General features: G+C 38.5%; 1 protein-coding gene across 1 annotated transcript; it reads right to left on the reverse strand.

The window, feature by feature from the left end:
- Window positions 1-18262: 18262 nt before the first annotated feature.
- On the reverse strand, window positions 18263-90166 carry LOC149798045 (heat shock 70 kDa protein 12A-like). Its single transcript, XM_089960830.1, has 8 exons — window positions 90097-90166; window positions 55879-55997; window positions 55191-55241; window positions 36207-36530; window positions 20519-20743; window positions 19753-19903; window positions 18606-19400; window positions 18263-18575 (listed from the first exon to the last, which is right to left on the reverse strand). The coding sequence occupies exons 1-8, from the start codon at window positions 90164-90166 to the stop codon at window positions 18337-18339; spliced, it is 1974 nt and encodes a 657-aa protein (XP_089816956.1). The 3' UTR covers window positions 18263-18336.
- Between the last annotated feature and the right edge of the window lie 54013 nt (window positions 90167-144179).

Genomic DNA, 144179 nt, shown 5'->3' on the forward strand with positions numbered 1-144179 from the left:
TTAGCAGCGCGATCTGCTTTTTCGTTACCTTTAATACCAATGTGGCTAGGTAACCAACAGTATATTATATTGTGGGAGACACTCAGCTCGGTATTTTTTACGAGTATGTTTTTCAATAATGGGTTCTCCAGTTTTCTATTGTGTAGTGACTGAAGTACTGATAGCGAGTCGGAGAAGATGATACAGTTTGAAATACGATTCTTTTCTATATGTTGCAGAGCAAGGTCTATTGCTCTGATTTCGGCTGTAAAAATTGATGTTCCATTTGGTAAGCGAACTTGCGTTGTGTGATTTCCACAAACAAAGGCTGCAGCAGCCTTTTCCTCATCCTTTGATCCATCAGTGTAAATTCTCGTGTAGTTTTTAAATTCGGTGAGGAGTTCACGGTAAGAGTTGTGGAAGATAGAAGGGTTTGTTTCGGATTTTTTTCCATCGTGTAGCGTAAAACGTACTTTTGGTTGTTTAATTAGCCAGGGTGGTGTTTCGGAGATGGATGTTTTCTGAATTTTAGAAAGATCTATATTTGTAGTGTCAAGGCTGGATGATATTCTAATGCCAAAGGAAGGTATGGCGTTTGGTTTATTTTCGTATAAAGTTTTGTATTTGGGTTGAAAAACAGCCGAAAAAGCAGGATTCAGAGGGTTTGATTTTAATTTCAGAGCATACTGTGCTGAAAGCATTTCTCTACGATGCGATAACGGTGGTTCATTCGCCTCAGCTAGAAGACTTTCACACGGGGATGTTTTAAATGCTCCAGAGCCAGTCTTATTCCCTGATGATGAATTGGATCAAGCATTTTAAGATACGATTTTCTGGCAGAACCATACACAACGCAACCATAGTCTAGTTTGGAGCGAATAAACGTTCTATATAAATTCAGGATGACTTTTCTATCAGCACCCCAGTCAGTGTGTGCTACTACTTTAAGTAGGTCAAGTGCTTTTAAGCATTTGGCTTTCAAGTTTTTTAGGTCTGGAATAAAGGTCAGTTTTCTGTCAAAGATAATACCCAAAAATTTTGTTTCCTCAACAACTGGAATAGGTGTTCCGTCCAGCGTGAGTTTAGGTTCATCGTGGTGTCGTCGTAATTGACAGAAATGCATACATACCGTTTTTGATTTCGAGAATTTGAAACCGTTCGTACTAGCCCAATTTTGAATCTTGTTGATATTTTGCTGTAGTTGTCTTTCAATTGTATGCATGTGCTTTGACCGATAACATATGAGAAAATCATCAACATATAGTGAGCAATCCACACCAGGAGTCAAACACTTGGTGATGTTATTAATTTTGATATTGAAAAGTGTCACAGATAAAATACTGCCCTGGGGCACACCCATCTCTTGCTCGTGCAAATCTGAGAGAGTACAGCCCACTCGTACCTTGAATTCTCTGTCGGAGAGGAAGTTGGATATGAAAGAGGGCAGACGGCCTTTTAGACCTAGATCGTGCAGGTCTTTTAGTATCCCGTACTTCCATGTTGTGTCATAGGCCTTTTCTAAATCAAAGAAAACCGCTACTAAATGTTCTTTCTTGATAAATGCATCGCGAATGAATGTTTCTAGTCTAACCAGATGATCGTTGGTGCTCCGTCCATAACGAAAGCCACTTTGGAAAGGAGATATTAAATTGTTAGTTTCCAGGTACCATACAAGCCGAGAATTGATCATTCGTTCCATTGTTTTGCACATGCAGCTTGTGAGTGCAATAGGTCGATAGTTGGTAGGATCTTCACTATCTTTACCGGGTTTGGGAACTGGTATTACTGTTGCTTCTTTCCATATTTTAGGTAGGTTACCAGTAATCCATAAATCATTGAAGAGTTTTAAAAGAGATGTTAAAGATGATTCTGGAAGATGTTTTAAAAACTGGTAATGTATTGTGTCAGGCCCAGCGGAAGTATCATGGGCCTTGTCTAAAGCCTCCATAAGTTCTGATAGTGAAAACAGCTGGTTGTAGCTTTCCGAGTTGTTAGATGTGAATTTTAAACGTGACTTTTCTTTTTGAGTTTTCAATTTTTGGAAGGCTTCGGAATAATTAGATGATGACGAATTTTTAGAGAATGTATCAGCAAGAACATTTGCTATGTCACGTTTTGAACTAAAGTTGTTATTGTTCAGTGTCAGATGTCGGAGAGGGTTTGCTTTCTCTTTCCGTTTATTTTGCGTATAGTGTCCCAAACTTTTTTAACAGAGGAACGAGAGTTTAAAGAAGAAACATACTTCTTCCATGATGCTCTTTTACTTTCTTTGATTATGCGGCGAGCTTTGGCCCGGGAGGTCACTGGAATATCGAAGAAAGTTTTTATTTTCTTGATATTGTCTGTCTGACCTCGTCGCTCACACTCCACAACAAGGCAACCCGATTTCATTTTTTTGACACTCTTTGGTGTTCCAATCAAACCTGTAATTGTTTTCTCGATCACAAACGGAGAGAGTGAGTTAAGCGTTTTCGTGGTATCTTTTGATTGTATGACCATGAAGCGTGGAAATGACCCCACACTACATGGTTCATCGTCAGACTCTGATAAGGATTTCAATCTTTCATTTTGATTTGTTTTTAAATTTTCCATCTTGGCTTAAATAAAATTCAGCACCCGTGCTCCCCACCCACCAAGGAGCCCAACAAGGGGAGAGGTTTCAAGTGCCAGGGATACACGGATGCCATACTCAGTTGATAAAATTACCTTTGATTGACCCTGAAGTCGCCAATTTATAAGGTCGGTAAAATTACCCCCTGATTGACCCGTTAAGCCACCGCCTTCTAGGAAGTCTTCTAAGACTTGGAAAAGGGAAATATAAAGGAATAGAATATAGGGGCAACGGTGGTATCAAAAGAGATACAAGGAGAAAGAGAAAGAAGGTGAGAGAGTAAATAAAGACTTCCTAGGGCTCGGCGTGACCAGCCGATTTGTCGGAACCGGGCCCATCCCGAGCCCCCGTCTAAGAGAAGTAGAGGCCAAAGTAGTGTATTGCATGGAAAGCCTCTGCTCAACTACCAGGATCCTTTCCTCCCCCGACACGGGACGCAACCCAGGTTGCCTCTACTTAGTCGCCTTTTACGACACGTAGCGAGGCACGTCGGGCCAATTATACAACCCCGGACCAGCAGGGGGCACTTGGGTACGGAACGACCATGAGTCGTTTATGCTGTTGTAATTGCGTACGTAGTTTTGTAGATCAACATGTACTAGATCCATCTACTGATACCACCGACTAGTAAAGGTGGCACCATTTCTCATTCCTATAGGTTATTGGCGTACCGATACATAATGTAACTGCTAGGAGCAGCGGGATAATATCCGTGTGGGTTTTTCGTGCGAACTTTTCTGTGACTTGCCACGTGGTCAGCGCTCAAAAGACAAACGTTGAGAATTATTGATGAGCAATTTCCAACTCGATTTTGGCTTTTGACAACAACAAATTCCATGTTATTCCCGGTTATGAGGCGTAATGTGTTGCTTCTAACTTTTAGAATTGCATGGCAGTATGAGAAAACTTTTCAAACGCATCAGCGAGCAAAAACATTTCAGCGTTCAGATTCAAATCGTGAAAATTACTGATGGTTTATTATACAAATGCGGACAAAACTTTCCACGCCCATAGGGGTCGGAGATTCCTTCACGTGAGAACGATGAATGCAACGCTTGAATAGGAGGCAAATGAGTTTCAGCATATTTGTCCTAGTCGCTCATGTACTCGTATGAATATACCCCTTTTCTCCTTCACAAGCCAATGTTTAAGACGTCAGCGTCCTGGGCAATCAACCGTTAATTTAGACGTTTTCCACAGTTAGACTAGCTTGTTTAATTATGAATTCAGAAACTGTAACGAATCGATAAGCCGTAATAGACCCAGTTGAAATATATTGTATTTTTCCACGTGTGGAATAAATCCTATTGGTGATTTTGACATCGTGGTTAATGATTGAACAGGTTACGAAACACTAACGGAGATTATATTTTATTAGGGTAAATTCCTAATTTGTAATTTGCAAGCGTCTTATGCGGCTCCTCTAAACGGAAAACTTACAATTGTTATTGCAGGTCATAATCATGTCAGTAAGTGAATAGACATGTTGTCAATTCAATTTCATTATAACCTCAATATATTTAAGAAGCACCTCAACTGAATCCAGGTCACAATACACCATTGGTAGCTCAGTTGCCCGTTACACTCAACTACTTTAAAACGAAACCAGCATGGACCTGGTTCAGAAACTTTGTTAATTTATAGCTGTTGAACTCGTTTGGATATCCCACTAGAACAGTCAAAGTAGGCGTAGATGTTATAAGGGACTTTCACGATTAAGTGATATTATCAAATGCGCATTCAGGACAATATCTGCTTTATCTCCAGAGTGGCCAGAGTGTTTTAACACAGATATGATTTCAAGATTAATATTTGTTAACATTTGTCGAGCTTAATTGCGTTACTTTATATATGTGGGATAATAGCCTAAAGATTTTCTAATTTACCTGTACGCGTATAAAATCAAATTAATGGTACTTGCGATTATTATGCTTTTCTAGAACATATTCATCAGCTTTACCAGCAACAGCAGATACAATACATTTTTGTTCATCCTCATTAGTAATACCATAACAGTTTTGTTGATTCTCTAACGCACCTAATATCGCGAGTATGTCAGCATTTCTTGCATCTCGTGGTATTTGTATATTACACTCACTTGTAATTTGTTTCAGTTGTTGAATCGTTGCGTTATTTGCACCGTTGTTGTATTAATAACTGTTAAGGTGATCTAGCGCAACTATGGGTCTCAATAATTCAAGTATGTTTCCTACTGACGTTAAGCTTGGTTTTTGCATTCCATTCTGCCTGTGAGATTTATTTTGGGTGAGTTGGCATGCTTGTGTAAATGAAAAGTCTTCTCTAATTAGGAAGTCCGTCAATAACCCGTTTTAAATATTGTACTTTACCAGGATCATGAACTGGAATCGCTTCAATCCTAACTATTATTTCATTTTCTCGTATCGTTGTCATTTATCCATATGTCCGTTTCAGGTGTTTGTGCAGTCACAGGTGTTTAACAGTCAAAAATGGTTGTGTCAATCCCTGTTTACGCGTGTGATAATATTCAGGAACAAGTCCATATGGTCGACAAACTGATTACCTGATTTCACTCCAATACCACATTTACGACGGGACGAGCAGCGGGGCCAGTGTGTGACACCAGCCAATGAGTTCAACAATATTCGTAATGACATGTTCTCCCGCGGAGTTCATATTTTCCAAGGCAACGCCACCTGAACTGATTACGTCCTCATGCCATTGAACCTGTGTACGAGTACGGGTGAGTATGGATACTCGTCGTTGCTGTTTTATCTCCTCATCTGCATCAAACGGTGAACTGATATTAAGGCTAGGTAGATGCAAAAATTTAACTTTACCGAGCCCATTAGTCGATTTTATGGTAATTTTAAAATTTTAAATCAGGCCTTCCCAAACAAAGAGGCTTGTTACTTTTTGACTCAACATAAAATGTCGCAAACGTAGATGTAAATTCTTCAGCAAACGTGGATAAAATAAATTTCATGTCACTATCAGCCCAAATTAACTCAAATGACCGATCGCTGAGTATTACACCAACTCGTATGTGTCTAGACTGTACATGTTGGCACCCAGTAACATCAAATATATTGGAACGTTGGTAAATTTCCTCAATAGTTTTGATTCATCGATTTTAGTACTCTCTTCTAAATATTGTTTCCTGTTCTTGCATTGCTCCTCTTCTGTATCGTTGTACAATATTTCGCAAATATGCTAAAGCGTGGTAAGTTTGGAATGCAGTGTTACCTTAATACCACCCCCAAAAAACCCATTAGTTCAAGTGATTTTTGATTTGCTTTTGTATATCTTTAACACTACAGCTAGAACATTCTCTCAAATAGTCAGAAAATTCATAGGTGTAACCCGCCTCTGTCAAATATGATGTAGTAGGTGATGTATTCAACTTTAGACTCTTCATTTTGTTCTGGCACAATATAAAATACTTTTTGTATATTTTTCTGCTTACAAGGTTAACCAATCGTGCATTGTTACTCTTCAAAAATTTTTCCCAAGTTAATCAATTTGTCATTATGTTAGGCACATGTTTTTAAAAGCACTTTTAACATGTTTTGAATCTCTTTGATAACTAAGTATGATGCATTCACACGAAACAGTTATATCAGTATCTCAGTTTTTTCTGCTACATGTTTCATGTGTCAGCAGTTTACTAGATTAACCCCAGTTGCAGATATCACGTCCATTCCTTCAAAAGCTTGTTAGCGTTGATATGAATTTTGTGTCATTATATATATATATATATATATATATATATATATATATATATATATATATATATATTTCGTGGCAATTCTTTAATTTATGTTCACCCAGATAAAATAATTTGCTGCTATTGAACATAATCCCACACTGCATTATATTTTTTCTGGAAAAATGTTCCTGCCCACACTGTATGTAGCTTAAGCTACAGTAGAATCATGAGTAATTAGTGTATACTGTTTTCTGAGGTAGCAAACAAATTTAATAGTTTATAAAAAAAAATGTCTCAGTTCAAAGATATATCAGATCAGACATTCAACATGGGGGCTAGACTATCATCTGGAACCTTCTGAAGAAAAGTTACATAATTATACAGCCAGTGTCACAATATGTGGTCTTATATGGATTTACTTGAAAATATTGACACTGGATACAAATTTTCCAACACGATTTTCTTACATTCTACCCAGTTTATTACTTTTTATTGGAACAATTGTTCAGACAATTCGTTGTCGATATGTATATTTATTTTCATGTTCGTGTGGGTGGTGCTATTCGTGGTGACAGTGCTGGCGTTGATTCCCCAGTTACAGGTGGTTACATATGTTGGAGTGATTGTTTCTAAGACTCCGTTGTTTGAGGGTAAAGCTGGCTGAATGAGGGTAATTAATGTGCCTGTTGAAAATTCCTTTCCGAATTTGTCATGTATTTATATAACAATGTCCTATCACGCAATGACTGTCGGCCTTAGTGAAAATCAGCTAGAAAGAATGCAATACGCCAATAAATACATTTGTGGAGACCCAATGAACTTTTTCCAACAATGATTGATTGATTGATTGATTGTTTTTTAACGGCGCATCAGCACTTTTAGGCTATTTAGCGCCAAACAAAGTGTAATTTGTATAATCTTTTAAAACTTATAAAAGGTCCTATATCGACCAGCGATATAAAAGAACAAATGGTTGAAATTAAAAACGGTAAGATGGTAACGGTGCAAAATAAAGCTTCCCGATCAACGGGAGATGTAAAAAAGGTGAATAGGTATTAAAATGGGACGGTATATATATATTGCATAAAACTGCACAAGGTGATAGCATAAAAGTCAGAGTTTAGAGTAAATATTTACGGCTTTCAAGAACTCTATAATACGAGTGATGTTTATATTATCAAAAAGTTCTTTCATGTCATGCACAATGTAATAACGATCGCGCGTAGGTTGTAAGTCAAAGCACTCTATCATAAAGTGCTTGACAGTGAATGGTTCATTGCAAGAAACGCACTCTGGTGGGTCTTCACCTTTTAGTATGTGGGTGTGGGTGATATAAGTATGACCAATTCGGATTCTTGCAATGACTACCTCCTCCCTACGAATGGTTCTGTAGGAAGGAGTCCATTCTCCTAGAGTTGGTTTGATTGCGTGAAGTTTGTTATTTACAGCATCATTCCATGATGCCTGCCACTTCTGACGCAAGAACTTTCTGATACAAGGTTTAAAATCAGTATAAGGTATTTTAAAATTAGATGGTTCTTGAGTAAGGGCCATTCTAGCAGCGCGATCTGCTTTTTCGTTACCTTTAATACCAATGTGGCTAGGTAACCAACAGTATATTATATTGTGGGAGACACTCAGGTCGGTATTTTTTACAAGTATGTTTTTCAATAATGGGTTCTCCAGTTTTCTATTGTGTAGTGACTGGAGTACTGATAGCGAGTCGGAGAAGATGATACAGTTTGAAATACGGTTCTTTTCTATATGTTGCAGAGCAAGGTCTATTGCTCTGATTTCGGCTGTAAAAATTGATGCTCCATTTGGTAAGCGAACTTGCGTTGTGTGATTTCCACAAACAAAGGCTGCAGCAGCCTTTTCCTCATCCTTTGATCCATCAGTGTAAATTCTGGTGTAGTTTTTAAATTCGGAGAGGAGTTCATGGTAAGAGTTGTGGAAGATAGAAGGGTTTGTTTCGGATTTTTTTCCATCGTGTAGCGTAAAACGTACTTTTGGTTGTTTAATTAGCCAGGGTGGTGTTACGGAGATGGATGTTTTCTGAATTTTAGAAAGATCTATATTTGTAGTGTCAAGGCTGGATGATATTCTAATGCCAAAGGAAGGTATGGCGTTTGGTTTATTTTCGTATAAAGTTTTGTATTTGGGTTGAAAAACAGCCGAAAAAGCAGGATTCAGAGGGTTTGATTTTAATTTCAGAGCATACTGTGCGGAAAGCATTTCTCTACGATGTGATAACGGTGGTTCATTCGCCTCAGCTAGAAGGCTTTCACACGGGGATGTTTTAAATGCTCCCAGAGCCAGTCTTATTCCCTGATGATGAATTGGATCAAGCATTTTAAGATACGATTTTCTGGCAGAACCATACACAACGCAACCATAGTCTAGTTTGGAGCGAATAAACGTTCTGTATAAATTTAGGATGACTTTTCTATCAGCACCCCAGTCAGTGTGCGCTACTACTTTAAGTAGGTTAAGTGCTTTTAAGCATTTAGCTTTTAAGTTCTTTAGGTGTGGAATAAAGGTCAGTTTTCTGTCAAAGATTATACCTAAAAATTTGGTTTCCTCAACAACTGGAATAGGTGTTCCATCCAGTGTGAGGTTCGGTTCATCGTGATGTTTTCGTAACTGACAGAAATGCATGCATACCGTCTTTGATTTCGAGAATTTGAAACCGTTTGCATTGGCCCAATTTTGAATTTTGTTTATATTTTGCTGCAGTTGTCTTTCAATTGTATGCATGTGCTTTGACCGATAACATATTAGAAAATCATCAACGTATAAGGAACAATCCACACCAGGAGTCAAACACTTGGTGATGCTATTAATTTTGATGTTAAAGAGCGTCACAGATAAAATACTGCCCTGGGGCACACCCATCTCTTGCTCGTGCAGATCGGAGAGGGTAGAACCCACTCGTACTTTGAATTCTCTGTCGGAGAGAAAGTTGGATATGAAAGAGGGCAGACGGCCTTTTAGACCTAGATCGTTCAGGTCATTTAGTATCCCGTACTTCCATGTCGTGTCATTCGCCTTTTCTAAATCAAAGAAAACCGCTACTAAATGTTCTTTCTTAATAAATGCATCGCGAATGAATGTTTCTAGTCTAACCAGATGATCACTGGTGCTCCGGCCATATCGAAAGCCACTTTGGAAAGGAGATATTAAATTGTTAGTTTCCAAATACCAGACAAGCCGAGAATTGATCATTCGTTCCATTGTTTTGCACACACAGCTTGTGAGTGCAATTGGTCGATAGCTGTTGGGGTCTTCGCTATCTTTACCGGGTTTGGGGACTGGTATTACAGTTGCTTCTTTCCAGATTTTTGGTACATTACCAGTAATCCATAAATCATTGAAGAGTTTCAAAAGAGATGTTAATGATGATTCTGGAAGGTGTTTCAGAAACTGGTAATGTATCTCGTCAGGCCCAGCGGATGTATCATGGGCCTTATCTAAAGCCTCCCTAAGCTCCGATAGTGAGAACAATTGATTATAACTTTCCGAGTTGTTGGATGTGAATTTTAAACGTGACTTTTCTATTTGAGTTTTAAGTTTTTGGAAGGCTTCTGAATAATTAGATGATGAGGAATTTTTCGAGAAACTGTCAGCAAGAATATTTGCAATGTCACGTTTTGAACTAAAGTTGTTATTGTTCAGTGTCAGATGTCGGAGAGGGTTTTGCTTTCTCTTTCCGTTTATTTTGCGTATAGTGTCCCAAACTTTTTTAACAGAGGAACGAGAGTTTAAAGAAGAAACATACTTCTTCCATGATGCTCTTTTACTTTCTTTGATTATGCGGCGAGCTTTGGCCCGGGTAATGCGATATATATTTAAGTTTTCGGGCGTCGGTTGATTATTAAATTTCCTTAATGCTTCTCGGCGTAGTTTAATGGCTTCCTTACATTCCTTAGTGACCCAAGGTTTTTGGGTTCTTTTACAATATGGCGAGGACTTGGGAACGGATTCTTCTGCAATCTCTATTAAAATAGATGTAAAATGCTGAATGGTGTCGTCAACATTGAAAACTGTATACTCATTCAGCCTAGTTTTACAGAGTGTTTCAAACTTGGCCCAGTCGGCCTTCTTTAAATTCCAATGTGGAATTACTTCATCGCCTGTAGAGTTAAGATTTACAAGAAAGATTGGGAAGTGATCGCTGCTGTGAAGGTCATCAGCGACCTTCCATTCATAGTCCAAAAGCAGAGAAGGAGAACAAATTGTCAAATCGATGCTTGTGTATGTACCCGTGCCTGGGTGTAAATATGTAGGTGTTTTGGTATTATATAGACACAGATCGTGTCTAGAAATAAAGTCTTCAACTTTGTGACCTCTGTCACTTATATGATTCGATCCCCATAAAATGTTATGGGCATTAAAATCCCCGAGTAAAACAAAGGGAGCGGGAAGCTGTTGAACAAGATTGTCCAGTTCGTTTGGTACTAGGTTAGTGTTTGGTGGTAAATAAATAGAGCAAAATGTAATCACTCGATGTAGAGTGACGCATACAGCAGTGGCTTGTAAATTGGTGTTTAAAGGAATGAAACTATGAGGAGCTCTGTTGTTCACAATAACAGTAACTCCTCCTGATGCCCTGTCAACATTTGGAGAGCAGGTGTTAAACAGGGAGTAGTTTTTAAATGTGATATTGTCTGTATCTTTCAAGAAGGTTTCTTGAAGGCATAGTACCGCAGGATCATGTTCGTTTAAAAGCAGGAGAATATCATTGTAATTTGCTTTAAGTCCTCGACAATTCCATTGTATGATAGTGTTTTTCATTATAAATTTAAATTAAAGATTGTGGAGCTAGGTTAGACCTTTCGCAGAGGGAATTTGTTTTGTTATTTCTCTGGAGGAAGTACGGGGGTGAATTTTTTGTTTGTAGGTCTGGAGTTCCCTTGTGCGCATGGAGCAGATTCTTCTGCATCCATGCTCTCGATGTCTCCAAACCTGTTATAAAGTTTGATGGGGTCATCTGACCCCTTTTGTTGCCTGTTTCCGTGAGATTTTTTATTCTTTGGTGATTTAGGTTGTTGGGTATTATTAAATGTAGTCTGAGTAGATGCCGTGTTTTTCTGTGCTTGGTAATGGGGGGTGTTTGAATTTGGTGTTGAATCGGGTGCTTCTGTTTGTGTTTGAGCGTCCTTCGTTGTTTTAGGATTGCTCTTCACTACAGTGGAGAAGGATGGGCCAGGATGGGCTGTTTTTGCCTGTACAATTTTTCTGGCTTCTGGATAGGGAATATTATTTGTGTATTTTACCCTCTGAATTTCCTTCTCCTGTTTCCAGGTATCGCAATCCTTGGAATTTGCGTGGTGCTCTTTTCCGCAGTTGACACAATGCGGAGTTGCTCTACAATCAGATTCCTGATGAGCATTGTCTCCGCATCGGCCACATATTTGGCTCTTGGAGCAGCGGTCTTCGTGATGGCCGTATTTTTGACACTTATAACACCGAAGGGGGTTGGGAATGTAAATCTCTACCTTTACTTGCAAAAAGCCAACTTTCACCACTTTGGGTACAGTTGGCCTGTTGAAGGTGAGTACAATGGTGTTGGTGTCCTGCAGATTGTTATTACGTTTAATACGTATTCGTCGGACTGCAGTGACACCTTCATCTTTCATTCCTTCGATGATGTCAGCGTCGGTGACTCCAGCCAAGTCACGGCAGCGAATCACGCCTTTGGACGTATTCAGTGTGGTGTGAGCGAATGAGGTTACTGGGATATCAAAGAACGTTTTCATTTTCCTGATATTGTCTGATTGACCTCGTCGCTCACACTCAATAAGAAGACAACCCGATTTCAACTTTTTAACACTTTTAGGTGTGCCAATCGATCCTGTGATAGTCTTTTCGATGACAAATGGAGATAGTGCGGCAAGCGGTTTCGTGGCATCTTTTGACTGTATGACCATGAAGCGTGGAAATGACTCCACACTAAATGGTTCATCGTCAGACTCTGATAAGGGTTTCGATCTTTTATTTTGATTTTTTTTGGAATTATCCATGATGGCTAGATTAAAAATTCAGCACCCGTGCTCCCCACCCACCAAGGAGCCCAACAAGGGGACACTTTTCAAGTGTCAGGGATACACAGATGCCATACTCAGTTGATAAAATTACCTTTGAATGACCCTGAAGTCGCCAATTTCTAAGGTCGGTAAAATTACCCCCCGATTGACCCGTTAAGCCACCGCCTTCTAGGAAGCCTTCTAAGACTTGGAAAAGGGAAATATAAAGGAAAAGAATATAGGGGCAACGGTGGTATCAAGAGATATACAAGGAGAGAGAGAAATAAGGTGAGAAAGTTAATAAAGACCTCCTAGGGCTCGGCGTGACCAGCCGATTTGTCGGAACCGGGCCCATCCCGACCACCCGTCTAAGAGAAGTAGAGGCCAAAGTAGTGTATTGCAGGGAACTGCTCAACTACCAGGATCCTTTCCTCCCCCGACACGGGACGCAACCCACGGCAAACAGGTTGCCTCTACTTAGTCGCCTTTTACGACACGTAGCGAGGCACGTCGGACCAATTCTACAACCCCGGACCCGCAGGGGGATTTTCCAACAAAATTAACTGAAAATTCCCCGTGCGATTGAACAAACCACAAACCGCTCAGCTTAATACAGCTAAACAAAATAAGACTTAAATGGTGTTAAAATGATTCAAATCACAGGCGAAACAAATGCAATAGAATGGTGAAATATTTCCATTTATTTCATCAATTCTAGCGTTGTTCGCGGAAGCGGCTCCATTAGTTGCAAAGGCAGCAATTTTATGGGCTGTAGCACCCGGGTGAATCTGAAAAGGAGATTGGCAGTCGTATACGAATATAAATGAAAAAGGTCGTCTAATAACTTCAAACATAGGTCCTCGTTTAGACACCATACAACACTTAAAAAGGGCACGCACCCTTCGACAAATCTTAATTTACGCGCAATGGTAAAATCAGTCAAGCATTTTCGTGATGTCTTTATGCGAAATGAGGATGTGTCAATGGTGACACACATAGTTATTTGTGTTTAAGGTGAGTTTATGGAATTTACGGAGGGTATTAGACCAATTGATGGCGAGGATGTTAAATTTCTTGACGAATATCTGCGTCACCGTTGTGATAACAGACTATGATATACACTGAAATACAATCTTGTTAATAGTCATATAGAAATTGACGGATGTAACTACCCGTATGTACCACTACCAACTTTAGGTCAACTTGGTATCATCGCAAATGCAAACGCACAAACTTTGCTACAACATTAGGTACCGACACCCTTAGGGATTGTTTCTACAACGACGAAGTGGAATTTACAGCTGTATTCATTCGGACAGAGCCTGCCAGCTGTGCAATGTTTCCTCATGAATTGTATTATTAATAGAAACAACTATGATGGACACTGAATATTACGGTCGGATAATATAGTTGAAACGGAGCGACTGCCACAAGATGAAATCACCAATAGAAACACGTTGATCATGAAATACACAAGCGGTTGTTTGGTTGTATTAGGACAATATTTTTTAGTACAAGTAATAAGATTGAAATTTTCTCTAAATTGTATTAAAAGTAAGTTTTCATTATATTAAATTGAAAATAATTTTCTATTAAAGTATATTGAGATTAAATCCATTTATTTCGGTATTACAATTAAATAATATTTAATAAATATTGTGTCCATATGAGCAGAGGCAAAACTCTTTATACATTTCCCTTGTATCATAAGTCTGCATAAACTACACTCGCTAATTTGTGTAAGTTACCGCATTACGGAAGCCTAAAATTCCTGATTAAGCAATAAGCTCCACGCGCTGACGTGGTAGAATTGTCTGCCTAATGACCTACATAGACCCAGACGATGGGCTGTAAGAAACTATGAAGCCTCACTTTGAGATTCTGGCGACCACAAGAACTTGACGTATATCCATATTTGGCTTTGTCCTAAGAAACTGATATACACTGCGTCAATCCACGGGAATTCTAGTTCCTTCACCAGAAACTCAAAGAGACTTCTATCTTTACAGGTAAGATTATCGTCTATGTACAATTTCTCATATAGTATAAGGATTTTTAGAGTTATAAGGATTTTTAGTGCTAAGACGTTAATCTAACATCAGTACGTTACAACATTAGATTATTTTAATATTTCTTTACTATTCTTAAATATAATGTATTGAAAGTTTAACTGTTTGAAGGACTTATATTTACTTGCAATTATATTATTGATTATAGTAAAAAGCAACGTTTACTACGAACTTCACACTCAGTAATAGTTAATTTAGAAATAAAACACTCTGTAAATAATATAGTTTAATATGTTGATATTTTAGGAAAAATTCAGTAAAATATATTTCAATTACGGTATTAGTCTGAAATATTGAATTTTATATTCTTTAGCTATCGTGAATCTATTCGATATTTAATTATCTGTATTTTTTCTTAAAGGCAGAAATTATACAATGTATGATGTTGGTAAGTGAAAGAATATCGTACTTTTATATGTATTTCTTATATCCGCAATTCAAGCTTATGAAGTTTGATATTGGAATGTAATCTTATATGTTGAGTATTTCAATAAAGTTCCTTCGCCAGAAACTCAAACTTGCCAAATTTCCCCAAGATGTAGCCATATCTCTCTTTGTCAAGACTACACCTCTTTCAAGAGAATTGAACTTCGTCTGTTTTCTCTCTCTCTATATTGAGTCATGGAAACAGCTTGACCAATAGTTTATGAGACAATACGTCTCATAAAAGCTGATGGATAAATCATTTTTCATTAACGCTGGTGGAGAATAAAACGAAGTGATGGACGAATATCATGGACAAATGTGTCACTCCGCATAATGATGATTGACGAGAAAGCCTCGCACCAAAACCTTCAAACACTAAGTAGAAATAGGTTCGGCTGTGGCGACAATATATCTGTGATAACAAACTTTTGGAAACTCTTATTCCAGTATAGCGACACATTCTATTTTGGGCTTTTGCTTTGACTTTGTTTCTTCCATTTTAGATTTTGGGGGTAAGGTCGCATTTACATCATCATATTAAAATATAGCTGATATATCGACATATATTCTTTTCCCATCTGAATAATTCCAACATGTTCGATGCAGCTTCTCTCCATACCTCTTTCTTCCCCTTATAATATTTCATAAAACATACAGATATAAAATTCAGTTTAAATTTTCCCAATATTCTTTATTTTCACAAGATAGCTAAATGATGAATGCATAAATCTAAACTGTATTATTTAGATCTATCTACATGTGTATTTGGTGTATTCAATATGTTGCCTCCTAAACGGAATTGAGTGAGTGTACATGTTTACGTTTACATAATCATTTTTGTTCTTAACCCAATCATCTTTTATATTCAATATTAATCTTCAGCCATATGGCATTTGTATTATCGCTTTTAATATGTCCGTATTTTCAGTATAAAATGTTGAATACACGTTCAAGGCCATTACTAATGTGTACTCTGTTTAATACGTTTAATAGGATTTGTACTGTTCTTCAAACATATATTTACTCGCTCTTCATCGTTAAGTGTCTTTTTTATTCTTCTGATAAGTTTTGCAAATATGGTTTAATATTATTTAAAGATTCGTTAAAATCTTGACTATTACAGATGTAAAATCAATGCTCTTTTAAATTTATCCCAAATGAATATGTAATTTTGTGAGTGATCATTATGTTTAAATTTTGCTTACGTATAGTCACAGTTTTCTTCCACTTGAAATATTCATTAATAAACGGATGATGTGTTCTTTTTCTTTGTTTTAGTTTAACTATTATAGGAATCATAATTTTAACTTATTTAGTACAAGAAAAGCGATATTAACTTTTCTATGTTGATTCATTTCACATTATTTCAATATAGTATTCACTATTTTGCAGACGTATTTAAATATTTAAAATTTGACCTTCATTATATACTTTATCAAAACGCCATCAGCGTCTTTGTATCTGCCTATGCCAGGCGACAACCATCTTTAGTGTTTTTGGTGCATCTGTTAGCTTCCGTGGACATAATTCATACCAATGTTCTGCAATTAACTCCTAGGATTGTCGTTTTGCTTCTGAGCGTCAGAACAGCCGTTTTGAAAACTGGAATTCACGAAATTTCTTTGTGACTGGTTTTAGCAGGTTGGAAAACCTTATGTGACTACATAACTGGAAATCTTCAGCAGATCTGTAATGCACATCGTGATAGTAATGTTCAGTTTTCTTTTCCATTTTCCAGTTACCAAAGGAATCGTCTAGAAATATTGTCGATTGCAAAGGAGAGGGAATTCGTAAAACTATTGTTATCCAACAGGATACAAAATACACAAGAAAGTATTAGTAGTTCCATATATTGAAGTTTAATATAGCAATATTATATAGTACATTTCAAGGAATTGTATCTTTTAAATAGCGGTGGTTCTCTCGTATCAATGTGTGAGACAGCACTAGTGTACCAATGCATAACACATTCGAAAAGACCCACTAGCATCTTTGCTTAAAAACAAAATATGTTAGAGAAATGTTCTAATATAGGAATATGATTTTAAGGTATTCAGAAAAATAAATTGGTTTAATTCGGCTAAACTAGCTCAGGACCCACTTACACATGCACTACTGATATGGGTATCTGTTAACCTTTATGCATTAACCCCGTTGGATGAATAGGAGTTTTGAATTACCTTAACCAGATAACATCATATGACAATAACATGTTAAATCTAGGTATTATTGTTTCATCGTACCTGTTCTTTTTGATAAGCCAGGCGTTACCTCATTGATAAACTACTCAATACTTAAATGGAAGAAAAGCTAAATTAAGTTACTATATATTAAAAAGTACTTCATTGTCTGATAACAAAGTTTAAATAAAAAAAAGCCTCGTGAGGTCCTAAACATGTTCAAGGGTAATTTACATCTAAACCCGAATTGTAATGCAATAAGGAAGACAATTAATTGCAAAGCACATTTTGCACGATTTTAGCAGACGGATTCCTTTGTGATATATAAGATCATAGATAAATTCTGTTTTCTAACCTTGGAAATAAAACACGGGATGTATAGTAAAATAATTAGTGAGACGGAGAGAAAGAGAATGGGGGGGGGAGAGCTAATAATGTAATTTACCTCTCGGCCTGCCGTATCAATAAGCCAGCTCATAAAATAAATTCTAATGGTCTTTTGAGCATTGTATTGTCCCAAGCTACTGTTGAAAATCCATTCCGCTCTTGTATCACTCGTTACTGCCTAAGACAATATTTCCTCGTCTTTCATGACAATGCATAAACATTCATCATTAACAACATAATTTAACATTCAATGAATGTGTCTTTACATTAATAAACGTGACTGTTTGTAGAGAAATTTTGATGGATCACATAAAGAGTATTAAAGGTCATGTTAGGTCAGCATTGCGAGAATCTTGCACTCGTGCTTTTAATTATTGATTTAGCAGATTTAAGTATATCCACGAGAAACGATTCAATCCTAATGCAGGCTGCCACGGGTAAAAATGGAGCGGAGCGGATTGTCGCTTGTGGCATACCTCTCAGCCTAGAACGACTGCTATCAATCAGCTAGCACATAACAGAAATTACATTGGCCCGCTGACTAATCGAATGATAAACTTTATCAGAGGATTAACAATTAACATTTACTGTTGCGGAAAATTAAATACAGATTTCAGTGGAATATTATTTTTCAATTTAAACCGAAAGACGATTGAGATTATACGTTGCTAAACAGTTTTGATTACGTGCGTGAAAAAGGTTATCAAGGAGAATAGCCAAATAATACTCCTGTTTCTTTAACAAATACTTTTCAGAAAGACTTTATGTTGGCAAATTATTGCAATTACATTTCAAGTAACACCATATAATATTGCGACATAGGTATGTTTGTACATAAATAATGTACATATTTTTTAATTATAGATTGATATACATCCATAAAATGCAATAGTTTTCGGTATTGTTTGAACAAATTGTTAAAATTAATAGTTGCAACCAAGCGTACAACTTGCATTGATATTCGTATTTGTCATCCAAGAATATTAATTGTAGCTTTTGCAGTTTCTCCTGTTCGTTTCTCTCTTACTTTGACTTCAATTTCAGTGCCACCAAATGTCAGGGAAACAAGGATGCATCTTTCATCTGACGGAACACTATTGTCTAGAATATCGACCATCAAACTTCCAAGCTTAACGCATCCTTCGTCTGTCACGTACATGGGCGATTTTTGAGTCGATGCGTAGATATCAAATTTTGCTTGTACCTGGTCTTCATAAAGTGGGAAGTAGGACAATTATTTTGTGGTTTCATTTAATGAAATAGGCTGGCCTATTTCAACATGCTTTGAGAAAATATCACTGCAGATCAGTTTATTTTCACGCTTTCTTAGCCTCCTTATATCGTGTATTTTGGCGTCAAACTTTTTTATAGAATTAACGCCGTAGGTGTATTTGCAGACTCTTTGTGCAATAGCGAATGGGCAGTGACCGAAAACCACAGCTCCTTTGAGGACTATCAGGCCAGCATGGTGTGGTACGATAATCTTGAAACCAGGGAAATTAACTTTGATGGCTCGTTGAAGCATTTTGGACTCGGAAAAACCACCAACCATTAAAATATTGGAAATTCCCTGGATTCTACCGTTTTTCATCATTACCTTCAGATGAGAAACAATGTTTTGAATAGTTTTGGTGAAGAGACCTTGCATCAACGAAGCATCTACACGAAGTTTGTCACCTGCCAAAACCACCTTCTCAGCGTATCGGCTTTGCGTGATTACATGGCTAAGATCGTTGTTGGTTTCATCTTTTAAAAGTTCTGTTAACGATAATGGAAGACGAATTGTGACTCTATTATTGTTGTCTGGAGCAACATCTCTTTTCTTTACCTCAAAGTCTCTGAACATGTCAATGTAGTCTTCTTTGCTTTCACTCTGGAAGCGCCGGAAGACAACTTCCCCAACAATGCTAATGATGAATTCCTCGAAGGCCACATCAACATTAGTACCACCCCATGCTCCGCCACTGGCTTTATGAATCTCGTTAAGTTTGCCCCCAGGCATCACTTCGTGGACAGTAATATCAACAGTTCCACCTGAATAAATATAACTTATGAATATTTTTGTTGAAAATTCATGTGAGGTATTGCCTCGAAGGATATAGTAATAATAATGTCACGACTCAAAGATGATGCGATATATTGTTTACAATTAAACTGTAAAAAAAAAGAACATTTTCTTGCTTATATTTTATACCTAATTACAGTACTTGCTTATATTTTATACCTAATTACAGTAAATTTCTGAGTCTTATTTGGCCTGATTAAGTAATTCCTTGTGTTGTATACAATGATAGAATATTAAAGATTGTATTTTTATTCCGAACGTTGAACAATTTTCAGCAACATACACGAGAAGGAAACATATCAACTGGACTTGATTCATTACCTTCAGCGTCTAGCACCAAGTACTTTGAGCCAGGTTTAAAAGACGCCATTCCAATTCCATCTATCATTTTCTCTACTGGAAGAAGGCGGCAAAAAAGTGATGCGGCTTCAGGTTCAAGAGCGATCATCAGCTTTTCACTTTTAATCCCTGCCTGATAAAATAGTTATATAAAAGTGTTTATTCGTATGATTAAAAGATCAATTACAAGTATTATTTATTGGCTTAGAGCTCTTCTACACTATAATAGAGGAGAAAAGGAAGATTTCAATCCAGCGATAAGAGTTTCACATAAATGTTGCAGTGATTAAAATTAATATTTCCCGGTTATTGATAATATGTTCGTTTGTCCAACGTTCAAAAGAAATCGGAATTAATCATTTTACTTTTATCCTACGCAGAAAGTTCAGTTTTTTTAATTAAAATGTTAAAGTTGAGAGCAAGAACTTTTCAACTTTTTAACATGTATTCTTATATCTATTTCAATGTCGTCTTTCTACTCGTGTCTTTGTTATTCCGGAAAGGTAGAAAACAAAACATTCTGATAAATCAAAAGAAAATTATGTATTTCTTAGTTTTACCTCTACAGTTATTTTCAAGACACTCAAACCATCATCAAAACTTAGCCGTGTAATTAAATAGGTTCATTTGACGTGAAAACTGTTTGTCCGAAATACATTATACTGGCGTAATGGCTGAATTATTGCAAATTTCACAGCATCGGCAAAGCAAACTATTGCTCATTGATAAGGTAAATGTCTGAACTAGCCTCAACAGCAGCTTCCCTCATGAACTGTTTAGCTGCGTCGTTCCAAATAGCTGGAACAGTCAACACCCATGTGATCTCATCTTCTTTAATGGGACCACTGGCTAGTCGATTGATGCTTTCCTTTAGCATATCTTCCTTCAGGAATTTGATGACCAACGAAAAGACGGTCTTCGCTGGCAAGAGTTTTTTTGTTTCATCTTCCAGATGAACATGCCTGTCGAAAGTCTAAAAAGAAGATATTTGGCAAGATACTTTCTGAATTACTGTCGAACACACAGCCAACACATTTGTTAAAAACACATTCGACATTTAAATATAGATCAGCTGAGCATGCACAAAAATAAATATTAACAAACAATTCTGCTATAAAGCAAAAGAGATCGATGGATCATTTATAAGACGAAATATGGGTTGAGTATGGCCATTATCTAGAATGATTATCGATAATCAGTAAAACATAAAAAAGAAGATTTTATTTTAACTGTATCCCTTGCCCGCTCGTCTGTATTTTTACTAGCAAAGAATGCTCTTATTTCATTCTATATTCCCAAATGTAAAAGGTACTGACCATATAGATTGCTAGAAGTCTATCGTCTTACTGATTGCACAGTTTGGTTGGTTACACATTTTGCAAAAGAACGATGCAAAATTAATATTAAATGGGTAAAGTTTATTGACTAAGTGCACCGCCATGGATTGTGTGGAGAGAATGATATTGCTGTGCACCTAAATATCCGTTCATTCTTTGTGAGAAAATATAATTACCAGTTGAAAGCTCCCAAACTGATTTTAATAAAGTAAACTTTATATCATCTTAGTAAAAATCAGCAATTTTCTGAATCATTAGAGCAATTATTATTAAACATCCTTTTGAGACCTAATTACACGTTTGTTGGCATTTTCCAATAGTTCCATTGTTATCAAATTTTGTACAAAATTCTTTGATCGAAGAATAGCTTTAGTTTGATGGGTAAGTCATCGGTTTGGAAATGTACGTTTTATTGACATAAACTTAGGAGACACACAATTATAATCCGGGACATATACAAAACATGAGGTAATAAATTAAAAATTGAAAATGTATTTAAATGACTTTTCAATACCACACAAATGTAATCAGTGCTAGAAAAATATTTAGTGTCACAAAGATTAAATGAAAATAATACACCCATATTCATATAAACACATACAGAAAAAGACATACGAGTACATACATTCAACAGACACACACATACACACACGTATGTCTGTTTCTATATGTGTTTATATGTATGTGGCAAATAACAGTCCTTTCAAGTACACTGGATCCAGCAAGGGATCACGTGTGTCAAGGATTGATAAAGATAAATGCAATAAACTGACAACGAGCAGTGCAAAACTAGTGTGAAACTAGCATGAGCGCTTTCGGCCCTTAATGAGTCTTTTTCAAAGGCAAATACAAAACATAGACAAGATAAACAAATAAAACAGAAAACCGTTGTGTTTGCAAACTTTACATGGCTGTTTCTACAGGAATTAAACCTTTAAATTTATTACGTGTCAACTAGTTTATGCCAACTTGTTGAGGACGCTAGAAAATAGTTTTATTGACCTGGAGATCGACATCTGTCATTTTATGTAAATTTATGTAAGCACAAATTATATCCCGGACATTTCATTGTTATAGCAGTAGTTACAGGCTACTAAGCAAATTGAGAGAATTATTTAAAAGAAAATGTGTCAATTTTATTTGTGCATGCCTGTCTTTTTCTAGTCTTCTTGGTTTAAACCACTTGGGTTCGATGTTCTAAGAGGGCATATCCAGTAAGATTCCTTTTCTTTCCTGGCTACGGAACGTATTTACCGATACTTGTATTCTTTTCAGATACTGCAAACTATGCAGCGTCTTGTTATAATGTAATAAAATAGTATAGGTCTATCTGACTGGTCAAGCATGACAGTTTCTTATTACGTATGGCTCATACAGAAAACATTGAAAAGGGTATTCCATCGTAGTTTTTAGCCACATCACTTGTTGGTGTTAGTGGTCTAATGCACAAGAAGTACAATTACAGTTACATGCGTCCCCCAAACCCGAGATGTATTTACTGGTGTAACCTTTGTTGTGAGTGGATGGGCGGAGGTGTTACAATCATCAGGATTTGGGATTTTATGTGGTCAATCTTTAGGTACTGTTTATTTTGTGCATATCTTGTTAAGTTAGCAGATGATTCATCATATACAAATCTAACTGGATAATTTTAACTTTAACACTTCTCATAACCTCCTGACATTTACTAAGCCTTTCAGAGAGATATGTTTTACAGTTGTTGCATAGGAATACCAGAGTGCATTTACACCTATAACAGTACACAGGCATTGTCACCATAACTCGATTAGCACACAATTTACCTTCGAAAAATCTTTAAAAGTATATAATAATGTGACTAGATTTACATTAATCGTATGTATAAACATACATTCATATAACGATATTTCATTCGTACAAATGTTTATGTAAATGTTGTGGAATTTTTGTATTGCCATATCGAAGGCACAATCTTGAGTCCATGCAAATAATTGAATATAGATGAGTAGGTACAGGTGTTTTTGTGTGTGGGAGACAGATGGAGAGTACAGTATTTCATAGTTATTCTAAACACATAAATGGTACAGAAAGACTTGCCTTAATTCACTCTAAATTCAACCTCAAGTGGAACGTGCAATAGACATCAGCATGTGTACAAAATGAATATATGCCTTTGTAGACTAATTGCTGCTAAACGAGTCAGAACTGTAATCCGGGGTTTGAATCACGGAGCCGGTTGGTGGTTATTCCAAGGGAGTAATACGTTTGACTCACGACCACAAGTATGACGTCTGTAAACACTAGGGTAAGAGTGATTTTTGGACGTGTGAATCATGTACTACATCCAGGTCATGTATTATTTGTCTGCACATCTCCATTTACTGCTTTGTTACATTTTAGAGATTAATTGTGGAGTATGAGGGGTAGATGTTGGGAAGATATTTCTCAACACAAGTAATTAGACAATTTCTAGGAGCAGACGTCAAAAGCATAAGATATTCACAAGAATTTATGTCAATATGGATTAATTTTGATAAATAAATCCTCCAAAATTTCTAAATATATGACATATTTATGTATACACGTGTTTATTAGTATATGATATGAATATGTATAAGGTGTGTGTGGGCGTGTTTTGTATTGCGTGGCATGAAAAACGATTATTCGGCAAGACAAATCTTACTAGTAAGTCATACCAATATGAAACAAGAGCGAAACTCTAAACGTGTGAAATTGGAGTTTCGGGATGTGTTTATATTAGGTGATTAGATAAGAAATATTTCAGTATTTGGGCATTTAAGAACCTTTCATTTGATAAGACTGTTGTCTTGAGGTACTTGTATATAGGTGATAACATGGACTATGAAGCCACGAACACATGGGTGTTTGGTTCGCTCAATATGAGATCCATTGCGTGTAACAATACGTCCTTCTTGATGGCAGCGGTTTGACTGCAGATAACGTTGTGATATTTATTTTGTGTCTAGTATGTTTCGTTAAAAATATAATGCTGGGGCATTGCAAACAGCAATTAGAACTCTATGAAATTAAAAACATCCTTTTAGTTTCACCTCGCGCATCGAAACTTACATTGCATGAAAGAAGATATATGTATGTCTTATAACCTCTATTTTTATGTTAGCAGATATAGTGCTTTATCGACCAATACTATTACCGATAGGTTATAGTTGGGGGTGGAGGAAGCGCTGGAATGCTGTATGTTTTTCACAATAGAGGTAGTTCTGCTTCCTTAAAGTGGGTCAGTGAGAATCTTATTTTCTCTGCAACAGACACGAAATTATCTAGATGAAGTTTTAGTTAAAAAGATGTGACTGAAATATTATACTTTCTCACGTATTAATTGAAAGGATCCAATTGATCGTTTAATGAGTTCTTTCCCATGCGGGAGTAATAGATACATACTTTATTATGCTTCACTGACACTTGAAGAACCTTACGAGAACTTTGTCACTCACCCAATCCCCGGCTCTACTTTCTATACTCTGAAAACATTATATACTTTCAGTTAATCTTCTTGAACTGTGGAGGTTTACCAGCAATAGTTACATTCATGGCATACGTCTTAATTGAAGTCTTTAGCAGGCAGCATTGATTAAACGATAATAATCATTTTAAGTCGCAAAACGAAAATGAACTCAAGTATATAGTATTATAAATCTTTCGTCTGGTAATTATGGTGAATACTGGTGGGAGCACAGAACATGTTCGCATCGAACCCGCCAGAATCGCCGATTGTTCAGAGGCAATTTTTAATGCCAACACCACATATTGCTGCGAACACTTGTTTGGTTTGCTTTTAATACGAGTCCAAAACCAGTCGTGAAAAATAGATACCAACTATAACCCTAATCAAGAAAAGGTAGAACTAATATTGGGGTAAAACAGTAACTTTAGAGAAGAACATAAAGAAAGAGAAGATTAGTGGCGTCAACAGCACAACAAACAGCTTGATACGAGGATATTAAAAGTCCAGTCCTGGTATTGTAATTATTGGGGTCATTAACAATATGATGGTACCTAGCCTTTAATTTAAGACAGTGGTCGGTTGAATAGGAACCCGTGTAAGGGAGAATGCAAGAAAACAATATATATACAGAAAACCCCAGGCCCGAAAGTTATGTGGATGAAGAGCTGGGATTGTACAGGCACTGTATAGTTAAAGGTATATAGCACGGCCTGCTAGCGTACACGGTCACTTCTGTTTCTATCATGAACAAGCGTGATATAAAACTCTAGGTCGAGGAGAGCGAAAGTTCATCACCGGTAATAACCAAATGATCATTGCTTCCCGTGATAAGATTAACACTCGTAGTCAGGATGAATACTTCTTTGCGTGGAAAGGCATCTAAAAGCGACATGTGTTCATCGTAACTGATATTAGACGTGATATAATTTTTAGTTAGACTTTATTCAGTTTGTAATGGTGTGATATTGGTATTGCATCATAAGGATGCAGAAACTGAAGCGCATGTGTTTTTTGCCAGATCTGTTTGACATCATCGTATTATTTTGGCTGAAAACATCAGGATCCCGGGAGAGTGGAAGTTCTTACCCGAGGATGTATAACGAATGTTGGATATGTTATGCTGTTTGTAGAGTTTGTAGAGTTGTTAATAGAGCCCCTATCATTGCATCGTCATGAAGCTAAAATACTCGTCACTCGATCAGTTGCTCAAACTAGAGACGGACATTGACAATACGGTTAATGAGTCTGACTAAAAATGAAGTAAATTTCCAGGCTAGTTCCATTGCAACACTAACAACTCAGTATGTCGAGTGTTCCATCAATAATTCAAACGGTCGTCTGCAGTGAACTTTAAACTTCTTGTGATTCATTTTTGATATCAAGCAGCTATTTTACAACCCATCAAGCAGCTGCCCCAGTAACCAGTTGAATAGATTTTGTAAAGTCTTTGCTAAAGATGATGTCGATTTGGTGGGACGAATTTGATGAACACTCTGTCAAAATCGGGAATGCTGCAGAAATCCTCGTTCCTTCCAGAAGTGTGGAATTCCATCTCCGTCATGAGCCTAGCACATAAGTCGAAGATATGCTCAGGACGTGAGTCATATAACCTTCAGTAAGTGCTTGGACTGAACCAGTTGAAAGGGTGGCCAAGAAGCGATTTATGTAGACTATTAAACTCTGAAATCGCTTACTGAGACAGACACATAACCGATTCCAGAATGCATGATATTTTTGATTCACTGTCTGGCATGGGCTGGTTATCGTCATTAGATCCGATATCAGGGTACTACAAAATGGAAAATGAACAGGCTGACCGACATATGCAGCAGGAAGGTGTCTGTCCCAGTTTAAAGTGATGTCATTTGGTGTATACAACGCACCTTGGACATTTTAGCGTCTAATGGAAGCCGTTCTAGACTTGCTACAAAGTAAAGTTTGCCGGATCTATCTCGACGATGTGGCAATATTCGGAAATAAGTTCATGACAAGCACTGGTTTTTAAGTGTCTTCGGAAAGGCGGCTTGAAGGTGAAACCCACCAAATGTACGCTCTGTGCGCGATGGGTTCTGAATCTTGATCATACCTTATCAGTTGCAACTGCTGAAATTGATCTCGAAAATGTAGATTTTGTAATAAAATGTCCCACATTATGGTCAGTTAAGGTGATATGGACATTTCTTAGTTGACATTGCAACTAGTTTGCAAAAGCTTACGAAAAAGAATGCGTTTTCTACTTAGCAAATGAGCATCAGGCGGCATTCGAATTATTGGAGGGATGTAATTCGAAAGTATTGTGCAACATTCTCTCTCTGTGTTCGCACAATAACCCCATCCAGAAGCGCCGAGCGAAACATCAGGACATAACGGCTTTTGAAGCACGATAACTCGTAGTCACCTTATTTGAGGACCTTTCAATGAGACGGAGGAGTAAACCTCGAAGATTCGTGCGTTTTGAGATCACTTCACCAGGTGGACTGAGGCTGTGCCGTTACCAAATACTGAGACCACCACGGTTAGAAAATCGCTACTTGATAATTTTATTTGTAGATTTGGAGTAGCCATTTGTCTGACAAAACCCGACAGTTTAAAAGTGCTATATTTAAAGAACTTTGTCTCGAGTTAAGAGTTAAGAAGCTCAGAACGCTTCTCTGTCATCTGCAATGCAATCGGATGGTGTAACGATACATTTGAACTTTCTAAAAGATGCTGCTGACATACGTGGAGCAGGATCTTCCTCTTAAGAGCATGTATTATTATGCATCTCAACAGACTTCTTCCTGACTCACCACGAACAAGCTTATTCTGGGTTAATAAACGAATCTTCCTACGGATCTTTTGGTTGGCAAAACACTAGACTAGGACTTAAAGAATCTAAGTTCGTATCCGAATGTAATAAGGCAGTATGGGCATCAAGTAAGTACGAGAGAAAAAGAAATTAGTCACTACTCTTCAGCATCAGAAAGAAACCTTTGATCTCAAGGTTCATGGTCATTCTTGGAGTGATGGTGACCTTGTGTGGTTACACCATACTCTGAGAAAGAAAGGCAGTTCATAAGCTACATGTCAATTGTGCTGGATAATGGTTCATTGTTAGGAAAATAGCGGATGTCACAAAGCTCATCGCAAACCATTCATCATCTGGCTACTCAGACGTTAACTTCACTCGATTGAGGCCGTTTATGGTACGACCTGAAAGGGAACCTACTGATAGCCAGGATTAGTCATATGACGGAAACGATGAGACAAAGGAGGAGGAAGAGGAAATATCGCCATATCTTATTACGATTCAAATAATTAAACTTGTGGTTCCATGGAGGGTACACCGCTAGTCCAAACGGAATGAACAATATGAACTGCAGAGAGTGGAGTGCCTTGGAGGCGCCAGTTGATTATATATCTGGTTGGAGAATCATGTTGCCTGTGCGTACAAGGACACGCCGATGCTACAGTCAAGCCTTTGCTCGAATCTGAATCTGAAGTTTCGGATGCAGACATGCGTTTCTCCTTTTCAATTTGTCGTTTACAGCTTTGTATTAATTATTTCACGGGTTATAAAAAACAGATGTGTGCTGCGTGGTTGGTTTAGGGACGTTGTTTTTCTATCGGGTGGAATGGAGAAAGCCACACGAATAACTCAAATAGCTACGTGCTCTACGATTGTTGTACAGTATTTTATGATTATTTGACTGGAACATTTATGATAAAGGAGTTGTTTCTATTGAGTTTCGTAAATTGTTTGCAATTGTGAACTATTATATTCCATGATTATTGGTTAGAAGTCGTTTATTTGCTGCTTTGAGAAAAATTGATGTGAATTAAATTGGTTCGTTAGCTTTCAGGGAAGCAATCCTAAATAACTCCAGGGATGTGCGAACAGCCGACTGGATTTATTCAAACTGTGCTGAACGTGAACTTCTTTCTTTGGAGTTTATGTTTGATAGGTTAGATGCTGGTTAACGATTTTCAGTCACTGTAGCTTTTTATATTAATCGGTGATGTAGATATGAGGGTGCTGTGTCAGCTAGCATGGTCTTGTGGTGCCTATATATTTGTCCTGAGGTCCAGAGCTTCTTTTGGGTTATGGTAGAGATGTGTTGTCCTTTATGAAGCAGTGTAAGCTTCGTGAGGATGAGCCTGCGTTTGTGACCTATTAAAGACATGTTTGTTGAAAAGCTAATGTGTACTTTAAACGATGTTGGTTACCGGCATAGCATCAGAAAAAGTCTACTACATTCTCATCATGCATGGATTCAAGAATCGGCTTCTAACAATCAGTGTTCACTACGCAATATTTTAAAGACTTCTCAAAGTACATATATTAAGTTAGAAACATTGATAGAGCCACCATCGCAATATCATGTTTAGACCTGGTTCGTTTGTGTACTGGAAGCGTAAGTCCTGCACATCAACAAATATTTGTAATCATTTATTTTATAGTGTTCGTACTGTGCTCTCAGGTCTAGGGCTCCTTGGTTCAGCTTCAAAATGACCACATTTGTGGTTTTAGGTAGCAGCAAGTGTCAGAGGCTTACATTCGGAAACACCTTAATGTGTGACATTAATCGTGTGGAAGCTGATCGAAGTTATATGACAAGGCTTCTTAGCTGTCATAACAGCGTGAGCTGATACAAATGAGCAGCAGCGAAAGGCGCCATGTTTCTTTGCTGTCTTCTTTGGGGCAGCTTGTAGTAGAAAGGATCGGATGTCGTAGGCTTGTCGTATGAATATTGTGATACGATTAATATGGAAAATTGTCGGGCAGCCAGTCAGAATCAATATCGCTCTAATTGCAGTATATTCATCGTGGCAGAATGAGGTGACTGGTGTTTGAACATTTATTGGTGTCTGATAGTTGTGTGAGAGATATTCGAGACATATTCGTTGCAGCAGCATGGTGAAACAGTCATTTGTTCAGTTTATTTAGGTAGACGTTTTGGTCATCTTGTGAGAGATCATGATTACTCTCTATGTTATCGAGCTCTGTGGAATAAGATCCCGATATATTAGAATGGACTTCTTACAATCTATTAATATACGACAGTTTGCAGCCTTCATAACACAGTCAAAGCATTGGCAAGTTTGAGTCAACTTTATCTTGACTGCTTTTTTATTTAATATTTGGGAACGAGTAATTATGCTTTATGTTTAGATAGATGGAGACTGGCTGATCTAGTGGATCATATTCATTGATTCTGTTAGGGAATCACGAGGTAGGTCGCTGGTTGATTCTAGATTAGTAATCAGTTTTGTCTCATTACCACATGTGTGACGTTTGTGCCTACACGGCGACAAATGACTTTCGTAGGCGTGGGTAATGTACTACATTTAGGGTATGTGCTTTTTATACTTACGTCTCCATTTATAAGCTTTTGATACTTTTGTGGATATGTAATGAATACTGGTGTTAGATAGTTATTTCTCAACCGGACCGGAATAATTAGACAATTTTTAGGAGAATACTTCATACTATGCAATCTTTACGTGACGTTATGACAGCATCGATTAGTTTGTAAAATTTCTTCTCTAGTCCAAAATTATCCAGACATTTTATATGTATACGTGTTTATTAATTTAAGATAGTTGTGTTGCATTACCCAGAGTACTAGTAAGAGTTTAATAATAGCTATATAAAAAGTCATGGAAGTCAGAAAGTATAATTTTGGGATGTGTGCTCGTTAGGTGATGCAAAAAGCAATACTGTAGCACTTGGGCGTTTAAAAACCTTTCTTTTCACAACGAATATTGTCATGGGGTAAATAGAGGAAATCATTGACAATCAAGGTACGCTTACTCGGCACACGATAGACTATATATGGCGGCCCGTATCAATGGTGGAGGAAGAACCCTGGAAAAAATAATAAAATAACCACCGACCCACTAGAAGCTGCTGACAAGCTTTCTCACATACCTACATTGGCTGAATCCGAGAATCGAGCCGCCGCAGACAGAGGTGAGATGGCAGTGATCCGTAACGGAGAGCGCGTTAGACCACTCGGACACTCGGGGCCCCCAACAATTTAATGTACCACAATACCTATTTCTGATGATATATCGAAAAGGTTTAGTAAATGTGTTAAGAACACAGATGAAAAAGTATGATTTCACGAAAATGAAAACAACGAAAACTAACAGTTGAAAGAGGTTGAAACACACTCGAAATATGTCACCATACTCACATACCCTATTAATATTAAGTATAGTTTTTACACCTATTACCTTTTTGACGAGAGGCTACCGCATGTGTTATGGAAAGCAAGCTATTCATTATTTTATTCTTCTAAAGATTGAGAAGAGGTATTAGTGATCATGATTTGACGTACGTATGCTAGGTTGTGGTATATTGCCTCTAAAGTATAAGCGTAAAATTACACAAATAACACGTCACATTTCTAGTAAACGAGGGAACAAACATATTTATTCCTTGAAGAAGCGAAATTAGATAACCTGCTAACGTCTCATTTACAGTCATATCATCCAATAATATTAAACATTACTTCACTTAGGAATCGTTTTAGATTTTATTATCAAGTAAACGTTTTTGCAATGGAACTTAACAAAGTTTTCGGTTTACTTATAAGTTAGATGCATCTTTTTTCAACTACTAAAGGCAATTTTGGATTAGTTTTAGATATAAAAATGTATTTATGCAGCTTTATATCCTACCTCCAAAATAAATAATATATTGCAATTTAGTGAATAATTGATAGTAAAGTAAAATCAAGGAGATGCGAATGGAGAAGTTTATTGCATTTCATGTATTCTTTTGATAATTTCTCGGCAATAGGTTACCAAGGCAACTCGCATGTGAACACAAAACTGATGTCAACATTAACCATCTCATGCATACAATATGCATCGTGTAAAGACAAAGAGGTGGCAAAAATGGGGCTTATTAAACAGTTTTATTACATCATCGACGTGTAACCATGGACACCAATATTCAGGTCCCACCAAATTATATGGGCATTTTATATACAGATAGCTGAAAGAACCTCCATTTCCTTTTGATTATATACAATATTATAAGTGTCAGAATTGTGATCCATGACGATATCAAAATCTTCCTCAATTAAAATGTAATCATTTCTTAAATCTAGAATGTATTTCTTTGTCTGAGAAAATAATTCTGAGTTGCTTCTATTTGGTTCCTTCATAGTTATTAGCGTGAATATATAAATATCAATATCCAGAATAAGTTTGTTTATCATATTGTCTTTCTTCGCTGCATGTACGATAAATTGGATATCCCTATGCAGTGCTTATAATATGTATACACTTTTAAATGAAATGTTTTCGGTGTAGAATAAAATATTTATTATTTAGCTTTTCCTTCAGAAAAGTTTTAACATTATTTCATTTCTCGGGATCCTCCAGTCCCTTGCAATTAATTGTGGCCCAAACTACTATCTTAGATAAGAAAGGGAGATTTATTATGTTTAGTTTTCCTTCATAATAACTGTATGTGTTCGGTACAACTATTAAATATTGTCTGGTGTGAAAACAGCAATTCCATGATTATGCTGTTTTCCATTGTGCTAACCATGTGGAAAAGATACAGAAGAGTTATTTAAGATTTCATAATTAACAAAATCGAGTAAACAGACAAAAAACAAACAGTATTGTCGGAAGTACACTATCGGCAAATACCTTACAAAATAGATGATAGTTGGTTGTTGCACAGGGTTTTAAACAAAACTGAACTGAAGAAAAAGAAAAATAGAAAGAAAAAAACTCTTTCATGAGAAATTATAAAAATATTAAAATGGAAGAAAATTAGAATGTTACTGTATACATTATTACCTATTTATCTAAGGTTTGTATATATTTGTAGAATATACACGCATTTACATACATTCTCATTGCATAGGTATCACTGCAACTATCTGATAACCAATTAAAATTTGTTATCAGTATTTATAAATATGAATTTTGGACCAAGATAACCTAATATGTTTAGATGACGATACTTCACCAATCTGCATATATCCAGTTTAAGTACGGAGTTCCAAAATTACGCAACCAACGAAACCGAACGATGTTGGAAAACCATCTTAGTCTATCTGAATATGCTGCTCGAATACTAATTTCAATTATGTAATACGTACCTGGTACTATTGCATTACTTTCGTTTCCGGGACGCAATATATCCGCTCCTAACAAAATATTCTCTCTTCCAGTTAGTATTTGGAAACCTAGAAAAGAAAGTAACTGAATACCAATCTTATCCGTTGGTCACATCTAGCATACGGACTATTCTCCTCTTTTGATTTCGACCAAGATTAAGGAACATCAGGGCGGGAGCAAAATATCCGTGCAGTAGTAGCCGGAACGTGTTAAGTACTTAAAAGTAGTTTTACCTCCATCTCTTTTCCAAAAAATCTAAATTTTAATAATAGTAATACATTCACCAGCTACTATTACATTTCTGAATCTCCCAGCCGGAAAGGAGGATCGTGATCTCCAAAAGAAACGTATATGAGAGAATAATTGCACTAACCCTCGCCATTATAATGTTCTCTATAGTAACCTGTTAGATAGCTTGGGCATATGTTATGATACTCCGATGCGCCTAAGATCGAAGGTAAAATAGTTAAAAGGTAGTGCGAGATGGCAAGAAGACTGTCATAACGTCACCCAACGTGGAGAGCTTCAGATAATTTTCATAGAAGAATGATCCCATTCTGCAAGGAAATGATAAGATCTCGTGATAGTGATGGCAATCCATATGTAAACGTTGGCAGCCGAAATATCACAGGAAAGCTTAAGAGGAAAAAAAGATAATATTCTGACCCTTCTGTCTCCTTTTACGTGCAGCCAAATTTAACACTAAAGACTTAAATGGGCAGATACGCCTATCTTGATCACTCCCAGCACAGATATGACAGAGGCTGTGAACCTGAATATGAACTGGAGATACTGAAAATAACCTATTCAAGACCAAAAGCCTGGTTTGGAAACAGAAGAAACAAAACATAGGTACCATAAAACCTAAAAAATAATATATTTACACTGACAGGTCATAAATCTCACTCATTTCTCACAGTGAAACTAAAATTAACAGAAGGAATGTTTTATATGTAGGATTTACGAATGAAACATTACTGACAGGTTTCAATAAACGAAAAATTCGTCTATGGATTAATTAGTGAGCTACCGTTGTCAGACGCTCATTATACATGACGACTTCAGAAAGATGTGCATCCGGCCCGATGTTGGAACCCTTAGAGAACTCGTGAGAAAAAGAAAGGGCTATATAACCCTTAATGAGAAATACAAAACAATTTCTTTTCACAAAAGGAAGAGAAGAATGTCTGCAACTGTATTCGAAGGGTAACAATGTAACTGGATTGGCTCCTACCCTGGTTGATACAGCCAAGAATACTGCCTGAAAATTGTTCTTGGCGGATTGATAAGTTTAGAGGAGCATAGCGCGATGATGAAGAATCTACAGAATGTTGTGTAGGAGAGACACTCTTTGCGAGTCGTCTGCGCTCGTCCTCTAATAGGTTGGGTATATCGGTGAGGCGCGATCGTTTATGAAACTGTAACAGGAGGAATATTTGGACAAGTCGAAACATGGAGGTTGATACCAACGGGGAAGAGTTCGATGAATTGCCTTATCGGTCTCTACGACCTCTTTGTCTTGAGAAAGATAGGCAAGATGGAGTTTGAAATGGGGCAGCCTGTGTAATTGTTGAGAATGACCCTGTCTGAAAACGTGGATGAATGTCCTCTCCGTCGATCAGGCTGAGGGCCCTTTTTGACAGGTTTCCGCTCTTGCGGCCATGGATCGGTGTTGCTGGTTCCTCAAGTTCTGGGATTATAAAAGAGCTTCTCTGTATCAGGTCCAGACGTCTGTAAGGCGGTATCCCGACTAAAGTATAACATTATATGTTGTACAGTAACATAATGAAAAGGGTTGAAAAGAATCGACCGAATTCCTGTCTGTTCCCAACAGTCGATCCAATTCCGCTCTTTGATTTTTCAAAGAGAATTGAAACGTCCCAGATGACCGATCAAAGCAAACGCCGGTTAGTTGAAGATTATCTGAGAGATTAAGTCTCTGTCCGTCTGACCAGAGCCCAAATCAGATCTATGAGAGTGAGAGTGCTGATCCTGCCTATTTTGGGGAAGACGCGATTTGCTCTTATCGGTCACTGGTACGTTTCATCCCTTCATATGACTCTGTCCATCCCCACAGGAAAGATGCACGTCATTAAACCGAGGCCTTTAAACGATCTCCAGACCATGGAAACAGCTCTTGCTTCCACATGTGGTGTTGATTTCATAAAGATATGACGTGACTAAGACCTCTCCTGAGAATGGATGTGGTCGTTCCGAGACGAAGAGGAAAAAGCGAGACCTTTTGTTCCTCACTCAGCAAATGCAGCTGCATTTTGCCAAGTCTGATACTGCATTTGTCCATCGGCACGAAATAAGGCATCCGTACGTGCGTGTACATTAAGTGCGTCATAAATAGGTGTGCTTCACAGCTGGGCCCTTTTGTGCCACACTTACCCACACCTAACAAAATATGTATGTGCTGAGCGAGTAAACTTGACAAGAGCATTCTAACCGGAAACAGATAGATCGTAGATTTTACTTACCCTGAAACTGGTGCAAACAAGATGGAATAATCAAGAGTAGAACCGCTTCGTTGGACGGATTACGAAACAGAAAACTCCAAATGTGTCAAAAGGAACAAATACTCGATCAATGCAATGAGGAAGGACAAATGTACTGAAATAGCAACAATGGAAACTATCTGGCCTGACAAACTTTTCAAGACACAGCGTATGGAGACTTTATTGAGCGTCCCGACAACCGTGTACTTGTATAAAAACCTATGGAAAGGGAAGCTTGACTTTGGTGACTATGATTATGGAATCATTCTTGGAATCATGTTCATTTATATTATGTGCATTGACTTAATAACTGAAGAAGGAAATAATAACCTTCGACTTAGTATTTCACATATTACTGCTATAAAATCTCTTACAGTTCAAACAGTAGTGTAAATTTATATAGTGGTAAGCTCTATCGCATAATATCGATTTAAAACTCTCGAGCTGCGCTCGCTATTAATCGTGATCATGATATCATAGAAATTATATAGCAGTTGTTTATGAACAAACTCCACTATGCAATACTTCTAATCGTGCATCATTCTAAGACATTATCTCTAGTTTATTAAATTATATCAAAATATATCAGGTTATCATATATACAAGTACACAACTAATGTATATTATAATATTCTGCTTTCGCTTTGAACGCGTTGTAAAATATACCTTACACAGCTTGTTATAGTTATATTAGTAACCAGGATTGTCTGATTATTTAAAGTCATTTAAAGTCATTGTTATTGTAGTTATCTGGTAAACAACGCATTTCATTTGAGGTTCAGTACATTTCATGTAGCGCATTTCTCAAATGGTGACAGGGATATTACGTTATAGGGATAGAAGTGTTGGTTAAAATACCTCGCTGGCTAATTTGCATGGTGTCCAAATGATACATTTTAGTGTTTCCTGCAGCATTTAAACCCCGGCGATTTCCTTGACAGTTGGATTAGGCTGGTTGTTTTTAAATGCATAGCACACGAATATAGTTGTATCTTAGCTTCTTACCATTTTTCCATGCAACAACATTTTGAAGCGACGGAAAAAGTACCATCTTTTATATTCCGTGCTGTTTTTCTGCGATGATAATTCTGCATACTTTGTTTCAGCTTCATAACCGAAGGCTTCCAGAGTCTTTCCGTCTGGCCGTATCAAGACTGTAGTCGGGGCCTTCAGGGAGATATTTTGTCCTCCAATCCAATTCCTGGCGCTGATATTCGTGGCATCTACATTATACTCGTGTCTAAAAGAGAATGCCCATCCCGAAAAGGTCGTTCCGAAGTCTATTGCTGCCACTAAAAGGTTTGTATTTGTTGGGTTCGTGCTTGGAGTCTATAAAAAATTAATGCAAGTGTATATTTCATACTGCATATAGACAGTAGTACTACGCCCTTAACGACGACTTTAGTTTGCAAGAATTTATGTAAATAAGTTGGACGCCACCCACCCAAATAGAAGTGTAATACATCCAAGTTTGTGCCATGAAAAAAACTGAAATCGTACCAACACGTTGATAAACAATTAGAAGCGGTAAGCAATTAAAAATATTAAAAAGGTTAAATACTGAGTGTGCAAACCTTCCTGGCACTTTGTTTACAAAAAATATTAGTGATTATTATACGTATTAAAGCTGCAATTATATCATCATTGTCACGAGTCTTTGCCCATAAAATAGGTAACAGCAAAGAATGAAAAGTAAGAAGCTTTATAAAATTTAACAAATAGGTTTTCTCCTTGAATACGAAGATAAAATATAATAAAGGGAACTTACGGTATTGCAAATTAAATCCCAAATAATCCTAAAATTACAGACACACGTTCTATTAATAAAAAGACTGAATAAACGTTAGTGGCAATCCAAATTTAGCCACACGTTGAAAGTGTTGATGTACCTGTGATAGCGTGTAAGGAATTTGCTGCGCCAACCGTCTTTTATTACATCACCATCATACAATCCAAGAAGAAATCCTAGTTTTACATTTAAGTATAACTGAAGTATCTTTTTCCAAGAATGCTGAGAGAGAGCACTTTTGTATTTCCAGAAAGGAATAATTGGAATTATTCCAAATAAAAAACTGTAGACAACAGTATCTTGATTCTGCTAAAATGTTAAAGCACGAATGAATAATCTTTCCAGTGACAAGATTATATAGTCTTCTACTTGATCTCAGGTCACAATTATCATTTTCTAAGCAAAACATATTACCTAATGGAAAATAACCTTCTTGAAACTTGTTAATGTTTAAAACATAAAATGTTGTTCTATTTAAAAAGTATGTTACTAAAATTATAATATAAAACCTGCCTTTTTCAGGTACGGTAGGGAAATTGTAGGGGAATTCCAATGACCTAGACCCAGACCCAAATAATCCTGTTTACGTCTATTAATATGATCCTAACATTAAAACTAAACACATAGAGAATAATTTAGTTATGTAATAGCTGCTTACATAATTAAAAACAAAACAAAATTAATGGTTCAGGTCAAGTAGAACATAAACTTTATTGTGGATCAGGTGAAGTCCAATATAGAATGTTGCATTACAATAGCATATAATGAAATTTAAAAAGAAACGAAACAAACTAACGATCAAACAATGCAAATTAAATATACATAACATGATATTAACCACGAACGGGTTATTTGCTTTTACTTGCAACATGCCCTATAGTAAAGGTGAATAACTGATTCTGCCGTCAATATAATAATGTTTGAAATACCTATTCATTGAGTTATTGAAATGGAATTGTGTACACTTAATGTGTATGCATTAATGTTTAAAAAAATGGGCTTGGATTTCTTTTTTGCTAACAGCGTTACCAGAGTCTGGTTTATTTTATTCCTACAATATTTCAAAATATTGAGTTTAATTCATTCCATTCTGCACCAGCAATGAGAACACCGATAAACTTAAGATTTCTGGCCGTGCGCAGGGTACTTAGAGGCTCGAGTTAGACCGTAAAACACAAGACAAAAACACTTTGTCACGAAAGCGTCCACTTTACGGAGCACTTCATCTGTAGAGCTGTTTGATTTTGTGATGTCTGGAAGTGACTATACATCTAGATTTGGAGGTGTGACTCTGTGTCTGAATTGTGATGCTGAATACATTTAGATCCTATTTCAAATAGGTATGCTGATAAATAAACCAAAAATGTTATGTTTAGTTGACGACCACATAGTATCTTCAGTCCCACCTCTGTCAGACGATCAAGAAGCCACAACTCATGGCCCGCCTTTCCCAGTCAGCCGGAGGATCCATCTAAGACTAATGTTTACTGCAGACCACTAGGTACCTGAATATGAGACAACCACTATATTCCTCGTAGCTTACATCATCAACGAAAGGTGCCAACAAGTTATATAAAAAATGCACCGAATGCGACTCTACATCTTATATATTAACGCTACTGCCAAAACCGTTCTCCCAAATTCAAACGTCCGAATTCAGACACAAGGTCACACATCCAAACGCAAATACATGGTCACATCCAGACATCCAAATACAAACAGCTGAAAATACGACTAAAGCCGTATAATACATGACACACGATCAGGTACAAATGTAATGTTCTATGTTGCGCATGCTTGTTACATATGAAATCATTTCATCGGAACTACTGTAGAAGAGAAATATTTTAATAACCAATTCGTATATGAATTTGTATTAGATATCAATAATGTGCCAGAACTAAACAGTACCTCGAACATCTTCTCATAATTTAATAAAGGCCACATTTAAAATAATTCAGGTCAACTGTTCAGTTACAAAAACGGATAGCATGACAACATATTATAATGTTTCCAATAACATGGAGTTATGTGACAGATCTAAATATCAATTTAGAACATATACTGGAACATTTAATATATTAAATGATTCTATCACATAAAACGGATAGTGAAAAAGAGAACACAATTTTATATTTCACCTACGTCTACAGCTGATGTTATTCCCGTAAAGTGGACATCTTCCTAGCAAAAGATATATGTAATTAGATTTCCATGCAAAGATATCTGATCTAGGGTATTAAACATTCAGTCAACATTTATGCTTAAAAACCTGCAAATATGACTATTTTAGGGGACTAGCACATGTGGTATATGAATACCTTAAATAATACCTTCGAAGGAGTTTAGTCGAATTTGGAAAAAATGGTTTTAATCCTTATTAAGATTAATGCATGTTACCCAAGTACTTGGGCAATATCTGAAATATGTAACCTGTCATGAGATATAAACCATTACATATCATGAAATATAACCAGATTTTTCATTACGTACAACCACATTTATCATGAGCTATAATCTTACCTATCATAAGACTAACACGACGAAGGATTATGCATTTAATAAAACAACTTCTCACCAAGCGCTAATTTTTTAGTTTATTATGATACGTATAATGAGAATGTGTTGATTCTTACTCATTTTATGTTTTGTTCACTTTTTTAGAAAGAGAGAATTTCTTATCCTATTAAGCAAAATCTTTTTTGAAATACAAGGGTTGCATTTGCCTGACAAATGTATTCAACTCGATATGCGATTTCTTTGTCCATAAAAATGAGCATAAATAGGATTTGATGAACGAAAAACTGATTATTGTTTTAGATGATCATTCTTTTGGAATCCATTTGTGATCAGAGTTTATAGCTGATTTGTTGAAAACAAATTTCACTCGAGAGAAATTATTTACTTAAAATATTCATTGCACTTAATCAAGTGTTCTTTGTCTTTAAGATTTATACATTGCTTTTGATTTTTTATTTTGATTTCATTCAAATACATTGTCGATTGCATCATGGTGATATATGGGGCCATTCAATACTATTTGAAATCAACCGGAATATTATAAAAGTTTAGACTTGTGATAGGACATTTTGAATTATTTTATATTTAATTCATAAAGCGCATGTATCTCATGAATTTCCCTTTTGTATTGTAGGGACATAAATTGCTTGTCGCTTTTACTTATGCTGGTTTATTCACTTTCTTGCTATTACATATTTTAAAACCATGAGTAGTACTAATAGCGTAGCGTTGGTTTAAACAATTATAATATAAACGGACACATATTGTAATTTTCTAAACTAATTCAATATATGCCACTTAGGTGACATGTTTTAAGATCCGGATTCGTAACAATATCAAACAATTTAGGTAAAGCAAGTTAAAGATGGTTGTGATAATGTTTAGTCCAGCTAGGTATATGTACATGAAAGAAACATTGACAATGCAATCGGAGAAAAGAACTGGCTCAAGATATACATCAGCTAACACCAGATGTGATGCATGCATGGTCGTGTATTCTGTTATGGATTTTGCAAACATTCGCAGGTAGTGATCGAAACTAATGCGTTTACATTGGTTTAAGGTACGGCCTTAATGGTAAAAATGGTTACTACTTGATAATCCCAGCTCAGTACCTCTTCTTTAGTCTGATGAATAAATCGATATACAACTTTAAGTTTCCTCAGTGAACCACATAATATGCTTTGTGCTGTAGTGTGCACAGAAGTACCTAAACCGTATGAACATTTACTCCTTTCCATTCTCTATTAGCTGCTTTTAGATGAGTAGAGTTCATCGTATTCTGAGATACCTTTCATGCTTGATCTCTAAAGTATTCGTGGAAATGTAGTTTAATCTCTAAACCAACTTTCATAAAACACCACAAATGTTATAATCGTCGTTAGAAATGTGATCTTCCAAGCATATGTAAGTGATATTCAGCTGGACGTATGTGAACTATTTAAACTATATCACACACATCGATTGGCACATGGCGCCTCTTAAGAAACGTTTACCATCCTGGTCATTATATATCATTCCGGTTTTGAATTTTAATCAAATTTGATATAATTACTTTTCGCCTTAGCTCATCTCTTTTTTGTGTCTTGCTTGCGCTACCTCAAAAACATAATTCAATAATTAAGTTAACATCGTATTTTATTGCTACTGTACATCAGTTGAAATTAGCACCTGATGATGAAAGTTATATGCTGACTATACTTTTGGAAGTCTTTGGATGATAAGTTTAATTTTACTCTTATTAGAGTAGCATTTCTCTATTATCGGTAAAATGCTTTCTTTAAACCTTTCAGAAGAATCCATGTACTGGTACAGATTTAAATCAATTCTCAAATCTTTCGGTTCCATTCTCTTGACATTTTCCTTCTGCTTGTTAACACGTATCACAGGGATGCTTGCTCAGTTGATCCAGTGATAGGAAGCTATCTACAGATTAAAGTGGCCGTTTGACATTGTTTGTAACTATATCTGCTACAAAATTTTTATTGAATGAAAACTTTGCTTCAGCGTTGTTTGGTACTATCAACTTATTCTTATGATCATTCTATACATGGCATTCAATAAATATAAGTGGTTATGTTAGCATGTGGAGAAATAACAACTAAACTTTGGAAGGATAGACTTACAATCCAATGTTAAGGTCACATGTATTTACAAACCAGGGTATTATATTTTATTTCCTTATTACAGGAGTGATATTGACAAATTCTCTCTCTCACTCTCTCTTTGGTTTCATGACGTTTCCGTTTCTGTGTCATTTCTGTTTAGACTGTAAATGCTTTATTGGAAGCTGACTATACATTGTGTGTAACTCGTATAAATGGTTTAATCATATTAATATGCTAAAGAAGCCGAATGGTTTTCGAACTAAATTGTTTGTGCTTTATGATGTGCCTACGTTAAGTTCACATTGATCAACTAGTATTATGGTTTCTATAGTTCTACAATTAGACAACATACATATGCTCCAGCATAATTTCAATTGTTGCGACTCAAAGTAACTAATCACTTTTTGTCGTCATCTAAATCGGAATTGAAACTGCAGCAGTTAAAAGACCTTCAGAAGATATTCTTCCCCTTGGTATTTGCTGTCATCTGACCTGAGACTATTTCTCTATACCGACATTGTAACTGATGTTTAAACTTGCCATCGTGTCAGTAATGTATGCGTGTCAACATGCCTACTGCTTTCAGAAATTAAATCATATAGGTTTAATAAATTTCTTAAATGCTTCACACATTTTTCGACGGATTATTTTATCTTTGAAATGTTTGTGATTAATATGGGGCATTTATGAAACTAGTTTGAGTTGATCTGAAATTGCTCATTCATCATGTAATCGTGAATTATTTCGAACTGATTATATTGGTTACGTAAATACTCGCATTCTTGTCTTCGATCCATTTTGCTTCCTTGATATATAATTTAACTCAGATATGTGTAACTGTATCTACGTAATGTAAGAAACAATTAATTCTTGGAAAAACCAAATACGTTTCTACTGTAAATTCCTGATTGAGCCTTGTAATACGTGTTGTGACTGTTGATTCGCAACTCTCATTGTGTTACACCTACTATTATAGTCTGATTTAATGTACCAATATCCTTGGTTCCAAAAAGTAATAGTTTATAAGATAAATCGATTCTAACAATCACAGTTTCGACCCGTCGCATTTCTCTTTTGATTCCTTTTGTTAACTTCGGTTTAGTATTCATTATGAACATGACATTTCATAATTTCCACACATGAATCTACATTCGTTTACACAATATACGACATAATGTGCCAGTTTCTTTGATGTTTGTAACATATCTTCAACAATTACATTCAACGTTCCTCCTTTAGCTTTCTCATTAAACCTTTATCTCCAATATATGCTTAAATATGTCTTACAATAACGATACATTATGTTGCTATAAATGTAATCTAATTCATTTTTTAAAATTTACACTACAGCGATGATGGTAAGAGATGCAATCTATTCGCTTGCTTACATGTTGGTTGTGTACACATTTATGAGACAAGAGGAATGTATGATTCAAAAAATAGAAGGTGCGCCAATAACATTGGTAATTTAATTATAAATTCGAGAAAGTGACCCATTTTACCACATTCATAAGTACATGTCCAAATACAGTATTTATCGTTAAAATGGAAAATACAAAATAGTCACTCCAAAAGTATTATCTTTTGATACCCGTAAGAACTGAAATTATTAAACTATGTTTGAATTAACAGGAAATGTCATCCACTTCATTTGAAAAAAAAATAAATTATCAGAATGTTTTCAAATTTCATCACGCACAATTAGCATTTCATAAGATCACTCAACTGAAACCAATAGAATGATTTGAAAATCGTCAAATATAAATATGTCCCTATAATGTCGATATACATGTCGCTCAAGAGTACTTCCATATGATTTAGTTTTGACGAAACCCTGTGGCTGAAAAGATATGCGATATTTTGTTTACTGTTTGGTGATTTTAAACAATCGAGAATATTTTAGTTTGTATGTACTTCTCTGTTTTATTTTGTTTTGTTTAAAATTTAGCTTTATCGCCGTTTATATTTCTAAAAGATACTCGCATACATAATGGATGCTATTCGCTCGTGTGCATGCATTTTGAGCAGCGAAAACCGACAGTGTAGATGAGTGTACCTACTGGCTGCATAAACGACTTTGAAAATAAAACTTCGATTTTCACTATCTCTAAATCAATCACCTGTTTTAGGTCACTAACACCTCGGTTTAGTAAATGTGCACAAAATTGTCGGAGGTTTTCCGTCTCCACTAACAGCATTGAAAAAATTACTAGAGCTGATTAATCGTACTGAGACGACCTGATGCTGCCGCAAGAAGATCCGAAAAACCCAACCGATTTGTGAATGTAATCTTGTCGAAATTATTTTTTCAGCACCACCAGTCACACTGGATACTCTCTGTTTAGCTACGAGAACAAATCAGACTGATGGCACAATTGCAGCTATACCATGACCAACAGTGGTGGCAGCGGTGAATCCACAAATACAATAAACCAATAAACACATACTTTTAATTAAGAACGCGGTTTTCTTGATGCCTTAATCTTGTAGTTATTGTTTCTCTTTCATTAGGTTTCACGTTTGGTCTATTCTATTAACAGTGTGACAAGTATGTGTAAGTGCTCTGCAGGCTGACCTTGTTCAGGTGCTACAAGCAGAAGCATCTATAACCATTTATCCTTTTTAGTGTCACAAACGCCATATCATAAAAGAAAAGATGTACTTGGGGAATATTTGAGTCTCCAGCAAGTGTTTGTTCTTAAGACTTAGTACACCGTTCACTTATAACTGAATTTATTGCGCTACTAAAAGGTGTCAGAAACCATCGTTCTGGTTTTCGCCTAAGAACTATTACACAGACAAGTGTATCTATGTTAAGTATCAGTCGACTAGGTCATTCGTGTCCTTACCGACTCAGTGTTTGTTCAATATACTTGACGGGGAATTCTACCTGGGTGGATTTGTCCGTAAACTCTACGTTGTTGCATAAAAAATCCCCGAATATTTTAATACCATGCTATATAGTCAGAGACAGTTGGTTTGAAGTGCTAAAGCGATTATTCCAAACTGGCTTTGAGTTGGTATTACCACATTATGGTTATCGAAACTCTTGATTTATATTGGACATTTATTTGTATTATATTTCAGTATATTTGAGGATTGGTTAAAGTCACTTGGAGGCATATAATTATGGACGAGTTGAATAAATCACCATCGTTCTTAGAATCACTCGTTAGTCTGTCGAACACTCCGTTATTAAATTCTGCAACCTTATCACCGCGGTCAGAATCCATCATTTATATGTAATAAATAATGTTAAATGCAAAACGCAAAGACAGTTAAGTACCATTTTGAAACGATGTTGAGTCCTTCGTATTGAATTTAAACTCGGGCAACCAATAATATCGATACTGCAAATGTAAAAGATGCTTGGAACATTGTCGTGTTTTCCCGCGCTGGTACTCATTTATTTGCATTGTCATAGCAACTCACCCACGTCTATATTCAGTCACGATAAAATGTAAAATCCGTGCTCGATCACTTTAAACATGGGAAGTCTAGGTTTATCAAACCTATCCCCAGTATAAGTGAAAACAAGTCGAACATTTGTTATATTAATATTTTTTCTTCGATTTCGTAGATTAATATCCCTCACCCAATATACCCCATTAATAGGCGTGGCATCAGCATCCTCAACATAGTTTTGATAAATGCAGTCCGTATACCAGTGTCTCGGTTCACCTGATTGTATTGATTTTGGCCATATTCTTTGCCTTTCAGCTTCTAAAAAAAACTTGAAGGTTCCAATTAGACGTTACAGTTGTCCAGTTTAATCTTGGAAAATCAAAAAGTGTATCGGGCCAACGTCAATAACACCCCCGTTGGTAAACTCGGTTATTTTAAATCCACATAAAACGATAATGGGTGCAGAATCACCCAAAGGTACCTCAGGTACACGTACAAGAAAGTGTTGGGCGACACCGACTGCCTACCCAGGGTGTTCCAAAGAAAAGTGATAAATCGGGTAGAGCGTAGCAAATTTGCAGACCTGTGTCAATATTTTGATCCAGGCCCATTATCTACCACAACGGATATGCACGCGCGACATTACTGTCGGTAAAATCAAACAAAATTCCTCCAGCGGGTTCTACATGTCGTTCTGATTGAAAACACCTCCAGACACTTCTGGCTGGTCACGTATCACTTTTGTAACAGTTTGTCCATCGCTCTCCCGAGCTACAGATTAAATTGCGACAAAATTGTTTTGCTGCGTTGATACCTTGTTTGGTAGTTATATGCCATGATAGCCGCTGGAAATTGCCTTCATAAACGCCTGAGGGATGCGTGTGAAATGATAGCGATTATGTGCTCCATAACTCTTAATCGACAACAAAAGTGCTTCTTCAGCTACATAAGGGAATATCACATATACCCACAATCCTAATTTTGAAGCACAGCCTTGCCATTAGCAACAACAGCGACAGTCCAAATTGCATCATTATCGTTGGGTTTTCGGTATAGAGTGACTATGTGTTTGACTCCAAAATTAGCATTGCGAACATCTCTACAAAACCCAAATATATGACTGACAGTACTCTCACACAAAAAAGATAACAAGAGTTCAAGAAATTGTATTTAAACTGCGCGAATCCAAGGTTCTAATGCGATCTTGCACTTTCTATAGCAGCGCCCTCAGTATAATATCTGAGTGGCATACCAGCGGGTTGAGGGTCCTTGAAATCAGCTTGTGTAATTTTGATGTGATAAATACTGGAAATGCTGAAGGTTCTCGTTTGCGTCCTTTACATCATAGTCTTGTATAGTCGTTAGTGTATCTGACAAGTCCAAGAATTGTCTTGGTAATATCATTGTTGCTCAAATCGGAATATTTTACCGGGTACGAATAATACTGAAAATTTGTTTTTATTGGTTCTGTCCTCAAAGGAACATCCGTGTCAAACACAGGATCGGTTACTTTCTTAAATCGTGCCATTATTTATCAATTAGTGGTTTCGTTTAACACCTTTTACTGTCTCTACCACTCATGCGTACCACCATAACTTGGTTCATATGGCCACATTAGCAAATATGTAATCAGTTATGAGTTTGTGAGCGGCTTCGTTGATAATTAATCACTGGCAATGGCATTATTTCTGTTGATGTAAGTGTAATTGCCTTTGGTACAACCCGTGGTGTTCGATTTACTAATCGTAATAGTCAATCTCGAAACCATGGAACAGCTGGTAATCACATATTATTTAATCGATCTCCTGCAACATTTTTGATGCTATCAACGACATGCAATCAAGCTTGTTTAGCAATTGGTGCAGTGCTCGATGACATGGTCGCAAGAATCTCTGGCGCGTCTGTAGACAATGCCTGAATAACATCGCCCAACCCATTCCTGTATTATGTCATGTTTTCTAACGTTAATAATACGCACGGGTATTACACGTCCACGTAAGATTATCGTTGTATTAAATATAAGGTCGATATCTAATGTACACTTGTACTGCTAAGGTTTCTGAGCATGCACCCTTCCTAGTCCTTAAGAGTTAAACGACGTTGTGTCAACCGGGTATTGTGACATTAAAGATACTCGGTGCTAAGTGAGCAATCGGTACCGAATCACCTGGTTCAACAGTTGGGAAAACTCCTAACAGTATGTAACCTATTTACACAAAAATCAATATCGCAAAGTAGCGTGTTGTCGTAAATACAACCCTGAGAGTCCCCTCGATGATTAAAATCCATCAACAAAAGGAGATTTGTTATGCCTTTTTCTGGACAGCATATGCTGGTACCACCTCTCCAACATTTAAACTTTTAACTGTTCCTTAAAGTTTTAGCTTATTTTCCAATTTTGTTCCGTGCTGAAGTGGTTCTTGTTTTGGATGATTTGCAAGTGGGTCTCCAATATCCTCTTGCATGTCCGCTTAGTGTTGTTGCATTTATGATGAATGTATTGTTGCATACTAAATTTTTTTTGATCAGCAGGGGATCCTCGAATTGTAAGGTCTTGTCGTGACTGTAACACATCTTTCTTCCATTTACGTACATCCTTAAGCTAGCGGAAAAGTGAGAGTTGATCGTTCGCGGCTTTGCCACGTTGGTCAGCATATTCTGATGTGTCATTGTGTATGTTTATTCCAGTTTTTAAATTGTTTTCTCCAAACTTGCTCGATTAATTCCCCGTCCTCTATTCAAGTCATTAGTGAGAAAACTAAAAAGCTTCTGTCTCAGCAAACATATTCCGAAGTACATCCGACGAGTAATCAACAGCACACCAGGACCAACAAATGATAGAACGATTATCCGCATCAATGCTGCAAATATTATCAGCGTGCCACAGTTGTCTGGGATCATTTTAGAGACGTGTCCATATTGTTGTGTGACATAGATCACGTAATTGTTATTATATCGGCCTTGCAGAATATATTCTCGATGGGATGTCTTGGTATTCAAGCCCCATATCGTAGTACACGACAAGATTATCCTAACTTGGAACAAGGTCCTCAATGGTAGGAGCTTCACTGACAATAAAAAAGAAATTATTGGCGGAAGGTGCTTCTTGGCACTATTGAAGCGCTATCGTAAAATCTTTGAGTATACCATAATACGGAAGTCCTGGCCAGTGAGTAAAGCACGATCTGAGGTTGGAAACATTTCACCATGGTTGAATAGAACAAGCTTTGCCTGCGTAGAAAAATTAATAAGAGAAATGCCATGTTGAATTTAGCTTGTTGTATAAACTCAATCGTGCCTTCATAGTGTGTGCTGTGCCAATTATATACTTAAAGTGCAAATCCGACTCTGGTTCAGACACGTAATAGTAGACCTCGATTGCAAAAATATTTACTTGTGTTTAAAATAGTCGCCGGCGTTGATGATGATGCTTCGTTGACGAAGCTACCGGAGAAACCGAGAAGTAAATATGTTAGTGAAAAGCACTGCTGGACATACGACGTAATCTTAACAACCAACCAAAATCTGCAGAAGCACATATGAATCGTGTAGCTGTTGCATATTACCAACTTCATCTTTCGTATCAAGCATCAAGTGATATTCTTGCACGTCAACTTGTTGAGACAGTATTATGTATATTTAATTCGCTTTGCTTGGTCGTTATGTTATTTTATTTCATTATAAGTTATGGATAATGCTATGTTGGACTTGAGCTTGTACAAAATCAAGGCCATTTACTACTTAACCCGGCTCATTGATTATATTTATTCTGTAAACAGTTAATGCAATGCTAATATTTGTTCCAAGTATGGGCTAACTATTACGGTCATTACCTTAGCCTGATTCAAAGACATTGTGCTTACCATGGCCTTTATTGCAATTTTAGTAATAGACTTTATATATATGTATGCATGTATATATATATATATATATATATATATATATATATATATATATATATATATATATATATATAATATTTTACCTTGTAAACATTTGGAACCTTACAAAAGGAGATTATCCATTAGGTAATAATAATTTTAAAAAATGTTTAATTCAGGTTACTGTTCTCTGGAAATATAAAGTGCTAGAGAGAAATTCAAGAAGGATACATTCTTGGATTGTATTAGTGTAAATAAAAAAGCGTGTTGCCATATCCCTACAACACAAGTCACCTCAGGCAGATCAACACTTTCAGCGTTGTTTTTTTTTTGAATACTGCTATAGTTTATTCAGAACTTTAATCTCTAATAATTGTGTTTATAATTCTAGGGTTACCTGGATCTAGTTTACAATATCGTAAGTTCCTTCTTTTACACTTTTCACTTTGTATTTTAGGGAAATAAATTATTTATTGAATTTCATAAAGCTTGTTGCTTCTTACTCTTTTCTATTAGTTATTTCAAGTACATAGAGTCCAAATTTTAGATACCATCCTTGACTGGAATATGATCAATTCTGCACTCAGAGAATAAATTGATAGAATCATTATTAAATAAGATATAAAGTCCAAGATTGTTATCGGTGGCCTAGAGGGGGTGGACAGAATCCATTCATTGGAATTAACATGTAGAGAAGCGTATTTTGACAGCGGACTGTGCAGTCGGCGCGGGTATTGTTGTTGTTCTTGTCATTTTGTAGGTTGAACGCCCCTTTTCAGCACAAGATGGGCTTTACGTGGCGGCAGTATAATTGGTGGAGGAAGGACCCGGCAAACACCGGAAAGAACCACCGGCCCACGAATAGTTACTGGCAACGGCGCGGTTATTGTAAAGGTGAATCTGCCATTGAAATGCGCGACAAAAGCCAGCCATGTGAATATACGAGCTTGGTTGTCTAAACACGTGCTCTGTCAAATTTATCTATTCGCACCAAGAAAAATTTCTCTTGGCTGAGGTGATGTGAATATACCTAATGAAATCTTATGTTGATCTTTTGTTTCTTACTCCGTATCGGATACGTGGACGACAAAGACCCTACACACTTACAGTACTGGTTAAGAAATGTAGCGTTTGGCAGCAGATACATGGTAGCTGAGACATTCACTGCCAAAAATTCAGCTGTTTGATCCAGGTAAAGAATTTCATGAAGCTGATGATAACAAAACACAATTTGCATATTGTCTTGGATATGTTGTTATACATAGTGACCAATAAGTTGTGGAACGATTTAACCCGTACACTTACGTAATGGTTGTTTAGACAGTATTGACGAAGCTTCACGTTTGATTTCGCGGGTGGGCAACACGACTACCATCAGTCAAACGTGCACCAAATAATGAAATAACACGCGCTATTGGATTAAAACCTGCTGAAGCGATTCGGCAGAAGACTCTCACGGTTATTTTCCTGAAGACCCAACAGGAAGGAACATCATAGTGTCCACGAAAGCCACGCCCTTTAGACTTCGTGCACCGATTCGACCAATTGAATTGCATGTCATTCCTGCAGGCACATAACTACCATTAAAGAACATTTTAATATGTTAGGCCATCAATCGTAAGTTGATTGACAATTGCTACGTGTAAGTGGTGATTCCCTAATAGATCATCTATTGCTTGTTGTCAAGCGGTGAAAGTCACCTTATTGCACCGACACACATCTATAAAATATTAATTTTTTGTACTAGATCGGATTTGCTGTGGGTAGGAACTCACATAGGTCACGGAGTCTTTTTACATATTTGTCGTTTTTGAGATCTTTTATAACAAACCGTGGAACTCCTTTTGCTTTTTTGACGCTTTTACCAATCTGAGGCCCAACCACGACCTAGTCCGACGTATTCTTTGATAGGCATTCGTCTTGGAACCTTCCAACAACCATTTTTGATGCCGTTACTAAGCAGAGAATGAACTTCTGGATTACCACTTGTGCCAGATTCGTTTACAAATATGTTTGCGCATTGTCGTAAGTGATATACATAAGACGTGAATCAATGTTTGTGCAGAGCGTCTTGGAACGATACTGGTAAAGCGGTTTAATCTTGTCATTGTAAAACGTGTGCATGAGCGTCTTTGCCAATCAAATATAGACAAGCCAATACGGATTGGCTTTGCCAATTTTAGCTTTGCTTTCTTGCTGTGGACAGTTCGCTACGAGTCTGCCGTTAAAAAGTGTGCGTGACTGAAATTCCGAGTCAGCGAAGTTTGTCTTGTTCACTATCACGGACAAGGTTAACATGGATAAGTTTGCGGAGGTTATCCATTATTTTCCGAACACTGCATTTCATGTGAACCCCTTTTTAAACTCACTAGTTGCGACCGTGCTTAGATCCGTGTTTATCTTCATATATAACATTATCGATGCGCTCTGGAGGAAATCAAAGTACCCGATGGACACGCAGCACACGCATATGAGCTCGAAGAAAATACTGCAGGTTCATAACACGCACAACATAATTAAATGTAATCCAGAAATTCACAATAGATCTAATACATTCGCGATAGCAACGACCCAACTGCTCAATGATTTAGCATTGGTACTGAAATATCCACGACGTGCTTACATTGCTTCCGGGGCCAGTTGGTAGTCATTGTGAAGGTGGTGAGTGTTTTCTGATTACTCCAGATCAAGTTCATAAAGTACCCGATATTGCAGTAATAATCATGCACACGTGCCCGTTTTGGTATAACCATAGCTGAGATCAGTTCCCTAAAAACCGCAACAGTTATCATCCCCTACCATATAAAGTTCATAAGTCAAGATACATGATGTAACATTTCGGGGGAGCGGAGTGATATCCATCCAAGTTTTGATTGTTAATGCAAGAGTAGTAGTGGCTCGTCTTTGAAATTCCGCCAAAACTACCACGTTCAATAAACAGATGCTAATCGATATCAATCATTTCGATAGCAGTGCATTCCTTTTGACAAACATTAGTACACTGGATTTTAATTCTACACATGCATGGCTGTATGATTAAACGCTTCAAAGACATACCCCAGCAGTAGAACATCCGCACGTTGGTGATAGTCACTGAGATTTCGACAAACAAACGCGGACCAGAAAGTGTTTGCTTGTGAGTAGCAGTTTGATGTAATACCTGCATAATGGATTTACGAACGGAATGCTTCAGTCGGTGTTAAATGAGTTTCGCAAACTTGTTCCAATAATTCATATACTCGTATATCCCACAGTATCGATCAGTGATATTGAATCAATGGCTGCCATTCGCTGCAAGGTTGCTCACGCGTTTGTCAGGGATGGAAGTAAGGAATTGTAATGAATATATGAATTGCAGCTAGCTGAGCGTAAGCATCATATATTTTGCTATCATGCTTGGGATGACACTTATTAGTGACGTTGATGTTGCTACGATTCCATGAATGATCAAGTGACCATAATATCCTTCAGGATATGAAACACTAAAGAAATTCATGCTTTGCTTCGATGCATTCGGATCTATAGATTGCAAGAGTTGTGTGCAGCTCCCATGTGCACGCCAGGATTGTGGCAGAGATAGTGAACTGTAAATCTTTTAGCTTCACAATCGATGTCAAAGCGACCATCACAGATACAGCAATGTCTTTCCTTGGATCCGGGAGATATTCTTTATCCATAGGTAATGAGATTGCTATACTGAACCATTTCATATCTCTCAGCAACAGGAGATTATTCTGGATCCGCCGATGCGAATCGTTTTTTTTTTGTACATGTGGGCATAGTGTAAGCGCATAAAAAACGTTTGTTCCAAGTGAATACATTAACAGCGATAATGGGGTTAAGTTCTTCAAATGTTTTGTATGGCCTTACAAAACGTACCGGAAATTGTATATTACATCGCCAAGGCTGTTCTGTTTTTTTGCTAACTTGATCCTCTGGATGAAATGTTTGTGGCAAGCATACAGTTGAACATTCACGCATCTGTCAAGAGTCCATCCTAATCTTACGTTGGTGTATAGTTACAACGTCTCGAGAATCTTTTCAATGCCTTTGTCGATTGATAGACTTCATGTCTTTTCCGTTCAAGATCAAAATTGCACTGCAGGGTTGCGATCTTTATCCAATCCTTATCTGATGATTTGCGATTAAGTGGCATAGTGAAATGTGCACTGAAAGCACTAACTGCTTTAGCTCTGGTCGCAGCACTGTTGTAACACAAATACTATTCAAGGACATATATTTAATAAGGTTTCTTACAGTCGGAAATTAGCGTGAGCGCATTCAGAGTAATCACATGATAATCTTCATAATCGCTAAGACGTTTTTGTAAACGAAACCAGGCATTTGTGCTAGTTGACGCACATGCTTGACTGCCTCGGCGGTAATAGAAGCTTATATATGGTTCTTGTTCATCCTGAACTATAAGTGCAATTTTCGTCCACCTGGCTCTTAGATAGTTTGATTTACTAATCGAGCTGCAGTGAGAAGCGATTCATTGGTGGTAGATGTTATTTTCTTGCACCTGCTGCATTTATATAGTATGCTCGCGCGTGGATTATTTCAGTTTTCGTACTGTTAACTTTGCCTTTACAACCGGTTGTGGTTTACCCTATTAATTCGGGTATGCTAGATTTTCGCATGATATTCGTAACACATACTCTAGCACGAGTTTTCTAAACTGATATACAATAGGCATACTGGTAAATGAGGGACAATCATTGTCTAATTTCAAATGTGGTCAATAAATCTTTGTAGCATTTTTGCTTCATCATTCTCAGAAAATGAGATCGCTTTAATCCTGGATATTATGCCATTGACTTCTGTATTCTGTTTTAATTCACAACGTTAATGCTGTCGGGTTGTTCTTCAATGATATCTTCGACTGTTTTTACAATCATAGGTTACATATTTTATTACGTTGGCGAATTTTTGCCAGCGCGTACTATAATACTAGCGAATATATCTGCATGGCGGGCAAAGCTGATTAGAAGACATTACTCCGAAAATACATTTATAGCCTGGCCGAAAATATAGACAAAAAGGTACGTATTGCAAAGTGATTTACAGTACTCCCAATAGCATGTTCTGTTGCTGAGTTCCCGTCATAGACATTTGCACTGATTGAGTCATAAGGTCATTGCACATCTTATGTATTTAAAATTTTTATTCTTTAATAGAAACAATCATTAATGTTTTTGATTGATTGTGTATGTTTCTTCAGGCGTATGTACTCCTCTTCAAATATATTGGGTTGTCAATTTACTCTCAGGGAATATTAAACAATGTAAAATACCTGTGATATTAATTACTATCACTGTGTATTGCGTTGTAACAAAAACATTTTCACCAGACCGCATCAGCTTGGTTTCACCCTCAAATAGAACTTATGTTTGAAAATAATTTACTTAAATTAGGTATTTAACCAAATCCGTGACCACTGATCGGTACAAAATATTATATCAACTTGAAGATAACAACCACTTGCGTGAATCTAGACTACAAAGTTTCAGTGTATTTGTATATGAACCTGTTTTTAATGGCTTTCACTCATTTTCCGAAAATTTTAACATTCTTACAAAACGTGATCCTGTTGTTTCCATATATTATAGTTCCTAGGTCATGTTTCTAACTGATTAACTCTGATGATCTTCGATACTATATTCTATAATTACATATTTGTGGCATTTACTTTTTCCATATATTAACTGGGTTGTCAAGTCAAAGCCATCGACTTCAAAATTACGTGTACAATATCATGTAATTACTTTTCACGATTTTCCTGATAAGACTGAACAGGTTTACGTCGTTTTTATTTCAAGCTAAGTAATTCATGAAGAAGCTCTAAATTACGTGTTGAAAAAAGCATACATTTTTGGAATCATTTGAACAAATCTGTACGACGCATTTTATTAAAGCAGCTATTCAATAGTTCCTGTAACGTTACATACACTCCATTGTGCTGTCGTTGTTTTAGTTACTGTATTTTCAAAACCTAATAACTGTGTTTCCAAACACATTTATACCAGTTATATAGTTTAGTAGCCGATTATTGGTTTGCAACATATTTCACTCTAGCACTGAAATTATATTGTTTGTACCATTGTGCATGTACTCACATGTAACGTTCGGAAACATGGCATTAAAGATTTCAGTATAGAAGGTGTTGGTTTATCTCAGCTACTGAAATTTTAATGCATACAATTAGGACTCAGGGCTAAAACTTTAGTCCGTATATCATTTGCTTTGATGATTTAAAAATGTTACGTCTATATAAAGTTATTCTAACCTTTGTTTTGTTTCTTGTCTTCTTGCAGCAAAACATTTTGATACCAATTGTCTGTAAAAGAAAAGAAATCTCGACTAAGTAAAATATACATAGCTCAACGATTTTTTCAATAGTGTATATCGCTATTCACGCCTGATACCTGTCAATGCAGTTAGCATTGTGAACAACACTAGCTGTAAAATTCGATTAAATGGTCACTTTCATCATTACCAATATAGAGATATAATCGTATGCGATGGGTTAGGAGCTTATAATTCGGCAAAGCCACCTGCGAGTTCTAGTTTGTAGAATAGACCCGATGCGTCCTTACTACAAGTCGTTTGAGGCGACTAAGAGGACGCAACTTGTTGACCATTTGTTGCTACCCGTATTGAGGGAAGAAAGTAACCTAATTGTTGGGATGTGCTCTATCACAGCAAATTAGAACATCACTCTTAGCCCTAGGAATCAATCTTAATTTTATTTTATAACATTCTCCTTCCCTTTTTCCCACCGCTCCGGTAGGATCGTCTTGATGGATTTCGTTACGTGTGGATGTGCACGGGTGACGAATATATTGCAAAACATAACGGTTATAACAAGGTCAGTTGAAAATAGTAAAACCCTCATGATCAGCCATGTAGCGAGGATTAGTTTCCTCGCTTTATGGTCATTCAAACAAATCACGCATAAAGATTGCTTGACTTACTTTCCCCATTGGTAGCAGAAAATACCATTGTTGCTCTAATCGGCACACCAAAAAGTGTGCAAACATTAAAGTCATGTAGTTTGCTTCCGGAGTGTGAGCGAAGAGGACAGGTGAAATATCTAGAAATATTAAGGTTTAATATGATATACCAATTATATCTTTTCCCACACATCTGTGGATTTATCCATCCGTCCAGTTTGGTCATAGAACACAGTCAATTTAACTATAGGTTCTCTACATTTGTTTCTCAGTACTGACGTTTCCACTGTGTGACAATCAATACAAATCATATGTTAATCTAAAATACCTTCAAAAACGACTTCACGGTGAAGTTCTTGTCAAAGGTTGACCTTCTCTTTTTTGAGACGCTAGACTGTCAACAGAGCAACATGTAAACGGAACACATATTTCGCTTCCGGATCATCACCAAGGCCTTATTACTCACTGTGCACTGTCGCCGAAATACACACGGACAACCACACCCTGAGCTCATATTCTTAAGAATAAACAATTACCTTTAAATCCCTACCAAACATGCATAAATAAAACTCTTCTGTCATCACCAAAATGAGAGAGGAAAAAATGTTCCAAAAATGGACTAGAACTAGATTCGTGAGTACTGAACTGTAAGAACTAATTGTGACCTGATTCCTGAAAATCTACTTGGCGGGAAAATGCAGGAAGCCATCAACATCAATACTTACATTTTATACACCAACACTACCCACGGTAGTAACAATTGGATGTTTGAAAGTCAAATTTGAATTATACATTCCAAATCCAGTTCTATGTTTTAAATGTCAGAAATATGGCCAACACGAAGATAGTTGGTTCAAAACCCCAGTGTGTGGCCGATGCGGCGAATCTTCACATCAGGAACGCGACTGTAAAGCCACCCCACACTTTATAAACTGTCGAAAAGATCATCACATCAACTCTCATGATTACGAAGTATAAAAAAATTCAGAAGGTGAAATACAAATCAAATATCCAGAAAGATTATAGAATGGAAAACCTTTTTACATGGCCCAACGTTCTCAACGATAACAAAAACCAGTCCAAAGATCAAAAATAATGCATAGACAAACATAGGTCTACATAATGCAACAACCCATTCCTATATTCCTTATCATAAAGCTCTAAAAACACATAATCTCTACATAGACTATATTCAAAAATGCTCCAACGCCAAAAATCATCAAAAATTAAACCTAAACTGAACCCCCGACAGGCAGCACAATGGGTTTGAGGAACTTGGACTAGCTATCTATAATGGCTGTTGAGTAAACATTGTTAAAGCCCCTTAAAACTCATCTTCATTCTACGCATTAAGAATTTAAAAGCAAAATGATTTAAAGGCCTTGATTTGCTCAATGCAGTAGAGCACACTGACTAGGGTACTGATTGAAACGTTGTTCTTAACTGATATAAAACCTTTATTTGATCCAAATTGTTCTAGTATTTCAGCTCATATTCAAAAGAGCTTACTCCATGGGATTCACCATCAAGCAATACGACTCACCTTGGGGGCCTTAGAGCATCCCTACGTGAAAGTCTTTAGGCTGAAGCAAACGAGCCACCTGAAGCACATCGTAGAGATAACTTGTCTTTACAATATGCTTTAATGTTTATTTTGCAACAAAAAAATTCCAAAGACATTCCTACATTTGGCATAATAATAGTTTACAGCATTGACAATACCAAACTTATTTTTCTTAAAACTCCAAACGTCATTTGTATTTGTAATATTCCAGCGGCTTTTAAAATAGTCAAGATTACTTTTTACTCAGCACAAAAGAAGATATCCTTCCATTTTTCATAAATCTTATAAAGAAAGCCTCTTTAAATATAAGTACATCACAAGAATTTATACTAATGGTTCAAAGAATATGGAAAAAGGGTGCTGCAGCATTTAATAGCGGTAATTACACTGCATAGTTTCGTTTCCCCCGGATGGTGCATCAATATTTTCAGAGCAATCAGGGCAATAGTTATTCCCCTGAAACATATCGAAAATAATAATTTTGTAAATGTTATCATTCACTAAAAGTACTTCAATCATTGTACAATATAAAGTTTGAAACCCCATTATTGGCCATTATTCTCCTTAAACATACAAAGCTGTGTGCCTCTCGGGATAGTATATACTGCTAGTTACCTAATCATGTCGTAATTAACGGCAAGAAAAAAAAAACAGATCGAGCTGCCAAAATAGCCATATGTCTACAACTATCTGGTTTAAATTAAAATACACTAATTTTGAACATGGCATAAAAAACCTTATGATATAAGCGGCAGGCGTTATGGAATGAGAATATAATAACAAACTCCATGTGATCAAACCCTCCTTTGGTGAATTGCCTCCTTCCTACAGAACCATCTGTATTGACGATGTGATTATTTTATAAGGAGAATTCGTCATACCTATAAAACCTACTGCTACATGTTAATGGCTGAGGTTACACCCGAGAGCGTTTCTTCCGACAAAACCCTTTACCGTGAAACACTTTATTTAGAACATATTGTTTCAACCTCCACGCTATCGTTTCTACAATGTTCAGCACATATAGGAACGTTATGATACAGTTAATGTGTCTTGTATTTGAATTGTCTTGAATGAAGTTAACATTTTCAAACATAATTTGTGTGCAACCTATTTCATTTGAGTTTTTCAGTATTTTTGGCCAATATGTTTACTGTCAATCACCCTAACTATCTTTTATGATCAAATTTCTACTTACTCCTTATGCACAGCATTTATATTCCCAGTTGATCAGGATAATTATTATATTATCCTCGCCAACTTACCGTTTTAGTTTTGTCTTTTAACGCTGGAAGATAATGAACCCTATTTCATGCGTAAATCATTTTTTATATAACCTTGTTGTGGCACTATATAGTCTGATACCTCTGGCAATAAATCCACAATTGGCCATGTAATGTGAATTGAACCCGAATCGTTTGTATATCGATACCTCGCCTTAATTGTACGCAATAGCTCCCAATAGCCTCTCGCCTAGGTTCTCAGAGTCCCAGAATGTGTATATGGAACATAGTATCGAAGTTATGTGTCAGTGTAATATTGAAAATAATAGATGCAAGCACATTTAGCTTCGACACCCGCAAAAGCTATAACTTATGAATAAAACCTTGCCAGTTACTCAGACCTCAGCAACACCCAATCCATCAGCGGGAGCGACATAGCACTTAAATATTCATATATATCTGTTTCTCTCGCTGGTGCTCTAAGAATGTTATGAGCTTCTGAGTAAGTAACAGGTGTAAGGTGATGTTGTTTGCATTTAGAAAACGCACAATAGAGAGAATGTTAGCATATCTCTGTGATACTTTAATGTACTGTGATTGCAATTTCTTTGGATATCGTACTTGTGGAAAATGCACAAAATTTAAGTACACAGCTAATCAAAATGATTCCTTCAATGTACTCGAAAGATTAGCCTGAATTAGACTGAAGTACACCAGCTTCAGCAGTTACTAAAATAAGGAAAACTAGCCAAACTACACACCACCAGCTTCGGGAAGTGCAATAAATGAATTACCAAATATATCAAATGTAAAACAAGAACATTTATACTCTTCTTTACAGTTTCCCTCTGAAGTTCCAAAATTCAAAACGACCAAGCGGAACAAGCAGTTTTGTGATAGGTGTACGTCTGAATTAAAGCCCAGTTCAATACTCTTTTAATCAACATTACCCCCCTTCAATCATACACCGAAATAAAAGGAATTAAAATTTATTTTAATAATACGTCATTTTTAAATATATTGTAAAACCAGCAAGAAGAACCCGGGAAATTATTTTTCTTTAAAAGACTAACCATATGCAAAATATGATATACGAAACTTTATAGCGCCACCCCATCTATCTAACGAAAGCATTCGTTAGAAATATTGCATTTTTAATAACAGCTCCGGTCCTTTAATACAACTTGTCTTTATTGATTTGCAATATGATTTAAATAAGGACATGGTAATGTTTAAGATGCTTTCCAAAGGCAACTTAATATAAAAATACATAGCTTATATTATACGGGAACTAGCTCATTTGGAATGAAAATGCAGATAGACAATGTACGATTTTGCGATGTCATATATCCAGAAATATGTTAAGTGACATGAAACTCACGTTGGGGCCGACAAACATGTCTTTATATGAATAAGCATTACTTTACAGATTCTCAAAGATTATAAACATCAGTCAACATAATAAGACAAGCCCATTTGTATTGTACACAACCGAGCAATACTACTGTCTCGCTGAAATATATGAGCTGGTCCTAATGCAAACACTGTGGGCGATCATTACTAATCATATTCAACAACTTGATGGAGAATTGCATACGGATTCGACGATAAAGTAATTATTTCAGGTTTTTAGGAGCTACAAAAAACAGTAGTGCTGCCTTGAACATACATAACTTTAATAACACTTTCTTTGTTTTATCGCAGATGTGCATCTATATATAACGACGGTCTGAAAGTGGGAGACAGATTTGTAACTCCCTTTGCAATACAGCATGGCACCATCACTAGCTGGTTAATAGATAAAGCCTCAATTTTTACTGCAAAAATTATAACCATACTTAGAGCATTGAACAACGTTGAACCATCTATGTATAAAATTAAATCACTTTTATGATTCCGTTTTCTTATTAAAAGCCTTGCATAATTTCAAATCTGACCACTAGTTAATATTTGATATTTTAAAGAAACATGATGTTCTCGTACTATCCGTATGGTCTGCTGCCTAGTCACATCATCATAAAGAGTGATGAAAGAGCAAATAAAACAGCCAAAGCTGCTATGCAATCTTCCGTTTCCGAATGGAAGACTCTGTGTAATGACTACAGATAATGGGTAAATCAACATGCTCGCTATACTTTTCAAAGCTTGTGGAATGAAAACTCTACGAACATGCTTAAGAACATCAAACCCACTGTTGAAGGGTGGTATCCCTCTATGGGTAGGTACTGAGCCAGTCGCGTGTCGGACACACATACCCGACACATGAATACCACCTGAAGGATGAACTTCGATTGGAAGTGTACCCTTCCAGCGTCAAGTTCGTCAATTTCCACTGTGGGGCGGAAATATTGCTACGTGAACTGTTTGAAAAAAGAACCGAATGAGGATGTTCAACCTGATCATATCTCATACTTTTAAGTGAATGTGGTTTATACAATAAATTTTAATCATGTCATAAGGAATTTACTTACGGTCCATTAACATGTTATTTTCTATAAATCTTGTAGAATTTTAACATCTTACGTTTTATATTTGCTTTGCTGTGCACAATTTTCTATGGAAGGGTTTAACTTCTTAAATTATTTTGCAATTCATTTTAACATATTTGAAACTTAACCTATTTTTGTCACAGCATGGTCCATGGTTGTTCCAGCATCAGTTGTTTGTTGTCATTGTGAGGGCCGTATATTTGATCCTATTTGGGTCAAACTACGAAAATTTCAAAATCTTGGACGAGTTATATAATGGTGATATTTATCCGTACGTAAGAAGTTATCTGAAATCTGCCTGGTTCGTCTTTAAAAGAACTCCGGAGGCCACAGTTTTGTTAAATGCTAATATTAAACTTGATAGATAGACTTTTACCATCAAGATCTCGAATGACCTTACTCATACGTATTTTGCAAGTCGACATCATTTAGCGTATGTTTTGGTTAGCTTCGTCACGATTCTAGGTCAGTAGTTTTGATAAAATATTGATCAAAGCTGGAAAATATTGGTCTGTAATAGAAATATTGAGTTTGGTTGCAAGCAAATTTCTACGTATCAAAGTGGTAATGTGTTTTTCGCTTTTGCACCTGAAGAGTTGTATTTCAAGTTGAGTTTTAATCAAACGTGTACACACACACAAACACACACACGTATATATATATAGCCCAGGTATGTTACCCATGTTACACCTATTTTTAATTTAACTTTCAGTAAACCCTATAATTTAATAATTTAAGTACAGATTAGTAAATGCATGCTAGGAGCCGTGAATAAATATTAATTCATTTATATGCATTCGCATCACCATTGACATGTAAACGTGATGAAATTTCGCTCATTCTGAACAGAATGTCTAATTTGTTGTTGTTGTTGTTGTAGGGTTTTTCAGCACACGATAGGCTATACATGACTCCCAGTATTAATGATGGAGGAAGAACACGGGAAATCCCCGAAAAGAGCCACAGGTCCACGAGAGACTACTGGTAAGTTTTCTCACATACCCACATTCGCTGTACCCGAGACTTGAACCCACAGAGACAGAAGTGACAGAGCAAGAAACTTCATGAATGTATTTTATTCTCGGTACACCACTTTATAGAATCTTATACTAAGGAGATAAATCTGTAATAAGGAATATAATCCAGGGATTTAGCCCATCTTATATCTAAAATGGGAACATTTCGATTGTACAGAAATCGACAAAATACATTTCAAATCATTACTTACAGTCGCAGCAAGTTAATTACCCTTATCGACCACTGGGGGCAACACCGTTATCGTTTCATGACCAAAATTTTGGGCAGTTCATTCAATATTGTGCCTTTAAAATACTGAAATGGATTTGCAACCCTACAATGGGTTGAAAATACGCTGTTTATTCAAAGAAGAAACGTGTCAGAAGAATTATATAATTTAATAAGCAGTAAAGCTGGGGATTCTACTAAAAATCTTTGCATTATCTAAATTATCTGCTTTCCTCGACGAAGAAAAAGTGTACAAATTTTGATTGTCCCATTGTAAAGAATATTTATGAAGAGTTATAATGAATTGATTTTTCTACATCCCACGTTTAATCTCTCCACCATCCAATTTTCATAATTATAAGTGAATTATAATAGTACTAGTGTACAAACACGCGTATCATTTCAATCATAAATTTATATTCTCTTGTGAGAAACCGTATTAATTGCCTTAATTTCATAAAACTTCCCATTCTTATGCTTAAACATTCCATGAGCGTGATGTTGAAAATTAATAACTGAATCACATTTAGTTCAAATATTGTTTTATAAATAAGGGTACTGAATGACAGATGGATGGATGGATACAAAGCCTATATTAATGTGACCTTTCTTCTTCAACATTATGGCTACAATAAATGAATCGCTTCCTCTTTATTGTAAAAATTAGAAGGTTAATACAGAAGCAAGAACTTTGGCAAACGTACACTTGTAAACTAAGTTATTTTATGATATTGCCGGACTTGAGGGCCTGTCATGACATTAATGCTGATAACAAATTATGTAGTGTTGAAATGGATTCTCTTGTTAATTACTTGAGAGAAATATTATAATATTTTATGAGGAAATATTTATTCAGTGTTTCATGATCTCTATAGTTAGTGAAAAGATTTATATAAGAAGCTGCTGCCATGTCAGTATGGGGGATTATAAGATCCCATTGTGAATGGGCAACAGGGATGGGACCACCTGCCCACGGCAAATATGTGCGAACAGTCTCGTATGCAGCAGTCATGTTTGGAAATCAGTACATGGTGAAAACAGAGGAGTCATGCACACAAAAGCTTCATAGGTGACAAAATTTTAAGGGCAGTCCCTACAACTCTTGTTAACATGGACATACATAGAACATATGAACTGACCATCGTTTATTTTAATACAAGGCTCTCCCAGTTTCAGGGTGATCCAGAATATACAATTTTTTTCATGAAGATATGCATGGGTTTACAAATCTTTTAGGCTTTAGCAGCAGAGGGGGCGAACCCTACAACTTTTAGAAGGTTCCAAATGTCAAAATAATCCTTCCACACAAAAGAAGTAAAAATGACAACAACACAAAAAACTAACTTTTTTAGGACCCGGAGAGAGTATCTCCAAAAGTTCCTCTCTGAGCTAGTTGTTTTGTTTTCATTGGAAATAGATTAAGTGTGCGAAACGATTACAAAAAATGAACCAACTCGTTGTCGCGCGCGCCACCTCTGCTGCTGCTGTGAATTAAAAAGTTATTATATCAATAATGGCAAAGATCGGAGAAGCACACAGCGCTAGATTAGCACGAGAGCGACTAGAAGCAATTAAAAAATGTATTCCTGTCCGTGATAGTGTCAGAGAAAAACTAAAACAACGACAAGAAGCACAAGTTGAATTCGCAGAAGGTGCAGAACAGTTATTTAAACCCGTCACAAAAGTTACTGAAAGGGTTGCAACAGCTACTGAAGGTCTACTTGCGCCATTAAACCAAACTGCCGAACAAACTAAAAAAATAGCAGCAAGAGCTAAGAAAACAAAGAAGATTTTACGAGAACATCCAGCTGAAATAGCTGCAGCTCAATCTCCACCTGTCGAAGAAGAAATGCAACAAGTATTTGATAGTATTGATAAAGTCCACAAGGAGGTCAGTGATGTAAAGAAACGTGTTACGCCAGAATCAAAACCACCTTCAAAACCGGCAGCACAATTTAGAAAAGAGGGTTATAATATACTTCAGGAAAAACGATACAAAGTTGCCGCTTACGGATATGAAGTTCGTGATAAATTATTAGATCCAAAAACTGTCGATGTTCCAGAAGAAAAATGGCTTCCTTTTGTATTTCGAGAGTATGAAAATATATCAAGAATTACCAGTAAATACAAGGATAAATACGAACAGTTTGTGAAACAAGTTGAAGAAGCTATAAGATATCCGTTACCAGGAGATATTTTATCATCAAAAAAAAAACTTCATTCTCTCCGCCTGGTATTGAGGAGGAAGAATCTGGTGTTACAGGTAGTGGTTTGGGAAGTCATATTATTTGTCCTGATAGTGTTCTCAATGATGTGTCACGACTTGAAGTTCTCATAGGAGGTAGACGATCTTGTAATAACTCACCAGAAATAATTAATGAAGCAGCTGATATTTGTCAACGATTATTTCAGGGTGGTATCATGGACATTCATGTTTACCGAGAACTTATTGATGTAATTTTTGACAGTGACTAGAGACACTACGATTAGATAAATGACGAACAAATAAGATGATTATACATAATGATCACCGTGGACCTACTGCGGTCAGGGTGATAAGCTCGCGACTACCAGTTTATAAAGCAATTTACGGAGACGAACTTGGTGATGTTGTTCAGGGTTTACTCAGAAGGATAGCCCCCAAAGCAATACCGATTGCAAAATAATTATCGGTGAAGGATATTGATGTGGTTCGTGATAAAGCTCCTGGTGCTATTCGTAGCGTCGCCAGTAAAGTATTTTCTGCAATCAAGGATAGACTGGCACGATTACGCAGACCAAAACCACCGCCATCGGTGAAACTGGCAAGCACTGAAGTGATGCCTGCAGATGTCAGTAAAGTAATAAATCAAGCCGCAAATCAAAAACTAGCGGAGATGATAAACAAGCTGAACTAATAAATACGAGTATGATATTGGGAAGTGGTCTTCGTTTTAGACGATAACAAATTAGAATAAAATGCTTAAACGCCTGTCCGACCCAGCGTTCGACATGGACGCACCAGTACTCAAGGATGAGTCTGTACGCGATTATCAGTATTATTCTTATGAAGCACGAGATCCAAATCAGCGCGGACGAATTGAATTACGAGTTCAGGATACAAGTAGATATGTCTTGCCCGCTGAAACATTTATTGAAGTCACAGATGCACTTGTAACAAATGTTGCTGCTAATACAGAATATGGAGCTAATGTCAGGGTTGGTTTTGTTAATAAAGGTATCATGGCTCTATTTAAAAGTGCTATATACATGATTGATGGAAAAGAAATTGACACAATCCAAGATAATCTTGACGTTGCTACGATGATCATTGGCCTAGCAAGATATTCAGATGATTATACTAGATCAGCTGGTCCGACTATGCTGTTCACCAAAGATAATTCGGAACCTCCCGATGGGAGACCTGATCTTGTAAGACAACCAAGAAACTTAGCCGATAACGCTGACGCTGATATATGGCCGGTGGTTCACAGCAATCCAAATTTCAACTTAGGATTTAGAAGGCGTCAATTAATGTTAAAGGGTTATCGTAGGAGATTTTCATGTGCGATTCTACTGTCCCACATCTTTGGATTTTGCAGAAATGTCCGAAAGTTAATTTTTGGAGCCAAACACATAATTGTTCTTCATCGAAAAAGTGATGATAATGATGCTATCTGGCGATAAGATACCGCTGGTGTTGTTGATGGTAAAGTAATATTATTTAGGCTCGCATTGTGGATGCCGGTAATGACTCCATCAATTGCTGAAGAACAGCGGCTACTGTCGTTTATGGATCAAGGCGGTAAATCAATACTGTCATGGTTAACAACAACCACCGACATTAATCAAAATCCCGTCAATGGTTTATTCACGTGGCATATATCATCACAGCAAGGTGTTTCTGCACCAATACATGTCTTTGTTGCTCTTCAACTTGCTGCACGATTAAACAATCAAGAAAGAAATCTAATGGTGTTTGACAAACTTGGTGTTTCTGAAGTATCTTTATGAATAAACTGACATCAAGAACCATCGGAGGATATATTATTGGATTTCGATAATAATTATGTAGCGAGTGTATACCATCGTTTGATGACATTTATGGGACGTGATCAAAATATTGATACTGGTTTGCAAATATCACAGTTAGATTTTACGAGTCTGTATCCGATTTATTACTTTTCGCTGCAACATCTTGATTTAGTTAAGCAATCTGTCGTTGAATTACACTTTAGAGCCACCGTAAACTCAGCTGATAATTACAGAACAATTGCGGTCATACTCAGTGATAAATCAATGCTACTCGAGGGTGTTGGCGGTCGAATGAGAGTCATTGATGCCTCAGTAGAAGACATATAACAATTAAATCAATCGCGTTTATTATAAAAATGTCGTACAGTCACGTTAATGTCACTCTGACTCCTGGTCAGATGAAAAAATTGCAATCGAAAAACGCAAGCACATGTGGAGCAACGACAACCTTGAAACAAGACCAGATTGCTAATGGTGGTTCAAATAAACTATCACAGACTAAAACTCAACTAAATCATTTCAATAAAGCACTAAAAGCAAAAACCGGAGTTCAACTTAATTTTGCTCCGAAAGCCGTCAAAGATATCGTTAAGACCGGTGGCATTTTTCCACTTCTCGCAGCTATACCAGCGTTAATAGCCGCTGCTGCTCCAGTCGTAGCAAAAGCCGCTGCGTTAGGTGCTGTTGGAACCGCAGCCGGAATGGCATTAAAGAAAGCAACTGGAAAGGGAATTTTACACAAGGAAAACTTTTAAAAAAAAGATAAATACAAACACAAAATCCATGGTACCAAAACGGTTCTATCAGACGCAGAGCGTCTCGTACCAATGTCAAATTTTGATTTGCTCGAGTCTGCTAAACAATTAAATATAAAAGTTTCAGAGGTGTTTTTATGCGAGACCAATTATCACAACGACTAAATAATCCGCAAACAGGAATTATTAATCTCGACAACAAAAACGGTCCCGGAACTCACTGGGTTGCTTACGCGATTGATCCACGTGGAATTATTTATTTTGATTCGTATGGGTTAGCACCGCCAGTTGAATTTCTAAAGTATGTCAGTAGCGCTTCAACTCCAACTTGGTACTCAACGCTACCAACACAAACACTAACTGATCCACCGCTATGTGGTCGTAAAGTAATTAATGTACTTGATGCGATATCAGCTTCAACTAAACCACCTCACAAAGTCGTACACGAGTATACCGCAAATTTAAACAATCCTCAAATAAATAATGGTTGATATTTACGGAAGATCTCTCATCGCAAGGGGAAGCAAAAAAACAAGATGTTGATTTATCAAAATATGCAACTAAAGATGAAATAGATAATCTTTTAAATTTATCTGGAATAGACCCAGACGAGGATGTTATTTTTCAGGATAAATATGGTAAGCTAAAAACCAACAACATCAGATGGAATGTTATAGTTCGCAGGGTCCTTGGAGCCACCACAGATAACATTCCTGTATTCATTGACAGCGGCAGAATCAGAGACTCAAGTATATCATTTACAACCATCAAAAATGAAATCGCAAAAAGTGTCACTGATCGCTTAAAAAATACCGGTGACACAATGACAGGTGAACTCAGCATGAACGGAAACAAAATACTGGTTTTAAGGGATCCAACATCCGACGAGGTCGCAGCGACAAAAAAATATGTTGACGTCAACTGCAACACCATAGATGGTAGACTATCTACGTTGCGAGCCGAGTATGATGTTCACGTAAACGCGTTTGCAAGACTTCGTAGAAACTTTCAAAAAACTAATGAAATCGAAAGTGAATTCTTTGGTGATCCATTAACCGTTGACTTGAAACTCACCGATATTAAGACGGGCATCGACACAACCAAAAAAACGCAAGAAGACATCGTAGCGGGGATTCCTGAAATCGTAAACAAGACCAGTCTGATTAAAATTTCAGCCGGAGTAACTCCCGGGCATATTACCAACATCCTATATACGGTATCATCTGGGTTAGCAACATGGTCGAAACAAAATAATACTATCATATATACCGCAACAATCACTGGTGTGTACAGATTGTCTGTGTTCAGTGCTGCAAAATTTGAGATATTTACAATATATCCCTGGCGGCATTCCACCAACAAGTTTTTTGGAGTTGTGACTATCATATTAAATAGCGGAATCGAATAAACCTTTATACAGGAAGCCGCCGACAAGGAATTAACCGCAACATCTTATTGGTGGTGTATAAAATTTGTAGCTGGAACACCTCAATTGGTCACTGTGTAGAATAATAATGACAGTGTCAACGATGATAGCGTCAACGACAACACTAGATGCGCAGCAGTATGGATACGATCAGGTGTGTGAATGGCAGTCAGAGTTAAAAACCGTCGTTGATCAGAATACGTTAAAAGTAAAAAAAGTACCGACGACGTGTAATTGTACTAGATGCTGTAGTTTATTCAGTATCCGCGTTAGTTGCATCCACCGGAGTAACATTATCAGCGCTGACCCCGGTAACAACTGCAGTAGCAGTAACAATATGCGTTTCGTCATCAACTGCAATCGCAGGTGTTTTTAATATCATAGCAAAAAACTGTCAACGTGCACGAGCACGAAATATCACGACGCGGTTACACGATTAAACACAGCCATGACTCTATATTCTAAATTGTCGTCGTTTATATCATCAAGCCTCAGCGACGAACAAATATCAGATTCCGAATTCGCGTTAATGGTTAAGACATACGAGGATTTAGAACTTCAACAGTTAAATAATGACCGAACTATAGGCTCTGCTCGACATAGTCGGAAATACAACTCCGGCAAAAACCACGATGATAACAAGCTCGACTAACCCAGAAATCAACATTATTTTTCCAACTGCAATTCCAGTGAAAGAAATCGCGTTATCACAGTTGCAAGTATATCACAGCTGGCCAAATATCAGATCAAAGTCATTTGGTGGATTACCAGCAAATAATACGTTTGTGGTTGCATATAAAAATAAACCAGATGGCACTCCTGACTGGAACGTCATTGGGTTACCAACTGGGTCTTATCAAATCGAAGAAATCAGTGAGGAATTGCAACGTCGAATAAAAAATATAACAGGAAAAGAAGCAAAGATAAAAATAATCGCCTAGGAACCAACGCTGTCCTCCGCGATCGAAATAAGCACCGTTGACTACGCTGTGGATATCTATCAAAGTTCAACCAGGTCAATATTGGGCTGGCCTGAAATTCTACCACCAGCGCCACCAATCCTGCCTGAGCCTAAAAAAGTCTGATTATGTCACCGACGGGCAATCGTATCACGAAATCACTCTGCCGTACAAAGATCGTTTACTTGATATAAAAAATTCAAATCACAGGAATAGTATTAACTTCGCCTACGTAGGTAATATTCCTGGATGGATCTTTGAATTTGAAAATGAGAGAACATATGGAAGTTTCGACATATATTCTATTACCAGCAGAGAGAAAATTGAATACTTTAAAATTATTAATCAAACGTATGAAACACACCTGCAGCGGCTGCGGCAGAGTTTTCTGGAACATCTTTTTGATATATCTTTACGCAGCGACATCCTTAAACAAACTGAGATACTGAATCAACTTGCATCCGACATGGAATATCTTAACCTACGAGCAATCCAGGCAATAATTAATACCGACAACAGAGCCGCAGAGAGAGAAAAACGAGCCAAACAAGATTTTCTTCGCTCACACAAGATAACATAAGCTGAGCTACCAAATTTTAAATTGCCCGGGTATAACCCAGAAACGTTAAAACAATCAGTCAGCGACATCATTGATGAGTTCTTTCCTGAAATATTTTAACAGTACAGAAAAACACTGCCGCCGTCAACTATTCTCAAACACAACAATAGCTCTGAAGGGACAGGCAGACATGTCTCTCCGGAAATCGTAAATATCACCTTAGTGGTTGCGGTCAATCTAGTCTGTGACGTGATCGATGGCAGCTATGCCACGGAAAAACAGTATCAAATCAAGCCCAGCAGGGATACATTCTCTACTCGTTTATCTCCAAAGATCCACCTGGATTTTTGATTGTGCAAGAGCCAATCAATCCCGTCTTCTTGAAATGTCATAATCCGTGGTTATCAAGAATAAATTTTAAACTGACCAGTCCGGCCACCTTTTGGATTTGAGAAATCAAAATCTAAATATTAATGTACTTGTGAAATCTTTAGATTTCCATCACACTCCAAGATTTTCAATGTTACAGAGTATTAGTCAAAACCGTGTGTGTACATTTGTCACTGACAGGCCCTGATTTCTAATTAATCGAACGATTATTATGTAATGTACCAACACGTGAAGTTTTTTATACACGACAAACAAGTACTTGAAAACCACATCAGAAAAGTATTTAATCAGCTTCTAGCCGACCCAGTTGAAATTGTTATTGTTGTATTCGGTAACGAGGATTTTTTGTTGACACAACCAAAGCTTGATAAACTACAGCGAGAACGTATTTCTATGATCACGTGTGATAAGGATCAGATTCTAAATTACGCGCATTCTTGCATTAAATTTGATTGACTTAATGAAATATTATCCAACTCATCAGGGTAAAAAAAAATGCCGGATTGTGAAACAAGTAGTATTTTTACTTTCGATTTCATTTCCGTGTAGTGGACTTCATTTCTAGGTATCCTTGATTTCATCAAGTGAACTTTCAATCGTTTCACTGGTAACTAACTTCGTTACTCGATCGTTTCACGATCAGACATAAATTTCTCCAGCTGTCTCACGCGTGTCTTAATTAATTTTGTGCACTCGTACTCTTGTGATAATTGTGACCTAATTTTTTCAATTGCACGAGACAACAAAACAAATTCATTTATTTGTGATTCTTCTATCGTAGCTAGCAATTGGTACATATTAGTTTGAATTTTCTTTATAAACCGGTAATTAGATGGCAAAATATACAGTCCTTAGTTGTTAGCATCTTGCAGAGTTTCAAAATCAGAAATGATTTTTTTCAGGATTTAATTCATCAGATACTTTTATACCGTTATCTTCTAATTTTTTAATAGCAACAATTATATCATTGATAGTTTCGTAATTCATATTATTATATTATATATTTAAAAGAAAAAAAAATGTACACCATATGTGAACTCCTAGGTTGCTCTTATAACAACCTAGCCAGTCCAGAATGGTGTGTTTTATTTACACTACTTACAGATGTATCTTTTAACTAAGGACAGCACAGACATATATATATTTACACTATTTACAAGATATATTTTTTAAGTAAGGACAGCACAGGCATATATATTCATTATGTGAACTCCTAGGTTGCTCTTATAACATCCTAGCAAGTCCAGAATGGTTTACACTAACGACGATACATCCCGTGAGCCTCTATGGTGTCATTGACATCCTATCAAGCTTCGGGAGCGGAAACACAACCCCCTGTTGTGAACCACTAACCTGTCAAACAACAGTCTAGAGGTCCAAGAGGACATGTTTGCGAAGGACAGAGCACAACATGTATATTTACACTATTTACAAGATATATTTTTTTAACTAAGGACAGCACAACATATATATTTACACTACTTACAAGATATATTTTTTAACTAACGACAGTACAAATAACTAGTATTCACACTATTTACAAGATATATTTTTTAACTAAGGACAGTACAACATATATAGTTACACTATTTACAAGCGGGTTTATATTCTACGCTCAGCAAAGTTGCACATCCACCCCCAAAATCAACCAGTGAAGTGAGAAAAATGTCACCACGCGTGGCGATAGGGTGGGAAGATGTGTAACTTTGTTGGGTTTCGAAAACCCCGGTTATAATACGGATCCTATAATATATAAACCGACTAATACCTGAAGATTCAAGAGTAGCTCACCTCTGTTTATATTCTTATTTTCCTCAATATAATCGCAGAAAAAAATGAACCAGGAAACCAAACGAATTTGATAAAATAAGGATATTGTTTTTGAAAAGAAAAATAGGCGATTGCGCCAACCCCTTTGACAGAGTTATTGATATAATCATTGACTATGTCATCCTTGACTTTGTCAAAGGGGAAGTAATTGGAGAGTGTACAGGTGACACGGAGAACCACTTACTGTGTATACAATAAACGATACGTTATAACTAACTATCTAACGCAGCTGTAGTGTGTATACAATAAACGATTCGTTACAGTTAAATGCATTTGACTTTAGCTGTTGTAAAATAATACTTTCCCGCGACATGTGAAAGTCAAGGGAGAAAACTGATTGCATGCTATATGCCTAACGGAGTTATCTCCCTTGCACTCAGAAATTTATATGGAAACCCTCGGATTTTACACAATCTAAGAATAACGAAAAACAATCTTTTGATTATATTTTTTGCAGGTGGCGGATTTGCATATTTTTTCTGCGACTTTTCGTATTGAAGCTACACAAATATCAAAATGCTTGCTAGCTTATTACATTGAATGAAAAATTGTCTCTTCTCCGGTCACTATATTTAAAGATTGAACCATCCTAGACCTTCTGTCCCCCCCCCCCGCAATCCCACGTGCAACATTCTCGCGTTGTGTGATAACTTGTAGGTTAGATAATTCATTATTAAGTTTATTGTTATCTTTGTGATCGATCACAAGACCATCTTCGATCTTTCCAAAGAAACACTTGAACACAAAACGATGGTTGCAATACCTCTTACCCCCAATAGTAAACCTAGGATAACCAGCGTTATCAACAGCACCAACTGGCCTTTTCAACCTGCGATTTCTGATTACTCCATCGAGATTCGCTTCGTAATTCTTAATAGTAGGATGTTGGACAAATTCTTGATTCATTATACAATAGTAATGTCATTTGTCTAATTTATAATTTGTCTGAAAACTTAGTTATATAATCGCGCTCACATTTCAGCGCATCACCGTTATTTTTTTATAATACCGCTTATGTTCCCTATACCGCTTTGCGCCACAACTCGCGCACAACTGCGTTTTACCTCTGACCCCAATACCACATCGTAGGCATGGTATTGGTCCTAGACTTCCTCTCCTGATGCTTTGTAAGTGTTCACCACAGAATTCTTTTCTGCAGGATTTATTACAAACGGTTACAGATCTCACTTTGAACCACTTGCATCGATTGGCTTGAGACATTATATATATAATATTTCTTATTTAAATGTTTGTCTTAAATATAATATGGAGGAGTTTGAGAGATTATTTGCAATCGAACTTTGGAAAGCTTTTAGATTCGATCTTGACAGATTAACCCCTGACTCGCAGAGGCGGGCTCTAACTGATCTGATTGATATTATCAGGAGTGCCATAAAAGAATTTCGTAAAGATGTGGCATCTCACGTATGGTCTACATTCAAAATTATACATGACACCGAAGGTGTCGACGACGATGTCAAGGACACTACAATGAGCTATGCACGAGCGAAAACGATTATCGATTACCTTGATAGTCGAAAATATTTTTTCAGATTAAAATTTATCGTCAACACCGAAGGTGTCGGCGAAGCAGATAATTTGATTATCCGTGACAAGCGTGACCCTGTCCTTGCTAATGGAAAAATTGTCATTGTGAGTAAAGATTCCAAACCTGGAGCGCTGACTGGGATTGATAAACCATATTACGCTCGAGCGTATCCTGTAACAGCAGTCATTTATGGAATTTATCCGATAAAAAGCCCAACATCGATGATCTTGCCCCAGTGAGATTCTCCTTGACAGAGTCAAGGCTGAATTGCGTAGCTGAACGAGTAATAGAACATTTTAAGAACGCGATGCGTGGAAACGGTTTAACTGATCTACGACGTAAAAAAGTAACAGAGTGGGCTGAGCAGGTTAAAGATACTGGAGCGTCAATAAACGATGTTGCCGGGTTAGATAAAAACACTAAGATTTCCAATAACCGTAAAAGCAATAACAGGGGAAATATTATACAAATCGAAATATAATCCAAACGGAGCCTCAGTAAATATCATTGATCATAACGCACACGCCTGGACTGACGCAGTTGCAATATTTCCACGAGATCGTGTTGTGAGATGTTACTCATGAAATATATTTGATGCTATTCACGCGCTGAATAAAAGCGATCCTGAATCAGTGTGGTTATTTTCGAGTTCAGATAATCATCAATATGATCAATTTGTACTCGTTAACGGTGAAATATTCCGTAAAGAATCTCTTCATGATGCAATGAGAAAACTTGCACAAAGATACTCGAAAGATATTGAACGATTACTAACTAATTGTTTCACTGTCCCATCAGTTGCAGCCCACGCTGCCAGAGAAAAAAATTCGTGGAAGCCAACACGATTTGAGTTTCTTGAAGATATGCGGTTAAGTTGTTGTGAATACGGACATGGATTGTGGAATACCAAGTATAATCGCGGTGATATGATATCAGTTGATATGGTTGCGTGTTATCCTGGAAGGTTTCTCGGGTACGGAGAATGCGCTGGATATTTTTAAAAAATGTGGTCATCCGACACACGAGATGACGCGAGTGGCCATTAATGGACCATTACCTGATTTTGACCTGACAGGATTCGCTCGTGTAGCGTCATTTGAATTCGCTGAGGGTCTTCATGTTATTTGTTATGTTTGGTTTGGTAGGCATTTTAGTGAAAAACGCTGGGTACGAATAGTGCTTTACGATATATGCTTGATTGTAACATACTGATATCGCTGACAGTCAGTGAGGCAATTATATCATATCGGGCACAGACTGAAGTTTGGTTACCAACACCTGAATTAGTTGATTGCGAAGGTGATGATTACAGTACATTAACCGCCAACCTCGAAGATAAAAAAACCGCGAACGATCTTGGAAGAAGAATAATTGGTAAGTTTACTCAAGGCGGTGCATATGATCATAAACGGCATTATGCACGATTAATTATGGACGATGCTGAATACGATTTTATAATCGCTGATGCAACTGCGAAATATATATTTATAAGTCGAGAAAGCGCTTGTTTATCTGACGGAACTCGGCTGTGTACAATTGTAATTAATATTGATGAAGAATCACCTCAGTATACTCATATAAGATCTTCAGTGCTAGCTTATGTTTCCATCAATTTGCTATCGATGATAAATATATTCCCTGACACTGCAGTTAGAGTTGCAACGGATTCGTGTTACATCAACAAGAAATACCTGAATTCGGTAGCTCGTTTTACAACTGATGATGAATTATGGGGTTCGTGGAGAATAAAACAGGAAATGGTACATGATTATTGTGAGTCCGCAGATGCCGAGGTCAAAGACAGTTATTATAAATCAGAAATGTAAACGACAACTTCTTTGCTGCCGTCTCTGTACGATCCAGTATCCAGACACAAGACTGTCTATATCAATGGGCTGGGAGGGTCTGGTAAGAAAACTCGTGTTATTGAGTTATTTCGGAATTCAGATATGATCGTGCTAACACCTGCACACAGACTCGCGCGAGAGATGAAACAACGAAAGGTTAACTCATGTACTTATCATAGCTTCTTCAGGTACAAGGGCAATGAATGGACTCCTGATCGGATGGGAGAGAAATATATTCCAAAGATTATCGCTTGGGATGAAATATGTACGGTATCGTTAGAACCATTAAAAATATTTCTCGATTGGCTGTTAACGAAAAATACCGCAGTGATAATGTGTGGCGATCACGGTCAACCACCGCCTTTTGTTGGACCATCTCCACATGATTGGTTGAAGAATTCTGTGGAGTATTACTAAGAGATAACTGATGATTATAGAGCGCTTGATGTAGATATAACGAGTTCAAGAAATTAATCAGATTGCAACCGAATAAAATTCAATGTGAGATAATGAGCAAAATAATTTCAGAGACTTCAATGAGCGACTTTCTGCAAGCGTGGAGACCAAACGACTTGATAGTGGCAAGTAGAAAGATAGTCAGAGATACACTTCAACAGCGGTTGTATCAGTTACACAAGAAAAAATTTCCAACGTTGCCAGTGCTGTTGTGTTATAGGCCAGCCGATACACGACTACAAAATATTGACGTTGATATACCGGGCCTGACTGAAAAACAAAATCTCGTATTAAATGATATTGTCGCAGTTGATGTCAATGTTGTTGAAGATGCCCTACGCGCTGATAAATCCCCGTGTACGCTAGGATACGCAATGACGATTCACTCATCTCAAGGGTTAACTATTTCTGTTACAGTTGTCTGGATTGTTAATGTCCGTATCGAGTGGTCAAATTTAGTTTACTTGGCAGTGTCCAGAGTCAGAAAAATATCTCAGCTGCGAAGAATTGTCTTGGACGAGTCAGAAGTTATTGATGACGTAACCGACGATAGCACAATAAGAAAAAAAATAGCCGGTTATAAACAAAGTGACAAAAAAATAATCGAGAATTTGATATTGATGTTGAATTTATTAACACGCTGAAACAACAGCAGAATAATCACTGCGCGAGCTGTAATTGTATAATGCTGTGGCAATATTCGAGTAAACATCCAAAACAATTCACCGTGGACAGAAAAGATAGTAGTCGTGGTCATAAACGAGAGAATGTGATGTTAACCTGTCTTGAGTGTAATCGACGTCGGGGTGCTAGTTAAGTGATCGCGGTAGTAATTGTGTATCGTCGGGAATTACTTGTAATTGTTCACGTGTAAATCCACGTTGAGGAGCAGTTGAATCCAGTCTGTAGATTGCGGGTCTACCCGTGGATCTTGTTATGTTAGATATCTTGTGTGTAGTGACGTTCCAGGTAGGATAAGTCGCTCTTTTTTTACCACCTTCGAGTTCACCTGGTTCATATAAATATCTCACAGTGACATTGCCCAGTACTGTCTGTGCTGAAAAATCACGTCGTTGTACAGGTATATTTTTTTGGTTAATTGCGATAATAGGTTTCATGTTGGTTGTTCGAGTTATTTCATTATTTAATGCGGTTATTACACATGGTAATCTTGCAACCCATGCACGAGATATCTTGTCCTGAATGAATTCCTTCTCGTATTGATATCCAAATAACCGCTCAGCAAGTGTTCGATTAAATCGCTCGACAATTGCCTGATCACGATGAATTGCAGTATGTCCTCGTCTGATGGTGACGTTGTCTTGCTTCATAAACTATGATACTGTGCCCTGAAATTCTTTGCCAGGATCAACTTGTAATAAATTTGGCCATCGTAGACCACCTCGTTGATAAATTCGTTTAAACGCTGATGCTACCTCAGATGCTGTTTTAGTTGTTAACGGTTCTGCCTCTTTGTATCTACTTGCAACATCAACAACAGTTAACGCATATTTGTACACTTTACGGCGTATAGTATCATGAGGTAAAAGCAGAATATCGGCCTAATGAACCTCATAAGGAACACTAACATAAAAATGTGCAAAGTGAATTTGTTTTGGCGGTGGTAGAAAATTTGCCAAATCGCCTGCTTGGATAACAATTTTTCAGCGGCGACAAAAACAACTTTTGCTGCTTCAGCGAGTTTGCTAATTGCTGCTCTACCCCTCCAATATCCCCTTTGGGAGTAATAAATCGCCTCTATTATAATTAATTACCAGCACCTAACGCTAATTTACCTTTCATTGTGGATCTCACTAACCAGTTAGCTAATGACTCTCTGAAGTTTTTATTTTTTTTAGAATTTAGCGCGTGAATTAATTTCACATCTGCGATATGCCTGTCTTGCAGGTTTTTACTTTTATAAGCTAAACCATGAGCATGACACGCTTTATCGATTTCATTTACTGGATACTCATCTGGTTTTGGTTGATCTTGATCGTCAAGTTTGATATCGAGTCTGGTTCCAGGGCCACAGTACTTATATCCTGAGAGGTGTTTTTCTCCTGGATATTTAGCCCACGGAGCTGCCGGTAATTTTATTAGCCTTGCGGCAACATCACCTCCTCGCTTTTTGGTTGTTTTTTTTTTTAATACTCGCTTACTTTGTCCCTGACTTGCCACCGGGAATAAATTTAAATTTCTTTAACATCGTTCACATTTGCCGGTTAGTGCTTTCGATTGTTTTTGGTTGTAGCAGTTGTTAGGTCACTTGTTGGGGTGCGCGCCTTGCATTTTACACAATATAAATCCATATTTATTTTATATTATTCTAATGGAAATAACTGACTTTTCTGCTACAAAACGCCGAGAGCCGGTTAAACATCATGCAGAGCTACCAAATTTTGTTCGTATGATTATAATTGGTCCATCTGGAAGTGGTAAGGCGCAGTTGTTGCTTAATTTAATAATGAAGTGGATGAAGTCGCATAAGTTGTATTTGGTAGCACCATCAGCTTAGGATCAACGATGCAACGAAGTGTTAAAAGATTTTAATGAAAGTGCAAAATCATTAAACGAAAGCGGAGATGATGTTGTTGAATTTATAACTGACATTAATGAAGCAACATCTGTAGAAGATCTTGATGGATTTATTAATAATTTAGTTGTTTACGATAACGTGATGCTGGATAAACAGACAAACCCTGCCAGGATATTTTCCAGAGGCAGACACAAAAACACTGATGTGATTTATGTTACTCAAAGATATGTACAGATTCCAAAAGTGAACCGTGACAATTGTAATCTTCTGGCAGTGTTTAACATAGTTGATATTCATACACTACGAAATATTCACCAAACATGGTATAGCAGTGATATGCACATAAATAAGTTTAGAAACTTCTTTTCGCGAGCGCAAGCTTCTCCGCATGGTTTTATCACGATAAATTTGCATGATCCTCGAACACGGTACCGAATCGGGTTAGATAAAAAATTTTGATAAATTCACAGCAGCAGCAGAGGGGGCGCGCGCGACAACGAGTTGGTTCATTTTTTGTAATCGTTTCGCACACTTGATGTATTACCAACAAGAAAACAAAACAACTTGCTCGGAGAGGAACTCTTGGAGATACTCTCTCCGGGTCCTAAAAAAGTTAGTTGTTTTTTTGTTGTTGTCATTTTTACTTCTTTTTTGTGGAAGGATTATTTTGACATTTAGAACCTTCTAAAAAGTGTACGGTTCGCCTCCTCTGCTGCTGCTTTTATGTCCTTGATTTAGTTAATGATTATGTGTAATTAACACCAGAGGATCATATTTGTAAAGCACATGTACTTCAAAACTTTGGTCAGAAGAAACGAAGTCAATTGAAAGACGGAACGTTTGTCAGGGTAACACTGCCATATGGGCCGTTAGAAAGGACCTAGAGGCTGATATCCTCAACGCTTGAACATGTAAAGCCACTGAGCAAACTGACAGGGAAAAAACATGCTACGTCTTTAGTAAATATTGACATTGCAGCATGGTTTCAAATATGAAAAATGGGCATATCAAATTTCCTGTGAGATTCTCAAAAATGTTTCAAGCAAATGTAGACAGAAAGCTTCAAAAAAGTATCGATTACTTTCCTGTTCCTCAGATGGAGTAGTAGATATGGAATAAGTCACTGAAGTTAAGTCTCCATTTTTGTCAATGGACAAAACGATATCATCAGTTGATGTGCCATACCTTAAGCAAAGATTTTAACTTTATTTACAATTTGAGTGAAAGTAATGTTTATTAATATCCAATTCAGGGACAGTTATTTTGTGCGGATATAAAATCCTGATCATTATGTACCATAACAGACATCGAGTTCATAACTATCCAAGAAATGAAAAATTTATTGCTAAGATGATTCATTGTATAGACATTCTTCGACAAATCAACACCTTTAGAATAGCATTTCTATAATATATACATTGATTAAAGTCGCATTATGAAAATTGGTTGAGTTTGTCCAAGACCAGCGATTCTTTCATATGCACCCTTTTATTTGACGCTCTTCTGTCTTTTATACCAATTTACTTAGACTATTTATGTTATTTCTGTGAAAGGTTTCGAATGTTTACATAAACATTCACTAGATCAAAACGATCCCGAGCATTAAATCCTCTGCCTACCACAATAAAATCTCTGGGATCACAACAACTGATTAATTTATCTGCCCCTCACTTGTTGATCCACCAAATGCTGAAGACATAGAGGAAACATGTCCATCTGGTGTTGATCCTACCAACAGCTTCACTGTATTACGATTCCTTTATGTTGACAATGAAGCTTGTTGCGCTTTGCGTGCTCTGAGAAATTTGATAGGACATTATATTGTAGTCAAAATGATTCTGGATGTTAGAAATTTTGCCTTTAAGTTAGATGGGGTAAAGTGACGTACATGGTTTTGTGACGGCTAAATATTACATTCTCACAATTGTTTGGATAGATCAAACTGAATCAAAGTGTACAACAAAGTTTGTTCACAAAAGACTCAGGCACTGAAAACATTCTTGAAAATTCAAACGTTTATCTATATTTTCTGATCTTCAATAATGCCATAAAAACGGATTTCATAAATACACTCCAACTACATTCTGGTACAGATAATTTAGGCAATATTCAGCTGGACCAATTATATTTAAAAAAAAACTGGAGGTCAGTGTAGGTTTCTAAACCAGTAAACAATTTATAGCTGAACTATCACGTGCATATTCTCAACGCTGAACACAGGCTCGCTTGATTGCTTGTGTCATTACGTCTTTACTTTCCTGCAAATCATCAGTCATTATTAAGCTGCAAAATTTGCTACATTCCTGTTTTAATTTTCAATGCCTGGCAATAGTATTCCTGCAAGTACTCCGCTTCTAACATTTCTTTCTAACAAATTTTCTAACAACTTTCCTCAAATGTTATTTTTCTATCATTTATTTTTTAGCTCTGCTTCTACATCCCAAGCTCTGATGTAGATTCTGAATTGAGAAAATCCACTTAGAACTACAGAGGAAAATATCTTTTGTAGGTATAGGTTTTGTATCTAAAAGCAGAGTATTGAAATATTCGTGTTATAACTCCAATCGCGTTTTGACAAAGAGTTGATACAATTTATCTTACCAAAGCGATTCTATTACATAACTGAAGAACTGCGCAAATGTGCTTAGAATCTAATATGCGTACCATTATATTATATTAATATTTTTCGCAAATAGAAATATTTACCATGATATGCTTTCTTAATGCATTGTTCAGTAAGCACAAAAAATCTTTTAATTTTAAATATGGCGTATTGAATATCACCAGTATTGAAGGTACATTGAGGCAAACGTACTAGTTTTGGGACATGAAGAACTATTAAAACAGAATTGTACAATGCATCGTTAGTGCATTATTCCATCAATTACCTCAGCAGACTTTACGCAATGCAAATATGGTGCCGAGGGCTGGGAAAACGAATAATATTCACATACATCTATCATCAGCTTGTAATCGTGGACACAAAATAAAAAAAAATAATAGATCTCTCGTGCAAAAGTGTTATAGAAAATAACACATTAACTTCCGAATATCTTAGTTTTGACGTACTATATTTTTTTCTTGAACGTAATCTTCTGGTGCTTGCAGTCCATAAGCATAAGTGAATATCCTGTCCTTCAAAGCAATGAATAACTTTTTTTAATGTCCATTAACTGACTTACGGACTAACTGGCTCTCTCTAGTTAGAAATAAAACAAAGATGCTATGTGGTGATTAGCAACTATTTTTTCAAATGTTTTAAGTTTAAATTTGTAATCATTCTAGTCGAAAACGAAAAATAAGTTTTTTACTGGACTGTTTATAAAGATTCGTTAACACAGTATGTACATTTTCAGTAGCGTCGATACTATAAGGTGGATGACTGAGTTGAATATCAGCAATGCTCTCTACTCTGCAAATTATAATGGAAGTTTACATCTGTTTGGTTATGATCAGGCATGAAGTGAGTCTTCGCCCTAGAAACCAACACCACCTGCACGGTAAAGATCACAAGTGGATCTTAAATGAACACCATTTATCTCTCAATTGTTATAGGCTACGTATTTTGGTTCTCAAGTAAAAATGCAACGACTATATAACTGTCGTCTGTCGCATTAAGTTACAATACATTTAAATTATTTGACTTTAAGAGTGAACTTGAGATTTGCTGAAAACGTGTCAAATTGAATGGATCCGGAATTTAAGTATGTAATACTTGAAATCAGCTTCTGGTAAGGTAGTATCCAAAAGTATTAGCGAGGTAGCATCCAAAAGTCATAGCAAGGTAGTATCCAAAAGTCATAGCAAGGTAGCATCCAATAGTAATCTCTAAACTTTCCATGTCAAATGTTTACAAAACTATGTTACATTCTGTTGTTAAATATAATAATATCATTCCATTGCAAAACGTTTAACAGTATTATACAACTTACTCCAATCCCACTACATTTGCAGTTTTGTGTGAAAAGAACAAACAACGATATATCTGAAAATAGTATATAAATCATGGACGAATTATATGAAGGATGATTTTCTCTTTTTGATATAAAGATCAATATGTTCAATATAAATATTTTTGACTGCTTTAAAATAAAAAGCTTCCTTTGAGATACAATTTATAACATATAAATTTTGGGTTCTGGGGTAATATTTCTATCGATCTACGAAAAGCACACTAGTTATGGACTACAGAACAATTAATCAGATTTCTGGAGACCGGTGCTTGTTAAATCGATATGATGCAATGATTTCTAATATCTGGTCGGTGGAGGTGGTGATTCCTAATTAAGTTTTCGTTTATCTGGCAGCCAGACATACTGTTAGGTACAGGGCTAACATCGATTTCATAGTAAAACTGTCATCTTGAAAAATTCCAGAAACGTATATTCGAAAATCTCGGGCAAGCTGACCGCAATTTTGGCGCCTAGTTATAAAAGGCGGTAAATATATTTCATCCTGATTGGTTACGTTAAATAGGGGCTTGTTTCCCACACAAAATGTCCTTGCTGTAAATATTCGCTTCATCAAAAAAACTAATTAGTCTAAGCTTTGCAGCAAGAGTAAAGGTACAGGGGACTCCAAGAGTGAATTTGAAATAAATCTGAAGCACGAGGTATTTGCGTCAACTTTCACGTAATTCGTTGATACCAATATAATGTTTTGCTTGAATTATTTGATAATATATGCATGAATTTAGTTGTTTAAATTCATAGATCAATTCTCTTGACATGAGTATAACTGCGTTAAGTTTATATACTTATAAATTCGTACAATAATCTTCTTCATATAAGGTTTTAAAATTGTTTGAATTTATTGTATTGTTTTATAGGAATTAGGTTCTAAGAATTTCATATATTGCTTTAGTTCATATAAGTTACTTGAATCCGTGCGAATTCACCGATCGTAGGTAATTTCCCGTATGATAAACACTTGAATGTGCGTATTCACTGAAATAGCGTAATTCAGCTATGTAATGAATTTCAGTCATTCATTTGTAATTGAGAATAGAACATAACTGTCATGTCTCTTGTATTAATACGAAGTGATGAATTAGCCATTGGGAAATACATTAATCTTATCAAACTAGGTTTGTTTTGATCTGCCAGGCTTGGGCCGATTAATATCTCTGGTATCTGTTCAATACCAATAGTAATATCTGACAACGAGAGGGGAGTAATGATTTATCCCTAGTAGGAAAACCGATAGAAAATGTAGGCTGTTATCTGTTTGTTTCAAAAGGGGAAAATAGCTCTTCTGATGTATTCGTAGACGTATCCTTAGATGTACCTATGCAGTGACGTATCCAAATATATGTGTATCTACATGCTTACATATCCACCAACCCACACGAAGGGAGGCGAAACATGAGAAAGGTTGGAGACAAAAAAGAAAACGGAAGTAAAAGAAAAGGCGAAGGAGAGAGAACAGCTACAGTGAAATCGGAGTGAACCAGAGCTAAGCAGGTTTTGCAGTTGTATAAGGCAAAGACTTCGATTGTTCACTCGATCGTATGATGAACTAATTCTATCAGTAAAACAAATCGGCTATTTGTATAATATATTTGTGTTTTGAATTCGGTGAAACATTTATTCCAAAAGAAGTATATCTTCCTAATGTATTTTATTATCACCATTGTGTATGTAATTGATTAAATTTTGATTTCTTTGTACGGGGACTCGAGTAATTTTGTTCTATACATCTGCTCAGATCTCTAGTCATTCTACATATCTCGGCAGTATCACTGAGGACATCCATCTCCTAGCACCGAATAAAGCGGACACCTTGAAAGCAGGTACAATCCTCCAATCAATCAACCAACACCCTTTACAAAGAGTGGGGCGTTACATTGTGACATCATGTATTCAAAATAAAAAAAGACAAAGAACACAAGGTACAGCTAATGTTTCTGCCTAGTCTTATATTCTTGTTTGAGGACCGTTATCAGGGTAGAAACGATTTGTTGTCTACATAGGCTTACTTTAATAGACGCAATTATTTTGTGAAGATTATGAAATCACCATACAGGTATCATTATGACGTCAAGCTAAAACCTGACAGGCATAGACATGCTTTGAACAAGGAAGACAAAATAAATATACATTACTCCGCCCAAAGTTAAACCAAGGTTTCTACCTTATGTTTGTGTGAGTATGTAGGGGTATGTTGTCACAACATTAAGGACAAATGTGTGCATGAATGTTTCAGAAGCGTATAGAAGTGGTTCACAGTCAATCATGTCAGCCAACAAGATTAAGCAATGTTTTAAGCTGATGTATGCATAATTGGTTACAAGGATTTATTTGTGGTCATTGTCATAACTCACAGCTTCCACGGCGAAAAGCAAAAGAACATAAACCATGTGGCTGAAATTAAATCAATCCATTTCATACTTGTAATATACATAACAATAAGAAAATTGGAGTATGGGCAGAAAAGTAGTAAGTATATAAAAATGTTAATATTTGTTTGATTGGATTGACCCTAGAGTTGACAGAGAAGCGGTTAAAGAAGAACTAGTTTGATGCAGTCGCAACCATTCGGTTAATCTTCATATATTTAATAACAGAAGTGGTCCGAATAGTCTCTACGGGCAGGTATCGACATAGATTGATGCATGGTTTGTAGTATTGACCGAGAAGTATTGAATGCCCTACTCGTAAGCTGCAGCAAGAAGCAATAACTCCCAAAGCGACAAGGGCGATGAAAAGAAAATATGCTCTTTGTATTCACCCATAATTTCTAGTAATACAGACAGCTTGCAATGACAAAAAATAGTAAAAAACAAATGGTATTCCTTGAATTGGACATATTTTTTTTTATGAATGTTAAGAAACATTTTATTTCTGTTAAAGTAATATATATCTGCTTATACAATCTAATTACACTTTATTACTAAAATAATCGTTAGTAAAATTTGATGAAGGTCAAAACGAAAATGTTTCTCAATGACACAACTGATGACTGATGCAAAATGCTTTATAATTAATAAGAAAATATTGAACATATTGAATGAACGTTTGCAATAATATAACTAATACGAAACGTTTAAGTTTTGATAAATATAAACATGGAAGAGAGAATTAATGTATTCCTCTTTGTGGTCAATTTGCATATTGTAATATACACACATAAAACATGATTGATGTATTTGTAATGTTAATATACATCATATGATGTTTTATATGTGATGTTATTATTTAGCAATAAAACACAATAAAGACTAATACGACTAATAGCAAATTCAAAACTAAAACTGTTCAATGATACATACTTACATATTTACATTTAGAAAAATGTCTTACATAGGGCGGATTATCGCCAAAAGCGAACCTAGTCTTTTAGAGCATCTCTAAAGAAAATCAGCTAACATCGAAGAACTTATTGGTTGTATTAAACTTTCCGTTTCTGATGTTCAGCAAACAACATACATCATCTAACAGCCTGAATCGTTTGTGAAAGCGTTGGACCTGGCTTGAAAAGACGCCGAACAGCACATAAATGTGGAAGGTATCTAAGAATGCCAACAGCTTATGAATCCTCATATATACAGACAGAATTTGAAAACATCCTATCAAGTAGAGTGTAAAAACAGATGTTGTTTGGGGTTTAACACCAGTTTCAGCAGCATATAGGCTACACATGGCAGTCAGTATTACTCATGGAGGAACATCCCGGGAAAACCAAGGTGAGAACCAAAGACCATAGCAATCTCACATATCCACACTCGCCGAGACTCGAACCAACGGGGATAGAGGTGAAATTTCAGTGATCAGTAGGAGTGAGATCTTTAGTCCACTTGGCCACCCGGGACCCCTAAGAGTTTGCCGCTTTTGGTGGATGTATATACTCGTTGATATGCCGCACTAACAATGTTAAAATACGCTAGTCAGGCTGATCCAAGGTTTACAAATGCGATCGTGAGAGTACTCACACACGCGGGCGGAGTACATTTCTAAAGAAAACAATCGTGAGTATTTTTGGAGCAGATGGGATCCTCCTCTGTGGTAAAATAGAGCTCATTTTACAAAACAAATATAGTAATCAGACTTGAAATGATATCATAAACCTTAAACGTAAAGGAATCTGAGATAAACTATTGTAACGTGCAAACAAAAAGTTTATGATCGAGACACTAACAAAAGTTTCAGGTGAGTTACGTGCACAAGGATGATTTCACAAAAACTGGTTTTATCAAGAACTTTTCACTTCTAAATGAGAGTCCTTACCGGATCACATACACCGTGTAATACACGATACACTGGATAATGTCGATGATCACAATGATGTAAAATAATGGACATCATTGCAATCAATAAAGAGAAGCTATTAAAATATAGCTATCAACCTGATCATATTCAGAATGTAAAAAACTATCAGGATCCGCCGATAAACGGCCAGTTACTATATCCACCGTAAGAACATGACATTATCGATTTCAGTACAACACAAAACCACCCAAGATATGACTCATTACTTATGCGCTTGTTAAATATTACATACCTCTGTTTAATGTTAGCCAGCGGGCATAATATTTTTTGGAGCTCTGTTTTAATGCGTATAACTGTTTTCGTCACCCAATTGGCCAGATCGCTGCGCAGCAATGTTGATACTGATATTTCATTTTAATTGAGGAGACTATTGAACTCAGATTGGTTGCACATGATAAAAATGTCCAGCTTTGACATTCATCACCAGTCTTAATCACCTAACAGGCCGGCATAACTTTTTACGTTCTGAAGAATAAAAACAACGAACCTTCCATGATGTTGTTTGGCAGTCAAGGCGTTCAACGGTGCTGCAAATTCACAACGATGTAATCAACACTGAATACACATTTGCGGACCGTAAGAACATTTGAACAATATTTTAAAGCAGTAGCGTGTCTTATCTAAAAATATATTGTCTGCAGCACAACCTCTATCAGAATGTTTCATTTCGTGTGAATATGTCGAACTCATGACACTTAAGTCATTGTAAATTTACACAAATCATATAAAACATGAACGTAAACAGTTAAGATTTGATTTGCGCATGAAATCGAATTTTCGCAAATAAATATATATAAACTTCCTCCACAAATAATGTAGATAGCGTGCATGAAAAGTTTGAAGTAATTCAACAGTGGACGTGGCGACCGTCGCAATTTTTGTGACTTCCGAAAAGAGATTTGTCAAACAACTGTAGGAATACATTACTAAACGTAAAGTGGACGTAAAACACTATTACCACTCGAGTGGGTTGTTGCACGGGTCAGGTAGCATTGCCAAGCAGTATGATCAGCATATAACAGTCAGCTAGGCTCGAGATGCAACGCAATTATAAAAAGAAACTGACCGCCAACAAGTCGCGATGACAAAAACTGGATCATGATGGATATGTGTGAGCACACCATCTGTGTGATTTGCATGTTATTAGATGCTGGTATTCATGCGAAAGCTGTCACCCATGCAATGAGTTTGTTATGCCATTATTATTTCTCCCCTGTGTACTGGCACGCGGCTACTGCGACGATGTGTCGGAGGTCTTTATCTGGTTTTTGATAGGGATGAACCTATCAAGTTCCGCCATGACGATATTGCATTCGTTCGCAGTAATGGATCTATCATCGTTTGAGTCAAGATTATATTTTGGTGACTCTAAAAAGACTACTCTCAACAGCAGTCAGTATAATTATGTGAGGGCACATCCGTGTATAAAGACAGTCAACAATAGTTGGCCACCAACCCATACAGCTCCAGCCGTGAAAGGTATGGTACTGACGGCAATACCGACCGTTGCATCCGCTACCGTCATCAACGTGGCAATGACAGCCACGCCAAGCCCCACTGTTGCTGTCGGTGTATGCGATATTGATAGCGGTAAATCGGTGCAGCACTCCCTTGAGTTTGTCAATTTCAGCGTAACTGTACCATGTACTTCCTTCATTTTCTCATTTCTCTACTACTGTTCCTCCAGCCTGAGTTTTCATTATTGTTATCACGACGACGTTAAGATTTGCATATGACGGCTCAACCTCTGTGATCAGTTTGACCAGTCAAAACCTGGAACAAGCGAGGACAATAGCAAAGACAGGCTCCTAAAGACTACTTTGTACGCGGAAACATATACCTGCCCCTTCGGTAAGATTAACCCTATCGGTAATACTGTTGGTGGTGATCTGCAGGACACCGTTTGTCGTGTCCTCCTTATCCTATGGTAAATTTACGAAACCCTCGAGCATCCGGAGCAGCATGGCGAGTTTGGTAAATTTCAGTCAACGTGGATTACTTATCAAAAAGGGATTTCGAAAGCACTAAACGCGCCTGGCATTGCTTCAATGGCACCCAGACGAGTGTTGATGTCATCCAGCAACGCGCCTATAACGGCAAGTTTAGGACTGGCCATCATGGGATTTCAAGAAAATTTAATTCATTTTGCAATTGGTAAAACGTTTTATTTTCTCGTCCTATTGAATTCTTCCATTGTTCTGAACTTATTTTTTATCACATTGTTGACACTGGCAGACTCGCAGTGAGTATAAGTCTGGTGTTTATGTTAAGCTTTTCCTTCATAGATGCCTTTATTCAACACTCTCTATTCAGCCACCTAAATAAATTCACTCGGTCATAGTATGGACTATTGTATGGTAATCGCGGCAATGTTATTGCTCGTAGTAAACTCGCAACAACATATGTTCATTTATTGCCTCTACTGGCATGTCTGACCTGCTGATCTTTTCCAGCACAGTCATATTCCATTAGTTCACTGTTCGAAAAGAGTACTTTATTTGTCTCCATCTAAGACCGCAATAAATACACAAAGAAGGACACGTTTCAGCTAAATAGCATGATACTAACTAAACATTTTGATTTACACAAAGCTGGTTTTAGGGAACAGCCCGAATTAGATCCTTAGGCAGCATTTGTCTTACATGAGTATATAGCACTTCAGGAAGTTCAAGCTAATGTTTGGGGTCCTCAGGCGGACTTCCCCTCCTTTTCCTCTCGCAGGAATAGTTGATCTTGATCCATAGAGACGCTAAGTCTGCAGTGGTGACGGAAACACATTTATATTTATTTCTAATAGTCTAGAATCACTTCTCTCAAACTGTTGGTTGCCAACGAATTGTCAAATTCTGCATACACGATGACGTTCAATGTGTGATCAGAGCTGTTCAGCATGAAGTTGACCCTATTTATACAGTAGAAATGTCCCTTGTCGCTGCTTATTCTGGAAAGAAATGATGATGATGATGATGATGATGATGCTCATCATAATCAATACTGTTATTCAATAGGTTCCGTGGGATACCACAAATGATTTTACCACCAATGCACTCCATCTTTACCTGTTATCACTGCCATTCGGGAATATCCAAATGCCTTGCCTGATAATTCTTTAACGTTGTCTTCTCACCTCCCTTTATTTCTGCTTTTTGCACCGCAGCCTCTTCCTGTGCTTTGCTTGACTCATTTTGCTGGTCCATATGATCGCGAGATATGACAATATATCTTCAGTTTGATTCATTGCGGTCCGGAGGACTTCTTTGAGTCCGACTGCATATTTGGATCTTCTTGTGGTTTTATTGTTTTGGTTACATGGTCAACGTATGAGATACCAAAGATCTTTAGGTAGCATCTCATTTCGAAGGTTTCAATCCTGATTTGTAGCTCTTCTGTGAGTGTCCATGTTTCACAAGCATACAGAACAATGCATAAGGCTACAGAGTGAATCAGCTTTAGTTTGGAACCCAGAGCCATGTTACTGTCTTTCAATATTGGTCGTAACCCTGTTAATACTGATTTTGTCTGGTCAATTCTGGAAAGTAATTCTGCTCTGGAACCATCATTTGTGAAACTGATCCCAAGTATTTGAGTCTTTTGATTGTTTCCAGCTTCGATCCACTGACCTTTATCTCCGTACTGATGCGATTTGCGTTATTTGTCATCAGTGTGATCTTTTCAGCGCTAATAACCATTACCGCAGGCTGTGTTGCTTGTGTCGAGGCGATCGACATGTCAGCCAGTTATTGCTGATCTCCTGTCAAACCATTAACATCAAGATAATATTTATATACATATATCTAAATGCAAATTATCCATCATTTCTAAATTTAGCTCTAGTTTGATTTGCGTTAGTGGCCGTTAGATCTAACATGGTGAGACTCGTAAACATTCAGTTCAGGTTTCCCTACGACGGAATCATTCCGATGTGTATTTTTGGCTTATTTTACGTACTTCAAGAGATTTTGCAAGCAATGCTGACTAGTTTGTTATTCATTTACAAATCCACCTCTTTGAACAAAGAATGCATGAAACTCTTGACGGGAGCGACTCTGGAATGGTCGCCTGTATTGGTCTTGTCCACTTGGAGAACTTTAACTTTCGGGTACAAGTAACCGGTATTCAGATCGATGTAATCGTCTGTTTATCATTTGATTTCAGATCGATTGGGGCTGAGATAGTCGAACAAGAAATAGGATGAAATTCTACCCACTGGAATGAATTCTTGCATCGTTTTCTTGGCATGTGCCAAGGCAAACAGATGGAGTTCAGGCTTGCAGCTTTTGCAAGAATCTCGGTACTTTATTTTGTTGTTTCGGTTAGTAATCAAACATGTCAAATTCTCTGAATGTTCGTCTTGTTTTTGTCAAGAGGTCACTTGTTCTTGATGGTGGTTTTCACTTCTGTCTCAATTCTTTTTTTCTTCAGCCGAAGATAGCGTCGACATCATCCTTTTGACCCAAGATTTTATTTCTTCTCGTCTGCGGGTAGGAAAAGTTGTCAACAAGGACGTTTGTGCCATCAACGTTGGTATGGAGCAGATGAAGCTTGAAATACATCTCGTGTGTCTTCTACCTCTTCCATCATTTTTGACGCGTCGGTCTCGGTAACTTTGGGTTTGCATTTAATGATCCCTTTTAAATCTGTGTGCGTGTGTGTGTACTTCTTTGGGGTGTCTTCTTTTGTTAAAGGACCAAAAACACTGAAGTGAAGCGTTTCACACACTTCATTTTCATACCGGCGTTCGTTTCCAATGATTGTCGTCACGTCGTATTGACTTCATGATGGGAATCACTCGATGCTGATGTGTTTAAACGGATTAAATCAGGGCAGTTCTGGTTTGGATAAATCAAGTATTCTCTGTAACGCTCCCGTTCTGTTATGGGCTTTGGCCTTGTGTGAGACCACTGTTATTAGCGTCAGCAGCCGCATCTGAGGAAGAAGACGTCGTCGCTCTCACCAGAGAAGAAGTTCAATTCGAAATGGTTTCCATTTTTCATCACATTAGGCCATACTTGTGTTAAAAAAGGTTTGGCAGGCATCATGGTCAATGACGAGGTAGATGAGGTTTGAGACGACACCGTTAGCGTACGGCTTGGTTTGTTTCTCAGTTACAATGTCTTTGTTTCTGGCAGGAAATGCCTTTTACTTTGGGACTTTTCATCTTGATTATGTGGCCTCTCTTCTTGTTTTATCTGTGAAGTTTTGTGACACCACAACGTTTCTTCCTGGCACGTCCATTGTGCGACAATGTAGCTCTTCATGCTCACTTCTTGCACTTTTGTTTTAGTGAACGTCTTTTCTTGGATCGTTCCAATGAAACAGACCACTGACATAGTTTGCCACTTCTTGCATAGAAACATCGAAGCCAGAACGTTTCCAGTCACCTACATCTTTCCATTGTAAGTACATCACAATCTACACACTCTTCTTGGTAGTCATGAAAAGTTTATAAAGCACAGGGAATCTTTCTTTTTTTCACACAGAAGTCGAAAAAAGATAAGAATTTGCAACAGGGTGAGTGTCTTTTGCATTCACAGTTGGAGTGATCAGGATGTCTTTGCATGTACTTTTCATAAATAGTCCACAATGAATCTGCTGAGAACGAAATTTGAGAAAAGCAGTGCCTAACACGCACACGATTTGTCGTTCCAAATTCTACGAAATCAAATGTTGTAAAAGATTTTGATAATCTTCCGAACTTTTAATAATGTCATTGATTTCCTTTCACGAAATATATTTGAAGTTTGTAGTTAGTTATTCACATAAGTACCTTTGTTGAAAATATTCATGCTTTTGCCACTCGCTATCGGATGATAAATTGCACCAAACCAGATTGGTCTCTAACGTACACACCACACATCGGAGCTATTCTTCTTTCAATCGTGCGAATATTTTGTATCTTGACAATACCATGTTTCCACTGAATTCGTAAAATATTTCCTTTCATTTTCGTTTGGTGAGTTCCTTCCTAATTTGGATTAAATACCCTCCATGTTGTCAAAGGTTGTCAATAGTATATATGCGCAGGTTTGTTATATGACTGTGTTATGTTAATCGCTTCTAATATAACCACGGGTGATTTTTCCCTAATTGACGTATTGGACCCTTATGTCTCATTGTCAACTTCTTATTGTTTAAGTTTATATGTATTAGGCTGATTATTTTCATTCAGTTAAAATCAGCATTATACTCGTTGCTCATTATCATCATGAAACAAACACACCTTTGTTGCGTTCTTCATTTTTCCGTTGAAGAATTAAGCAGTACTATACGTTCATATACTTCGTCCTTAGTACAGCAGCTCACTTACCGCGATTATGGCATGGTGCAAGCGGTACGTTCACGTATTCTCGTTGCAGATAAAATAAATCTATGACATTTGCCATGGGCTCATCAGGGCTCTGCGCAGGCTTCTGGAACAATAAAGGAAATCCTTCTCTTTGTTTTCGTTATCAATATATGTCATTATCATCTCTTTTGTTTATAGGGTCCGTTATTTTATTAGCCTAGCTCCTAAAATTCAAGACTGTATCCGTCATTTGTATGAATTGTTTTTCAAGGTACCGAATAGAAGCCTATCATTTGCAAGTGTATAGGTACTGCCTAAGAGACCCCACAACAGTTTCTCTCAAACGTTAAAGACATAACTTTTCACAAGGAAGATATGGATATGGCCGGATGAAAGTAGTAGGTTGTATTCCACGTTTCCTCAAGGAAAGTAGATCAGTCTTGCTGGATCAAATAGATACGATTCTGAGTGACAAGGATCTTAATGCTGGCTCTTAACTTGGGCTACACGAGTAAAAATATTGTATCAGACTTCAGCAGAGCAAATTGTACGGTAGGCACTAACAATGGTGGCAGTGTGGATCTCATACTGCAGCAGGAGAAACAGAGAAAACAAGCAACACAATAACTGCAACCAGCAAAGTACGATCAGGCAGGCCTGGACCCGTGTGTGAAGAAATGTTTAAAGAAACACAGGCAGAACCACCAGCCATACTTGCAAAGAAGCTTACGACTACGAAGCTAGCAAAGCAACACTAGTCGTTGGAGGTTATTGTGGTAGAGATAGAGTCCATTTGGTTTTTACGCAAAAAAAAGGCAAAAAGCGCAACCGATGTGGTGATTACAAGCATCCACAGATTCCCACAAAGGCAGTCAGTGATACACGGTAGTACTACCAAAAACTGTTCTGCCAGTATTGTCAACATTCCAACCAGCCGCTTCAGCTTAAACCTTTCTTTTGCACAATGAGGCGTGTCTAGGTGTTGCGGAAAAGGGGGAGGGGGAAATTAGCTTCGGTACACCTGTGTAGCCTGTGATCACGAGCACAATTGTACTTATGATGAATCCTAGTGCGGTAAGAATTGAAGGTTTATTGATATCTGTTCAGGGTTTACAAAGGCATTAGCACGGTTGCTATACGTATCTTTGCTGACTCCCTCTCTCTGTTTCTCTCTTTCCGTCTATGTCTCTCCATGTATGTATGTATATATAAATATCTATATATATATATATATATATATATATATATATATATATATATATATATATATATATATATATACCGGTTATCGGTCACCTCTTTACACTGGCCATTCACCCCGTCTAATGCTAACTGAACATATAAATGCTAGTCAACTCATTACATCTGTTCTGAAAATGGTGACGCTCAAGTTACAAAAGAGATGCCCAACGCTATTAATACTCTTCTTCAGTGAAACAAACAATTTACTAAAAGCAACGCAAGCACAAGAAATCATATATAGCATTTATACATGTTAGAGTAATAACCAAACTTTACAGAATCTGGGTTGAGCAATGCCACAATAAATCAAGTGAAAAACACTAGTAAACTACGCAAGCTACACGTATAGTCAATTGTTTGGTCAGAAAACCGCAGTTGCTGTAATCTGGTGTTTTGTTTCCTGTTTCATTATGTAATATCAAGAATACGCATTGATTAGCCATTAATGATACTTTGATTAAACTTATCAGCCAGCTAAAGGTAATATACTTTACTCATTTGGATCTGACACTAAATGAAATGTTACGTAATATAAGAAAAGCTGTGTAGAAAAGGATTGAATCATTAAGTTGCTCGACAGGGGTTGTCCTTATAATTTTGATTTATACAGATTTTGTTAATAAAAATGTTAATTATCTGACTTTTTTTCTAACTGAGTTGGCATTCTGGCAATAAAAAATGCATAAAAGTTTCCATATGAAGGTTATTTTGATCTTAGCATAAGATTGGAAACTTTCAAGATATTTTGACAGTAAACATATATTTACCAAACACTGTTTTATTTGTGAGATAAATATCAAATTCAAACACTGAAATGATATATATATGGAACTTAAACAGAATTTAATATAGGGACCGTTACGCTATATTATAAAAATTTACTTTAGTTCCTCTGAGATTTTGTCGATGCAAATTAAATATACATAGTACAATTTGTTTTCGGGGTTCAAGCAGCTTGTAAAACGTATAATCTTTCAAAAGAAACGAACAAGCTCCTTAAACAGAAAACAAATATACATATATTTTGACCCATAAAAACGATTAGCACAATCGGAAATAGACAAAACATATTTTGTAATACTTTACAAGCGGCTATAATGCAAATTATTGTTACATTAAATGTATTTTATTTACTAATAGACAATTATTCCAACACGTTAAAAAAATCCTTTGAGAAGAGTATTAAATTTCAATAGTTCATTTGAAGTGAAATAACCGATGAACTCATCAGTCAGTCATCTGTGTATATTGATTATCCAAATGCGAATACAACAGACTGAGATGTGACACCACAAAATGCAACATAAAATGAATGATGCGCTATGCACTATCGGTTTACAACATACGAAGAACACATTGAAAAATATTTCTTCCCTGCTTCAAGGGCATATCCATAAATTTTGGTAGCACCCCATTTTAACTTCAACCCTTTCCTTAGTTCTGTTCGTTCTATGTTCATTCTGATGTTAATTGGATTTCATGGAGTTTTGTAGTACTCTTGATATATTTTTGTGCAGCATTCCGTCATCAAATATCAAAATAATTTCTAAATATGATAAGATTGTATCATCTGCTTACGGTATAAGAGATGACATTCAGATTAGATAAACATACACATCGGTTTCTGGAGCCAATCGATGATGCACACAACTGTTTTATTAGAAAAACATGGCAGCCGTCAGTTACGCATCGCGTAATATAAATTCTGATGGTCCATTGACATATCTAGTCAACAAGTTATCAACAGACAATAATATAATGGCGTAAGTCAATATCAGTTAGCAATACATTACATTAGGAGTTTAACGTCGATATGTTGTTTCCCTTGTATAAATTATAATTGTAATTTAAACGTAGAATATGATTTCAAAGTATACATAAGGTGTGGCCTTTAATCTCCGAATTAGTTAATGTGACATATATGATCAGGAGACTGTTCACCTATGAAGTTGAAGAAATATATGGTATTCATGTATATTAAACAGAAGCCACAGATCTTTTCTAAACAGTAAATTTAATTAAAATAGGACAGCTTGTTTTCGTTTCTTAGCATAGGAACATTTTTCAAGAGCGCTAACTCACGGGGAAAGGGAAGTAATGCAGTTGAAATTTCTTGAGAGGCGTTTTTTTTTAATTTTTTTTTTTATAGACGTGATATTTATATTGCGCTTGAACAGAATGTATATTCGAGGAGATATAACGTAATCAGCAGTCTCTGATTGGTAATAAAAAGACACACGTAGACGAGTGGGCAAAAGTTTATTTGCCGGTAATCGAAGTAATGAAAGGTAACTAACACATTAATCGAGAGAGAGTTTATATCTCTATTCGTCTGCATTTGAAATTTATTGATCCAACCCCAACCAGTCTCTTACATTTTGATCCCTTTTTCTCGAAATCCGCTGGACGAAGTTTGTTAAATCTTTTTTTACTCATAGAACAGATCAAAAAGGTGTTGAGATCAAAATTATGTAACTAGGAGTTTAAGCATATCATAATTCAAATATAATCTATCCACTTAATACCAGTTTAAAATTGATGGTATCCATACCCACCACCCCGAAAAACAATCCGATTTCTCGGTGAACTTGCTCGATATTTCAATTTGGTGTCAAATATATCAAAATCATTTACGGAATGATAGAAGGTCCATATATGGACTTAAAGACGTAAATCTCCTTGTCGAGTTTTCTATGCTTACCATATAATTAGTTCCGTAATTTTTTAAATCGGCTCGACGAATTTTTTTTAAATTATTTGCAGCTGTTGAACATGTCTATACGTAGAAACTCTGAAGTAGACACTAGAATCAAAATCCAATAACTAGGGATTCTGTAAGCGCAAGTTGTTGTTTGAGGTGATCGGACATGCATTTCAAACATAATACCCATACGCTTTTCTTTGATTCCTCTGCACACATGGGCAACAACACTTATGCATCGCTATAGTAATCTACTGTACACATTCATATCATAGCTAGACAATGTAATTATATTACATAATAAGTTGTGGTTCTTAACTACTCAGGTATAGATAGAACATTTATACCAAACGCAAATATGTACTGTGTGCAGCTGCATTAGAATCTATTGCAATTTTACAATCTTGCCAATGATTCAGAGCAGAGCCTACAATAAAATGATTTGTTTGCGCTTTATGTGCCATTGTGTTATAATACAAACAATTTTACTTTATAACCTTACAAACCCGATTCAAGAGTAAAGTAATAATTTATTTTATAATGCTGTTTCTGCAACCCCAGACAATTAATTTGTCATTCATAGGTGACATTCATGAAAACAGATTTTATGCTGGTCCTGCCAGGGATAAAAATCTAATGCATCTACACATTTGGAAAACTTTACCAGATAACACGGCATTTACTTCTACAGTAACATTAATTTTCAATTAGCTCTTTAATTGCACAGTCTCCTAGGTGCGTTATATTTCTAGATGGAATTGTAAAACTTAGAAAGAAGACTACAATAATATTGAGCTTGAAATATTTTTTTCGTTTGAGAAGGATACGTGTTCCGATGAAATATTGTTATCCAACAAAAGATAGCTATACGCAAAACAATGGTGTATTTTGATTTTTATGTTTTACAATATGAGTAGTTCATCATATCAATTTATATGACAGAAGCAATGTATCAATATATACCACAGTTATGAGGCCCAGGATCTTCGTTATTTTGCAAAGGGGATTGGTCCAGAAATGTACTTGTATAAAGATACAATATAAATATTTTCATAAAGAGATATCCTGGTTTAATCTGGGTTGACTGGTTCGGTACCCTCATACCCTTCACTACTGCATGGATTGTTTCACCTTTGTGATATTAACCCTTTGAATAAGTAGGGATTTTGAATTACCTAACCAAATAATTCAGTATTTCTTATGACCGTAGAGGCGAAGCTTCAAAACTATAACAATAATAGATAGACCCGTTAAAATGAAATCTTGTTTGGTTTATAAACCTAGAAACTGCATTTTCAAGGTGATCAAGAAATAAAAAAGATAGCCTATTATAAATTCAGGCAGAAAATACTACCTTTATGTTAGAACAGCGCAGGTCCTGTGCCACCCAAGACTGATAACGGCTGATGCTAAAACAGACCACCTGCTATGATATTTACATAATACCCTTCCAAGAAAACCTTGTGGAGTCTTATCAGGTATACGGAGATAATTTACATACAATTCCCGTGTATAATGCAACAAGGAAGTATATTATTTATAACAGGCAGTTCTCTATTTTGTGCATGGTTTCAGCAGATCAGTCACGCGGTCATATTATATAACGTTCTAGATAACCTCTGTTTGGTAATCTTGAAACAAAACACATTATAGACAGTAACAGAGAGAGAGAGAGAGAGAGAGAGAGAGAGAGAGATAGGTGGTAGGGTAGGGGCGATCTAGCAAAAAATGAACTCTCCTATATCCGGATCAATCAGCTATTTCATAGATTAAATTCCAATGGCCCTGTGATTAATACATCGTTGCTATTCACGGACGAAAATTCGCTTTGCTCTTTCTTTGATGTTTACTATTTGTTTGTTTGACTAATATGCTTTGTGATATTTCTTTCTCTCTTTCTGTTTTTGAGACCAATAAAAGCTATTTATGATGTGAATGTTTTAACCCCTTTCTTTTCTAAGGCACTATTTTTACGTCCGTCACATCCTGGTAACTCATTACCTTTCATATATATATATATATATATATATATATATATATATATATATATATATATATATAAACTTCATAATTACTTTTGCAGTATCCAAGCTGCCAACAGAGTATTCACATCGTTTCTGTTTCTTGAGCATGTCGCGTTACTGTGAATACATAATATCCATTATATATATATATATATATATATATATATATATATATATATATATATATATATATATATATATATATAATAACGAAATTGTACTCATTTTGGTTACCGGGACAGTGTCGTCCGAGAGTCGTGTATTATCTTCTTTTGCTATTTCAAAATGCTGAGTTTGGTTTAGCCGATGCAGCTCGAGCAATATGTTTGCAATGAGAGGAGGTTAAGCTAAAACAACTGTCAACCAGGGTGCTTGTACAGTAAACTGATATTATCTTATCACAATACCGCTGTTATTTCTCCAATAAATGAAACATCATTTTTTGCAGTAACATGTCCGGTTAGTATAATAAAAACCTTTGATGTTCCAATTGCTGCAACGTACGAACTAATGCTCATTTACCGAAATTTCTTTAAAATGATATCTTCTACATACCATATACACTCCTGTGACACTATGAAATTATGAAGCTGTAAAACAGAAGAATTATATAATGACTATTCATACCTTCAATCGTCGTGCTCATAGTGGATATCGTCATTTCACTATTAATTTATCTTCACACTTAAGCGTCAGAGATATTGGCGTGTCATCCATGTACCAGTCAATCTGAAATAAGCTCTAGTTCCTAAACATCTGCAGGAAGGCATTTCACCAACCTGGTACTTAAATTTCTCAGATAATAATAACGTTCAAGAGAGGTATTATTCCTGACTTTTAGCAAGCGGCAACAAAAGAAAGATGAATCTTCGATAAATTGATCGAGATGAGTCATGCTTTGTTAGAATTTTATTTCTTCTTTATATAATCTTTGGTACAGATGCTTGAATGCGACAGGATTACGGAATACCGTCTTGGCAGGTTTGCTCAAATTAATATTTAATATAACACGTCGAGTTGGCCCTACCCCGACGCATTACCAATTCCTTCTGTTTTGGTCCAAATCTTTGTGTAAGATTTTGTAATCTTAAATTGTGCTCAAAAGCGGGAAAAATCACTTCTTGAGAGAGGGTGGTATTTCTTTACTAAGGCCCACAAAGATATAACTGTATTAGGAAGCAAGCTTACAAGGTCAAGTCGCTTGTGTGTCATAGCATGTCACCGAACAGCGGATATTTTAGACTCTAGTGACTGAAGTATGTGAACAGTAGTAGAAATTCGATAATCTGCAGTGGGGTGACGGCTTTATCGGGTCATTGCTGTATAAATTTAATTATTAGTAACATTTGTCTTACTAGAATAACTATCTTATGTGTGAAGAGATTGGCATGAGAACTCAGGAGTGATTCTAAATCTTACACCCTTGGACTCAACCTCGTCCCTTGTGTTCCAACCAATGATTGTACATAGCATACCAAGTATGGTCCCTATATACTTAGGATGCATTCAGATAATTATACATTGACTTTCTTACAAAGTTTTTGTTTTGTGTCCTGATTTTGCATTACATGACTACACATTTTGTGAGTACCTGATGCTCTAGAAAACTGAGATATTTGATGTTTTATCATCCAACCCAATCTTTCCATAAGATATAATATAAGTAGTGAAGTGGGACGATCTGGTGACAATGGGAATTAGCATTACAAGACCCCTTGGGACTGTCTAGCGACAATGGAAAATTAACATGGAGAAAACTCGTGGGACTGTCTAGCGACAAGGGAAATTAACATGGGAATAGAGTTTGGGACTGTTGAGCGACAAGGGGAAATTAACATGGGAATAAATCGTGGGACTGTTGAGCGACAAGGGGAAATTAACATGGGAATAAATCGTGGGACTGTTGAGCGACAAAGGGAAATTAACATGGGAATAAATTGTGGGCTTGTATAGAGACAATGGAAATAAATCGTGGGCCTGTCTAGGGACAAGGGGAAATTAACATGGGATTTATTTTTTTTAAAAATAAAAAAATAAATAAAAATAAAAATAAAAACTGGGGTTGGCAATTGAAAGTAGATCTCTTTTCGAGAAATTGGAGTGGCCCTGAAAAGGGCCTTTGAGTTTCTTCTTCTTCTTCTTCTTCTATTTCCTCCACTTCTTCATCCATCCCTTTATCTTTCCTAATAATCCTTTCTTCTTTATATCTGACTCTGGTAACCAGTCAGGATGTCCCAGCTCTCTAAACTTGGTCTGTATCTTCATCCAATTGTTGTTAAGCCGCTCAAACTCTTCCCTTTTCTTTTTGTTTTCCTCATCTTTTCTTTCTTCCCTCCATCTCTCTTTAATCTTCTCTACTTCTTCCTCCATTACTTTTCTCATCAGATCTTCCCCTTTCTTCATCTTGTCCAACCCCCATTTTACATTCCTCCACTCTGTCCAGTACAATATCTTTTCTAGGAAGCACCGGACTTGGATGACATGATCCAGTGCTTCCTTCAAACTTCCCACTCTGAAGGAAGGTGGGTTAATGAAGCCTCTTGACTTATTGACTTCTTCTTATATCATCCCTGCTATGATATCTCTTGCTGTCTTAAGGCCTTGAACTTGACTGGTTACCAAGTCTTTCATATCTCCATGCCTCCATTCCTCTTCTATTCTTCCTACAACATATTCTACATTAATTATCCAAAAATAGATGTCTCTCAATAGATTAAATAAAACTGATACTTGAGTCATTTTGTCTCAGTTATTCCTTAGAATGGTTCGAACATCAAACTTTCTGGGTTCTTATAGTTAAAGTGCGGACGTGAAGGAAAGCATCCCCCTAAGACACAACATTTATATTACCTAGATCATCACTTAAAACGCGCGGACGTGAAGGAAAACATCCCCTACTTTTCTCATTTCATATTATCTACTATCCACATACGTGAAGCAGCAATAAACAAACCCCAAATCTACTATTCACACACGTAAAGCATTAAAATTAAATCCTAATCTACTATCACACAAACCAACTTAAGTTCTTACATAACCCAATAATCTACTATCCACACAAACGTACGTGAGCGCTTACAAACAAGCACACACACACACACACACACACACACACACAAATAAAAAGAGTCAGTGTTTATATTCACACTACTCTTCATACACACATTGGCAAATCGATTACTATTTCTTTTCTAGAGTATTGGGTAGCCCTGAAAAGGGCTGTCTGTTTTTTGAACTCCAGTGACACTTGGTTAATGATGGCACCTTCCAGGCCTGGCACCACACACACATCTTCTTCCCCAGTCTCCTTTCACTCTTTTTGGTGGGAGAGCAGAGGCGGGATAAGTGGCTTCAGAACCCCAATCTTCTGTCTCTGGGATTCTGAAATTTCCTCTCTCCTTTTCTTCTTCTTCTTTGTTTCTTCTCTCCTCCTCTTCTTTGTTTCTTCTCTCCTCCTCTTTCATCCTTCCCTCTTCTACTATGGCCTCTGCAGCCAGCTCATTCACTATACGCCTGGCATATTCCAGGTGTACATGAAGTTCAAGCTGTTTAGCTAGTCTGGTGTTCATTCTGGTGGTGTTGATCAATCAACAAGGGTAGCTAGACTGCCGAACGATTTTTAATTTATACTAAAAGCGCGGACGTGAAGGAAAACATCCCCTGAAACAAAATTGATATTACCTAGATCATGACCAAACAACGCGCGGACTTAAAAGAAACACTCACTGACTTTTTTATACTACCCATCACTATTCTAAAAAATTTCATTAAATCAATAATATACTATCCACAAACGCAAAGCAGTGAAATCAAACCCAAATATCTACTATCCACGCACGTCAAACAGCAAAAAAAAAAACAAATCATCATAATCTACTATTCACACAAACGTACTTGAGCCCTTACAATCACTCACACATATAAACCTATACAATCACACCAGAAATGAGTGAGTGTTTATATTCACACTACTCTACATACACACATTGGCAAATCGATTGTTATTTCTTTTCTAGAGATTGGGGTAGCCCTGAAAAGGGCTGTTGTTTTGCTTGCGTCAAGTTGAAGCTAGGGCCATCTTTTAGTTTCTAAGAATGCGACGTCCTCTGATGATAGACTTTCTGACGATAGGTCTGCTTCTTCGGAAAGAGAAGAAGAACTCTTTGGTGTCGATACGACAATCGACAAAGCCTCTGTCAGGTTCAGGTTGCTGCTGCTGCTGCTGTTGTTGTTGTTGTTGCTGTTGCTGCTGTCTCTGAAGTCTGTACTTCTCTGTCCATTCTTCTTTCTCCCTGTCCACTTCTTCTCTGAAGAGCTCTTCTATCAGGTCTTCAGTGACTTTTAACATTCTCACATTCTCTATCTCTTCAGGTTTCGGTATCAGACTGTGTCTGACCCTATGCAAATTCACGTAGGCTTCGTTTAGCTTAGCTAGTTTGGAGCACATATTCGTAGGAGGATGAGTCGACAGTGGATGGTTTGACTGGAAACTACCCCGGTTCTTAAAGTCAAAGCGTGGACGTGAAGGAAAACATCCCTACACGTTTTCGAGCCGGAACGTTTAATGAGTGTCATGAGAGAGACAGAGAGAAGTCAAAGCGCATGAATCAAACTTCTTATAGCAAAACAAAAGACAAAGGCATTTTTTTTCAAAAACACAACTTTTTATTCCAAATCACTTAACACTAACAAACAACTCTAACATTTTTAACACTAATCCAACAATATAACATCAAACATTTTTTTTTCAAATACCAAACATTTTTTTTTTAATTTTCACATTCTTTTGGACAGGGCTGACAACGTTGTGAATTAAATTGTGATTTCCACTGTTGGAAGTCATTAGGCCATTGATGGACACTACGTTTCCTAGCTTGAGACAAAAGATAAGCATAATGGTCACAGAACCATTCATCTACTTTCACATCATTTCTAGAAGAAGAACGAGTATCAAAATGAGTCACTAAATGTTCAAAGGAATAGCCCAGGCTGCGATGATGCAGAAAATACACACAATATTGTCCACACACCAAGGAATCTGTGCCTTGTAATTTCACATTATTGAATCGGGTGGTCTGAGCATTTCTTCTCATAAAGTCAATGATATCGTCTTCCAGAGGAGGCAATCCATACGAATCGAAATATTCCACACATCGTTCTTGAGGAAAGTAGACGGCTACCCAGTGGGTTCCTGGGAGATGACTGTTGTCCGTGTTGATCACATAAGCTTGATGACCTTGAGGTTTACGATGAGGGAGTTCATCTTTAGCACAGACGACATGATTCCAAGAAGCAGTGTACGAAATGTGGTTCAAAAGGTAATAAAGTTCCCAGGTATCCATGTTTTGTGTGTTTTTTCTTCTTCACAGGTAATAATAAGTGATCAATTCGATCCTGACTTTTTGCTTGAAAATGTCTGACAAATAACCGTTTCTTCGCTTCGTCTCCCCACTCTGATTCAGGATAGCTTCGATACGATGGATCTCTTGAGTGGTTAATGGTGGACAAGAATGTTCACGCAAGTCTTTATACCACTGGTGCAACACGACTTCGTCCGAGACGAGACTCCAAGCTTCGTTCAGATACTCGTCCAGTTTTTCTTCTTGACTCAGCATTAGGCATTTGTCGTGTTGAATTTGACTGGGAAGATCGTTTTGACATACATAGCAATTTTTCTTGATCAATTCCGTAATTTTTTCGACCAAGTGTTTGGCAAAACAGGAAACTAAATGGGCTTCTTGTTCTGGCCATCTCGACTTCATCATGACAACTTCTTCGTCTTTGTCTTGGGATTCCTCTTCCACGGTCTCCTCACATTTCATGTCCAAAGTTTCTTCACTAGGTAAAGAGGGATAACAGTCTTCCACGGCCTCTAATAATCTAGAATGACTTCTCTCAAACTGTTGATTTCTATGGTATTATCGAATTCGGCATACAAGAGGACGTTCACCGTCTCAGTTAGAGCATCTGTAAACTGAAGTTCCACACGAATCTGGCCTGATTTTATATGGTGGAAATGTGGCCCTCGTCGCTGCCTTGGTCTGGAGTGAAATCAAATGCCCACAACGCATAGCCTCCTGCATAATCTTCGTACGTAATGCCGTGACTGGTGTTGGTCCCTAACTGTCCAGTGGCTTTGAACAGGGACAAGTACGACCTCAAATAATTCTTCTTGTCAAAGTCAGGTTCAAAAGGTCGAGTACACAAGGTCTTGTCATCGCGACTGACTTCAATCTTTGACACTTTGTAATAATTAAACTCAAAAGGATTTTGATCGTGGACTCCGTCGAAGGCTCTATTCTCGACCATACCAAGAATTAAACGTTTGGGTAATTGCCCTTGGAATAGATGATCTTCGATCATGGATCGCTGTCCAGCAGGAATGGTGAAGGTTTACACTTCCACGCGTCGTATTGGATACTTGGCGGTCGTTCTGCTCAACGTCTGACTAATGTCGTTTCCCACTTTAGGTAACACTTCCACACGTCGTACGTAGAGTTTGGCTTCTTCAATTTTGGTTTTGTAATCGGCACTATCAGCCACTAAATGGAAAGCGGTACTGCTGCGATTCAGTCTCAGGTGGACATTCACCCCGCTCAGCAAATACTTTTCTTGTAACCACATGTCCAAATGCAAGCGATCCATCAGTTCTAAACTCTGTCCATTTTTGATTTTGTCTCTTCGTTCTACAAATCCCGCATTGTGTGCTTTGGTTGTATCAGTTTCAGTTATGTCAAACTGGCCCGCATCGTCAGCTTCCCATACTACACAAGCATTGAGATGAGTGTTCTTGGCGTCTATTTCGTACGTCAAGAGATTTTCCAGGTAGGCACGATAAGGGTAAGTTTCCATGCTCCTACTGACTAGTTTGTTATTCAAGTACAAGTCCACTCCGCTAAACAAGGAATTCATAAAATTGTTGACGGGAGCTACTTGCTCGTCATCTATAACACCTCCAGTCTTATCTAGAACTTTGACTTTCAGGTACAAGTAACTGCTATTCAGATCGATGTAATCATCGGGCTGTCCTTTGATTTCAAACTCGATGGGAGCGAAGTCCGTCAAAGAGGAGACAGGTGAAATTCCACCCACTGGGATTCTTGCATGGTCATCATGGTGGGGGGCATGGCAAACAGATCCAGTTCCGACTTGGAACAAGCGCAAGACTCTCGGTGCATCATTTTTTGTTCTTTCTCAATAATCGAAAACGTCTAGGTCTCTAACAGTTCTTCTTTTCTTTGCCTTTCTAGCTTTAGAAGTGTGAAGTCTGGTGAAAGGGTGTTTTCCTCCTCGTCTCTTTCTGCCTTGTTCTTGCTGAATGCCTGACTCAGTAGCGTGCAGGACATTTATAGGTGTTTCTCGTCGACCCAAAAGGTCTTTACCCGTTTGCAGCAAGACATTTTTGCCTGCCCTCAAGAATACTTCTTTGGGGTTTTGTTTGTCGATGATGACATTTTGGAGAAATTCTTTGCCGTTTGTCAGTGCCGCATCTTTCAAGGCGTGCAATCCGCGTGTCACCATCGGTTTCAACATAGGGGCCACCGAACGAAAGGCTGATTTTAACATATCTCCTAAACCGTGTCCTCGCTGTCGAGCAACCCCTCGGTACATTGGATACATGACTTACGAATCGTGAGAGAACCGTTTTCGAAAATGGAGTTTCACCGTGACTTTTCCTTTGGTGAATGGAATATTTTGTTCCAGATCTCCTTTTATAGCAATGTTGACCGTGTCCAAATACGACTTGCTGAACGGCAAATAGTGAGGATGTACAAATTCGCGGTGGACGTGATAAGTGTTTCAACCTTCCTCGTCAGCGAACGTGGCAGAATTTACTTTGAAAGGAATGACACGCAGTAACGGTACGGAGGTGTGTCCCACCACGTTATACTCCACCACATCGGAGTACACAAAAATGAAATTCAGTCCTTGGTTCAGTTCTACCGGGGAAAAACCTTGGCAAAAGAATCGTTGTCGTAAATAACTGCTGATTCAACTTTTTGTTGTTCTACTTTCTTCCTCAGTTCCATGTCCCCACCCAACATTGCAAAGAATTCATGACAAAATATGAAACCCACGATTTTACTTTCAGGAAATTTCATCAGGACGGGACGAGCGACTTTGTGGTACTCCAGGGTGACACTTTTTCTGGCACTCTCCAAAGCTTTCCCAAACGTAACATTAAACCTGGAGGCAATGGTGCTGACCAAATGTTGACCACAAAAATAATAGAATGCGGGAATGGTCAAGACATAGGAGGTCCACTTGGGATCTTTTTGGCGCTGGTTTTTTTCATGAGATTTTTCCCATGGGTATCCAAGGACTGTTGCATTTGTTCGTCATAAACTTCCACCTCAAAAAAATTTTGACCGGGAAGGACATTGAGGACTTGGGTCGGGTGAATCATTTCTACCAAAGCCACTTCCCAATGGGCTTCGTGATCTAATGGGACGGCCTGAGGTAATTTGGCCGTGTAACAGCACAACGTGCTGTGGGGAAACACCTCCATGGAACTGTCACTAGGTAAGATTAAGCAAAATTGGTTTTGGTGACTCATAATTCCAGAGTTCTGTGGCTGTCCGAGGGGTTACTGGACGTCAGAGGCGTGTCTCCGCCCAAAATAGGGTTGTTGTTGGAGTGGTGACTGGCACTGGTACTGGACACAAGGTTCCCGTTGTTCCAGTTTGAGGTGAATTTCAGGGAGGGATTAGGAAGCAGGTAACCGATGCAACTGCTCAATAAAATGGTCCAGACTTTTTCCATTTTTTTGTGTCTTAATAAGGCACCCACTCTTGGAAGATGCTACTCTTTTTCTCTTGGGGTATTTTCTTGGATTGTAATGTTTTGAGTGTGCGACCAGCAATAGGTGTCGAGGAGGAGGAGGAGAATGCCTGAACAGGGGATATTTTTTCTTGTTTCACTTCTGTCTTCACCTTCTTTTTCTCTTCTGATGAAGAAGGGGTAGTCATCATCTTTTTAATCAATCCTATTCTGGAGGTAGGTGGTGTTGTTAACTTGCATACTTTTTCCGGTGAAGTTTGAAACCCTTCCTCTTCTTCTTCTCCTATTTCTGTCTTGGTCACTGGTGGTAGTAGTGGTGGTGGTGGGGGCGGTGATGGTGCTGGACTTTTCATCAAGGTCTTAAAATCTTTCAGAGTGGGAAGAGCTGTTTCGTCTAAAGTTTTTTGGTGAAAGAGTTGCAGTCGTTGCAAGAGTTGGTCCTACTTTTGCGATTTTTCTGTTTCGGACAAATCTTGGCGATCCATTAAGGACTGCAATTCGTGTTGTAACTGGGATATTTCGCTCAAATGGGGATTGGGAGGTAAATGCGGGGTGCGTTGTTCTTGCCAACGATGGTATTCCATCCACCGTTTGTAAGGCACTAAAGCTAGTTTTCGTCCTTCCATGGGATGTCAACTGTCGATTCTGAGATCTTGGGACTCCAGAGGGCCTTTTTATCTTGCTCCCATCAGTCCTCCCAACATGGTTCCCAAGACTCCTTTCAGTAATAGGCCTCACAAGATGTTTAAAATTCCTCCACGTTGGACCAACATCTTCTTCTTTTGACCGAGGGGAATTTTCTTTTGAACCATTTGGCGCAGAACGTGACGATGTTTACCTAAGCATTGTTTCTGGTGCTTGAACAAAGGGATCGTGCCTTTCAACACGTTCAAACAACATTCGCACACGGTATCGATGACCTCTTTGGAGGCCGATTGAATGAGTTTTTCTTCGCAGGGGTGGAGAAGCCTTGGACAGGACAGATAACATGTCCCCATGTTTGACTAAACGTGGAGGCAGTCCTTTCCTTTTCTTTCCTTGGGGTTTAGAAGAGGAATGTTTTCTTGAGGGTGACATCTTTGAGTCTTCAGCACCAAAAACACTGATGCCCCTACTTGGTCACAGTCCTTTTTTATACTGGAGAACGTCGCCAGTGATTGTCTTTACGTCGTATCAACTTGAGGACAGGCATGACACGTCTTGCAGGGGTACGCAACGGACTAAATCGAGCCATTTCTTGCTTGGACAAATCTAGTAAACTTTGTAACATGCCCGATCTCTCTTGGACTTTGATTTTGGGAGCAGGTACTTTGTGAGCCGCAGCCACTGCCGCTAAATGGGAAGGTCCTGCCAGTGGGGAAGTTCTTGGGGTCATCAACGGAGAAGTTCTTGGTGTGATCAACGTCTCCAAGTACTGTTTGGTTCTTTATGACATCAACGGAGAAGTGACTGAACCTGAGCCTACCGGAGACGCAGTCGCCGCCGTGGCAGGTCGTGGTTTGCGAGTGTAAGTCTGCGTCCTGGTCGAAGTGCCTCTCTTGCGACTAGTTTTCTTATGTGGGCTTTTCTTTTTCTGGGGACTTCTTCTCTGTTTCTTTTTCTGGGGGCTTTTCTTTTTCCGGGGTGGTGTCTGGTAAGAGGAGGGTCCCACCACTGGAGAAGTTCTTGGAGACACGGGTCTCTTTGGGGACCTGGTCTTTTTCTTTTTCTTCTTGGAACTTCGTTTGACTTCTTTTTTTTCTTGGGGAGAACATTGGGAGCATTAGGATACCATCTTAAGAGAGAGCGAATGATGACCCTTCCTACAGTACCGCTCCCTCCAGGTTTCAAAATGATTTGTTTTTTGGTTTGAGTGTCCATGTGGGGATCGGCCAGTTGGGTCAAAGCGACTTTGTTTCGATTGAAAAAGCGTTTGGTTTGATGAGGAATCTGAATGATCCCTTGGAGTAATTGATGTGCTGTCACCGTGAACCATCGTAAGACTTCTTTGAGACTACCTTCTAAGACACGAGCCCGTATTTGTGGACTGATGCCGTGCAAGGCACGAATCAATTTGACGGGAAGATGTGATTAAAGGGACGTCATGTTCACACACTGTGTGAGACAGACGAAAAGCGTCTGAGGTTTTTATAGATTTTTTTTGGAGTGAAGTTAAGTTGAGGACGGAGACGTGTACAGGAAAGGCCCTCCGTCTTGGCACCAGTGGTGAAACAAGTGGGTACGAAATCGCAAATCCTCGGGGGTCGTAGGTTTCAAATCGACGAGTAAATAGGCGTGTGGAGTGTGAGTGGCATCGTCGTACGCCTGAGTCAGCCAAGGCGTTCCTAACTGTTTGGCTAAGACTTGCACTTGCGATTTATCTCGAGGGCTTTTAAACAAGACCACGTAATGCGCATTGAGACTGATGGTGCGATGGCTTTACTTTGTTGAAACAAATTTTGAATGATGTAAACGACACTGGCATTACGATGATGCCCTTTGCGCGTGAACCACAGTTTAATTTCTTCTTCGTCTTCTCCTAACATGTCGTCAAAAATGACCAAATGGGTTTGACGGGAGTCAGAGACGATGCCATCGTCTTCTTTAGGAATGCCTTCCACAAACAAGATTGAATCGCCTTGACTTTCTCGCAAGAGGCTGTATGCCGATTGCCACTCTTTGTAACACCACACGATGCGTTTGGGGTGGACGATCGATCAAAGGATGTTTATGTTCGATCAAACGTTTGACAAATTCGGTTTTGCCTGATCCGCTAGGTCCGGCAATGAGCATGCTAAAAGGATGGCGAAGATACAACGCCTCCCAACTGGCACGATCTAAGTGTTCGTCGATGACTTTGACAGTAGAGGAAGAGGGATCAGAAGTAGCCATAGCGTGAGGAATGTCACTTGTGACACGAAAACAGACAAGACAAGAGTTTATATACTTTTCTCAGGACATGTTTATTGAATGTTTTAAACAGGAATGCGAAAGACAAAAATACAACGATAAAAGACACATCGAAATTATCAACGTGGAATAGAACCAAGTGTCTGTACAACATGTTTTGGGTAATGTTCTGACCATTTCTATAGGGGGTAAGGTCACACAAGTGTCCTCCCGAAAGGGTCTTTCAGGCATGTTCACGACAGTCCTGTTCTGGGTGACGAGTTCTTCTGGTACCGTCACTAACACATGTTGAAAAGTGACTTTTTTCCTTGAACAACTCTCGTGCATACTGGGCCACTTCTTGGGTCCAAGCCTCAAAATCCCATTCTTTCCAGGCACGGACATCTGTCCAGTGGGGGTATAAGTCACAAGCTACACACACATCGTCATACACGTCTTGGGTAGCTAAAAGATGACGATTCTTTTTTTCCCGTAGAGGTCGAGAAGTATCCAGATGAAAACGCAAGGCTTTGAGCAAAAGGAATCTTTCGTGACCATTTAAGGCCATTGTGGTGGTAAGTACTGACCGTAAAGAGTCCATAAGGAATCGGCTGGTAAACGAAATCCTAGAAAACAAGTCACTAAGACACACACCACTTGTCGACCCAAATTGAATGGATACAGTTCTTCTAATAATCGATGGTAATGATCCACGGTTTGAATATGGTCATTGAGTTCCTTCCACGGAATCTGTTCAATTACATGTGATAAAAGTCGTGGCATGGCAGCCTGTTTTTATAGTCTCTTTGTTTCGGAAACAATACACATACTTTCTAGCCAAACATCTTCGTTCTCCAGAGGGAAATTTAAATGTTGCATACCGTAACCGAAAAGTCAGAGTTCGTTGAGAAGTTTCCTCTTCCGCTAAGTAGATTCCACGTAAAATATGTTGGTAATCCTTTAACTTGTCTTCCTCAATGCGTTGTACTAGGTGAATCTCGAAGTAACCAAAATGATCAACACGTGGATCATCGGGGCTCTGGAAGTATTGAACAAGGTCTGACCACTGAAACAATTTCTGACGAATCAGTTCTCTTATACCATTCAGGTACCAGTGGTTAAAGATCTGGTGACGTAACGGACGCAACTGTTCTTTATGTTTGACTTGTATTTTGACCAGCTCTCGGTAAATGCGTTCTCTCAACTCTACAGGCAACGCACGAATGTTCTCTTGTAAAGTATCCATAAACAGGTCATACTAAATCCTCTTTTGTCTGACAGAAAAAATGTACCGTTTGCACAGACATGGTTTTACTTCAGTGCCAAATTTAAATCGTTTAGTCACTAATTTACACATTACAATTCGTTCAGAAGTTTCCTCTTTCACTAAGTTGACATTGAGTAAAAGATGTCGGTAATTCGTTAACTCTTCCTCTGGAATTCGATGCAGTAAGTTCACATTGTAGTAGATAGAATAATCAATAGCAAACCAATCCTTTTTAAAACCAGGGGGTTGTTGATCAATGTCTGTCCAATGGAACACTTTCAGCTGAATCAATCCTTTTATAGCATTCAGATACCAGTGATTAAACATCTGGTGACGTAACGGATGCAATTGTTCTTTACGTTTCATTTGTATTTTGACCAGCTCTCGGTAAATCCTTTCTCTCAACTCCACAGGCAAAGCGCGAATGTTCTCTTGTAAAGTATCCATAAACAGATTATGGTAAGTTACTTCAATGTCTCGGTCCCACTAAGGGTAAGTAATGACAATTCGGTGACCATCGAGCATGTTCTACGTAGGCCGAATCTTGTGGTTCCCAGTGGTGAAGTGACACACCGCAACTGAAGCACTTGACTTTATCTCCTTCGCCCAAGTAGAAAAATCCGGCTCTGGCTAATTATTCTGGGGTCGGTCCTCCCAGATACTTAGGCCATTTTCCTTTGAACGATTGAAGACGATTCTGAAAGTCGCAGTATTCCGACAAACGCACAGGAAACGAATATTCGTCTTTCACAGGTTCGTTTCGATGAGGGTTGGGTGACATGGACAGGAGTTTGCACAGGGTTGAATGACATCCGTAGGGGGGTAAACGTGTAGGTGAACATCCACCTTTAAAACGAAACCCAGTAAAGTGTCCAAGAGGACGAGTGGCATCACTTTCGCATTGATCAGGTTTGGTACGCACTGTATCACTTTCCATGATAGGGGTAGTCAAAACAAAGTTCCCACGATGCTTTACGGCATCGCTAAGGTCACAGCGTATAGCATCGGTCCCATCGCAAGGCTCACAATCGCATTCTACTTCAGATGCCCTACACTTAAAGTGTGCCTGTCTGAACTTGTTTTGTGTTTCTCTGAAAGTATTCATCTTGTTCGCTTGGTCTTGGTAGTCACAATGAATTATCGATCTTGCCTAGGGTTCCTTTTAATATACAGACCAATACCGACGTGTCCATACGGTAAGGTGAAATGATTGGGAAGTCGCACTCGCTTCTGGTATACAATTTGATAGACTTTTTCCAAGGGTCGACTGACGATGTGATGAGTGGGTAAACGTACAATCTTGTTGGGTTGATAGGTGGTCACTTTAAAGTGTTCATCTTTTCCAGATGCAAGGCTTCTTTCAATACCCCAAAGTTCACCACTCGACTGGTACGATAATTCAGTGTCAATCCTTTCACTTTACACTTCGTGTGCACTTCTCCTTGTTTGTCCCGGTATTCGTAGCCGTAATTTTTAGGACCGCCACTGACGAAACTTAGAATCTTGTCGTCGGGGTGCTCGTCTGTCCAGGTTCCTAAACGGTCTCCTTCGATGTCAGGGTGCGGTTGACTCGGATGATCGATGTAAATGCAACCATCCCTGTCAAAGTACAGGACGCGTTCCCCTAACAGCTCTAAAGCTTCGCACAATTTTAAGCGAGCATGAGCTGTCACGTAAGCCGCAATGCTGACATTTCCAAAGGGGTCGTCTTGTACAAAGTCCAGATCTTCTTCGTAATTGACCAAGATCAAATCTTCGCGAACGACGTCCACGTGTTTCATGAATTTAGTTTTGTCGTGAATCATCTGGAAGTAGCGAGAAGTTTCTGTCAAATATTCCGTCTTGGATAAACACGGGCGTTGTGCCATTTTACCCCACAAGCAATTTAACATCACTTTGGCAAACGATCGCCTGCCTTCGTTTTTCTCGATGTGATCTAAAGTGATGCCTTCTTGTGCCCGGTATTTCTCTTTGAATGTCTTTTGGTCTTCGGGAGTGTGACACCAGGACGGATAACCGCTGGCTTCTTGTTTCAGTTTCAAAAAGGCATCCACGTAGTCGGCGAAAATGCCTTTCTGCGTGGGGTCACCCTTGTGGTATTGTTGTGTCTTGGGAAAGTGACAAATTTCGTACACTTCTAACAGTTGGTATCCCATGTCCAGAGCTTTGAACAATTCTACGCTGACCCAAGTCACCGTCAAGGCGCGTTCTTCCTGGGTGTGCTGACAAGGCTGATCTTGGTTGCACGTTTCGGCACAAGTACGGCACAAGGGAAACATCAGTTTGCCTTGGCAATGGTGACGTAAGACGGGATGGTACAAGTCCGTGGGAGGCAAAACTTTGCACTTGATCAAGCCTTCGTATTGTCGAATGTTTTTCAGGTCGATGTGTTCCGTCAGCAATTGTGGGTGCCCTGCAGGAAAGCGACAATATTTGCACACGTAGAGATACAGCGAACACACGTCCAAATATTTGATTTCTTCTCCTTTCTCTTCGTCGGCTTGGTACAGCAAACAGGTGGCATTGGTCCTTCCTCCGTACAAACTATCCCTCGGGTTCAGCGGGTCCATGAACTGGCAACTTTCCACGAGACGTTTAAACTCGGGATCGGTTTTCAAACGGTGATCGTACTCGTGTTCCCACATTTCCACCACTTGGTATCCTTCCTGTTCTAACTTCAAGCGTCGCTGACAAGTGGCCTGAAACAAGTCTTCCATGGTTCGTTGTAAAAACTGGTTTTTAGTGCCACGGTCAGGGTAACAGACCGGGCATCAGTGAAATAAGCAACCGTTAAACTCGTACACGACCTTGGGGTTTTCTAAGTCCCAGCCATCGACCGAATGCGTTCCGATGGTCTTTTCGCTCCCTCCGTTGCGAGCATGCTGAATCCATTTGTCTTCCTTGTCGCACAAGCAATGTAACCAGCGTAGGGCTTTGACCGAGTATTGACGTTTGACATAGTTGGTCGTTTGAAGACTGATGACAGCCACGGTGTTTTCAGACATGAATCGTTCCCGGTACACTAAGGAACACGCTTTGGCAATGGTGCAAGCTTCTTTCAAAGGATAGACCCCTCCGTGTTCCATGAACAGTTCTCGAAATTTTCCACAGCAACGCCGTAAAATGTTCACGTCGGAATGACAATACTTTAGCATTTCTTCCTGAAAGTCGAAAGGGTCTGAGGTGTGAGTTTGGTACCAAGCGTAGAAAGCTTCTCTTTGTTCGGTACGCATGTTGTCGGGGTCGTAGTCTTTAGCCTCAGGCAAATGGGGTAGAACGGCATGTTGATTGGCTTCCGTGTTGAAAAAGTGTGGAAAGTACCCTTTAGCCATTTCTGTCATTCCAAACGTTTTAGGCATTCGACTCAAAGGCATGGCCAAGTAACTCATCGAATCTTTAAACTGTACTTGTCCCACTTGCATGAAAATGATTTTGGCTCCGTTCAAAGTGACTTTAGGACGTTCGGTTCCATGTTCTGTATAGTATCTAAGAAGAAACTGTCCATCGCATCCGGAGAAATTGTGAGCCATCACCGTGGCATGACGATGACAATCTCCGTAACGTTCGATGTCCTCTTGGCTCCATGTCTTGTCGATGGGGTCTAAGACCCATTGGGCAAAATCGGCTAGCGTGTTCGGTCCTCGAAAGATTTTTTCAGCCCACCAGGAATCTTGCTGCAGTGAGGGCAATGACTGAAAATAGGTTCTTGAATGCACTTTTCGCACGCTCGATGAGCCACGCAGAAATTAGGAATGTGAATACTGGTCTCTTGCTTGCATTCGAAATCGAAAAAGATGAAATTGCCTTTTTTATTCTTGTGACCGTCCTCTTTCTCTGTTTGGGGTTGGCATTTTTGCACGTAGCATTGATGTTCCAAGTCCACAATGTGGTGACAAATGTGACATTTTTTCTTTCCTCGACATACGTGTGCCTTGGCATTATTGGTAAGTATGCCTTGTCCACACGTAGGGCATAATCTCAGCAGTTGACAAGCACATTTGTTCTGTGAACCTTGTGTTTTCAAATGTTGTTGGTAACAGGCAGGGCTAACAAACGTGCGCAGACAAGTTGAACAATGCACTGGTTCTTGTCCTTCGCTCAGACAGGGTGGAGAGGCCAAACATCCTGAGCATTTCGATCCACAATGCTTGTGTTGCTCTCGATTGTTATAGCCATAGTCACATTTCTCACAGTAATAACCGTATCCCAGGAATACAGTGATACTGGTAATGGTATCGAAATGGTCATCGTGATGATAAAGGTGAATGTATTTTCCGTCCTTAAAGTCTTAAAGTCTGCCGTGTCGTTCTTGTTGGCATAGGTTTGTTGCACCACGATAGCCTTGGCTAAACACATCTGGTCTTGAGGGTTGTGAATTTGGACGAGGCTCGTTTTGGTGATGCGAAGGTCGTTCACCAATAACACCTTATTGCGTTGTCCTGTCCCTTGAGGAGGTGAAACGTGGGTCATGTCCAGTGTGGCTTTTCCATCGGTGATGTCAAACTGGTCATTGGATTGTTGTACGTGTTGAATCTTGTCCATGACTTTGGAAGCGGTCAATTCCCGCAGGACTGCTAAACTCGATCCAAACTGGGGATTTCAAAGCGTCGTGCTGTATGGAAAGTCTCAAGCGATCGTCTTCTTTGGGTTGACATTGTCGCTTGTGTGTGGTGAGTAAAGAATCCCACACCCTGGTGATGAACCCTTCTGCTTTCTCTATGGGTACGTCGGACTTGAAATCTTTAAACTTCACTGTGTATTTGTAAGCTGTCGTTCTACATTTTCTAGAGCAGCGCTTTTCTGTCTCTCGAATGAAATAGCATTTGTCAGGGTTAACTAAGGGTGGAAAACTTTGTTTAGAGGGTTTGGATTCTGCTTCACTCATGTCCTCTTCAAAATCACTGGCATGAATTTGTGCCAAGACTTCAGCTCTGGTACGAGGCGATAGATCACGTTTCTGTCTCTTACTTTCTTCTTCTTTCTTCTCATATGAATTGGATCGTTTCATCTTGAGTGTAAAAAGTCAAATGACTAAAGTTTAAACACCATGGGTTACTTCGGATTGGATGTGGGCTGACTGAATTTTGTAACGTGTGTTTGGATTGGTCAACGAACTCAATTCGTTTCAATCCTTTCTGTCCCTATAAATAAGCGCAGTTCACTGCATTGATTCACCTGTTCTCGGAGCCTCAAGATGTGGACCGACGTTCAATCTTCAACCCTTGTGTCAACAATGATGTTCAGGACGGACATACCCATGTATGTCCGATTCAAGTGAACCGTTGTCCATAGGACCACCACCAGCCTATGGATACGTAGGATTTACGTGGAGAGGCAAGGATGCCTCAAAAGAGTGCTAGGTTATGGACCTACACTGAGACGAAGTTTAAGGCGAAAAAGATGTCGCAGATGCCCTTTATGTTAAGGGCATATTAACATAAACCCAAAGGCCCTTTTCAGGGCCACTCCAATTTCTCGAAAAGAGATCTACTTTCAATTTCCAACCCAATTTTTTATTTTTATTTTTATTTATTTTTATATTTTAAAAAAAAATAAATCCCATGGTAATTTCCCGTTGTCCATAGACAGGTCCAAGATTTATTTCCATTGTCCATACAAGCCCACAATTTATTCCCATGTTAATTTCCCATTGTCGCTCAACAGTCCCACGATTTATTCCCATGTTAATTTCCCCTTGTCGCTCAACAGTCCCACGATTTATTCCCATGTTAATTTCCCCTTGTCGCTCAACAGTCCCAAACTCTATTCCCATGTTAATTTCCCTTGTCTCTAGACGGTCCCACGAGTTTTCTTCATGTTAATTTTCCATTGTCGCTAGACAGTCCCAAGGGGTCTTGTAATGCTAATTCCCATTATCGCCAGATCGTCCCACTTTACTAGTGCTATAAATTAGCATATTTCATTCTTGATTATAATGAGATGTTTCTTAATTTTCCCACGTTTTTTATTAGAGCAAGCGGCTAGAAATATTTAGGACAGGAACGTTTCAATCATTCATTGCAATACGTTGCAATTAGTCTATATAATGTTTTTTTGCTGACTCGGTATTAAAATGGCATACAACTTAAGAATGGTTGATGACATGGTGTCATGCTTGAATATTGTTAGATATGCGACACCCCACCCCCTTTCCAATGTATGTAATATTTATTCATCCACTGTACTGTGTTTCTTATCATCTATACACTGTCCTGTTGATTAATCAACTTTTCAACGGTAGACCAACTGAAAAGGCTGTATGGCAACAACCTGTTATAAGTGAGCATTTTGAAGTTTCCCAATATTCTTACCACATGTCATTAATACCAGCTGGAAAACATGCTTTATTATCATTTGCATGCAAATGGCCGCCAAAAAATACAACTGTCTGTCTAGTTCAATATATAAATGCTTAACAGTTAGAGACTCTTTCTGATGATATTCACACACACTGAAGAATTATGAGATACATAAAAGTTTCTCATCTACCACGTAATCAAGTACCTGGCATAATAATAACAACGTTGTTTGATCAACAATTCTTGTACCATATCTCACAGAGTTAAGCTGCCTTATTTTCTCGGACTTAGAGATTAACTACTCATATTTAATGATTTTGCTACATCCTAATTAAAGCAAGTGAACAATAGCCAAGTGAACGATTATTGAACCTCCTTTAGCTGGACTTGATTCAAATAAATATTTTGAAATCCTTATAGGACACTAGATCGTCCTCTGTATTAAACTGCTTTATAAATGGTTTATGGATTCGTTTACATACGGGTATTTTGGAGCTGTTTAAAAATCGCCTTAAGTAAAGGATAACTTCCTTTTCTAGGCTTTCTTTCCCAGACTGGTAAACAAATGCTTATCATCTAAGAAAATGGGTGTGCCCGGCACGTACAATCTAAGGAGAATTAGCATTGTTACATATCTAGATTTGTTCAAATTTCCATTGTTAATATTAGCAGCTAAAATGTGGATCCACACTTCAAAGAGCACTATTTCGTAATTTTGATTATAAACTTTCCTTGGACGATATTCCTGTTGGCACGCCTTTACATTTACTTTTGGTTCGAAATCGAGACTCATCTTTATTCAGGAGTCATCCAAAACATGGTATGCACCATAAAACATACAAATGCCCGAAGGTTTAAGAATTACCATTCATTCGCTGAATTTGATAACTGTCGGTAGATTCAACGTAAACCATGCGCAAATATATATTGTAGGTGTTCCCACGGATAAAACAGATGCGACAGCAAAGATATATGTAGATTCGAAGCGAGTGAAAATGGATCAAATTTCACCGCTGCTGTCAAACTCCCAAAGAGTCTGTGGTTTCAGCTTCATTTGTATATAGCCTTTTGTATACCAGGCAACCATTTCTAAACTACTTTCAGATTTTTATGCTAGATGATCTTGGGTAAAATGCTAACATAATGTCGAAGAATTTATCAGTATCGTTCTGGAACATTGCAAGTGCCTGTCTGTCATAACACAGCACAACCCACCAAAACGTTCTGCATACAAATAGACTACGATAGCATCAAGCATCTAAAAGAGTCTTGGCGGATTTTTAAGACTGATCAATGTAGTTCTGAAGCAGATGATATCAAGGAAAGCTAGTTTTTGTGTGTGTATATCTATGCGTTCTTCAGCGGTGGCGATGACGAATACAGCTTCGATTCTGTTATCAACCGGTGTGTCAGGAGATCACTAATAAGGTCAATCCGAGAATAATAGTCTCTCCGGCATGTGGAACACACAAGAGTTGGTACGGAAGTAAAGGTGTTGCAGTTTTGGCCTGACAAGTGGCACTTCTCAGCTGTTGTGCTGCTTGAACGCAAGGAGGGATGGTCTTGGGCAAAGGTCTCCCACTAGGCACTGTTGATATGGATGTTTCTCAAGAACAACCTTAGAGAGTCCTTGAAACGTTTCTTTAGTCCTCAAACAGCGCGTTTCCTTGCAGAGTTCGCCATATAGCAGCCGATCTGAAATGGCTCCTCAAACATGCGGATGATGTGTCCTACCCATCTAACTTGACCCTCTGCAGCAAAGTGAAGAGGGATGCGATGCTATCTAGAATTTTGTCTTGCCACCTTATCCGCATAATCCTGTGGAGACAGTTCAAATGCAATTGATTCAGTTGTCTGGTTTATTTGCATAAGATAGCCCACGTATCGCTCGCATACGGGTGGAGGGTGTCCACCGCAGCATGGTATACTTTCAGCTTGATGGTAAGTCTGATTCCTCTGCGGTCCCACACATTCGCATTTAGTTTTCCAATGCTTGAGCTGACTTTGACAATTATGTCGTTGATCATATAGTGCCAATGTTGACTTCTTGTGAGAGGCTGCTGCTCAGATACATGCATCTGTCGAGAGCAGGTAATGTCTGACCCTTCAATGTGATGTTAGTTTCGTAATATGGCTTTTCAGAGACGGGTTGGTAAAGACTACAGTCATTTTGGTGCTGATTGTGAGGCTGTAGTTCCACCAAAAGATGAGATACCAACAGCAGTAAAACAAAATCGGTAAGGCCATATCCTGAGATACTCGTATTACAATGTGTACAAAACCAGCATTTTTGCAACTGCTCTTAAACGTGTTCGAAAGAAGACAAAAGAAGACAAACTAGCCAATGTACTGATTTCGATGAGAAGGTCAGACAAATACCTGGTGGCTAATTTAACGAAACACCACCTGGAGACATCAAACGGGTAATATTTTCATAGAATTTATTTTACTTAACACCACTCAAGAACAACCTTGAACAAGATTCAGAAAGTCTCTTTAGAATTCGAACAGCAAGTTAGTTGTCGAGTTTGCGCATGTTTTGCAAAAGAAAATTGTGGTGCATTATTTTATTGTTAGATACCACCATCCGTAATAAACACGCAGCGGATATCGCTCAATTTTAAGCAAGGTTTATTGGTAGAAAAGACCTGATTATGACGTTACAGTGCAGAAACAAAATTACATAGTGGCAACTTTGCTGATTCTCCTAAAGCAGCAAACCACTGTTTAGAAAGATTTGAAAAGCACGACACATTTCATACAAAACGCGTTTATTACTTACTACACCCAAGTTTTATTTTAGCATGTTATTAAAGCAACAGCTACAGATGACGCAGAAATGAAACAACATATATCAAAAGCTTAGTACAACATGTTTAAGTCCTTAAGGGCTTCTGGAAAACCGCTGACTGAACTTTATTAAGAACAATTATAAGGTTGATTATGTTGTCATCTCATAAATAAATACTGGTTACATACATATTCTTCAATATCAGGGTTACTAAAGTGACCAATCCGAAATGTTATGAGGAGCAGCAACAGCCACAATATCAGTCTTTTGTTGTCAACAAAGAATTGCAGCCAGATTGTGAATAAATAAGTAGCTATTGCCATTTTATACAATGCGTGTTATCAAGGATTTCAATCAAATGCACGATAACCTACCATCAAAAGTCCGCTAGAAATTTATAACATTTGATGAGTATCATAACAAGCGAGTTTATTGCGTTTAGAAGTCATGCGGGTATTATGACTGCATTCCATTATTTTAAAGACAACTCTTCGCCTTGCAGCCACTGATGCCATTTCTGCTGGTGGAATGATAAGTCTCTTTTGCTAATTATTTCTGACCTTAAAACAGCAACAGAATCCTGCTTTAAGAAGCTGGAACCAAAAACACAAATGAAGAGAACCATGTGCAGGTATGTATATATCACGTATATGTATGTTCTCAATCAAATCGAAGCTTGTTTGCGCGGAACCCCTTATTGTTTTGATGACCTAGTGAAAAATAAATACGCGTGGTAGATAATATCATAGCGGATTTTAGTCCAATGCTGGTTACTAGATACGAGAAAGTGGATGCAAAGAAATATCAGAAGCAAGAAAAAGAAAACGTTGACGATATGGTGCTTGTAGCAAAGTATAAATTCAGATAACAATACTTAAAGAGAGCTTATGACACATGACGCCTTACTACCAAGTCTACTGTAGTCTTTCTCCAGAAATAAGAAAGCATGATTTAACTATACTGCTATTTCGACATAACATAGGCGTGTTCCTTATTTTTATGCCAGTTTCTAAGCGATGTCAAGAGCGTCTGTTACGAGCGCGAATGCGTAGTTGACATTCATTGGATTATCGAAGTCATACAAATTAAACTCTGGTGAAAGTAGAGGGATGAATCTTTTTTAGAAGGCCATGTTTGCCTTTGCATATAGTATATACTTTGCTTACACTAAAACGTGAAACAGCCGTGACTTATTTTAATGTGCCTTCAAAAGCGGTTTTGACAAAGTCATATAGGTTTTCCTTTGAACCAGGCTTGTATTATTCATCTAGCATGCGTCTACTATGTACCAATGGTTGTAATGCGATATGCCATTTCGATGACGTCATCTGAGCACCATCCCACTGGAAACATGAGCAAAGCATGTTTTTGCCTTTTTGCACGCAACTGTTATTCATTTAGTATCATAACTGTAGTACATGATTTATATAAGTGCTGATACAAGCTCACTTATCTTTGACATTGCATTCTGTATTGTTTCACCGTAACCTGGATGGTGAGCGATGTAGTTGTAGATGATCATAAATATTTTCCAAGGCAAGAAAACGATGGACGTTTTGTCCAGACGCCTGCTAGTGATATAATCAATAGCATCATAATCACCTCCAGGCTTGCCCTCAACATCAGCAATAACGTAGCCGTGTTATCTGTGCAGAACGTTCATCAAATATGAGATCATTTCAGCCTCGGCAGATTCGTCGAAGTCAACGAAATTTTCATAGTCGACAAAAATCCTACGATGACCATCACTATTGGACCATTCAAGTGGCTACGGCAATCTGTTATGAAACCTTCTGTCATTATTCGGGCAAAATAATAGTTGTGTCAGTGGGCACTTTCGTAAAACGATGTCAATAAGGAATCCGTACGAAATGAATACTAATAACTCTAGGCAAGATAATATTTGCGTTTGATAATGTCTTGGCAGCTTGTCAACGTTTCTAGCAAAATGACATGCGAATTCCAAAAACAGAATCTTGTTACTGTCAAACATGTAGCCATGAGGATTATATCTTAAACCATTTATAACTTGAATGCAGATACTGCTGCCAACGACCTTTTCGCCAGCAGTGATTTATATGTATTTTATGCTAACGCGCTCGTTAAGCACATACCAAAGGCATGGTGAAGTCACCACATACGTCTTCTTAAGCAATGGCATTAGTAGTGGCGAAAGAACATGTTCCCTAAGACACTAAGACAGTATCCAACTCTGAGCCAGCAATTGTGTTTTTTCATCATTCGGCGATTTCTGTTTGATGCATTGCGATTAAACAAATAGTTCCAAAGTAGCCTTCGGGTACTATGCTTTTACAATCGGTCTACACTTAATTAGTCTCCATTTTTATGTAAACTGGTATATAGACAAACAAGAGCAATGGGTAATAAAAATATTTTTATTTTAACAGGTATTATACCAGCAACAATTAACAACCACAATCTGAAAACACGAAATAGTCGTCCACTGACTGGTTGCAGATGGAAAGTGAGGTCTTAGAATGCAGTAGATCTGATTGTTAGGATTGGGAACAACCGACGATTGACCGAGCCTATCGGGTGGCAGATAATACAGTCCGTCACTAAAAGCCTATATACTCAAACACATGCGATTGCCATTGGTAGTGGCTTAAAATAAAAATGCGAGGGCGTGTGTGTGTGTGTGTGTGTGTGTGTGTGTGTGTGTGTGTCACGCAATAGTAGCCCCTTTTAGTAGTAAGGTGGGGCACTAGAGCCTCAATGGGAATTAGCATTACAGAGACCCCTGGGCAAATATAGCCTCAATGGAAATTTAACATGGAGAAAAATCGTGGGCAAATATAGCCTCAAGGGGAATTTAACATGGGAAATAGTCTTGGGCCACTATAGCCTCAAGGGGAATTGAATATGGGAATTTAAATTTAAAAAAGGGGAAGGCAATTGAAAGGCTATCTCTTTTCGAGAAATATGGCTGGCCCTGAAAAGGGCCTTTGGGTTTATGTTAATATTAATATTAACATATATGGCATCTGTCACATCTTCTTCTTCTTCTTCTTAAACTCCTTCTAACTGCCGGTCCATACACAAGTACCCTCTTGAGACATCCTTGTCTTTCTATGTAAACTCTCCTCATCCATTGACTAGTATCTGTCCTATCAACAACAGTCCACTTGGACCTGACATACATGAGCATGTTCGTCGTAAACATCATGGAAGACACAAGGGTGGATGACTCAACTGTGGTCCACATCTTGAAGCGACGTGAATAGGTGAATCAATGCAGTGAACTGCGCTTATTTATAGGTACAGGAAGGATTGAAACGGATTGAATTCATTCACCAATCCGAACACGCGTTACAAAATTCAGTCAGCTCGCATCCAATCCGAAGAGAGCAGTCTGTGACGTCACGTGGTCTATATAGATTCGTTAGCGCTTGTGTGCAGTCAATCTATGTGACAGTGATTCAACATGACGGAAACTCAGAAAACGATCCATTGGGGTGCACCAGCAGGGGAGACTGCCCAAGGGAACCCGGACTTACTTTCAGAAGAGGTACATTGGGATTTAGTGGATTTCACTGGTCAACAGTGAAATCATTACTGACTTGAAAAGGCCCTAATCTGTAGTATTTTGGTGTGCCGAACACGAATATAACCGTGAAAAATTTGTATTGGCTCTCGTTTTGAAGATATTCATATACCTCATTTTCTATGTTTCACTGTGTAAATTTCTCCAGTAGGACTGCAGCAACATCCGGAATAATGATGTAACATTGCATAATACCATCATGCTCACATCATCCACAGTTGATTGCATCATTTTCTGATGCAATGCAATACTAATGCCATGCGGCTGCTGAAGTAAGTTGACGTCAGCAGTGTACTATACATGTGTAGGCCTATTATACTAATGCCAGGCGGCTGCTGAAGCTGACGTAAGCAGTGTACTATATAAAGCCCAATCAGATAGGTTCAGCATTTAAAATATTTTAGACGTTGTGCGAGACAGTTCAAGCTACTGTTACATAAAACTTATTATTTTATCCATTTACGTACAATAAAGAACAGTAATGCCTCGAAAGTGTGTTAATACCGCGGACAATTTTTGCTATATTTGTGGGGAAGTGACATTTGCCAACCAGAAGAAAAGTATCAATTCTCAAGTGAAGAAGGCATATCATCTTTACTTCGGATGCAAGGTTGGTGACCAAGACAAGCCTTGGGCTCCGCATATATGCTGTGCTACATGTACAACACAGCTTTCACAGTGGTTGAATTGCAAAAGGTCATCAATGCCGTTTGCAGTCCCAATGGTGTGGAGACAGCCAAGCAACCACCTAAATGACTGTTACTTCTGCTTGGTTCCTCCTCTTTCCGGCGGAATAACGAAGCGAAAGAAGTCGAGAATAGTCTACCCAAACATTCCGTCCGCATTGAGACCAGTTCCACATGGTGAGGGACTTCCTATTCCAGAACCTCCAGCAGAATATTCTCTTGATTCATCTGACGAAGACAAAGGTGAGTCGACCTGTTCTTCTCCTGGTCCATCAGCATGCAGTGATCCAGATTTTCACTGTGGTGCATCATCAACCCCACACAGAATAACACAGGAAGAACTAAATGACCTGATTCGTGATTTGGACTTATCAAAGAACAAGGCAGAATTGCTAGGATCAAGACTCCAACAATGGAATCTTCTAGAAGAAGATGTCACAATTACTGCATATCGAAAGCGCCACCAGCAATTGGAGCCTTTCTTCAGAAAGGAAAGTAATCTGATATTCTGTTCCGATATTGAGGGCCTCATGAATGCTTTAAAAATGACTCATGACCCACAAGAATGGAGACTATTTGTGGACTCTTCGAAACTGAGTCTCAAGGCTGTGCTTTTGCACAATGGAAACATTCTTCCATCTATTCCAGTAGCGTATGCTGTCCACATGAAAGAGACATACGATAACTTAAGGCAGCTACTGAATTCCATTGAGTATAACAAGTACAGCTGGCACCTCTGTGGTGATTTGAAGGTAGTTGCCCTTTTAATGGGACTGCAGCAAGGATAAATAAAATACATGTGTTTCTTATGCGAGTGGGATAGCCGAGCAAGGGAAATGCACTACATGAGGAAGGAATGGACTCACAGGCAGAATGTAGCCATTGGAGAGAAGAATATCCAACACCCAGCTCTGGTTGAGGCTCAGAAAATCTTGCTACCACCCCTTCACATCAAACTAGGTTTGATGAAGAACTTCATGAAAGCCATTGACCGGACTTTGCCAGCATTCCGATACCTGCATGAAAAATTCCCTCGACTCAGCGAAGCAAAGATTAAAGAGGGAGTTTTTGTGGGTCCTCAGATTCGAGAGCTTTTCAAAGATGACCGGTTCAACAACTTGCTGGAAGGTGACGCGAAACAAGCATGGAATGCTTTTCGCCTAGTTTCTACAAACTTCCTCGGAAATGTTAGGGCAGAAAACTATAAGGAACTAGTAGAAGACATGTTGATGAAGTATAAGAAACTTGGCTGCAATATGTCTCTAAAGATTCACTTCCTTCATTCCCATTTGGATTTCTTTCCTAGCAACTGTGGTATTGTTAGTGATGAACACGGCGAACGTTTTCATCAAGATATCGCAACAATGGAACAAAGATACCAGGGAAAATGGTCCACTACAATGCTGGCTGACTACTGCTGGACACTCCTCAGAGATGCTCCCGAACAGCTGTACAAGAGACAGGCGAAGAAATCTAAGATGTAGTCAATGACTTGATTTTTTATAGGTAGGCTATTACAGTTGACCTTTTACTATTGGAATGCATTTCGTTATGTAAACATTAATTTCTTGCAGATTACAAAAAAACTAGAGCCAATTTTGCAATTTGACTGTCATATTCGTGTTCAGCACATAAAAATTGATAAGAATTGACTAATTTTATTTCAGTAACATGACTTTTGTAAAAATTTGTTGTCCAGTGTTTTCTTACCTCGCAAGAATTTGTTCCGGAACCTTCGTTACCTTCTTCATTACCGCAAGTGGAGAATTTTAGACAGAGACAGAAAGAAGAATTGGAGAAATTTATGCAACGACAAAAGGAAGCGGAACAAGCTTTTCTCCTACAGCAACAGCAACAGGAAGAGGTAAGAAAAAAACAACAGCAACAACAGCAAGAAGAAGTAGCAGCAAAGAAACAAGAGGGTGAAAATCAAACGGCTACGGTACTGTTGGACATTTTAGCGGAGTTAAGAAGTCTGAAACAAATGTATCAGACTTCTTTATCACGACCGAAGAGAATACGACCTTCCCGAGCTAAACACGCCAACCCTGTGCCTGAGCCTATCGTACCACCCTTAGTGATTTCAACCCAATCATCAGAAGTAGGCCTCGGCCGTGGCAAAGGCTTAAGGCAGTTAAAGTTGATCGGTTAAACTCAAACCTACACCAAAATAAAAAGGCCCTTTTCAGGGCCACCCACTTCTCTCGAAAAGAGATAGCCTTTCAATTTGCCAATAACTCAAAAATCAACAAAAAAAAAACAAACCATTTTACCCTTATAGTACATGTCTGTGTATGAGTGCGTGAGTGTAGCTTCTTATTTTAAAATCAAAACTCAAAGACACTTACCTTATATCATTCATGTATTCATTTATCCATTTTTTACAATCCAATTCACAATTTACCACAGAACACTTTAATTAAAAGTTCATTGACTTCTTCTTTCTCCTTGTTTAGTCTCTCTGTTTTTTGAATTTCCTCACCATTTTTTCCTCATTTTCTTCCCTTCTTCTTTTCTTCTCCTGTTTCTTTGCTTCTTTTAAATATAATTGTCTTCTTTCTTCCTCTTCTTCCTCTGAAGAATCCCTCTCTTCTTTCGAAGAATCCCTCTCTTCTTCCGAAGAATCCCTCTCTTCTTCTGAAGAATCCTTCTTTTCTTCTGTCTCCTCTTGTTTCTTTTTTGGGCAATCTGGAGACCAATGTCCTTTTTCTTTACAATAATAACAGGTATCTTGACTTTTGTCTTTTTTAGCCCCTGTTTTTTTTTTTTTTTTTTTTTGACGGTCTGGACACTCTGAAGACCAATGCCCTTTCTTCTGACAGATATAGCAAGTATCTTGACTTTTATCTCGAAAGGAAGGAGAGTAGTCCGTCGGCTGGTCTGAAGAGAATTTTCTAATGACCCCTCGCAAAGCTCTGACGAAACGTTCCATCTGGGTAGTCTTTTCCATCATTGTGCTCGGCTTGAGAGTGAAATGAATAGTGAAAGAACAAGACACACACTCTTTTATATACGCTGGTCTGCCATGACTATAAATTAGTCAATGGTGTTTACACTTGAGTCATTTGACGTTTTGCACTCAAGATGAAACGATCCCATTCATTCGAGAAGAAAGAAGAAGAAGAAAGTAAGAGGCAGAAACGTGATCTATCGCCTCGTACCAGAGCTGAAATCTTGGCACAAATTCATGCCAGTGATTTTGAAGAGGACATGAGTGAACCAGAATTTGAAACCTCTAAACCAAGTTCGTCACCCTTAGTAAACCCTGAAAAATACTATTCCATTCGAGAGACGGAAAAGCGCTCCTCTAGAAAATTTAGAACCACGGCTTACACCTACACGGTGAAGTTTAAAGATTTCAAGGCCGACGTACCATTGGAGAAAGCAGAAGGGTTTATCACCGAGATGTGGGATTCTTTGCTCACCGCACTCAAGCGACAATGTCAACCCAAAGAAGACGATCGCTTGACACTATCCATAGATCACGACGGTTTGAAATCCCCTGTTTGGATCGAGTTTAGCAGACCCGCAGAACTAACCCCTTCCAAAATCATGGACAAGATTCAACACGTACAACAATCTAATGACCAGTTTGACATCACCGATGGTAAAGCCACACTGAAAATGGCTCACGTCTCTCTTCCTCAAGGGACTGGACACAAAAAGATGTTATTGGTGAACGAGCATCGCAGCATTAAGCGTAGCCTTGTCCAAATTCACAATCCTCAAGACCAGATGTGTTTAGCTCGAGCCATCGTGGTGGGACGAACCTATGCCAACAAGAACGACACGGCAGAATGGAAAAGAGCCTGGAAAACTATTCGACAATCGGACCGAGCCAAACAACGAAACGAAGCAGAACTCCTGTTGCAACAAGCCGGACTGTCCAAAGACACACCCTGTGGCATTCCTGAGATGCAAAAATTGCAAGATGCCCTAGCTCCACGCTACACCTTGAAAGTGCACCCTCAAGAAATGCGCGGCCCTCTGTTGTTTCGAGGCCAAGACTTTAAGGACGGAAAATACATTCATGTCTATTATTACGATGACCATTTCGATACCATTACCAGTATCACCGGATTCCTTGGATACAGTTATTACTGTGAGAAATGTGACTATGGCCATAATAATCGAGAGCAACACAAGCATTGTGGATGGAAATGCCCAGGATGTTTGGGCCTCTCCACCCTGTCTGAGCGAAGGACCAGTGCCTTGTTCGACTTGTCTGCGCACGTTTGTCAGCCCTACCTGTTACCAACAACATTTGAAAACACAAGGTTCACAGAAGAAATGTGCTTGTCAACTGCTGAGATTGTGCCCTACCTGTGGACAAGGCATACTTACCAATAATGCCAAGGCACACGTATGTCGAGGAAAGAAAAAATGTCACATTTGTCACCACATCGTGGACTTGGAACACTAATGCTACGTGCAAAAATACCAACCCCCACCAGAGAAAGAGGACGGTCACAAGAAGAAAGGCAATTTCATCTTTTTCGATTTCGAATGCATGCAAGAGACTGGCATTCACATTCCTAATTTCTGCGTGGCTCATCGAGCGTGCGAGAAGTGCATTCAAGAACCTATCTTCAGTCATTGCCCTCACTGCAGCAAGATTCCTGGAGGACGTGAAAAAATCTTTCGGGGACCGAACACGTTAGCCGATTTTGCCCAATGAGTCTTAGACCCCATCGACAAGACGTGGAGCCAAGAGGACATCGAACGTTACGGAGATTGTCATCGTCATGCCACGGTGATGGCTCACAATTTCTCCGGATACGATGGACAGTTTCATCTCAGATACTATACGGAACAAGGCACTGAACGTCCTAAAGTGACTTTGAACGGAGCCAAAATCATTTTCATGCAAGTGGGACAAGTGCAGTTTAAAGATTCGATGAGCTATTTGGCCATGCCTTTGAGTCAAATGCCTAAAACGTTTGGAATGACAGAAATGGCTAAAGGGTACTTTCCACACTTTTTCAATACGGAAGCCAATCAACACGCCGTTCTACCCCATTTGCCTCAGGCTCACTATTACGACCCCGACAACATGCGTACCGAACAACGAGAAGCTTTCTACGCTTGGTACCAGGCTCACGCCTTGGACCCCTTCGACTTTCAGGAAGAAATGCTAAAGTATTGTCGTTCCGACGTGGACATTTTACGACGTTGCTGTGGAAAATTTCGAGAACTGTTCATGGAACACGGAGGGGTCGATCCTTTGAAAGAAGCTTGCACCATTGCCAAAGCGTGTTCCTTAGTGTACCAACAACGATTCATGCCTGAAAACACCGTAGCTGTCATCAGCCCTCAAACGACCCACTATGTCAAGCGTCAATACTCGGTGAAAGCCCTACGCTGGTTACATTACTTGTGCGACAAGGAAGACAAATGGATTCAGCGTGCCCGCAACGGAGGGGGTGAAAAGACCATCGGAACGTGTTCGGTCGATGGCTGGGACTTAGAAAACCCCAAGATCGTGTACGAGTTCAACGGCTGCTTATTTCACGGATGTCCCGTCTGTTACCCTGACCGTAGCACTAAAAATCAGTTTTTACAACGAACCATGGAAGACTTGTACCAGGACACTTGTCAGCGGCGCCTAAAGTTAGAACAGCAAGGATACCAAGTGGTGGAAATGTGGGAACACGAGTACGATCACCGTATGAAAACCGATCCCGAGTTTAAACGCCTCGTGGAAAGTTACCAGTTCATGGACCCGTTGAACCCGAGGGATAATTTGTACGGAGGAAGAACCAATGCCACCTGTTTGCTGTACCAAGCCGACGAAGAGAAAGGAGAAGAAATCAAATACTTGGACGTGTGTTCGCTGTATCCCTACGTGTGCAAATATTGTCGCTTTCCCGTAGGGCACCCGCAATTGCTGACGGAACACATCGACCTGAAAAACATTCGACAATACGAAGGCTTGATCAAGTGTAAAGTTTTGCCTCCCACGAACCTATACCATCCCGTCTTACCTCACCATTGTCAAGGCAAACTGATGTTTCCCTTGTGCCGTACTTGTGCCGAAACGTGCAACCAGGACCAACTTTGCCATCACAGCCAGGAAGAACGTGCCTTGACGGGAACCTGGGTCAGCGTAGAATTGTTCAAAGCTCTGGACATGGGATACCAACTGTTAGAAGTGTACGAAATTTGCCACTTTCCCAAGACACAAGAGTACCACAAGGGTGACCCTACTCAGAAAGGCATTTTCGCCGACTACGTGGATGCCTTTTTGAAACTGAAACAAGAAGCCAGCGGCTATCCTTCCTGGTGTCACACTCCCGAAGACCAAATACAATTCAAAGAGAAATACTACGAACAAGAAGGCATCTCTTTAGACCACATCGAAAAAAACGAAGGCAGGCGATCGTTTGCCAAAGTGATGTTAAATTGCTTGTGGGGTAAAATGGCACAACGACCGTGTTTACCCAAGACGGAATATTTGACAGAACCTTCCCGCTACTTCCAGATGATTCACGACAAAACCAAATACATGAAACACGTGGACGTCGTTCGAGAGGATTTGATCTTGGTCAATTACGAAGAAGATCTGGACTTTGTACAAGACGACCCTTTTGGAAATGTCATCATTGCGGCTTACGTGACAGCCCATGCTCGCTTAAAATTGGACGAGGCTTTAGAACTGTTAGGGGAACGCGTCCTGTACTTTGACACGGACAGTTGCATTTACATCCATCACCCGATTCAACATCACCCTGACATCGAAGGAGACCGTTTAGGAGCCTGGACAGACGAGCATCCCGACGACAAGATTCTAAGTTTCGTCAGTGGCGGTCCCAAAAATTACGGCTACGAATACCGGGACAAACAAGGAGAAGTGCACACGACGTGCAAAGTGAAAGGACTGACTCTGAATCATCGTACCAGTCGAGTGGTCAACTTTGGGGTATTGAAAGAAGCCTTGCAATCGGGAGAGGATGGAAACTTTAAAGTGACCACCTATCAACCGAACAAGATCGTACGTTTACCCACTCACCACATCGTCAGTCGACCCTTGGAAAAAGTCTATCAAATTGTATACCAGAAGAGAGTGCGACTTCGAAATCACTTTACGTTGCCGTACGGTCACGTCGGTATTGGTCTGTATATAAAAAGGAACCCTAGGCAAGATCGATAGTTCATTGTTCATTGAAGAAACTTACCATGTCGTTGACGAAGAAGAAACCAGATTGGTTTGGCTTGGACCCAAGAGGTGGCCCGGTATGCACGAGAGTTATTCAAGGAAAAAAGTTACTTTTCAACCCGTGTTAGTGACGGCGCCAGAAGAACCCGTCACCCAGGACGGGACTGTCGTTGACAGGCCTGAAAGACCCTTTCGGGAGGACACTTGTGTGACCTTACCCCCTACTATAGAACTGGTTAGAACTTTACCCAAAACATGTTGTACAGACACTTGTGTTTATTCCACGTTCATGGTTATCATGTGCCTTTTATTCTTGTACTTAAGCCTTTGGCTTTTATGTATTTTTGTCTTTCGTATTCATGTTTGAAAAAAAAACATTCAATAAACGTGTTCTGAAAAAGTATATAAACTCTTGTCTTGTTTGTTTTTTCGTGTCACAAGTGACATTTCTCACACAATGGCTACCTCTGCTGTCTCTGCTCCCTCTTCCTCTACTGTCAAAGCCATCGACGAACACTTAGATCGTGCCAGTTGGGAGGCTTTGTATCTTCGCCATCCCTTTAACATGCTCATTGCTGGACCTAGCGGTTCTGGCAAAACCGAATTCGTCAAACGTTTGATCGTGTGGTGTTACAAAGAGTGGCAATCGGCGTACAACCTCTTGCGAGAAAGTCAAGGCGATTCCATCGTGTTTGTGGAAGGCATTCCTAAAGAAGACGACGGCATCGTCTCTGACTCCCGTCAAACCCATTTGGTCATTTTCGACGACATGTTAGGAGAAGACGAAGAAGAAATTAAACTGTGGTTCAAGCGCAAAGGGCATCATCGTAATGCCAGTGTCGTTTACATCACCCAAAATTTGTTTCAACAAAGTAAAGTCCATCGCACCATCAGTCTCAATGCGCATTACGTGGTCTTGTTTAAAAGCCCTCGAGATAAATCGCAAGTGCAAGTCTTAGCCAAACAGTTAGGAACGCCTTGGCTGACTCAGGCGTACGACGATGCCACTCAAACGCCACACGCCTATTTACTCGTCGATTTGAAACCTACGACTCCCGAGGATTTGCGATTTCGTACCCACTTGTTTCACCACTGGTGCCAAGACGGAGGGCCTGTCCTGTACACGTTTCCGTCCTCGACTTCATTTCACTCCCCATAAAAAAATCTATAAAAACCTCAGACCCTTTTTCGTCTGTCTCACACAGTGTGAACATGACGTCCCTTCAGTCGCATCTTCCCGTCAAATTGATTCGTGCCTTGTATGGCATCAGTCGAGAAAAAAATCCACAAACACGAGCTCGTGTCTTAGAAGCTAGTCTCAAAGAAGTCTTACGATGGTTCACGGTGACGGCACGTCAATTACTCCAAGGAATCATTCAGATTCCTCATCAAACCAAACGCTTTTTCGATCGAAACAAAGTCGCTTTGGTCCAACTGGCCGATCCCCGCATCGACACTCAAACAAAAAACAAATCATTTTGAAACCTGGAGGGAGCGGTACTCTAGGAGGGGTCATCATTCGCTCACTTTTAAGATGGGGTCCTAATGCCCCCAAAGTTATCCCCAAGACAAAAGTCCAACGAAGTCCCAAGAAGAAGAAAAAGACCAGGTCCCCAAAGAGAAGAACTTCTCCAGTGGCAGGACCCTCCTCTGACCAGACACCACCACCCCGGAAAAAGAAAAGAAGCCCCCAGAAAAAGAAACAGAGAAAAAGTCCCCAGAAAATGAAAAGTCCACAGAAGAAAACTAGTCGCAAGAGAGGCACCTCGGCCAGGACGCAACCTTACACTCGCAAACCACGATCTGCCACGGCAGTGACTGCGTCTCCGGCATCCTCACGTTCATCCACTTCTCCGTTAATGACACCCAGAACTGAAGAGTACTTGGAGACGTTGATTACACCAAGAACATCTCCGTTGAAACCCCCAAAAGAACTTCCCCAGTGGCAGGACCCTCCAATTTAGTGGCAGTGGCTGCTGCTCACAAAGTACCTTCTCCCAAAATCAAAGTCCAAGAAAGATCGGGCATGTTACAAAGTTTACTGGATTTGTCCAAGCAAGAACTGGCTCGATTTAGTCCGTTGCGTACCCCTCCACGACGTGTCATGCCTGTCATGAAGTTGATACGACGTAAAGATAATCAGTGGCGACGCGTTCCAGTATAAAAAAGGCCTGTGACCAAGTCGGGGTATCAGTGTTTTGGTGCTCCTGAAGACTCAGAGATGTCACCCTCCAGAAAACCCCAAGGAAAGAAAAGGAAAGGACTGCCTCCTCGTTTAGTCAAACATGGGGACATGTTATCTGTCCTGTCCAAAGCTTCTCCACCCCTACGAAAAAAACTCATTCAAACGGCCTCCAAAGAGGTCATCGATACCGTGTGCGAATGTTGTTTGAACGTTTTGAAAGGCACGATCCCTTTGTCCAAACACCAGAAACAATGCTTAGGCAAACATCGTCACGTTCTTCGCCAAATGGTTCAAAAGAAAATTCCCATTCGTCAAAAGAAGAAGATGTTGGTCCAACGTGGAGGCATTTTGCCTCTCTTGTTAGGCCCCTTACTGAAAGGAGTCTTGGGAACCATGTTGGGAGGACTGGTGGGAGCAAGATAAAAAGGTCTTCGGAAGTCCCAAGATCTCAGAATCGACCCCTGACAACCCCATGGAAGGACGAAAACTAGCTTTACTGCCTTACAAACGATGGATGGAATACCATCGGTGGCAAGAACAACGCACCCCGCATTTACCTCCCAATCCCCATTTGAGCGAGATGTCCCAGTTACAACACGAATTGCAGTCCTTAATGGATCGCCAAGATTTGTCCGAAACAGAAAAATCGCAAAAGTACGGTCAACTCTTGCAACGACTGCAACTCTTTCACCAGAAAGCTTTAGACGAAACAGCTCTACCCACTCTGAAAGATTTTAAGAGCTTGATGAAAAGTCCAGCACCATCACCAGTACCAGTACCACCAGTAACCGTGACCAAGACAGAAAAAGAAGAAGAAGAAGAAGGGTTTCAAACTCCACCCGAAAAAGTACACAAGTTAACAACACCACCTACCTCCAGAATTGGATGGATTAAAAAGATGATGGCCACCCCTTCTTCATCACAAGAGAAAAAGAAAGTGAAGACAGAAGTGAAGACAGAAGTGAAACAAGAACCGATATCCCCCGCTCAGATATCCTCCTCCTCTTCAACACCTATTGCCGGTCGCACACGCAAAGCATTGCAATCCAAAAAAATACCCCAAGAGAAAAAGAGTAGCCTCTTGCAAGAGTGTGTGCCTTATTAACACACCAATCAACACAAAAAATGGAAAAAGTCTTAGCCAGCATTTACTACGATCCCTCGCATCCTGCAGTTTACGCAGGAGTTCAAAAATTGTATCGTGCTGCCAAAACGCGACTGAAAAGTCTCCGTTTACCTCAAGTGCAACGATGGTTACAAGAACAAGCTACCTACACTTTACACAAACCCATTCGACGCAAGTTTGCCAGAAGTCGCACCCGAGTGGAAGGCATCGATCATCAATGGCAAGCCGATTTAGCCGATGTCTCTCATTTGGCCAGCTACAATCGCGGCTACAAATATTTGTTTTGTGTCATCGACGTCTTTTCCAAATTTGCCTGGGTCGTGCCCTTGACTTCCAAATCCAGCAGCGAGTTAGTGCGAGCCCTGCAACGGGTGTTGAAACAAAGCGGTCGCCACCCTCTTCGATGGCAAACGGACAAAGGCACCGAATTTCTGAACCAAGCTTTCCAAAAAGAATTAAAGAAACGTGACATTCATTTTTTTACCACCGAGAATCCCGAAACCAAAGCCAGCATCGTGGAACGTTTTCAACGCACTTTGAAAGAACGCATGTGGAAATATTTTACGCATCACCACACTCTTAAGTACATCAACATCTTACCGCACCTGGTGCAAGCGTACAACAATCTTACCATCGAAGCATCGGACGTGCCCGGCAAGACGTGACTCCCGACAACGAAGTGCTGGTGTTTGAGCGTCTGTTTGGTACGTCCCCGACGAGGGCTGTCCCCAAGAAAAGTGGAGAGTTGGCCGTAGGAGATTGGGTGCGCATTGGCAAAACCAAACGCACTTTTGACAAAGGTTACTTACCTAACTGGACGACCGAACTGTTTCGCGTCACTGGACGAGTGCATGGCCGTCATCCTGCCGTCTATAAATTGGAAGACATGAACGGAGAAGTGCTCAAAGGAACGTTTTATTTGCTCGAGTTACAACGTGTCACCAAAAAAGAAGACGACGTGTACGACATCGAAAGCATTCTCGAACGCAGAACCCGTAAAGTGGGCAAACGATGTGTCAAAGAAGTCAAAGTACGTTGGAAAGCATATCCACCCAATTTTGATTCTTGGATCGACGCTTCGCAAGTCATCGAAGTGACCATCATGCCCTTTCACACATCAGACGCAGCTACGTCGACCACTCCTCCTTCATCCAGTTCTTTTGTGCAAGATTTACAAAAACAACCCTTGTGGGTGTGGTGTGGAGAACGTGTGCCTAAAACGCAAATCGTCTTTTTCTGCCAAATCTTCGTGGTGTATTGTGTCATCGGGGCAGGCATCGCCAATTTGAGTTTGCAACAAGGAGACAAACAATTGTGGACCATTTTATTGAGCAGTTGCATCGGTTACCTGCTTCCTAATCCCTCACTGAAATTCACCTCGAACGGGAACCACGGGAACCTTGTGTCCAGTGCCAGTGACCACTCCAACCACAACCAGAACCCCATTTTGGGCGGAGACACGCCTCTGACGTCCACTAACCCCTCGGATAGCCACACAACTCTGGAATTATGAGTCACCAAAACCAATTTTACTTAACCTTACCCAGTGACAGTTCCATGGAGGTGTTTCCCAAGAACACGTTGTGCTGTTACACGGCCAAATTACCTCAAGCCATCCAGTTAGATCACGAAGCCCATTGGGAAGTGGCTTTAGTAGAAATGATTCACCCGACCCAAGTCCTCAATGTCCTTCCCAATCAAAATTTTTTTGATGTGGAAGTTCATGACGAGCAAATGCAACAGTGGATGGATAGCAATGTCAAATATGACAAGAAAACCCGTACACAAAATCAAAAGAACACCACCTATCACTTGTTCATTCCCCCAGGCTATTATATTAGTGGTCAACATTTGGTCAGCACCATAACCTCCAGGTTTAATGTCGTGTTTCTGAAAGCTTTGGAGCATGTCAACAAAAATGTCACCATGGAGTACCACAAAGCAGCTCGTCGCTTCTTGATGAAATTTGAACGGAGTAAAATCATGTCCATTTTATTTTGTCCTGAATTGTATGACATGTTGGGCGGAGACATGGACATGAGAAAGACCATGATCAAGAAAAACGAATTACCCATCGTTTACGACAACGAGTCTTTTAGCAAGTTATTTCGTGCCCCGGTAGAACTGAACCAAGGACTGAATTTGATGTTTGTGTATTCCGATGTGGTGGAGTACAACGTGGTGGGACACACCTCCGTACCGTTACTGCGTGTCATTCCTTTCAAAGTAGATTCTGTCACGAACGCTGACGAGGAAGCTGGAAACACTTACCACGTCCACCGCGAATTTGTCCATCCTCACTATTTGCCGGTCAGCAAGTAGTATTTGGCCACGGTCAACATTGCTATAAAAGGAGATTTGGGACAAAATATTCCATTCACCAAAGGAAAAGTCACGGTGAAACTCCATTTTCGAAAACGGTTCTCTCACGACTCGTAAGTAAGTCATGTATCCAGTGTACCGAGGGGTTGCTCGACAACGAGGACACGGTTTAGGAGACATGTTAAAATCGGCCTTTCGTTCGGTGGCCCCAGTGTTGAAACCGATGGTGACACGCGGATTGCACGCCTTGAAAGATGCGGCACTGACGCAAGGCAAAGAATTTCTCCAAAATGTCATCATCGACAAACAAAACCCTAAAGAAGCCTTCATGAGGGCAGGCAAAAATGTCTTGCTGCAAACGGGCAAAGACATTTTGGGCCGACAAGACACACCTATAAATGCCCTGCACGCTACCGAGTCAGGCATTCAGCAAGGACAAGGCAGAAAGAGACGACGAAGAAAACACCCTTTCACCAGACTTCAAGCGAGAAAGGCCAAGAAAAGAAGAACCGTTCGAGACTTAGACGTTTTCGATTATTGAGAAAGAACAAAAAAATGATGCACCGAGAGTCTTGCGCTTGTTCCAAGTCGGTACTGGATCTGTTTGCCATGCCCCCTACCATGATGACCATGCAAGAATCCCAGTGGGTGGAATTTCACCCCATCTCCTCTCTCACGGATTCCGCTCCCATCGAGTTTGAAATCAAAGGACAGCCCGAAGATTACATCGATCTGAATAGCAGTTACTTGTACCTGAAAGTCAAAATTCTAGATAAGACTGGAGGTGCTATAGACGATGAAGCAGTAGCTCCCGTCAACAATTTCATGCATTCCTTGTTCAGTGGAGTGGACTTGTACTTGAATAACAAACTGGTCAGTAGCAGCATGGATACTTACCCTTATCGTGCCTACCTGGAAAATCTCTTGACGTACGGAATAGATGCCAAGAACACTCGTCTCAATGCCTGTGTGGTATGGGAAGCTGACGAACCTACCAAGTTTGAAATATTGGAAACTGATGAAAAGAAAGACAACAATGATGGATTTCTAGAACGAAGAAAGAGAATCACGGGAGCCGACACAAGTTTAGAACTGATGGATCGTTTGCATTTGGACATGTGGTTGCAAGAAAAGTTTTGCTGAACGGGGTAGATGTCCGCCTGAGACTAAATCGTAGCAGTACCGCTTTCCATTTATTGGCTGATAGTGACGGTTACAAAACCAAAATCCAAGAAGCCAGACTCTACGTACGCCGTGTGGAAGTGTTACCTAAAGTGGGAAACGACATCAGTCAGACGTTGAGTAGAACGACCGCCAAGTATCCCATACGACGCGTGGAAGTGAAAACCTTCACCATTCCCAAGGGACAGCGATCCATGATCGAAGATCATCTGTTCCAAGGACAGTTACCAAAACGTTTGATCGTTGGTATCGTCGAGAATACAGCCTTCAACGGAGCTGCCGAAAAAAATCCTTTCTACTTTCAACACTTTGGCGTGTCCAAAATCGAAGTCAGTCGCGATGGCAAGACCTTGTGTACCCGACCTTTCGAACCTGACTTTACCAAGAAGAATTACTTGAGATCGTACTTGTCCCTGTACGAAGCCACCGGACAGTTAGGAACCAATACCAGTCACGGTATTACGTACGAGGATTATGCAGGAGGCTACGCTTTGTGGGCTTTTGATTTCACTCCAGACCAAGGCAGCGACGAGGGACATTTCCACCCTATAAAATCCGGCCAGATTTGTGTGGAAATTCAGTTTAAAGACCGAGACCCTGATGAAACGGTGAACGTCATCCTGTATGCAGAATTCGATAATACCATAGAAATCAACAGTTTGAGAGAAGTCATCCTAGATTACTAGAAACCATGGAAGACTGTTATCCCTCTTTACCTAGTGGAGAAACTTTAAAGATGGAATGTGAGGAGACTGTGGAAAAAATGTGTTTTGAAAAAAATTGTTTGATGTTATCATGTTGGATTATTGTTAAAAATGTTAGAGTTGTTGTTTAGTGTTAAGTGATTTTTGAATAAAAAATGTTGTGTTTTGAAAAAAATGCCTTTGTGGTTTGTTTAGCTATAAGAACGTTGGATTGATGCTCTTTCATTTCTTACTATCCCTCGCATGACACTCACTGAACGTTGCGGCTCGAAAACCGTGTGGGGGACGTTTTCCTTCACGTCCGCGCTTTGACTTTAAGAGCCGGGGTTGTTTCCAGTCTAACCATCCATTGTCGATTCATCCTCCTACGAAGATGTGCTCCAAACTAGCTAAGCTCAACGAAGCCTACGTGAATTTGCATAGGGTCAGACACAGTCTGATACCGAAGCCAGAAGAAATAGAGAATGTGAGAATGTTAAAAATCACTGAAGACCTGATAGAAGAGCTCTTCAGAGAAGAAATGAACAGGGAAAAAGAAGAATGGACAGAGAAGTACAGACTTCAGAGACAGCAGCAACAGCAGCAGCAACAACAACAACAACAGCAGCAGCAACCTGAAGCTGACAGAGGCTTTGTCGATTGTCGTATCGACACCAAAGAGTTCTTCTTCTCTTTCCGAAGAAGCAGACCTATCGCCAGAAAGTCTATCCTCAGAGGACATCGCATTCTTAGAAACTAAAAAAAGAATGCCATAGCAAACAAAAAAAACAGCCCTTTTCAGGGCTACCCCAATACTCTAGAAAAGAAATAACGATCGATTTGCCAATGTGTGTAGGTAAAGTAGTGTGAAAATAAACACTAACTCTTTTTTTTAAAATGTGAGGGTATGTGTTTGTGTGTTTGTGTTTGTAAGTGCTTAAGTAAGTTGATATGGATAGTAGATTAAAATGATGTCCTTTTTTTTGGTGTTTGAGGTGTAGATTTGGGGTTAGATTGGATTGCTTTGCGTATGTAAATAGTCTATTGAAGTGATTTATAAAAAATTTTAAAATAGTGATGGGTAGCATAAAAAAAGTGAGTGAGTGTTTCTTTTAGGTCCGCGCGTTGTTTCTTTTGGTCATGATCTAGGTAAGATCAATTTTATGTTTCTTAGGGGATGTTTTCCTTCACGTCCGCGCTTTCACTATAAATTGAAACTCGCTGGGCAGTCTAGCTAACCTTGTTGATTGATCAACACCAAAAATGAACACGAGACTGTCTAAACTGTTGGAACTTCATGTGCATCTGGAATATGCCAGGCGCCTGTTGAATGAACTGGCCTCGGAAGCCATTGTGGAAGACGGAAGGATGAGAGAGGAGGAGGAAAGAAGAAATAAAGAAGAGGAGGAGAGAAGATATAAAGAAGAAGAGGAAAGAAGATACAAAGAAGAGGAGGAGGAAAAGGAGAGAAGAAGAAAAAATTTCAGAATCCCAGAAACCGAAAATTTGGATTCTGAAGCCACATATCCTGCCTCTGCTCTCTCCCCCAAAAAGGTAAAAAGTAACTGGGGGACAAGATGTGTATGTGGCGCCAGGCCTGGAAGGTGCCACCATTAACCAGGTGTCCGTGAAGTTAAAAAAAAACAGCCCTTTTCAGGGCTACCCCAATACTCTAGAAAAGAAATAACTATTAATTTGCCAATGTGTGTAAGTAGAGTAGTGTGAATATAAACACTAACTCTTTATTATTAGTGAGAGTGTATGTGTTTGTGTGTTTTTGTTTGTAAATGTTCAAGGAAGTTTGTGTGAATAGTAGATTATGGGTTTCTTTATTGTTTCTTAGCGTATGTGGAGAGTATAGTTTGGGTTTGATTATATGAAATGAGAAAAGTAGGGGATGTTTTCCTTCACGTCCGCGCGATGTTTGGTCATGATCTAGGTAAGATCAATTTTATGTTGTAGGGGATGTTTTCGATCACGTTCGCGCTTTCACTATAAGAACCCACCACGTTCGTCGTTGGAACCATTCTACGGAATAAAGACAAGGAAGATGGTAGCTGTAACAGAATTGTTTAACCAGTTGAAATACATTTGGTATTGGATGGTGGATGGAGCTTATGCAGTGGAAAGGATTGAACGAGAATGGAAGCATGAACTTACCCGAGATTTTGTCAGAAGACAAGTGACCAACCTAAAATTATCTATGGATCTGGTGAAAGAGATGATAGAAGAAGAAGTAAAAAGACTAAGAGGCTTTACAGATCCAGAGTATGTAAAGATTGGTCACTTAAAGGAAGCCATGGATAATGTGATAGAAGGCAAGTGCTTTTTGGAAGACGTAATGGAATGGACAGAGTGGTCCTTTGTCAAAAAAGGCCTAGACCAGCTTAAGAAATCGGAACAACTTATGAGAAAAGTAATGGAGGAAGAAGTGAAAAAGATGAAAGACAAGTGGAATAAAGAACGAAAGGATAAGGAAAACTTAAAGGAAAAAGAGGCCTTTGACAAACTCAACAACAATTGGATCAAGATACAAGAGAAGTTCAGGGCTATGGGTCACCCAGACTGGTTACCTGAAAAAGAAAAAAGGAAGAACAAAGGAATTTGGGGAAAGATTAGGGGATGGATGAGGAAATGGAGGAAATAGAAGAAGAAGCAGAAGAAAGCCAAAGGCCCTTTTCAGGGCCAGCCATATTTCTCGAAAAGAGAATGACTTTTCAATTGCCTACCCCTTTTTTATTTTTTTTTTTAAAAAAAATCCCATATTCAATTCCCCTTGTCCCTAGATAGACCCACACTTTATTCCACCATGTTCAATTCCCTTTGTCGCTAGAGTTGCCCACGAATTTTTCTCCATGTTAAATTCCCCTTGTCGCTAGATTTGCCCAGGGGTCTCTGTAATGTTAATTCCCATTGTCGCTACGGTGCCCCACTTAACTACTCCTTTTGTACTTTTTGTTCTCTTTACATACAGTTTAGAATGTTGAGTGCTTTTGTATTAACTGAATTTAAGGGGGCAGGAATACTGTCAGGCTAGAGCAATTTCTGTAAGTGAGCATTTCCCATGGGCATTTGTGAAAATGCATGTGTAACCCGTATTCACTTTTGCGACCTTTTGTCAGACTCTTTCGTTTGAAATATTCTCATAAAGGCTGACAATTTATGTATTGGATTTGGTAGTACTGGGGAAACTGATGTGGCCTGCATCCTCATATTTGTCTAAGGTAAGGCAATCAGACTTTCTCTTCTCAGTTGTCTCGTCTTTCCTTTTGCCTCATTTGATTCCTTTATTACATGCTTCTTGTCAGGACCTCGGGTGGCCGAGTGACGTAAAATACTTGCCTTTACTAATCACTGCCATCACACTTCTACCTGCGTGGGTTCGAATCTCAGGCGCAGAAAATATAGTTGTGTGATAAAGCTTGCCAGTAGCTTCTCGTGGGTCGCAGGTTCTTAACCGGATTTTCCATGGTTTTATCCAAATGCGTTGATACAAAGTGTATCTCTTTAAATTGCCAGTATCGGTTTGTGTCTCTTGTGGATGGAATTAAAACGCAAACATATCTTCAATGTTGTTATTGTCAAGGAATGTGCCGCTGGCACACGTTGTATATGATACAAATGTTCCATGCACTTTTTGTGCACCTTCGGTATTGTACCTCGGTGACATTACGGCTCTATAATAGCTTTTAAATGGTGTTAATTAGTTAAAGAAGATTACATCACCGCCATTATATATATATAGACCTAAATGCTTTGATAGTATTCTTCGTAAAGTTGACTGAAGATAAAATCAATACATGCCACGTTTTCATCTGAGTCACAAAAACATTAGCTAAAATGTCAACTCTAGGACAACAGATGCAAAATTGATTACTATGCATACACCTTGTATCTTGTCAATGCATTTTACTCTATAATGAACGAATTACTCTGTAAAAAAAATACTGATAAGTCCCAATTCAGCTGGCAATCGACTTATTTGATTACCCTTTGCTCCCATATGCATTTGAACATTCGGCTTTCAATGTTCTCGAAACTATGGG

This window comes from Sinohyriopsis cumingii, chromosome 6 (genome assembly GCF_028554795.1).
Source record: "Sinohyriopsis cumingii isolate HCF-2022 chromosome 6, ASM2855479v2, whole genome shotgun sequence".
Classification (NCBI taxonomy): Eukaryota; Metazoa; Mollusca; class Bivalvia; order Unionida; family Unionidae; genus Sinohyriopsis; species Sinohyriopsis cumingii.

What these genes read in the sequence shown, in the direction of transcription:
- LOC149798045 (XM_089960830.1), bottom strand. Translation starts at nt 90,166, where the DNA reads ATGGACCAGCAAAATGAGTCAAGCAAAGCACAGGAAGAGGCTGCGGTG. An exon ending in TTCTGCTACCAATGGGGAAA is followed by an intron (nt 55,242 to 55,878) that starts GTAAGTCAAGCA and finishes TTTCTTTTACAG; the next exon opens with ACAATTGGTATCAAAATGTT. An exon ending in AGACAAGAAACAAAACAAAG is followed by an intron (nt 36,531 to 55,190) that starts GTTAGAATAACT and finishes AATTTTTTATAG; the next exon opens with ACTCCAAGCACGAACCCAAC.